The following is a 144,179-nucleotide window of genomic DNA, read 5'->3' on the forward strand; positions in this document are numbered from 1 at the left end:
CAATAATGTGTGATTTTTTTGTGCAAATATTGTTTGAACGCAGCTCTATCACTATCAGATTAGTGGAAGGAAAGAAAGAATCACTATAAGAAAATATCATTTTTGTAACGAGATTTTTTCGTCTTTAAATTCACTTTTTCTGTTACTAATGATATTAGAGACGGAATTAATAATGAAATTATGTTAGCTACATGATCATTAGGGACGGAATTTCATTACAAATATACTTATTTTTTTTTTGTAGTGAATATGAAAGAACATCAGCACGGATCTCAGTAGCTCTATCAATTTCGGATCAGAAGATTAGTCATGACAAATTATATATTTCTTTTTATTGGAGGAGATGTAGCTTTTATGAGAATGAAGGATTGAAGAACTTCATTGTGATGGAGACATAATTTTCAGCCTTTTTTTTTTTTTTTCTATATACGTATTATAATGAAAATTGTAGTTTGATTCTAGTGTGCTTATTTGAAATACGATGTAATAATTTGTGATAGTAATTTTGTTTTAATTGATGATATGCACAAATTTTAGTAGAAATGTAATATAAAAAGGCCAACAAATATATTAATTAATTATATAGTATAAAATATAAACTTGAATTTTGTTAGAATTATTTTAAACGAAATAGTATAAAGTATTGGATATTTTAACAATTGTTTGATACAAATTATAGCCTAAAAAAATTATCACATTTGTTTGAGAGAAAAATATAATCTCGGATATTGTCAAGGGTATTCGAGACAATATATTGTCTTGGATATTGTCCCGGATTTTTGAGATATAAAACAAAATCTAGTTTCTTGGACATTGTCATAGTTGTTCGAGATAAATATAGTCAACTAAGTTTGCGAGTATTTTCGAGATAATATATTGTCACAATATTTTCTCGGTCAATCTAACAAGATAATATGTCTCGGCTTTCTATGACCTCGCAAATTGTCACAATCAAACGGCCACGGAAAATTTTTTGAGACAATTTCCGAGAGTATTCAACAAATTGTCTCGTATCTATATTGATTCCAAGACAATTTTTTCGAAACAATTCAATATATTTCTAGTAATGGTTCCTCTCTTTCTTCTTTCTTCCTTCTTAGTTTACAGTAATTGGACAGCAAGTTTTGGAGAAAAACTGCCGAAGGAATAAAGGTCTCTTATGCATGCAAAGTGAAAGAAAGGAGGAAGGTTAAAACAGTAATTTCAAAAAATGATAGACAAATTGGAGTTGTATTAAAATACCACCTCACTTCCGTACGTATCGTTTTGAGGGTCTCATTTAGTTTTTGCGCATTGATATTTGAATATTAATTATTATATAACGTAATACAAATTAAGAAAAATTGAAAAAAATATATTTTTATTAGTGTCTTATAATACTACTATAATGACATTTGTACAAAATATTATATAAATATAAAGATATTTTTAACGTTAAATACAATAATACAAAAAATAAATAAGAGCTTTAGAGTAGAACGAAAAGAAAAATAAATTATATGTGTCATTCAAGAGAATAGACATAAAAATTATTAAAATTTTAAAATTACTATTTTTATATTTATATTATACACATCATTGCCAGAAATAGTAACCTCAGTGTTCACCTCAAATCCGACCATGTAATAAGACAATCATGAAGTTATTGTTCTAAAATCAGACCTGAAAAAACAATTATCTAATAATAATATATCTAAACTTAATATTTATTCAAATTATTTATATTGTATTATTTATAATTTTCTTCAAATTATATTATTAATGTTTTTTATAAAATACTATATTACATTAAAATATTATAAAAATTTAAATTTAAGCATTATATAAAAATTAAATTTTAAAAATTTATATAGTGTTTCAATCATAAAAATATACAGGGGTGTGTTTCTTTTAATGAATTTGAGAAAAAAATTAGTTTCAATTTGGTATTAAAATATATATGTTTTGAAAAATATAAAGTTCAAATAATAAAAACTCAAAGTTTTATGACAAAAAGAAAAAAATAGCCTCTTATGTATCATATTTAAAAAAATAATTTGTTTTTACCATAAATTTAATATAACATAAAAATTGAAATAAAATAGTAATAATTAAATAAAGTTGAAATTTTGAATAAAAATTTTATTTTTTAAAAATAAAATAAATAAGTAAAAGGAAGCCACAAAAGCATAAATTCTAAAATTTTGTTATATACTCCCTCCTTTCCGGTCCAAAGGGGCTCTTTGCGATTTTGTAGTAATTAAAAAATAATACTATTATTTTATTAGTTAACGAGAGTGTGTAAAATATTTTTGATATTTTTTTCTTTTGACTTTATGTAAATAGTAATGATATGTTTATAATTTATGTAAAATTTAAAAATATTTTGGTACCGGTGTATAATTACTTTTACTAAAATAAAATAGGAAAGTGATACTTTGGAGTGAGGCGGTCAAAAATGGTAAAAATTGTACTTTGAGTTGGGATTGAGGAAATATATATATATATTTGTGTATATAACTAAGTAAAACTTACTAGTTTTTAAATGGAGACGTTGAATTAAAAATCTAATTGTGGGTTAAATATAATTATTTAGACGATCAACTAGGTTAAACTTATGTTAAGTGATATATAAATTTATTGTGTTTAAATGTATTTAGTAAGTGCAGGCCTCCAATGTGCAGAAACTCGATAACTTATTAATTGAGTGATAAGACCAAATAATAATAAGATATATATATATTATGGTTGTGATCACAGGTCTAGGCTCACCATCTATTACGTTTCATATTTTATCATGGAAGTAACGACAGAACCCTAGAGGTTTTCTCTCTCATGAAGGGTTGGGTCATAGGCTTGAAGAATACAAAGTCCTTCATCAATTTGCAGATTTGCATTCGATTGTGCTAATGGAACACTACAAAAAAAAATCATTTTTGTAAAAACATTTTTTTTTGTCTCTAAATCTACTTTTTCCGTTAGTAATGACATTAGGGACAGAAATATGAACGGAATTACGTTAGCTACGTGAACTTTAAGAACGGAATTCCGTTACAAATATATTATTTTTTTTGTAGTGGAATCATGTTAGATTTATTTACTTTATTTTATTATTTCAATTATTTCAACACTGACATATCTTGGGTTTATGATTTAATTCCCGGTAAGTTCCAACAATTGGTATTAGAGTTTTTCCGTGTTAAATTATTGATATATGTTGGTAGATTTTGAATTGAAATCACTTTGCTCTATGATCGAAATTATTTTCATATATGTTACAATTAATTAATTGATCTTTGTTTCAATTGTTATTGATTTAGCTCTCATCGATTATAGTATTTGGTTGGATTAATTAATTGTTAAAGCAATCAATTGATGTTAACGGGATATATATATATATGATATGTATGACATGGTAATATCATGAATTCATTACTCTGAATACTTCTTATTAATTTTAATAATTGTTTAATGAATTGAAATAAAATGTCTGATTTGCATCGATCATATGTCAGCGAAAATCATTATGAATGTGTGTGCAATGTTTGTCTGATTATTTATTTATTATTATTTGTTTAATATGATTCATGGAATGGAATACATATGCACATATAATTGTGTATATAGAATCAAACGTGTGTATACAAAGGTGTCAAAATTAAACCCGACCCGACCCCGAAAAATTGAATCCGTTCGACTTGGAATTTATCAGGTTCGGGTTTGGATATTTCGGGTTTGAAAAAAATCGAGTCTATCCAAACCCGAAAGAAAAAAAATTCGTGTCGTCTTCGGATCGTGTTTCGGGTTGACCTGATAATCCGAATATAAAAATCAGGTTAGGTTTTGGGTTTTGTGTTTCGGGTTGACCTGAAATTTTTATTACTATTATTTTAATTTATAATATTTATATTATTTTAAATATAAAATTATATAAAAATTAAAATAAAAATGATTTTTTTTAGGTTAATTTAATTTTTTTAAAGTTTTCGGGTCTGTTTTGTATCGGGTTCGTATCGGGTTTGTTCGGATTTCGGGTAACCTGAAACTAATTCAGGTCAACCTGAACCCGACCTGAAAAAATTCGTGTCGTATTCGGGTCTAGGATTTCAGGTCAAATTTCGGGTCTGGGTCGGGTTCGGTTGACAGTTTTTTTGTTATCCACATGGCTCAACCCGATACGAATACTACCTGAAAACACGAATTGACACCCCTAATTTATATGACCATTTATTGATTTATTTTAATTTGGGTTAATGTGTAAATGTGTTGTATCAATTGCATTTACTATCTGCGAATTTAATATCAATTGACTGTGACTCAATCAGATGTGAATTACTGATTAATCTTGTATGTTAATGTCTCCAATTACATTTATTATGTGCAAAATTTATTAATTATTGCTAATTTTCTATAATCAGATTCATTTTGATATGTTTGAGGATCCAATTAAATTTGGGATACAATAGTATATGGTTTGTTCAAATACGATTATAATTGCTTAATTTATTAATTTATAGTATCTTTTGATGACATATTTGTTATTTGAATAATGTCCTTGTATTTAGTACTTTCTTGAACTATTTGATTATTTTAATGAGGCCAGAAATTAATTGTTACTCTTAAATTTTTCATTTGTATCTGATATACATATTCGTTTCTTTAAGGTGAATTTAATTAGCAATAAATAATATAATGTATTTTATGAATTGGTTGAAATAGTTATGTTGCCAAAACAGTCTCTGCTGTGTAAATCAGTTTATTTTATATATTCGAAAGTTTTGTGTGTGATTTATAAAACTATTGATTGGCCCAAAGGAAAATGTAATCAAACGATTAAATAGTTACATGCATGTTTAGCAACATTGAGTGTGATAATGATAATCTGATTATTTGTGTGTGAATAATAAATTTGTCCAAAGATGAAGTATTTTTTGACACACTACTTTATTCTCAACATTCGATTATCAAAATAAGTTCATCACTCACGAGTTAGTAATTTTTCCAAAGATAATCTATGATATTACTCGATAACTTGTGATATGATTACTAGTTTATTTTATAAATTCACATACGGAACATTCAATTGCTTATAGACATGTGCATTTTGTTGCTTATACACATTCTTTATTTTTATGAAATTAGTCCCGTATACATTGAACATGATTTTAATTCTAATTTGGTTTAAGAAAATTATAAATTCATTAATAATGTTTGCTGCGTTTTGACAGTGAAAATCAAATATTTGAAGTTGACAAAGTAACCTCTCTTCTATGAGATTTTACTTGATAATGTAAGTGTTTATATGTATTTTAATTCATGTGATTATTCTTCGGCCCAAAGGTAGGTAGTAATTGACATAATGAAATATACATTTACGATAATATGTATGAGATGATTATATAGTTTTAATTTATGTGAATAGTGAATAAATCCAAAGAGTGGTTTACTGAGTGACATTAATTATTATTTGTATATGATTATTGCAACAAGATAACGACTAGCAATCAATATTATTGATCCAAAGATTTATCATTGATGTTGCATTTAGTGTCTTGGGATGAAAATACATTATTCTTGAATTTCATTATACTTCATAAGTATTTATACATATACTTTTCAGTAAACACTATTTGGGGACAACTTTAAGCACTGAAAAGAATCAATATTACTTTATTTGAGTTGCATGAATCTTGACTTGACATTAATAATAGACCAACTTACTCATATGACATAAAACACTCTGACAAAAAACGGTTATTTGAGAAGTAAAATAGATCTAATCGCCTTAGTCTAATGATCATAGAGAAAAGCATTCCAAAAATTTTTTGGGGTACGATATCTAATGATATCACTACTGCCAATGAATTTTTGTCGAAATTAAATTTTTTTTTACCAAAAGCGATAAAGCGGACATGAACACTCTTATAAAGAGTCTCATTACTATGAGGTATAACAACAAATGTAACATAAGGGAGTGCATTCTAAACATGTCTAATATTATTGTTAAATTGAGGACACTTAAGTTAGACATTTTGGAAGACATATTGGTCCTATTGGTCTTGATCTCACTTCCAGCTCCAGCTCATTAGACTCGTTCTAAGGATATGAGAAGAAAAATTATGCTAAGTATCACAAATGACGCGTGATGAAACAAACTTTTCTTAATTTGGTTTGTACTGAAATTAAAAATAATTTCAATTCATAGACACACGTGAGGGGTAGATTTTGGTGTAACAACTCACATCAGTATGCCTATGCAAGATTATTTGTCTTTATTTCCGAAAGTTAATTGATGGTGAAAGATACATCTATCTGAGTGACCGCAATAAAGTTAAAATTGAAGTTATTGACAATTTGAGATTGTTTTAAGTACTAGTTTTTATTTGAATTTGAATGAAACATTTTTTTTGAACTAGATTTGAACTAGTACATTACTTGATGATAAAATCGTCATTTGTTTAATAGTCTAGCTTCATATTATGAATTAAGGGTAAACTGTTTTTTTAATCCTGTAACTGGACCCCCTTATCATTTTAGTCTCATAAGTGGAGTCTGTCGCAAACTAGTCCCATAAGTGAAAACATTTCGCTATTTTAGTCATCCGGCGCCGGAGATGACCGCGTGGCTCGCTGGAGGTGACGTGTCCGCCAGGTGTCGCTGACCTGGCGGACACGTGGATTTTTTTCTTTTTTTCATTTTTTTTAAAACTTATTTTTAATTTTATTTATATATTTTTATTTTTTTTATTTGGTCTAATTAAAAAAAATTTTAAAAATTTAAAAAAAAAATGAAAAAAAATAATAAATTCACGTGTCCGCCAGTTGTCGCTGACCTGGCGGACACGTCACCTCCGGCGAGCCACGCGGGCGTCTCCGGCGCCGGAGGACTAAAACAGCGAAAATTTTTCACTTATGGGATTAGTTTGCGACAGGCTCCACTTACGGGACTAAAAATGATAAAGGGGTCCACTTACGAGATTAAAAAAACAGTTTACTCATGAATTAATTATTGAACATATTCATATAACTTCCACGATTACAGATCCGCTTAATTACTAAAGGGTCTCCACATAAGTTCTATAATGAGCATATTGCTCATATTATAGTGAAATCATATTTGATATTTTGGTTTAGTTGGAGCTGATTAGTAGTGTTCAAATCCAATTAAAGTTACTTCATTTTATATTGTAATATTCAGTATGCACTGTTCAGTATTCAATTTTAATTCAATATTCAGTTGTTATTAATTAAATTTAAGGTGGATCAATTGGAAATAGGCATGTGAAGATCATGTTACATGAAATTTTCATATTGTGCATCCGCACTTGATTGAATCTTAAGTTATATTAATGTTGTGACCATTGATCGGTATCATTGCAATAAATGCAGTGATAACCGCTTTGATCCCCGTTGATGCAATTTATAGATAAGATTGATAAAATACATTAAAAGACCTGATCGCTAAATTTTAATAAGCTTATAAGGTTATATAGTGTACATTTACCCAAATGAGAGATTGTTGGATTAAAAATCTAATTGCGATTTAAATATAACTATTTGAGCTATCAGTTATGTTAAACGTATATTAAGTAATTTATAAATTTGTTGAGCTTAAATATATTTAATAAGTACGTACTTCCTATGTGCAGAAATCCAATAATTTATTAATTGGGTGGTGAGACCAATTATTATAAGGATATATATTAAGATTGTGATCCCAGATCTAGGCGCAATATTCATTATTTTTCATATCTCATCGCGGAAGTAACGACATAAACTCTAGGGATTTTCTCAAGAGAGATTGCACCATAAGCTTAAGAACACAAAATCCTCCATCAATTTACAGATTTGCATTCCATTATGCTAATGAAATCATATTAAATTTATTTATTTTAATTTATTATCTCAATTATTTCAACACATAATGATGTTTAATTTTTGATAAGTTCCAACAAGATATCCCAACCTATCATTAGCATACAATTAAACTTCAACCTAAAAAAAAAACCATTACCTTTAGAATTATGAAAGTCTTCTATCTCCCAACATTCATACTCGAATCTGTAACCAAAGCCTCACCGGAGCTCACCGACGGATTGCTCGCAGCATAATACATAGCCACCGGCATTTGCGCCGGCAGCTTCGGCAACTCCGCCTCAAAATTGAGCACGTGCGCCGCCATGCGTATCGGCGGCCTCAAGCTCCGGTCGGGATGCGCACACCACAGCCCGACCACCGTCAAACACTCGGCCTGCCACCTGTCGATATCCGCCCCGATTTTCCCATCCACTCCGCCCAACGCCTCGCCGGCGCCGTACAAATCCCAAACCCACTCCACCAACCCTTTCCCGGTCGCCTTATCGAGCGGATCCACCGACCTCCGACCCGTAACGATCTCCAGCACCACCACCCCGAAGCTGTACACGTCCGACTCCTTGCTCGCCCGCCCCGTCGTCACGTACTCCGGCGCCAGGTAGCCCAACGTCCCTGCCAGCCCGGTCGTCTGCGGGCCGAGCTCATGGTCCATCAGCCGGGCCAGCCCGAAGTCGCCGAGCTTCACATTATAGCTCGAGTCGAGCATCAAGTTGCTCGACTTGATGTCTCGATGCAGCACGCATTGATCCCATTCCTCGTGTAGATACAACAACGCCGATGCTAACCCGAGCGCGATCTTGTACCGCTGATTCCAACTCAGGGGACTCCGGGTTCGGCCGAAGAGGTGGTAATCGAGGCTGCGGTTGGGCATGAACTCGTACACGAGGAGGAACTCGCCGCGGTCGTGGCACCACCCGATTAGCTGCACCAAATTCCGGTGACGCAACATGCTTATTATCTTCACCTCTGTTATGTACTGCTTCTTGCCCTGTTTTGATCCCCCGGAAAACTTTTTCACGGCTACCGGAATATCCATTCCGGTGAGATGCCCTTTGTAAACCGCTCCGAATCCGCCCTGTCCGAGCTTCTTGTCGGCCGAGAAGTTGTTGGTCGCCAAGGCTATGTCCTTGTAAGAAAATCGCCTCGGCCCGGCCCCTTGTTCGAGATCGTTGTTTATCGATGTCAAGTTCGTCGTCTCGTCTTTACTTTCGCGGTTCTTTTTCCTTTTTCTCGACAATAAAAAGCCGGCGGCGGCGATCAGAATGCAAGCTAAGAGGCTGAATCCGACAGAGTATCCGATAGTTCTGTTTTTGTTATGGCTTCCGTTGTCTTCCGGTATGTCGAGACCGGAGGCGAATTCCCACGCTACGAGTGCGTTTATTTCTAGAGTGCGGCCGGTGGCGGCGGAGATGCCGACGATTACCCATTGAGGGAGAATCTTCTTGAGGTCGAGGCTGTAAGAGAGGCTGGAATTGGGGCGGCCGCCGTAGCTCCAGAAGACGGTGAGGTTTTGTACGGCGGCGTTGTACACAATCCAGGCGGTGCCGATTTCGCCGCTGTGGAGGCTGACGTTCCATGGGGCGGTGACGGCGGAGGTGATGGAGTTGGTGTTGATCCCGACGTGCTGATACTTTGGATCCCAGTCGTTGGAGAAGGTGTCGAACTCGACGTGCACGATCTGCGTCTCCGGGAGGTCGGTGGTGGTGGTGTTGAAGAGGCCGAGGAAGCCGCCGGCGGAGTTGGGAGGGATTTGGTAGCCCGGCGGGGCGAGGAAGAAGGTGAAGCCGTTGCCGTATTCGGTGCGGTTTTGGAGGTCGATACGGAAGGAGAAGCGGGAGGTGAAGTCGGTGAGTTGGCCGGAGTTGGTGTCCCAGAGAGGGATTTTCCGGTTGTGTATGACTCGGCCGACGCGGCAGTTCCAGTCGATGTTGGTGATCTGGACTTCGCCGGCGGAGTTCTCGGCGTCGCCTTCAAGGACGACGGCGGACACGTCAGGGCCGAACTTTTGAACCTGGAAATTCACCGAGTGGGAAAATGGGAAAAAGATGAGTACAATCAACACTGTGGAGATCATTGCTTGCATATTTCCTTGCTTGCTTACAGATTTTTAAGTCATCATCTGGTCTGCATGTATTACATATATAGATATATATATATACATATGTATATGCGCGTGAAAACAATCAAAACATTACTCGTGTTTTTTCGCCTTTGATATTTGTCTTCATCAAATAATTATTTTTTAATACTCTCTCTCTCTACCATAATTAGATATCCATTTGTTTTTCATATAATTTTTAAAATATTAGTATTATATTAAAATATAGTAGGAATGAAATAGAAATAATTAAAATAATTTTATTAATATGTGTAATATAAAAGTAATGACAATTGTGTAATATATTGTAAGTTGTAAGGGTATTTGTAATGTTACGGTTACTAAAAAAGAAAATGAATATTTTGTTATGGGACGGACTAAAATAAAAAAATTGGATACTTTGTTATGATACGGAGCGAGGGAGTATAATTTAAAATAAATATTACCAAAAACAAAATATATACCTATTTGAATATTATATACATATATGTTCCTTTCCCTCAAAAATAAATAGATAAATAAAAATCAATAATGCAATAAAAATATTATAATTATATTATTAAGGCACTTATTTATATCTAAAATTAAAAATACATTAATTCAAAAACTCAAACATAATGAAGTATTCATTTATTTTTTGCATTGTCATACTTAAAATTTAAAATATTTTTACATTTGTATAATATATTTTACAAATATCATTATATTTGTATTAGACAATACTAATATAAATATTTTTGTATTTTTTTCTTTAATTTGTTTATACAAGAATATAATATAAATAGTTAAAAAGCTACATGCAAAAATCAAATTGATACCTATTTAAGGGACATAGGTAATTAGGTAGTATTATTTAGTGCAAACTTATTTCAATAAAAAAATATATTCTCTTCAACAAAAACTTAAATATATAATTTTTTTTATTATTTTAGTTCGTCTTATTAGTAAATACCAAAATATATTTCATTTTTACAAACTATTACTTTCATTTGTATTTTGAAGAATAAAAATATTAAAATTATTTTATATACATTTACATACTAATAAAATATTATTATTTTTTAATTTATTATTAAAAAAAAAAACCAATACATACATTGAGTTAGAATGTGGAGTATACTCAAATCAATATCAAACTAAAATATTATTCAAATTAAATTTCAAGTAAAAAATACAAACTAAAACCAAATTCAGTTATTTAGTATCCAAAACTGTTATCTCATATTTATGTTTTATTTAAAATATTAGTATTTGAATTCTTTTTCCGAACTAAGTTAGTCGAAATTTTAGTAAGTTAAGGTGTTTTACCGCCTCAAAAAAATCTTCGGCTCCACGTCTCAAATAGAAACATTTAGGATGAACACGAAAATTAAAAAATAATAGTATTATATTGAAAGTAGGTGTAAAAGTGTTTATAAAAAACCAAAATATTCTTATAATTTTGTAAAAATGTGGAAAGGTAGTTAGCAAAAATGTAAATGAAACTATTGTTTTGAGACGAACGGAAATGACAAAATTGCACTATCGTTTTGAGACTGAGAGAATATAATTTTTTAATTTTTAATACAGTACTGATTTTTCCGATCAACACTGTAACTCTTGTCATAGTATATTCTATTTTTTCACAAATAATTAACATTCAATACAAAATATTATTTTTTTTATATTATCGATATAATTTCTTACATCACACATTAAAATACCTTAAACTAAAATATTAAAGAAACAAACATAAGACAATAACACAAGCATACTAAAATATTAAAGAAACAAACATAAGACAATAACAAAGCAGACATTCATTTATTTGAATTATAAATATAATTCTATCAGGATGGATATATAGATATAATAAACGCGTCTCCGGCGACGACTTAAGTGTCATTTTTTATGTTATCTGCATTACATTTGAAGGTTTCATTCCAATGTAAAAACTTCTTTTTCGTTTTTTTTTTAGGATGATGGCGTAAATTATATTGATAATATAAAATTTAATATTTTATGTTGAATTATTTAATTTTTTGTTAATAAATAAAATATATATTATATCTTTTACAATATTGATGGGGAATTATATCACACAAAAACACAAAATGAACGGTGTAAAAAGCCTTCAAATATTTTTTTAAATTTGATTTAAATTCCTGTATAAAATAGATTTAAATTCAGTTTCTACGGGTTATTTCAAGATACTATACTCTCTATTTTTGTAAAATATTTATTGAGATATTTTAGATATTTAGTTTTAGATTTAGTAGATTTATATCTAGATTTGATCTTATTCATAGATTAGATTACTTAGATTTGAGTCTATCGAGTCTATTTTGTATTGCCTATATATATGCTCCTTATTTTAATGATTAATAAGATAATTTCATTATTTTCCCCCAAAATTTCTAACATGGTATCAGAGTCTATTTTTCTCATGCCGGAGATATAGCCTACCAACCCGTGTTTCTCCGGGTACATTCAATCTGGATTGTACCCGGAGGTCTTGTGATTTTGAGATTATGCCTTTGCAAGTTGTCTTTTTGCAAATCTGTCTCGTCTCCGATCTCCATCTGTCCGCTGCTTGTCTGTTGCTTGTGTGTAATCTGAAATCTTCGCTACTTGTCTGTTGCCTGCGAGCGATCTAAAACGATCTGCCATATGTCTGTTGTCTATTTGTTGCTGCGTACGATCTGCCATCTGTCGTTGCCTGTCTGTTACCTGCGTGCGATCTGATCTGTCCGACGTTTGCGATTTGTCTGTTTTCGGCTCCGGTGGAGTCATGTCGTTTTAGGCTCCGGTGGAGTCATCTCGTTTTTCGGCTCCGGTGGAGTCATTTTATTTTTGGCTCCGGTGGAGTATCTCGTTTTCGACAGCTCCGGTGGAGTTATGTCGTTTTCGGCTCTAGTGGAGTCATCTCGTTTTCGGCTCCGGTGGAGTCCTATCATTTTTAGCTCCGGTGGAGTCATCTCGTTTTCGGCTCTGGTGGAGTCCTGTCGTTTTCGGCTCCGGTGGAGTCATCTCGTTTTCAGCTCCGGTGGAGTCCTGTCGTTTTCGGCTCCGGTGGAGTCCTGTCGTTTTTTGCTCCGGTGGAGTCATCTCGTTTTTGGCTCTGGTGGAGAGTCATCTCGTTTTCGACTCTGGTGGAGTCATCTCGTTTTCGGCTCCGGTGGAGTCATCTCGTTTTTTGCTCCGGTGGAAAGTCATCTAGTTTTCAACTCCAGTGGAGAGTCGTCTCATTTTTTGCTCGTCAACTGCTAATTTTATTTATGTTTTCTTTTTGCGTTTATATTCAAATTTCTTATCAAACTCAAGTTGGTTTCTGTTATACCACTTGAGTTTGAGGGGGGATGTTGAGATATTTTAGATATTCAGTTTTAGATTTAGTAGATTCATATCTAGATTTGATCTTATTCATATATTAGATTACTTAGATTTGAGTCTATCGAGTCTATTTTATATTGCCTATATATAGGCTCCTTATTTTAATGATTAATAAGACAATTTCATTATTTTTCCCCAAAATTTCTAACAGTTTTAAATATTATCAGGTCCAAGGTGAAAGACATGATTGTGGGTCACTGGTATGTATATTCTCTGAGAGTTACACTTTATGCAACACGAAAACTTACCCAATTTTTTCCGGTACATAATACAGTACCATAGCATTATTTAACATTTTTCGTATTTTTCCATATAATACTCAAATACCAAAATTATAACAAAACATCTTGTATACAATTTTAATATTTTGGTATTCAGCATATCGGTATATACAATAATTAAATTATTTTTAATTATTTTTTCAAAATTATATATCGCTTTTTTAATTTTAGTGTTATAGAATAAAATGATGTTATATCAATACCATACAAGCAAATCGATATACCAATTATCGGTGTTGTTTGATATATAATATCTCATATATCAAATTTTCAATGTACCAAATGTTATGACTCATTGTATTTTATGACTCATTATATAGGTGTCATTTAGGTGTGTTTCCAAGTCATCAAATGAGATGACGTATAAATATGTTGCTATTGTATTAATTTGAGATAGATAATATACGATTATTATCCCCCCCCCCTCTTCTCTCTCTCAATCTTCCATTCTCTCTCTAAAATTTAATACTCACAACACACTATAAACATATACTTTATTACATATCCTTATATACTTATATATATATATATATCTATTTATATTATATATTTTATAATACGTTATCAGCACGAGGCTTTGCCGAGGAAGTGCACATAAAAGATAGCGTATTTTTTTTGTTGTTTTTGTTGTATTACTCGGAAGGTTGCGAAATTTCTGGTAAGTATTTATTTTCTTTTAATCATGTCTAATATAGCAAAATTTGAATTTCCCCCACTGGCAATTACCGGAAATAATTATATGCCGTGGGTAATGGATGTCGAAATGCATCTCGAATCCATGGGGCTTTCGAAAACAATAATTAGTGAAAATGAATGCACAAATCAAGAACGTGCAAAGGCAATGATTTTCGTCCGTCATCATATTGACGAAGCCCTAAAAATGGAATATTTAATGGTGAAAGATCCATTTGAATTATGGACAAATTTGAAAGATCGATTTGGACACTTGAAATCTGTTATATTACCGAAAGAGAAACATGCATGGCAACACTTGCGATTGCAAGATTTTAAAATAGTTGTTGATTATAATTCCATGATGTTCAAAATCACGTCCCAGTTAAGATTTTGTGGAGAAAATATTTCTGATAGGGATATGTTGGAAAAAACATATACCACGTTTCATGCCTCTAATATAGTTTTACAGCAACAATATCGAGAAAGGGGTTTTAATAAATATTGTGATCTTATTACTTGTCTGCTTGTTGCTTAACAGAATAACGAATTATTGTTAAAAAATCACGAATCGAGGCCAACTGGTGCGAGTCCATTCCCTAAAGTGAATGCGACTCAGTGTTTAAATAATATGCCTAGATTCTACTGTGGACGAGGTCGCGGACAAAGCAGTGGACGTGGACGTGGATTTAGTCGTGGACGTGGATTTGGTCGTGGACGTGGAATAAGTCGTGGACGTGGAGCCGACCATGGACGAGGTCGTGGCAGGTTTGTTTATTACCGTCAGGGATATTTTGATGAACATGAATCAAATAGGCCTATGAAGTGGCCTCAGAATGATATTGGTCAGAGTTTAAAGAAAAACGAGGATAAATGTTATCGTTGCGGAATGACAGGGCATTGGTTCAGAAATTGTCGTTCCAATTCTTATTTTGTTGAGCTGTACCAAAATTCCCTGAAACAGAAAGACAAAGTGCCTGAAGAAGTTCAAGCACCGGAAAATGTCAATCCCCCAGAAATTAATTTTTCAGAGAATGTTGCCAGTGGAAGTGGGGGTGATAAATGTAATGATAATACACAGCTAGATGTATCTGATTTTCTAGTACACCCTGAAGGTGGGTACTATGAAAATCCCGAAAATGCGATATAAATGCATATAGAAATGTGTATATATTTTTGTAACACATGTAGTTTTTGCTCCCTACATTTTGTAATGATATGACAGCTATGTATTTTCTCCAAATTTTTGATATATTTATTCTTATATTTCTCCCATAAGAAGAAATATGAATGTTGAGCACGTTATAATGAATAATATGGAAGACAGTTCATGTCTCATTGATAGTGCATTAACGCACACCATTTTGAAATCTAAGAAATATTTCACCAACCTGAAGTTGGGAAAAATTGAGGTGAATACCATAAGTGGTTGTGCGAAGTTAATTGAGGGCTCTGGAAGAGCGATAATATTTCTCCCCGAAGGAGTAAAACTTGATATCCAAAATGCACTATATTCTAGTAAATCTCAAAGAAATTTGTTGAGTTTTAATGATATTCGCAGAAATGGATATCATATTGAGACATCAAGTGTGGCAAATAATGAATTATTGTTGATTACAAAATTCATTGATGGACATAAATATATATTAGAAAAATTGCCTTCATTGCCTTCCGGATTATATTGCACAAAGATTAATGTGGTTGAAACATATCTGGTAGACCAGAAGTCTACAGATTTTATGATTTGGCATGACCGGTTTGGGCATCCCGGTAATACTATGATGAGACGAATTATTGAAAATACCAATGGCCATAACTTGAAAGATCAAAGGGTATTAAATACAAACGAGTTTATATGTGTTACTTGCTCAAAAGGGAAGTTAATAACTAGACTATCACCGGCTAAAGTGGGAACTGAATCCCCTTCATTTTTAGAACGAATTCAGGGTGATATATGTGGACCATTTCGATATTTTATGGTACTTATCGATGCATCTACTAGATGGTCGCATGTGTGTTTATTATCTACCCGCAATTTGACATTTGCGAGGTTGCTTGCTCAAATAATTAGATTACGAGCTCAGTTTCCAAATCACCCAATAAAAAAAATTCGCCTTGATAATGCTGGTGAATTTTCATCCAAAACATTTGATGATTATTGCATGTCTATTGGAATTGACATTGAACATTCTGTACCTCATGTACATACTCAAAATGGTCTAGCTAAATCACTTATAAAAAGGCTGCAATTAATTGCAAGACCTATGCTAATGAAATCCAAACTTCCCGTATCTGCTTGGGGATATGTAATTATGCATGCAGCAACACTGATAAAATTAAGACCGACAAGCTATCATAGCTACTCCCCAGTACAATTAGTGTACAATGAAAAGCCCAATATTTCACATTTGAGAACTTTTGGGTGCGCGGTTTATGTACCAATTGCACCGCCCCAACGTACAAAAATGGGCCCCCAACGGAGATTGGGGATATATGTCGGGTACGAATCACCATCTATCATTAAATATCTTGAACCATTAACTGGTGATTCGTTTACGGCTCGTTTTGCTGATTGTCATTTTGACGAGTCGCATTTCCCGATATTAGGGGGAGAAACTGATCAACTGAAAAAGGAAATTATTTGGAAAATACCATTCAGTTTTCTTGATCCTCGTACAAGTCAAAGTGAATTAGAGGTACAAAGAATTTTACATTTGCAGCGAATAGCAAATCAGTTGCCTGATGCTTTTTGTGACGCCAGCAGGGTCACTAAATCTTATATAGCTGCTGAAAATGTACCTGCTAAAATTGTTATTTCTGGAGACAAAATACAAAGTGCTAATGAATCAAATGTACGCTTAAAGCATGGCAGACCTGTAGGTTCCAAAGATAAAAATCCTCGAAAGAAAAGAGGAACAAATGAAAGGATTGAAGATTTGAATGTTAATCAAAACCCTCAAGAAACAGATAGTAACATGGATAAGATTTCTAGAGAAATTGATCCTGATAAACTTGATGAGAATGTTAATCCTAATAGAATTTCTTCTGAAGAGAATGAAATTATTGAAAATTCAATAAATTATGTTACTACTGGAAAGCATTGGAACCAAAGTGATACAATTATGGATAATGCTTTTGCATATAATGTAGCACTTGATCTAATGGAAAATGACGAGGATCCAGAACCTAGATCAGTTGATGAATGTCGGAAAAGAATAGATTGGCCAAAATGGAAAGATGCGATCTAGTCTGAATTAAATTCACTGGCAAAACGAAAAGTTTTTGGACCGATTGTTCAAACACCTGAAGGTGTTAAGCCTGTTGGCTATAAATGGGTATTTGTTCAAAAACGAAATGAGAATAATGAAATTTCCAGATATAAAGCAAGACTTGTTGCCCAGGTTTTTCACAAAGACCTGGAGTTGATTTTAATGAAACATATTCTCCAGTAATGGATGGAATAACATTTCGATATCTTGTCAGTTTGGCAGTACATGAAAATTTGGATATGCGTTTGATGGACGTTGTAACTGCATATTTATATGGCTCGTTGGATAGTGATATTTACATGAAAATCCCTGAAGGATTTAGTATGCCTGATGCATATAAATCAAAGCCAAAAGAATGTTATTCTATTAAGTTACAAAAGTCTTTGTATGGGCTCAAACAATCTGGTCGCATGTGGTATAATCGTCTCAGTGAATCATTATTGAAAGAAGGATATGCCAGTGATTCTATATGTCCGTGTATTTTTATAAAGAAAAATGGGAGAAATTTTGTAATAATAGCTGTCTATGTGGATGACTTGAATTTAATTAGAACCCCTGAAGAAATTCAAGAAGCTATTGAATATTTAAAAAGGGAATTTGAAATTAAAGATTTCGGAAAAACGAAATTTTGTCTTGGTCTACAAATTGAACATTTGGGAAATGGAATTTTGATACATCAATCTGCATATACCCAGAAGGTATTGAAACGATTTGCAATGGATAAAGCACATTTATTAAGTACTCCAATGGTCGTTAGAACTCTTGATCCTATTAAAGATCCTTTTAGACCAAAAGAGGAGAATGAGGAAGCACTTGGTCCTGAAGTACCATATTTAAGTGCTATTGGTGCACTAATATATCTGGCTAATAGTACTAGACCGGATATAGCATTTGCTGTAAATTTATTAGCCAGATTTAATGCAATTCCAACACAACGACATTGGAAAGGAATCAAACATATTTTTCGTTACCTCCAAGGATCTATTGATCTTGGTCTATTATATCCAAAAGGATCTCGACAAGAATTAATTGGATATGCAGATGCTGGGTATCTTTCTGATCCGCATAAAGCCAAGTCTCAGACTGGCCATATGTTTACTTGTGGCGGTACAGTGGTATCTTGGAGATCCACTAAACAAACATTAACCGCCACATCTTCAAATCATGCAGAAATAATAGCAATCCATGAAGCCAATAGAGAGTGTGTTTGGCTAAGATCAATGATTCATCACATTTTACAGAATTGTGGTTTGAAATCTGAAAATGATAATCCTCCCACTATTCTGTACGAAGATAATGCAGCTTGTATAGCGCAACTGAAAGAATGATATATCAAAGGTGATAGAACGAAACATATTTCACCAAAATTTTTCTTTACACATGATCTCCAGAAAAATGGTGAAATAAATGTGCAGCAGATTCGATCAGATCAAAATTTAGCTGACTTGTTGACCAAGGCTTTACCGACCGCAACGTTCGAGAAATTAGTAAAGATCATCGGGATGCGTCGGTTGCAAGATTTCAAATAATATCCAGATCAGGGGGAGCGATATTTCAAGTGATGTCCACATCAGGGGAAGTATTCTTAATGCATGAATGACGTACTCTTTTTCCTTAACTAAGATTTTTGTCCCGTTGGGTTTTTCCTAGCAAGGTTTTAACGAGGCATATTCATTGCAATTAAATGACACCTAAGGGGGAGTGTTATGACTTATTGTATTTTATGACTCATTATATAGGTGTCATTTAGGTGTGTTTCCAAGTCATCAAATGAGATGATTAATGACATTTCAAATATCTATAAATATGTTGCTATTGTATTAATTTGAGATAGATAATATACGATTATTATCCCCCCTCTTCTTTCTCTCAATCTTCCATTCTCTCTCTAAAATTTAATACTCACAACACACTATAAACATATACTTTATTACATATCCTTATATACTTATATATATATATATATCTATTTATATCATATATTTTATAACACCAAATTTATTTTTGGTATAATAGCGACATTATAAAATATCGATCATATTCAAAATTTCAGTACAATATACGATATCTTGTATAAATTGAAATATACGGTACCGATCCAACTTAAACTCAAATTACTTATGCTAAGCCAATAAAGTTTAATTCCATAGTCATCAATATGTTTAAATAATTTTGTCAATATTATTTTAAAAATTACTTTTATTTAAAATAGTTATTTATTTAAAAATCATTATATCAATAATTATTTTTATTAGAGTTTTATTTTCCAGAAAACATATTATGTTATTTTTATTATTTTTGAAATAAAACAAATTGACTTCCTTCGTATCAATTCAAAATATATATTTTACAATTTTCATCTGTCCCACTTTAAAGTATTCATTTTTTATTTAAAAAAAATAATCAATACCAAAATATTCTTAATTTTTACTTAAATTACAAATATACCATTGCACATACAATTACTTTATACATAAAATCAAATTGCAAAATATAATTTTTTTTTACAAATTTTCATTAATTAATAAAATATTATTATTTTTTAATTTTTTACAAAACTCTAAAAGCCCCTTTGATTTGAAAATAAGGGAATATAATATTTGTATGAAAAAGAAAGTATTGAAAGTGATATCCTTTTTTTATTTATATCAAATAAAATAATTGAATGATAAAAATCATGTTGCGTCTTCATCTTTATTTTTTCATTTAAATTTTTTTCTTTACAAATATTAACTATACTACTTTTATATATATATATATATACATAACATTATATTTAATAATGATTTCATTTAAAATATTAAAATAACAAATAATTATTAAAAAATAAAATCATAAATAAAGACAAGGATTTGTCAAGTCAAGCAAGCAGGATCATGCTATGTTTGACAGCTTCGTTCACTGTTAATTAATTAAGTGGATTAGCATATTGGTTGACTTGCCATCAATTTATTTGGAATAATTACTTTAAAAAATTGTAAAACATAACATTTAAAATTGCTAAATGGCCACATGGTGGGAGTGATTATGGCTGAAATTTAAATAATATTTCCTCTTTATAATGAACATTTTGAAATTATTGGTATGAGAGATTTGTTTTAGGCTTACACGAAAAAAAAATTAGCATATTTTAATATTTTTTACACGCAAATCCATATTTTTATTATATACGTATATTTTTTTATTTACATTTATGTTATTTTTTTTAAAAAAAAAGGAATTTAATAAAAAATTATATCTATATTTTTTTAAAGGTAAAAACTATCGCTAATTAGTCATTGACATTAAAATTCATGTCCTATAATTTGAATACAAGTTTTAAAAGGTTACATTTAATAGCTTTTTTTTTTTTATTATTATTATTCAATGATATTTCTAAATTAGATTATTTCCTCTCTAAATAAAATCTACACGTGTTCTTCAACTAGAAAACAAATGAATAATTGTCAGTACGTGATACTCGATGTACGACCACTACATTCAACTTAAACAATTTATTTGTAAGATAACCTATAACAAATATCATCTCATTTGTTGATAATAAAAATTTATCTGGTAAAAAAAAAAGTTTAAAACCATGCCAAACTAGCAAGGATCCTAAGACGAGATTTTTTCAAATGTATAGCACATGTAGGACATCCTTCGGGTGTAGTTCTTTGCCAAAGGTCATAGTTAGTATCATGTTCCCAACTCCTTGGACCTCAAAAGTTGTGTGGTTTTCCATGTGTAGCTTTCTCCCTTCGGTCTCCTTAGAGGTCGAGAAATTTGTTTTTTCGGAACAAACATGACAGGTTGTTTCGGTGTCAATATACCAGACTTTCGGACTTTCCACATTCTTTTTTTCGTACACAAAAGTGACAGGGTCATCACTGTTGAGGTCACGATTAGTCCGGTGGCTCATCTCAACTAGTTGGGAACTCGACTTCTTCTTTTTCGGTACCTTACAGTCCTTAACGTAGTGCCACAGTTAAAACAATTACCTATAAACTTGGATTGTTTTGTGTTTCCCTTGTCCGTTTGAGTTGGGTGTGCACGTTTCTTGGAGGGATCTCCGACCAAGTTGGCTTTAGCAATATCTCCGCCTTTAGCTTTGTGCTGCTTTATGTTGTCCTCCTCTATCCGAATTTGGACAATCAGATCTTCAAGCCCCACTTGCTTTAGCTTATACTTCAGCCCGTGCTTGAAGTTGCTTCAATTCGGGGACAATTTTTCGATCATCACACTCATGATGAACTTTTCTTGCAGTGGAATCTCCTCGTCGATAACATAGTGGACAATGTGTTGAAATTTTTCCACTTTTTCAACTATAGACTTGTCATCAACCATTTTATAGTCTATAAACCGGGCCAAAACAAATATTTTGGACCCGACATTCTCAGAATTATACTTTTTCTCAAGGGCATCCTATAACCCTTTTGCACCGTTTATTTTACAATATACATTATAAAGAGAATTAGAGAGGCTACATGATATGGTATTCCTTGTCATGTAGTCTCCATGTGCCCACGATGCATAATTCGCATGCGTCTACTGATCTGCATCGGGCTCTGTGGTAGTTGGGTCATCGTGCAGCATGAACATGGCAAACCCAATAGCAGCAAGGTAGAAGAACATCTTCTTCTGCCATATCTTAAAGTCCACTCCACTTAATGGTTGTGGAATTGATACAAGGGGCATCATCTGTGGGCCAAGCCTGAGACCAACAGTTTAGGCTACGAAGGGAGCAGAGGGTGCAACCACAAACTCAGGAAAGCCCCCATATCCATCTGGGGCAAACCCAGAAAACACAGGGCTACCCATAAAGGGAATCGACCCAATTAGGGGAGTAGCAACTCCGGCGGCGGCGGCTCCGGAGGCTCCGGCGACTCCTCTGGAGGTAGCTCCGGCAGCTCCAGTTACTATTCTTGCAACAGCTCCGGCGACTTCGGCAGGGGTTGACATTCTTGCAAAGTAGTATGTAATTTTCGATTGTTAGTGAAATAGGTATTGCGATAAGTAAATGTATCGTAAAACCGAGTCGATAATGAATCCTCTTTCCAAAAATTAGATACTCCCCAATAGTACCTCCAGTGACCAGAATTCTAAGCCAAAAATCAAACGGTTTCCGTCTTTGATGAGAGTGGCACCTCAGATCATCGGAGATCCGGCGAATAAAAAAAGAGAAGAACTGAGATGGGGAGGTTGCCGAAAAGCTAAAGGAGACGAGAGAAGGATGTGAGAATGTTGTTGGTGTGTTTAAATGAAGGGGAGATATATAGGTGTCTCCACTCGGTCAAAATGGTAGAAGATCAATTACGATCTTAATTACGACTTTAATTTATTCTAATTTCAAACATTCCGTTTGAGGTGATTGTAATGGATTCTACTAGAAAACTTTATGTTTGTGATGATTATAATTTATTCTAATTTCAAACATTCGGTTTGAAACGATTAAAATTTATTTTAATTTTAAACCTTTAATTTAAGATTATAATAAGTCCATCCAACGGATAATATTTTATCTAAATAAGACTGCGACTTATGCCATATGCTCAGGTTTAAATTAGGGTTGCATAATTTGGTTTGTCTCGAGACAGACAAAATAACCAAAATATTAATCAAGCCTCATATACAATAAATAAATAATTTATTTCATCCAAATTAATTTAATTAATTTGGTTAACCGACCCGTTGCATTTTCACTCACCAATGATTTGGTTGCATAAATAACTGATTATCTAACAATATTTTATGATATTATTAAGTAAAATAGTTTATAAAAGCCCATCAACAAAACAATAGTTACGATGTTGATTAAATGTCAGCGCTGCGTTGATAACACAATAATATATATATATATATCAAATAACACATTAAATATAAATCTACATCACACATATAAAATAGAAATAACAATCCATACTAATACTTTATAGAATATGTGATGTATGTTAGATTTTCATATGTTATCTATAATTTTTTTATCGGTTGATTGGAGCAATGAGCATGGTGCTATCAACACCCTAACCAAAGTGCTATCAACACCCTAACCAAAGTGCTATCAACAATATTTAAATACAAATACAAGTTCTTATTCATTTATCTCACTTTGGTAAAGTATTCTATAATATTTAATCTTTAGTATATAAAAAATAATATATAATTAATATTATTTCAACGATCAAATAATATATACGTATGAATACTAATTTACTAAAATAACCTTATTTTATATCGACTATCCAATGTGCCCAAATAGGTGGACTGCTAAATTATGGAAAATTGACACCATATTGATTAGCCCTAAACCATTGATTTAGATATTAATTGCATTGATGAGACTTTATAGGGATACGGAGATAACTCTACATCAAATTGAATTAAATAGTTAAGTTCAAATTCTACGGTGTCATTCACTCCTGAGGTTCCAATGACGATCTTATCTTATATTTTTTTCTTCCATTGATGATTAATGAGCTCTAATCTAAAATCAACAAAATAATGACAATCTAAATATAATTGAAACAATTGAGACGATGAAATCCATGGACAAAGAAATCAAGGAATATGTTCTTCCCTTCCTCTCGATTCAGACGAAAAACCAAAGATAATGGATATGTTTAAGTATAAAATTTATAGATGTAACAATTTAATCACATGTTGTTTACGAAAAACTTATTTAGTACATACTCAAGCATAAAGTTATATCAACGTAATCAATTTTATACATCGTAGGTTTGGAAAGTAAAGTTTTTATAAGAACAAATCTGATCATAAAAGGGAGAATTTTAGAGAAATGATTAGAAGAAAAGTTTCAGTCAGCAACTCTGAAAGATAGAAGAAGAAAAAAAATACAAAAAAGAAGAGTAAGACAACTCGCAAGGGAGGAGATTCAACCTTTAACCTTTCCCAAACCAAGTCATCTTCTTCAAATACAAGACAAGATATTTGAAACTTCTTTTGAACAATAGGTATTCAAGTAAATAGCACGTATTTGATATAGTTCGACATATAAGTTCTTTTTATTCATAATAAAAAGTTGGGATTGGGAAGAACAGAAGTATGAGACTAGTTCCCATTATCCCAAAGTAGAATGGCCAACTAAAGTGGTCGCCATTGGTCAACGTGGCTCCAAAGGGTTGTACGGCTCACACAACTCTAGGTGTTGAAATCGTGTTTTAGTCTGCTGCGTCAACTTTATTTTATTTATTTTATTTATGTTTCAGTTTTTAAAAAATTGTAGACTACTTCAAGCTCTTTCTATTCTCTTTCGAGTATGGTTCCTCCATAAAAACACGGAACGTCCAGTTTCGCAGAGCAGCTCTCTCCGCAGCCCATTGCAATAACTTAGTTAGGGTTGTTCCTAACTTTTAGGAAGTAGTTGATGATTCTTTTTATATTGCTATATTTATAGCCTCTTCTCAAGCGAATAAACATACATCAAGTTTCAGTTTCACGATTTTTTTCTCCTTCTAATTCCCAAAATAAACCAACAATCTGGTATCAGAGCTTACTTTTTAAGGGACCTTTGATCGACTCGAAGTCACTATGGATTCAGAAGTTACCGTCACTGTGCTGGCACCGCCAGTGTTCAACGGGGAAGGATACCAAATCTGGGCTGCACGTATACAGGCTCATTTGGAGGCAAATGATTTATGGGAAGCAGTAGAAGAGGACTACGAAGTTCCTCAACTACCTGAAAATCCAACTATGGCACAAATCCGGAATCACACCCAGAAGAAAACAAAAAAGTCAAAGGCAAAGGCAACACTCTTTTCCGCTGTCTCACAAGAAATTTTTGTCAAAATTATGACATTGAAATCAACCTATGAAGTCTGGGAATTTCTGAAGAAATAGTACGAATGAGATGAAATGATCAAATAAATGAAAGTTATGAACCTTCTAAGAGAGTTTGAGCTTCAAAGGATGAAGGAATCTGAAACTATGAAAGAGTACTCTGACCGATTGCTCGTAATTGCAAACAAAGTAAGACTTCTTGGTTCTCAACCTTCAGATTCCTGAATAGTTCAAAAAATTATAGTAACTGTTCCTGAAAGGTTTGAAGCCACTATACCTTCACTTAAAAATACTAAAGATATGTCAAGAATGAGTTTGACAGAATTGACGCAAGAATTGCAACCACAAGAGCAAAGAAGGTTTATGAGATCTAAGAATCAGTTGAAGGGGCATTAGTTGCAAAAAATCAAAGTACTCAAGCTAAGAAAGGAAACTCAAATTTTGATTCTTACAATACACTAAAGGGTACAAAGCCTAATTTTCCTCCTTGCAAACATTGTGGAAGGAAGGGATATCCACCCTTCAAGTGCTGGAAACGGCCAGACCAGCCGTCTGAATTTCCCCCTTGCAATCATTGTGTAAAGAAAGGACATCCACCTTTCAAGTGTTGGAAACGATCAGATCAAAAGTGTGAGAAGTGCAACAAAAAGGGTCATCATCAGAAAATCTGCAAAAGTGACACTCAACGCATGAATGCCGCTCAAACAGCCGATCAAGAACAAGAGCAGCTCTTTGTTGCCTCTTGTTTCTCAACATGCCATTTGAGTGAGAAGTGGCTCATCGATAGTGGTTGTACCAACCACATGACATTTGATCGAGATCTCTTTAAGAAATTGGATACTACTATAGTTTCGGTGGTGAAGGTTGGCAATGGAGAACATATTGCATCTGAAGGAAAAGGGACTGTGGCGATTGAAACTACCTCAGGTACAAGGTTTATACATAATGTATTGTATGTACCAAAGCTCAACCAAAATATGTTGAGTGTTGCGCAGTTGATTCATAATGGTTTCAAGGTGATATTTGAAGATAATTATTGCCTAATAAGGGATGCAAAAGGTAATGATGTCTTCAAAGTAAAAATGGATGGAAAAAGTTTTGCACTTGATCCTTTGGAGGATGAGCAAAATGCCTTTTTTTGCTAAAAAATCAAATGCAGAAGTTTGGCACAAAAGGCTTGGACATTTCAACCACAAAGCAGTGCTGAATTTAAAGGCAAAGGATTTGGCTCAAGGTCTTCCTAATCTTGAATCTGAAATTTCAGATTGCAAAATTTGTCAATTGGGAAAAAAATCACGACTTTCTTTCAAGAAAGCCACTTAGAGAGCTACTGAGAAGCTACAGTTGATACACACAGATTTAGCCGGACCTCATAGAACTCCATCACTAAATGGAACTAGGTATTTCTTGATCTTCATTGATGATTATTCTAGAATTTTCTGAATCTATTTCCTCAAATACAAGTCTGAAGTTACTGGTGTGTTTTTAAAATTCAAACAATGGATTGAAACACAAAGTGGTTGCAAAATTCGGAGCTTGAGATCAGATAATGGCAAAGAGTATACTTCAAATCAATTTAATATTTTATGTGAAGAGGCTGGAATTGAACACTAGCTCACTGCTCCATACACACCACAACAAAATGGAGTCAGTGAGAGAAAAAAATCGTACCATAATGGAGATGGCTAGATGCTTAATGTTTGAGAAGAATTTGCCGAAGGAATATTGGGCAGAAGCAGCCCCTACCGCTGTATTTCTCCTTAACAGGCTGCCTGTCAAAGCTTTAGCTGACAAGACTTCACATGGAGTTTGGTATGGATTCAAACATTTCTTAAAAAATCTCAAAGTATTTGATTATCCCTGTTTTGTTTATGTTCCACAAAATAGAAGGGATAAGATGGATAAAATAGCAGAAGCAGGAATTTTCATCGGTTATAGCACAATCTCAAAGGCTTATAGAGTTTTCCAACCACATAGAAAATTCTAATAAGCAGAGATGTGCATTTCATGGAAGATGATTCATGGGATTGGAATGAAAAGCAACAAATTATCTTGGTTCCTGATCCAGCCCCAACAATGGAACTCAAAGAAGATGAGTTAATTGATGACCCCCCTATTAGAGGTATGAGATCATTATCTAATATTTATGAAAGATGCAATGTAGCTGTTTTTGAACCTACAGATTTTTGGGAAGCAAAAAATGATCCAAAATGGACCTCTGCAATGGAAGATGAAATCATGATGATTAATAAAAACCAAACATGGATATTAGTGAAAAGGCCAGCTGATAGAAAAGTAATTGGAGTGAAATGGGTGTACCGTACAAAGTTGAATCCTGATGGCTCAATAAACAAGCATAAAGCTAGGCTTGTTGTGAAAGGGTATGCTCAGATTTCTGGTGTTGATTTTTTTGACACTTTTGCTCATGTTGCGAGGCTGGACACTATCAGATTATTGCTTGCAATAGCTGCACAGAAGGGCTGGAAAGTTTATCAACTCGATGTTAAATCAGCCTTCTTAAATAGTCTCTTGGAGGAGGAGATTTTTGTTGAACAACCCGAAGGGTCTATTGTGAAAGGGCAAAAAGATGATGTGTACTTGCTAAAGAAGGCTTTGTATGCCCTAAAATAGGCTCCAAGAGCTTGGTACAGTAGAATTGACGAGCACTTCTTGCAATTGGGGTTTAAGAAAAGTGTCAATGAAGCTACACTCTACATAAAAGGTGATGAAATCAATTTCATTATTGTTTCATTATATGTAGATGATCTGTTAGTAACAGATAGCAATGAAGAACTTGTAAAGTATTTGAGATGACAGATTTGGGGAAAATGACTTACTTCCTAGGAATGGAAATAAAGCAAAACAATGGAGTGTTCATTTATCAAGAAAAATATGCAAGGGAGATTCTAAAGAAATTTAGAATGGATGAATGCAAAAGGGTATGCACTCCAATGCCTCAAAAGGAAAAGCTGAAGAAAAAAAATGGAGCTGAAAAGGTTGATGAAACATTCTATAGAAGCTTGGTTGGTTTCTTGATGTATTTGACAGCTACAAGGCCTGATATTTTGTACACTGTGAGCCTTCTATCCAGATTTTTGAACTGGCAACTGACACTCATCTTACGGTTGCTAAGTGTGTCCTTAGATAAATAAAAGGAACACTTAGTTATGGAATCAAGTTTTCTGGAAATCAAGAGTGTGTTCTACAAGGCTATTCTGATAGTGATTGGGGAGGTTTGCTGGATGATATGAAAAGTACTTCAGGCTATTGTTTTGAGCTCGGTTCAAGAGTATTCTCATGGTGCTCCAAAAAGCAGGATACGGTGGCTCAATCTACAGTAGAAGCAGAATTTATAGCCGCTAATGCAGCTGTAAATCAAGCACTTTGGCTAAAAAAGGTATTGGAAGATCTGAATCTGAAACAAGACAAAAGCATCAATATTTTTGTGGATAATCAGGCTGCAATTGCAATTTCTCATAATCCTGTCTTTCATGGAAAAACCAAGCATTTCTAGATCAAATTGTTCTTTCTTAGGGAAGTTCAGAAAGAAGGCTTGGTTGGCTTAAAGTATTGCAAAACTGATCTGCAGTTAGCTGACATACTAACAAAGCCTTTTTCAAAAAACAAATTTGAGTTTCTTAGAGAAAGACTTGGAGTTTGTAGCATTCAAAGCAAGGAGAAGTGTTGAAATCGTGCTTTAGTCTGTTGCGTCAACTTTATTTTATTTATGTTTCAGTTTTTAAAAAATTGTAGACTACTTCAAATAACGTAGTTAGGGTTGTTCCTAACTTTTAGAAAGTAGTTGGTGATTCTGTTTATATTGCTATATTTATAGCCTTTTCTCAAGCGAATAACATACATCAAGTTTCAGTTTCACAATTTTTTTCTCCTTCTAATTCCCAAAATAAACCAACACTAGGGATTAAATAGGAGCATGGGCTAATTCCCCCACTTTAGTGCCAATTATGTGGGTGCCATTTTTTATTAGCTATTGGATAATGTTGGCATGTGTTGTTATTCAATATTGTTAATGAATATCTCTGCAACAAAAAGACATACACAATTTCTGCGTATTCCTGAAATTTGTACTCTACCACGATAGACTAAGGATTCTAGAAAAACATAATAAATGTGGAAAGAGGATGTGCCATTAGGAATTTCTTCGGAATGATTGTTTGTTAGATATAAGATGCTCTGCCATTTATTCATGAGCGCAAAGAAGATTTTGGCTTTTGATTGGAATAAATATGAGTTGTTCATAACTAAACTTATTGATACTCTTGGAAGGAAACCTCATACATCATAGCTAGAAGGGCAAAATCCATTTAGATTTAATGAATCGTAATATGAATAATTGTGAGATCTTTATAAAACATCAAACATTAAATTTATATAAATATAGCATCCAATAATTGATCGAAACATCAATTTCCATTTTTTTTTTTTTTTATGGTCTCTAAATTGCAATTCAATTCAAAAAAATTCATAGGGCTTGTTAAAGAATAATCGGAACAACATATAAGCGTTTATTATATATAGCTCATTCATAAATCTAAAAAATAAAATCATATTTGAAGTCTGTATAAAACACAATCTAAATAATCAATTTTAATACACATGACCTTTAAAATTTCAATGTAAGTATTTTTTTACAGCATAAAATCCCCTTTTTTTTTTCTTTTTTTTTTTTTTTTTGCATAATATCTTAAAAACATATTATGATATTTCATATAGCACACTATTTACTATATGATAGTATAGATAAAGTCAGTCTAAAACACAATTAGAGAGTATGTACTGCTGCTTGCAAATGCAGAAGTTTAAATTCAATATTTATAAATATTAAACTAAATATACGAAGGTAAAATGTCAGATATGTCATTAAATCTTTAAAAAAATATAAGATAGAAAATTTATAACAAATTCATCTTTTTATTCTTTTTTTCATTAATATGAATTGAAATTTTTTTAGTTATACTTCGAATAGTGCAAGTTGACAGGCACAAATGATTTAACTTTTAATACCATTTGAAATTATTTTTTGGAAACTAAAAAATTGCAATGTATTGATCATCCACTACAAGAAATTATCAATTTTGTAACGAGATTTTTTCGTTCCTAAATTCACTTTTTTTGTTACTAATGATATTAGAGACGGAATTAGAGATGGAATTACGTTAGCTACGTGAACTTCGGGAACGGAATTCCGTTACAAATATACTAATTTTTTGTAGTGATCAAAACAACGGATATATATAGGCAATATAAAACAGACTCGATACATTCAAATCTAAGTAATCTAATAGTAATCTAATCTATAAATAAGACCAAAAATAAATCTAAATCTAAAATTTAATATTTAAAATATCTAAACAATATGTTCAAATCAATTACAAGAAGCTACTATTATATTGTCTAATAGCATATGCGGTATATTAGCAACATTCATTCAAGTGCGGTTTAAGGATCATTTCAATTGTTACATGATTATCTTAAGACCGTAAATCAACAGTTGAGCCATTTCGGATCTCTTGTAGCGATATATATCCTCATCGGTTAAGAGGTTCAAGAAACATTGTATGTGATTGTAATATCGTTTCATTTTCTTAAATTATTAACACTATACACTAAAAAAAATATCAATTTTGTAACAAGATTTTTTCGTTGTTAAATCCACTTTTTCCGTTACTAATGATATTAGAGACGGAATTTGAGATGGAATTACGTTAGCTACGTGAACTTTAGGAATGGAATTCCGTTACAAATATACTATTTTTTTGTAGTGATAATGGTGGAGTAGAAGAAACTTGCTAGAGTTATCCACACATACAAAGGATGTATATTACAAATAACTATTATAATACAAGAGGAGACCGCAAAGCTCAAATAGATCTTAAACACTTGTTTAGCAAGAAAAGGACTTGCATTTTTATTTATTTATTTCATTAGAGAATTCACAATGAGAAGATGGTATCCTAAAGAGTTCAGAATTACCTTCCCAGCAATTGATTCGGTTAGATATAGTGATATATAAATCGTCTAAATAAGGTAAGAATCCTACGAATCTTTTAAATAAGATAACTACCATAAATATAATATATTGCTTCTAAATATATTTTAACATATTCGTTGAGATATATTGAAACACAATTAATAGTGTCGATGAACAATTCGATCAATCATCATCATATCATTTATACGTATGTGTGTTTAGATGTGTAGATAGAGATGATGTGGCCTCTCTCTCTCTCTCTCTCTCTATATATATATATATATATGTATATCAATGATATTATTATTGATCAGCTGCAGGTTGTGGGGCTTGGAGATGAGGTGCAGGAGGGCTCAACTGAAGTCGAGTAGGTGATCCTTGCAATAATAAATCCCTGTGGCTGCTTCTACTGCTGTTTATGTTCAAACCAAATGTAGTAGAAGATGAAACATCTTCATCTGCTGCTGCTACCCCATTTGGTGCACTTATTATGTCCCTCATCATTCCACCATAAGCCTCCACAATAACATCACCATACACAAAAATTAGTCATAATAATAATAATAATAATTAGCTAATGGATGTCTAAATATATATAGAATATCAAAAAGTGAATAATTTCTTGAAATGTAGATTTGAAAATTGAACTGGAAAAGAAAGAATATAACAAAAATTTTGAGGCAACTACAGACAAGAATATATATTCTATTTTCTCAACAAAAAATTAAAATTCAATAAAAATATTATTATTTATAATATTGTCACAATTGTTTATACTTTATATAAAAAATATATATATTTCCGTCCGCTATCAAAGTCACATTTATATTTTGCGTCATTGTATTTAACATTAAAAATAACCTTATATCTGTATAAGTTTTTGTATAAATGTCCTTCTATTAATATTATAAGACACTAATTGAAGTATTTTTGTAATTTTTTCTTAATTTGTACATATAATAATTAATATTCATTAACACACAAAAAGTAAATGAGACATTTAGAACTGGATGCAGGTAGTATATATTTTAAAACAACTTAGTTGAGCTCGGAAAATCAAAATCCATTCAAACAGCAACAAGCTTCTCCCTAGGGTAGCTATCAAATGTAAACTCTATGTTATTTATTGTCTTGTATTTAATATTCAAATCTATTTTTGATGCTTATTGTAAATTTTCGACTAGTGCATGTGTGTGATCTTCCCTCCATGTAATGATTAGTGAATACCTTTCTATACAAATCCATGTTTTCTTGTTCCATCAGATTGATCTTCTTGATGAGCTCAGCATTCTCCTGATTGATAAAATTCCCCTGAAAAGATAGATAGATATATACATATATATATATAACTCAATGTGCTTTTGATGCAATACATGATTCGTGTTTTAGTTACCTTTCTACTAAGCTCTTGAATTTCTTCAGTGAACTTATTTTCCTGTCAAGCAAGAACAATACTTGTCTGCTGTTACAATTTAATTTAGTTGTTGCTGTTATCCAAAGTTCACAAGTTTGTGTTTCTTGATTTTTTTTCCTTTTCAAATTTTACTTGTACTCTGAGTATGTCATATTTTTTCTAATAAGATATTATATCAAATTTTATTTAAATACAAAATTATAATCCAACCATTCTAATCCAACCCCAAAAAACATACATTCCTGATCTAATAAGAAGTATTGTCTATATATTGTTAGTGTAGGGGTTAGTCTTAAATACATAGGGTAATGGATAAATTCTTTAGACCATCTCCAATCCATCTTGCAAAAGTAGTAAAATATAGCAATTTTGTTATTTTTGCATGATGAATTATCCAATCCACCTTGCAAATTTGAGATTGTCACTCTAAGGATGGGGCAAAATCTCTCTCACACTAGAGGGGGTCCTCTCCACCTCCACATATATCTATATATAATTCATTAGTTATTCTATAATGGCAGAAAAATCATATTAAATACTATTTCACAAGTAGTATCAAAGTACAATGTTTGGTTGTAGGATTTGAACATTTGATTTTTAACATTTATGTATACTTTTAACCAAAAAAAAAATATCAAAACAACTATTTATTTTTTATTTTTTAACTTTTATATTATATTATATTAAAATAAAATTTTATTTTTAACAGATTGTATGAATATTATTTTAATTCAAAATTTTACTTATAAAACCTCAAATCCAACTCACAAACTTACCACAAAACCTTTGGGTTTATTTTTTATTGTTTCTTCTTAAACCATCTTATTAAACTATCATTCAAATCAAAATTTTAACCTATAATTCTCTCTCTCTCTCTCTCTCTCTTCTTCTCTTTTTCTCTTTCCTTGACGTTAGATGTGATTTTGCACTATTTTTCATTTTTTAAAATAACAAATCAAATACATATTCTTTATTTAATATATAATGCAAAAGATTATTTTTTTCTATTTAAAATATTACATTATATATTTATATCACATCTAACATTATCTAAATTAAAATTTTTACTATTCTAAAAGATCAAACCAAATGCAACTTTAAAGAAACACTAAATAGTTGAAAAGATCGATCGAACCTTTTTCAGTCGAACATTGTGTAGACTAGTTTGCAGTTGATTCTCTAGTCCCTCGAGATCTCCAACAGTCAGCCCATAGAGTTCTTCTCCCATCAATTTTCTGGAGTTTTATAAACAATGCAAGAAGAAACCGGTCAGAGGATCCAACAGAAGAAACTTTCATCAAAACAATATAATCGGTCAAATTTTAATTTTCATGAAATCCAAAAGATAACCTATAAAGTTTACATATAAAGTTTTGTTTTTCTATTATAATGTAAGAAATTGCATTCACTATTCTCGGAATGCACATCGCGTAAATCCCAAATCTAGTGCAATAACTATTTGTATATAAAAGTTAGATGTATGTGATGATGCATAAAAGAAAGAATTTACTTAACCTATGACTTTCTTGCAATTCTTGTATTTGTTGCCTTAAACTTGCTGCCTCCCTTTGCCAAAACTACAATAATTTATATGTATATATCAAACACATATACATATATATATATATATATATATTTATTTACATAGATATAATTTTATTATGCTTTTCTTTTACCAATTTGAGATAGAAAAATTATGAAAACAATAAGCAAAGTATAAATTCACTTCAATTTTTGAATGATAATATCAATTCTAACTATATATATACTACTCTATCGAAAATTATGCCTCATATAGAGAAGATACTAAAAAAGCTAAATTCAAGAAGATAGTAGGGATTCATATATACACTAACATCACATATTTACTTAAAATGCAATTAAATAAAGATGTGAATGCATTTTTAGTCAAGTATATAGCATTCATTTTGATCATTTGAGTAAAACGTATACAGAAATAAACGTATATGTAATACGTAGTCGCTAAAAAAATCCAATGATATTGGAATATTATCACATGTATTGACATAACACATTTGGAACTAATATAGACTAGTCACGTGATAATTTCTAATACCAAATATTAATATAAATCTATTTTGTATATTTATTAACACACACGTATATGCATATGCTTATATTTGTTTAAAGATTAAATTCACACAAAACTTTGGTAATATAAACTGATTGTCACGCCGCTACTTCATGTAAATTCTGAATATGTCATTACAATATATATATATATGATAATATTTGAATACAAAATGATCTGTTTAGTAACTACATATTAGATAAAGAATTATTTCTATACAAATTTTACTCCATGAACTAAAATGATAATAGTACCACATACTTAAAAATACATTTATACCTAAAATATACTATATAATAAAATAATATTAGTTGAAAGTTTATTCCTTTGTGTTTTCAAACTGGTTTTCACTATATATTTTGTACCTAAAAAGCATTATTTAATATGAATTTTTCATATAAAGCATGACACAAAACAATTACTCACCTTAAAAATATCAAAATTAAATGTATAAAATAAAAATATCAAAGAACTAGAAGTATCGCGTGGTTATATATATATATATACACACACACTAGTGGGAAGGTCCGTGTTACGCACGCAACGAAAATTTGTTGGTCATTTCAAAATACATTATTATTGAATTTTTTATTATTTTTATTTTTATTTTCAAATATTATTTTAGTACACATTCATATATCCAATCGTGTACTAAATAGCGAACTAATGTCGTAAATATATCAAACATCAATCCCTAATATTGGTTCGTTAATGAAGGAAAATTTAAGTTCAGCAAAAATCACATGTTTGAAGAAAATTATTATGTGTGTTTGCTTAGTATTTATAGTTTTAGATATTTTTGTTGTAAGATAGTGAAATAAAGAATTGTAATATACTATAGAAAATGATGTTTAATGCATTTTTATATGTTGATTTTTATTGTTAGTGTATATAATGAATATCATATATTATATTCTTTTGGATAATATTTGAGATAAACTATGTCCATTAAAAAAATACTAACGGTGTGTTTGTTTATGGATTTAAATTTTGGGCTAGGATTTGAATAGTAAAAAATTGAATTTGAATATATAGTTATATGATGTGATATTTTGAATACATTCATTGTTTATTTAAACTATAATATATATATATATTTATACAAGGTTCTATTATTCTTTGAAATGGCAATTCACATCCATGTAATTTAATTGAAGCTTTAAATATTCATATAAACATGTATTAGCAAGGGGATTATGGTTATGAGCGTTATTATTATATCACAAAATTTTTTAATTATAATATGATTATTGTTCTTGAAAACAAAATAACTATATTCTATATAAAAACAACAAAAACAAATACTCACACACCCATAAATATTAAAACTTACCTTAGCCTCCGAGGGTGGATTAATTAGTTGATATTGCTCCTCTTTTACCTTGCTATATCGATCAATAATGGAGTTCATGCTGAAATTGATTTAATTATGAATAAGTATTATAAATTCGCAAAGACGACAAAATTTATGCATTTATCCTATTTCAAAGTTCATCGAATCTCTTTCCAAGTTGCTAATGTTCAAAGTAAAATAACAATTGCTTTGGTTTTCAATAAAGGGCAGTAAGAAAATAATTAAGCTTGATAATTAGAAGAATTATTAGTGAGGTATATGGTTGAATTATTTTGCCTAACAAAATATTTTAATTGTATGTATTCATTCTTTATAAAATATATTATTAGCATATATATCAAAGTTTAGCATGAAATAAAAGAGATGGAAAAAATGCAAAAAAAATAAAAAATAAAAATAAACATTGTACAAAAAGCATATTCATGAGTTCAAAAGGAAACCAAAATCAAATCTCTAACAAAAAATTCCATTCAATTTTCTATTTTTGGTTAGTTTGTAGATCTGTAACTAAAACTACTTATGGTGAAGTATATATTCAACCCATTCTGAGGATAAATAACTTTAAATTTGGGTAATTATTTGTTTGAATCATAAATCAAACCATTTTAATTCCTCTAAGGTTTAGGGTGATTCGACAGCAGTAGGTCCAACAAATATAACAGTATAATTATTGCTAATTATCAATATAGATAGAAAAAATGAATCAATAGATCTTGAATATATTGTTGATTCAAACCTGGTGTTAGACAGTTCATAGAGCTTCCCAGTGCTCGAAAATATGATGACACCGACTTCAGCGTCGCAGAGAATCGCGAGCTCCTTGGCCTTCTTGAGAAGCCCATTTCGCCTCTTTGAGAATGTCACTTGTCTGCTCGTTGAGTTGTCGATTCTCCGGATAGGAATTTTTCCTCTTCCCATCTCCAAGAATTAGGGTTTCCACTAATAAAAAAAAAATGTAGAAATTTCTGAAAAAATTACAATACACAAAATTGGAGATTAGGTTTACCTCTTTGATCTTGAAAATGGAGACTTATAGCTTCAACTCGATGGATCGAAGGGATAATTGTATGAAAGAGGGCATTGGTTTCAAAGTCAAGCTTTTCTTTATAGCTAATTTTAGTTGTTTAAGATAAATTATTAATATACAATATTTAATCTTTTGAAAAGATAAATGAAAAGGTTTCAATGTTGAAGAGCTCGAGGATTAATTTATCAGTACATACTTTGTGCGATGATGTGATTATCTTACTAAAATTTTAACTATCATTTCAATTAGCATGACAACCATGTTACCAATAAAACTAAAATAGTAGTGCTTGATATACACATGTATGCACATAATATTATATTTTGGCATATTAAATATAGAAAAGACAATTATATTAATTGTGTCTATATATTGTTATAAAAAAGTTAATTTACAATGTTTGTTTGGTTGTAGTTTGAAATTAATTTTAAAAATGAGGTGTTGATTTAAATTTTCGTTTAAATATTATTCGATATGATATTTTGTAAAATAAAATAGTACTCCCTCCGTCCGCCTCTACAGGTCACATTTAACTTTTCCATTATTGTACTTAACATTAAAAATATTCTTATATTTGTATAATTTTTTTTTGTACAAATATCCTTCTATTAGCATTATAAGATACTAATAAAAGTATTTTTGTAATTTTTTCTTAATTTGTATTAAATTTTGATATAATAATTAATATTCAAATATCAACATGCAAATCCTTAGAGCCGGACGGAAATAGTATATTTTATTAAGAACACTACATAGTGAATAAGGTTGATTTCAATTTAAAATCGGAATACACAATATTGTGATTGAGAAAGGGATTCTCGAAGTGTTTAAACTTTAGTTTTCTATAAGAGGAAATCATTATTGTTGTTGGTATTATCACTTTGTTAAAATTAGTTAATTAGTTACAGTTTTATATTGGAAAGCATGTGGAAAAGACTATTTAATTTTAAATGTTCTTGCCTCTAGTTCACATAAAATTAGTTATAAGTAAATCTTATATTAGAATTGTTTAAAATCAATTATAAAATGTAAATTATAACATTGACAATGTGTAATTACAACTTTTTAAATGTGCACCAGATAAATTTTTTTTTTTTTTACACTAGGTCAAGCTCCGGTTAATAATTTGCAAATTATGTTCCATAAGATAAGTTACAATGATAGGCAGACAAGATTTAAAAGTGTCAAAAGTTTGAACCATAATTTTACGATCACAAGTTAACCTCTATACCTATTTCGGATAAATCATTGGTTGAGTGTAATAGCATCCAAACTATGAAGTAAAGTAAGTGTTCACACAGTAAATTTATTTTATATTTTTAATTTGTATTGTAGTTTCATATTTTACATAGATCAGTTTTATAAAATTTAAACAAAATTTAAATTTTACAAGCATAATTAAAAAGTTAGACAAATGTCACATACATATACTATAAGAAATATATATCATATGCTTTATTATTATTTGATGTATTGGGAGAATTTTGACTGGTTTGTATTGTTCAATTCAAAATAAAATGATTTGTTAAAAGGAAGAGTAGGATTTGTACTTAATATCAAATATGTGCAACACAATTTTTAATTTATTCTTATTTTTATATACATTTGAATTAATTTCATAGATTGAGACTACCACATTATATGATTGCATGCACATCCCTATTAAAAATGTTAGTATAACGTTAGTTTTAAAGTTTGTATTTCCTTTGCCTGGTAGCCATAGGTATATGAACTCTTTGTACGATGAGTAAATATATTTTACGATGAGTATATTGTACTCCGATCCCTCCGTCCGGCTCTACGGGTCTCGTTTACGCCATTAAAATATTCTCATACTTATATAATTTTTTTCACAAATGTCATTATAATAGAAGTATTTTTGTCTTTATCCTTTGATTTGTACTACGTTTTTATTTAATAATTAAAATTCAAATATTAATACGCAAAAAGTAAATGGAACCCTTAGAGCCGGACGGAGTAGTATAACTATATAAAGACTAAAATACTTTTAGGTTGTAAGAGTCCATATTTAATAAATGTATGAATATGTTGAAGTGAGTATTTAATTTAGTGCTTTTGTATGAAATGATAGTATTTTTTGTTTTTTTGAAATGATAGTATATTTAATTAATATGATTAAAATAAAAGAAATGTATATCTACTACTTCTAGATGGAGAAGGTATATATCATGGTGGCCATGAAAATGAATAATGTATTAAGTGGTAATGATGAAAATCCATATAACCCATGTAAAAATTTTAAAATAAATAATTAAGATGTGTTGTACTTGTAGTTCAATTAATTAAATATCAAGATAAAAAACCCTAGAACTAAAAAAGTAAGATGGACATGGACCTCGATGGATGCATTATGCGAGACTCCCATAAATGGCAAATACTAATTGTCTGGAAAGACAGAGTCCTATTGGCCGAAGCCACGTGACGTGCACATGCACAGCCAATAAGAAATTACGAAGAATCTTGTTGAACTCATCCATCCTCTAATTGGGAAATACGTTGCTGCAGAAGCAGCCTCTGTTCTCCAACTATATATGTCCATCACTAAACACATTTAATTTAATTTAATTAATGAAAAGTCTGTCGATCAGTAAATTAATTAATTGAATCTCATCTGAAACTGAAACACAGACAAGTGTCGATCCTCTTTAGTCACCTCACAATGGATTTGTTGAGATCTGCCCACAGGGCGGATCTACATTATATCTGGTTGGTGGCACGTGTCATCAGTAATTTTTATATCACCAAAAGGAATTTTTATAATTTAATAATTGTGCAACCACTACAAAATTGGAGTGCCACTTAAAATTTTTATCCGAAAAATTTAGATGAACCTTGTAGTATTATTATTTTAACTTTATATATTATGACACCAATAAAAAAAAATTTTGAATCTGTCATTGTCTACACAATCACCTTATTTATATATATATATATATATATATTGGAAATTGGCTTTATCTGAAGTCCCCTCAAACACTATAAAGTGACCGACTCCTTGGAGAAAATGCACATTGGTATTGTGAACCATGAAATCGCACAATAGTTGATGCACGACAATAGTTGATGCACGATAAATTAACAGTAATAACTACCTAGTGTCAACATGAATGTAATTACATAAAGCAATGGATATCACAAAACAATTATTAATCTAGTTTGATCATAACCAAACTACATCAGGGATACCAATCCAGAGGTGTGTCCACCATCTTCTATCCAGGTTACAAGGACTCAATTCATCAAAATATTCCTAAAACTCCGAAAATATTAATTTTTTAACAATGTTTTTTGTCTCTAAATTTACTGTTTCCGTTACTAATGACATTAGAGACGAAATTAGGGATAGAATTACGTTAGCTACGTGAACTTTAGGGATAGAATTACGTTAGCTACGTGAACTTTAGAGATAAATTCCGTTACAAATACACTATTGTTTTTTTGTTGCGATAGCTTACCTTGCAATATCCTGGGCAGGTAACTAGTTATTGCTACTTTGCAATAACACTTGCCGATCTCCTCTAGATAAAAATAACATAGTCTATAAGTTGGTCGACATGCCTGATTGGTTCTTTGTTTTCTTCTTCTTCCTATAGCTCCTCCGGTAAATATAGAAGATATAACACTTTCCAAAACATGAAAAATAAATAGTAAAAAGTTGAGAATACGAATGCACTTCTCTCAAAAGTTTTACTCTCAAAGAGAAAGTTTTACTCTCAATTGTTGGTCATACAGCTTTAGAGTTGACCATATGATTCAACACAATTAATTTTCTTTGCACCAAAATATGATTGAGTATTTTTAGAGCACTTCAGAAAACCTTCAGACTGGCCTTTTTTTTGTGGGGGGCTTAGATAGCATGAGACAAAGTAAATAGTGCTGTCAACCTTCACCTACTGTACATTCTACACCAGAATAATCTGCTTATATTTATTATTATTTTGCAAGTTAGACAATCTTTACAACTGCGTGATAAAAATCCAAACTAATTTGTCCATTTTAGCTGGGGTACGAAATTTGAGGTATTGTGTAATTAGTCGGTAATTAATAAATGTATTAGTAAAAATAATTATTATTTAATAAAAATAACTATAGATTAAGATTAAAATGACTAAATAGTTTAGTTAAAAAAAAAAATTTATAAATTATGAATTTTAAAATGTGATTAAAGTTTATAATTATATTTTCCAAAAAAATATGATAAATTATGTGACGGACGAAAATAAAAATAAAGCACAAATTAGGTAGAATAGAGGGAGTACATGACAGAATAGGAAATAAGAGATATTTCTATTTAACAATATATATCCTAGAGTCAATCATATGTTATCCTACATGTAATAGATAATATACTGATTAACTACGTGCACCGGCGAAACTAGCCTCCAAACTTCGAGGAAGCAAAATATAGGTTCATTTTTATTTGTTGGATTTTTTTTTTTAATTCCCTTTGGTACATCGGGGTAAAGAAGAAGGGAAAAAAAGTCCGACAATAATAATGCGTTTGGAACTAAAAAATTTAATACAATTATATAAATTTTATTTTTTTTATTAAAAAATATTAATAATGAATAAAAAATCAATAAAATTATATAATGTTTATTGTTTTTTACACAAAAATAAAAATGAAAACTAAGAAATAGGAGAGCAAATTATTAAAAATATATAATTTTACTATTTATTAAACTAAAAATATATATATTATTTTTGGAGCAGGTGACCCCCCCCCAGCCCCTAATAGTTCCGTCCTTAACTACGTGTGTATCACCAGGAGTCTTAACAATATTTTTTGAGTTAGTTTTAACTTAATTTGATCTCTTTTACCGGTCTTTAAAAGTTTGTTGGATTCTCATAATTTTCAGTAAGTTGAACTTAATTTTTGTTTTTGGTTTCAATCTAATGTATTAAAAATCATTTATAGAATCAATAAAAAATAATCTTACAATTTTACGTTTTTCCTCTCAAAGTAAATCAACAAATTCGTTTCAAAGCCCTTATTTTCAAGGGATCCGTGAGTGAGCGGATCAAAAAATGCACCTCAGAATTTTGCCCCTAGCTCTCAATTACATCCACTACATGGACTTTAAAATACCTTTCAAACAGTAGCACTAGTGTTGAACTCATCCATTCTTTAATTGCCTGCAGAAGCTGTATCTATTCTTCAATTATGTCCATCACTAAATAGATTAAATAAATAAATGAAAAGTAAGTCGATCACTAAATTAATTAGATCTGAACAGAAACTGAAACACAAACGAGTGTGAATCTTCTTCTGTAGTCACCTCATAATGGATTTATTTTTGAGGTTTGCACAACCACCTGAAATTTATAGATATATATATATATATATCCATGTCTGCTTTCTGATTCGAAACTCATATATATAAATATATATAGGTTCACATTACCTGCCTTTATCTTTTAGAAATAATACAACTTTGAGTATAAAATATGTATTAGATATAATATTCTAGTGTGTGTTTGTTTGAGGGATTGAATTTTGAGTTGGGATTTGAATAGTAAAAATTTTAAATTGTAATAGTTGTATGATGTGATATTTTGAATGTAAAATTAATTTTTAGTATAATATAAAAAATAAAAAATAAGTGTTTAATTTGATGTTTTTTTACGAAAAAAATTGGATAAATAGTAGAATTTTTGACAAATCCTTTAAAAGAACACGAGTAACTGTCAAAATGAACAACATAATGGAAGTTATTATAGACAAATGAAATAATATGGACTCGTAAAAATCCTTGAGCAATATATGGGTCTTAAACTTGTCAATTGACTCATCAATCATATATTTTCTTTCTAAGATCTAGTTGTATCTTATAAACTTGCCGGAGGATCGGTTAAAATCCATATGCACTTTTGCATAATGGATTCAATCTCACTTCCAATAGTCTATTGCCATAATCCCTCATCTAATCCTAAGAAAGCTTCATTTGTAGTTTTTTGGCTCATCATCTAAAATGTATATGATGAAGGTCAGAATCGAAAGACTTCACTACTTTGGTTATTTGACTACACATTCCAATTCCTCAGAGTTAGAAACAATAGTCTTTTCTCAAATATTCTTGTGAGAATTCTTAGTAATGTCTACCCTTTCCTTACAAGGAAAAATATTTTTGAAGAATATCATATTTTTTATTCCATTGTAGTCCCATCATTTATGCTATATATTCCTAACTTGTGAGTGAGAAAACAATACACATTGTTGTTTGGCGCATAGCCTATGCAAATGCAATAAACCATTTTAGCTAATTTTTACTTGCTTAGCGAGAAATATGCCAAAAAATTCAACAATGATCCGAAAAGAGGAGTAAAGTAGTATAGAGTTGACGTTATCAACAAACTCCTAGTCAATGTATTGAAACATATGGCGTAACGGGCTAAAGAAAAAAAGAGCATTGAAGCAGCTTGAGGGGGATGCAACTCAGCAATATGGTAGGCTTTGAGATTATGCTCATGCATTGAGGCAATCTAATCCGAGATCGACAGTTGTGCTTGGAACCGAGGTATATGGTGATGATTCTATGTTCCATAGAATATACATTTGTTTTGATGCTCTGATGAGAGGTTTCAAGGAAGGTTGTAGGTCTGTCATAGCGTAGATGGATATCATCTACGAACTGTGTACGATGGTGTACTTTTGATTGCCGTTGAGGCGATCCCAACTGTTGAATATTCCCTATAACATATCCAATAGTGCTTAGTGAGACGCGGGAAACATGGATATAGTTTATGATGTTGTTGGAGAGGGACATAGAAATAAAGGCATAGGATGAGTATTATTTTATGTCAAATAAACAAAAGGGACTGGTGCAAGCATTGATTGATGTATTTTCGGGGAAATAGCATAGATGTTGCGTTAGGCACTTACACAATAATTTCTTAACTAATGGGTTGAAAAGGACAGCTTTGAAAAATTCGTTGTGGAAGGGAGCGAGGGCAGCTACTGCAAGCGAGTTTAGGGTAAAAATAGTTGCAATAAAGGAATTGGATGAGTAGGTATGGGAGTGTCTGGATGGAAAGCCTTTCTGCGAATGGACCAGGTCAAACTTCTAGCTTTTCTCAAAGTGCAATCTTCTTATTAACAATTTGTGCGAAAACTTTAACAGCTTAATTTTTTATGCCCGAGATAAACATATTTAATCAATGTTTGAGGAGATTTGGGTATATTGATGAAAAATTTGTAAGGGAATAGAGATCAAGTGAGAAGAAGGTGGGAAAGTATGGTATTGTGCCCAAAGATATTGAAGTTGCTCAGAAAACATCGAGCGAAGATGGCGAGTGTATACTGATCAAGTCCGATGACACGCACCATCTGATATCTTGTGTTGATGGGAGGCAATACAACATAGACTTGTTTGAGAGGATGTATTCGCGCATGAGGTGGCAGCTTAGTGGCATACTGTGTAATCACGCGATATCGGCCATTGGAAATCAAGGGGGATGCTATAAAATTTATCAGCATCATGTATTCTATGGAGGCATACACCCAATTATATGCACATTCAATCAAAAAAGTGAACACCGGTGTGTTTTGGGAACCCACGAACGATCTTCCATCAAAGCGGCTAGTTTCTAGAAGGACCATTGGTAGGCCAAATAAACAAGGTAGAAGAGAGGCTGGAAAGCCTCAAAATCAATAAGAGCGAAGGAGAAGACAACAATTGTGATACCCCCGAAGTTGGGCCGTTGCTTGGCCAACTTCCATGTATGGATGACCGATATCATATCATTCGAAGTTGATTAAAGGATAAGTGGATTGAATAGACTACTTATGTCAACAATGTGCATATTCCTTTTCGGGAACCCTATCGAAAGAACTCTAGAGTTAAACATGATTGTCCTAGAGTAATTTAAGGATAGGTGACCCCCTAGGAAGTCTCCCAGGGTGTGCGTAAGTGAGGACAAAAGCGCGCCGAAAGGACTCGTGTTGACTTGTGAGGTCAGTCTACAATCCCGCATTTTATGTATAGTCTTGATTATTTTCTCATGCAAGCCCATGTCCAGAGCAGTAATGGTGGCCAAAGCAGCCATATATGCACCACTGGACAACATTCGATTAATGAGGGTGAACATAAAGAGACCTCAGTCCACAAAAATGATCCGGTAAATCTTGATTGTAGTATCTGCAATTAATGTTTTTGTTCGCAGTGTGGTGTTACTCGATAGTATTTGAATAGATTAACATGAAGTTGCTACCTCTTAAAATTCCAACACAAGAGTCTATTGCAAACTTAGGTACGTTCATCTTTAATGAGCATGCACATGCCGAAGTAAAAAGAAAAATACAATAATGTTACCTCTGAGGCACAATGTATGGACTATAGTCTCTATTTTGATATATCGATATTAGTAAATACATTGACAACTATCCCTCTATCAACTAACATTAATAGTTTTTTTATATAAGCATGAAACATCGGCAGGCACGAGGCATCTCTCGAACGGCCACAGTCTTCCTTTATTGGTGCTCCTCCATAATCTACAAATATCATTCATATTACACCAATGAAAGTGCATCCGTTCCAGCAGCACACCTATGTTTTGTTGAGTCTCTTGCTCATACCTATTGCCCTTATCATTTTCAAAACGTAAGACTCAATAGTTGCAAGTTCAACATGCATAATCACTCAAGCTCTAGGTCATCTAATTGAGCACTACAAATCACACATGAAAGTAACTATCAGCAATATATTTACATTACTTGAGACCTCCGTGTTCTACATAAGCCTTCTCCAAAATGCAAATCAAAACCTATATGCAATGAACCCCCGTGTCCTATTCTAGGAAGACAATCGGTGAGTACTCTTTACATTTGGTCATGACATCAATTACAATAGATTATTTGTGTTCCTACATTGCTACGCTTAACGTATCCAGCTCCGTAATAGTTTCTGTATTTGCAGTCATGGGCAAGTAATGATTGCAAACACTTACCATTTCCTACAACAACCTCTCGTGCAAGCATTCGGAAGGTAAAATACCATTAGAACCATTGTATATTACCTTACATTATCAACATTTATTGATGTAAATCGTGTCGCTTATGCACATAGGTAAGAATCCGATGGAACATGTTGAACACCCAATGCATAAACCACCATCAATGTGGGAGCAATCCCAACTATCCTCAGATAAACATGTTTCAAATCCTGACAAATACAAATATGCTCTTTTCTTCGAGCTTCCTCAGGCACACGCCCGAAAACAACTAACCGACCTCGTGGAACAAAGCATGATATTTTCTTGGGGCACATGGGATACGTAGTGGGACAACAACAATGCAAGCCAAGAAAAAAAATAGAAAAAAAAATATAAATTTAGTGTCATTTTAATCTCTCTAAGTGGATTGGTTTTTGAAAACATTTCGTCTTCATGTTTGTTTTTTTCTATTACTGATGCCAAATTTTGTACTGGTATTCGTAGTGATATTTTCTATTATCGTGTGTCAATTAATGACATAGTGATGTTTGGTATTTTTAATGTTGCTCATGACAACATTTATTTTGTAATTAACGATGTGACTACTAGAATTAGAACTAGTTATCATTACAATCAGACAACATTAATAACATTACTACTACAATAACTTGCAAATACAAACATCCAACAATAACGCAGTACAATCATAACGTTAACATCGAACGATGTTACTACACTTGATTTCTTAGCTTGAAACATTCATTGACCTTTATTTTCTACTATATTTATATGTATAAAACAATAAGAATAAGATAAGATACAACAATCATCAATTTTGATTTCACTTTTCTAATTTATTGTTTCAGTAACACAATTTCACCATCCCGATCCTTGATTTTTGAAATTTGTTGCTTCAATAGCTTAATTTCAGCATCCCAATTATTCAACTTCCTTAATAAGCTCGGGATAACATTTTTTGCTCGACTACACATTAACGTATTTTCTCACTGGAAAAAAAAAAAAAAAAAAAAAAAAACCACACAATGATTATATTTCTCTTTATATGTTTAACAAACAAACAACAACGAGTTTTGCAATATAAAAGCTAACCTACATTTGTTCAAAAAAATTCGATACCTTTGATGTGGAACAACAATTAAATCTTCTTCCAGGATTATCCAGCGTCCATGAAGTATACATTACAACTTTCATTCCGCAATGTCATTTCAAATCCAAAGGTGCTAAGCATGAGGTTCCACCGTTGCTCGTTCATATGTTTAAATACACGTAAAATTATAGCAACAAAAACACAAAATAAACTACTAAAATAATATAAAACATTTCACAACAAAAACTCGTTCTAAACTCCATGAGTGATGCGAAATTTTACAACAGAAAAACATTATAAACTAAAAACTTAAAAATTATTGCAAAATTTAAACTCACTTAAACTTTGTTGAAAATTCTCCATCAGCGCACTGGCGGGCGATGGCGGGGATGCCGTGCAACAGGGGTCGGCGGTGGATACGGGTGGACTCAAAGAGGATCGAGGATGGTTTCTTTTATTCCAATTGTGAGGGCTCCAATAACTAGTTCATGAGTTCATCCAATCGATGGGTGTGTTTGATGGGTGGAAGAATTTGTTTTATTCAAAATCATGACGGATGGGTTTGATTTGGGAATAATACATTTGATTCGATGGGTGGAAGAATGAGGTATTGGAAATCAAAGTGGTTGTGTTTGTTCTAGGGTTTAATTTGTAATTTGGTCCATTAGAAATAAAGTATTTGCAGTTTGATCCAACTGAGCTAAATGAAAAGAAAAAATGTTTTTAAATATAAATTTTCATATCATCAAACAGAGGTGAGGTCACGTCACTTGCCATATCAGTTTCGGCGATTTCTACGTGAGCACTGGCGAGGTCACGCCCACTCACATGAGGTGTGTATGCCTATTTTGGCACCCGATGACACTTTTGAGGCCTCAGATAGACTTATTATCCTTTATTGAGACATACATATATGGCATTTTAGTAATTTTCCCTTAGAGTATTTATAGAAAGATTTACAATCTTCTCATATCTCGTAAGGAGATAAATCCTTACCTTTTAAGGGAATCTTGTTTAAAATATGATTTTTCGTCAGAATAAGTTTCCCCAAAAAATTTAAGGTAACCTAAAACCAATCAATACAACATTCATTATTTCTTTAAATATTCAGTTCTTACATTTTGCAACATTATTGGACTATAGAAAGTAAGATGCACTGGTGATTTTGTTTTCCCTCAAAAAAAATATAAATCTCTTCTGAAAAAACTATGTTCTATTCTTATGTCACTTCAGATTGACTTGAATCAACGACTTGATTTTTTTTCGGCCTCACTCTTGAACTTTTTTAATGCTTCAATGACTTCATCTTTACTTTTCAACAAATAGAAATAGAAGTATCGTATACTATCATTTGATAAAAGTGATATAGTACTTTTTTCCTTATTTAGTTTTCATAAGCTTTCAATCATAAACAAAAATGTGAATTAATTTCATAAATTCAGTATTTCTTTCAATATTTAGAAAGACTTGTTTTTTCAATTTGACTTCACACAATCGTTACACTTGTGATCATTTTTAAATATATTTTTGTTTGGTTATTTGGTAATACATTATTCGTATTTAATTTACACATCTTTATCTTAGAATATTCAATTAATCGAATGACTCAACTTTATTCTACTGCTTATCGATTTGGTGTCAAACCATACATTCATTTTGAAAAGTCAATTTAAGAGATAACCTCAACCACGGAATTTCGTATATTTTTCCCTTATCATCGATTGGCCTAGGCCTTAGGTCCATGAGAAGGAGAGCAAGTTATATTTTATATTGTTCACATAATCTATTGATTTGTGCAGATGATATGTAATTTGCAATATATATAGAATAGAATGAAGTCAAAAATTATAGCTACCTCGTTTATATCAAAAGATAGATTTAATACTCATTAGACTAAGTGTGTGTCCAAGCCGAACTTAGGGTTTTAATTTACATAATAGAATCAAAGTAATACTTGCAATGAATCTGCATGAACGATTATGTGCAATGTTAATGTTGAATAAAACTAGCATAATGTAAATTTTAGTCTAAGAAAGCAATTAATCAAAGTCTAATGAGCGAGTGTGGTGATGGATCAAGTAATGCGAACATTAGTGCATGAAATGTGAGTGAATGAAGTTTGCGGGGTGTTATGAGAAGTGGGAGTGCATGATCTATATATGTAATATTTTATACCTCCCTTTAATCAGGATTAATTTAGATGACTAAGCAAGCCGACAAGTTAATTGAGTGGATCCCATATGATGTAATATTTTTTAAAAAAGTTGGGAGCATAGTGTCAACCGGATCCACTAGTTTGTTTGGTTGGACTATCATGTCTCTCTTTTGGATGGATTTGGAACAGCCAGTGGGGTTGTCATGGCTAATGGGTGGATTTTTGGTTGTCTGGTAATGGTCCAGATTAAAATTCGGGTTTTGGAATATTATTGGGCCAACATTAGTCCAAAGGTGACGATTTGGGCTTCCGGCCAAAAGTAAAAATTCAAGCTTTTTCGTTGGGCCGGTAATTATGAGGGTTGGATCCAAAATCACTGAGTCTACTCCAAATTGGGTCAAACAAAGTGATCGAGCCTGGACTACACAATGGTAAGGAGATCCATCCCAAGCCTCACATTAATAACGTGGGAATCCGCAGTCGCTACCCGAAAGTGCGCACTGGGTAAACCCACCGAACCTAATACCCTGCAAACTAGGCCCGATAAGGCAAGTCACACTAGGCGAACCATGCATGACAGGTGGACCTGGAGGTGTCGAGGTTTGAACCCATGACCTCACGGTCCAAGTTCGCTCCCCACACCACCAGGTCATCCCTTACGGGACTATTTTTATGGTAGTTTTAGTTTTACTAGATATAGTTTATATTTCTATTATGGTTTTATTTAGCTTCTAATTCCTTGTATATGGCCTTGTATCTATATTGTTACTTGTGATTAATATCTTGTGTTGCCGAGTGTTTCTCGCAGGTTTTCATCTAATAAAATAACAAAAACAAGTTATACTCACCCTCAATGTTTTTATATATATATATATTTATACATATATAATCTTATATACTTCCTCCACTAAAAATTATGCTTAAACTAATAATACAAAAAATAAAATAAAATAAAATAAGCATAAATTTAGGTGTCAGGAGAATTATCATATATACTACGCTTCATTTACCGTGTTAATTTGACTCAATCAACAAATATTTATAAAGGAAGTAGCACATATCAATATAATTGTTGTTGTGAAAATTCCAACAATAAAAGTAAAATTCGAAAATATATTTTGAACTTTTATGGTTCATGCCTGAGATTTAATATCCCTAAGTGCGAGGCCTAATTATGGTGAATGAAAATATAAAATGAAGACTGAATGCAAATTTGATCCCTTGTGAGATTTTTGAATCTTATGTGTCCTTATGTCCGCTGGGAGACTCTCTATATACTAGACAATTGAACCGTTGTTGAATTGCTCTTGATGGGTTACTAAAATCGTGCACCATCTGATGGTAGTTCTTGGCATCGTGGTCTCTCCGTTGGGGCAGTTACAATTGTTTTGGTCGGCCACTTCTTAGCATAGTTAGCATTCAGTTGTCAATTATATAGAGTTTCTTTCTTTGGCCACTAGTATTGTCTTCTGGTCGGCCTCTTTAACCCCTATAGGTTTGGCTTGATGGACTCCAAATTGGCCCAACCCCGGGACCACCTAGCTGGGCTGCACAGAAAATTTTGAATTTTGTAGGGATTAACAATAATATATAGTAAATTATATAATTACATGTGGTAAAATATAATTCTAATTTCAATACAATTTATTCTAACTCAATCAGCAAATATTCATAAAGAAAGCAGCATATTTTAATATAATATGTGGAAAATATTTTAATAGAAAATTAGATAATTATATGTAGCAAAATATTATTCTAATTTTAGCCCAATATATTCTAACTATAGCACCATAATACAAAAAACAAATTATACAACACATTACAATATATAACCAATATAACAAGTGTTAATTAATACAATATATTACATAGCATATTATATAATTATATGTAGCACAATATATGTTGATTTCAACATGAAATATAACTCACACAACACATTTTTATATAACACAATTTATGTTATTTGTTTGGTGATGAATTGCTAATTGTTTAAGTTAATGTGCTAATTTTGTAATGTATTATATATCTTCTGATAATATTCTAATTATATTTCAAATTAAGTTGATAATTTGATCAAAATCAGTACTGTGGCAGCACCCTAAATGCTTTGATACACTATATATAGCACTACCTATTCATCTATACCTTATCGATTCTAATAATATTCTAATTATATTTCAAGTTAAGTTGAGTTAAGTTGGTAATTTGATCAAAATCAGTACTGTGACAGCACCCTAAACGCTCCGATACAATATATATATATATATATAGCACTATATACCTTATCGATTTTACATATTTACATACATTGGGTGTGTTTACTTTTAAATATTATGATACGGATAATATTATATTATCAAATATAATCACATATTTAACATGTTTTAATTAAAATCCAGTATCTATTAAAGTTTGTTATAATAATACACTGCTTAAGAATAACTAATATATTCTACCTACATAAATTAGACTAATTTATCTCAAGTAATATTTGTATTAAAGTTTATACATAATTTATCATAAATTTTTAAATATTAATTCTAAAACTTTATTAGTTAAATTATTTTAAATAATGTTTTTATCGATGCATTTACTTATATTTTTATCGTCTATTAAAATATCAAGTTTAAAATAGTTTTAAAAAATTGAAAATATTTTAAATCAAAAATAAAATTATTAACGTATACATTTTTTTTTCACAAAATATTATATCAAGATAATATTTAAACAAAAATTCAAATAATATTGAATTTCAAATCAATTTTAAACTACAATTAAATAATTTCAATTTGTTAGTAAGTAGATATATATTAGGACCGATTTCAATCAATTTAGATTTCTAATCTATTAAAGTAAATATTTGAGTATCTTGGATGAAATAATACTATTATACATTTTAATCACCCAAAATAAACATACTCTATATACATTATTTAAACATAATCTATATACATTATTTATAGGTTGGGGCTACATTGTTAAATATAAAATTCAGCATTGTTTTGAACAGCACCAAATATACAAATAAACAATACATGATATTATTATTGGTGCCACCCATTTATATTAATATAATGCAAATACAACATATGATATAGTTTTACACAACACATGCAGCAATTCATTTTAGGATATGACATACTCTCTTATACATACACACAGAACATGTTGTGTGTAATAAAGATATATATTATTTATATATGTTATATGTGTTGATTTGGAAAATCAGCAATATCAACACTATAACCCTTCTCTTATTTACATGTTGGGTTACAATTTCAGGAAAAATACATTATTATCTTACAAATTATCACATCAATATATAATTTAAATCAAAAACTCAATTTCAAATCAAAACCATAAACCCATAATTTATACTCCCTTCGTCCCATATCAAACAGGTCATTTGGAGTTTTGTATTAGATTAATAAATAATAGTATTTTATTGATTAGTGGAAGTATACAAGAGATTTTAATATTTTTGTTCTTTTACTCTATGTAAAAAGTAATTGTACGTGTAATGATACATTTGTAATTTAAGTAAAAATTAAAGGTATTTAGATATTAGTGTATTACTGGAAAAAAAAATAGATACTTTTTAGTGGAGCGAACGAAAATGGTAAAAATGATATTTTGAATTAGAACGGAGAGAGTATAAAACTAACACTGTTGCAAAAATAATAGAAGATTAAAAAAAACACACAAAAACATCAAAATTTGGTGACCCATTTTGATCAAGATAATCTATGTTTGGGGTGGCCAAGCAAAATATTTGTACTAGTAATTTGATAGTGTTAAGTACAGATAAAATTCATCAAATATATATAGATGTCTAAGTCAAACTCTAGCACATTGAACTTCAAAAATAAGTCAAACAGTCAAAATCGACCATGCAACAAGTCAATACCGTTCAGAGCGTAAGGGATGGTCTGCTAGTGTGGGGGGTTAGACTTGTAACCGTGAAGTCATGAGTTCAAACCCGACGCCTCAGGTCACTTTGTCATATATGGTTCGACTAGTATAATTTATCTTGTCAAGCTTAATTTGCAAACTATTAAGTTCAACCGAAAGTTTATCTAGTGCGTACTTTCGGATAACTGCTCGTAATAATAATAATAATAATAATAATAATAATAAGAAACAAACAAACAAACAAAAGTATGATGTACTATTAGACATTATATTATGATGGTAATTTGATTTAATCAGTATGGCCCCTCCAATATAAGACATCTATTTGTCCCGTTAAATCTAAACTTTGTTTTGCAGCATTACGGATTTCAAATCTACAAATATTAGCTGTGAATTTAAAATCTATATTCAAACCACAGGAACCATTCGATTCAAGCCAGCGACATAATACATACAACACACAAACAAACAACACTAGTTTACAAGAAAACAACCGGAGGGAGAAGACCAAAATGAAATCAAGATTTCAGACACAACATTGGATCCATCCATCTGAATCTACAATCTACAATCGAAGAATGGTTCGGAGGGTGTCCGAGAGATTTTGGATGGTCTGCTGCTCCTGCACTGCTTGCATTTCCTGCAGGGGCATCTCTTCGTAACACCTACAAAACAACGAATTGAATTCACTAATATAAGATTGTCCAGTAGCAACAACTTGTTGGTGCCAAATATGAATGAATGAATGAATCAAGCTGGTTTTGGTACAACGCACATCTTGTGATACGCTAATGTCTGCGCTAGATTCATCAGAGTTGGGCTCGAATTAAGCCTCTGGCAAACGCTCGGTGGAAGGGGCACCTGTAATGAAAAAAAATTGTTCGACATAACCATAAAGATAACAAAAACTAGGCCGAGATTGAATGGGTTTGGTTTATGAAGATGAAAGATAAATGAAAACCTCGCTTTGTCTGCTGCTTCTACCCTTCTTAGGCTGAGCTTCTCCAGAGAACAGTTCTTGCATTGCTTCTACAGCTATGTTTCCGCCATCATCTTTGTGCCATCCGCTGAGCACGTTGTTGGACAAAAGGGCTATTGGGGATATGTCCGTTGCCCTCAGAAATGGGATCGGCACTGTGTTACCTGCAGTGTATATGGACCAAAGCTGGCCGCCAACACGGTGCAAATATAAAATGTGTCAAGAAAGAAGAGAAAAGACAAGAACTATGCCTGCCAATTGTCGTCTAATGATCAGAAAACAGTTATGAAATATGGGAATGCCACCTTGTCCAATGCCTTTCGACTGACAGTGTCGCTACCTACTGGAGTATCTGTCGAGCTGGGAACAGTGCCCATATTCTCTTGATCTTTTGCGGATTGATTTTTTGCAGGTAATTGCAATCCTGCAGGTTGCGTGCCGGCACTGGGACATAGACAAGTTATTGAACAAGTTAGGATATGATGAAACAATTTATAACAAATGACATTTAAAGAATGTCGAAGCCAAGAAGTTGTATCAAAATTAACAGATATGAGTTTGAGGGAAAGAGAAATGAATACACTGAGTCGATTGATATATCCCCAGGCAAGCTGATAGAAGCACTTCTAACTGGTCCAGGCGCAGAAGATGAATCATCTGTTTTTGATACTGGCAGACTAGATGTTTTAACAATTTCAACTCTGTCGTGAACTATAACTGTACTGAAATCCCCTGGTAAAGAAAATTCTGATCAGGGAAACTGGCATCAAATAAAATTTAAATCTCTAATCATAAAAGAAATAATCAACCCATATTCATATAGAAAATAATTGCTTCAACATTTCTCGTCACTGTTTTGGGTATACTCCAAACCATTTCCTTAAATCCATCAGTTTGTGCAGCAATGTAACCAAGGTTACCTTAGAAATTGGGAGCTGAATACGTACTGGTGAAATAGGATTAACAGTTGAAAAACTAGTAGTCATGCTTGCTGTGTTCACTACATGATATGGAATGAAAGCTAGTTTTATAATTCATATTTGGGCTAGTTATACCTATTAATTAATGCTTAATTCAATTACATGACTTTGTTCTGACAGATCCAATTGGTTGAAAATGTGCACGCCACTAATTTATGTATTGATTTAGGACTTCATACAGAAATCCGAAAAATCATCATAAATACAGGAAAAGCTAACAGTGTGAGAGACGTGGTGATAGATTACCATCAGTAGCAGCTTGTGTGCCATCAGGGGAAGGGGAAGCCTGCTTATCATTTATACTAACACGAACTGCCCGAGCAGTACTACCATCCTGAGGTCTAGATGGAACAGTGCGGACAATGGCTTCTGTAGTTTTCGAAGCTTCTGGAGGCTGCAAAAAAGAATAATAGGCATGAAATAAAATCACAGGGACAGCAAAGTCACCTTCAGCAATTATATGAAAAAGGTATGGAATTCGATCGTGGTAGCTGACAACTGAGCTCCCAAATTCACATGAAATATATATATATATATGTTAGTTCTACCAATTCTCTTGGAAGGGTAGTGTCTGATGCAACATCCCTAGCCTGCATGGCCCTGACATGCCTCGCCATCTCAATCTTCGGCAGCATTGCTGATGCGCCACTACGACATTTTTCAATGAATTTGTGCTATCCATGCAAATAGCAAAAAATATGCACAAGAATGATGAAAAAAGGATAAAGTTAATAACTTGGAATGCACACCCTTCGGTGTTCAAAAAGCATGGTGTTAAATTAGTGTAAAAGGGTGGATTAGATACCCGTAGCATCACACTATCACAAATACCTTCAGCATTTCAGCTGCTGTAGGCCGAAGTCTTGGGTCTTTCGTCAGGCATTTTGCAATGAAATCATGGAACACCAGTGACCTGCAATAAAAAGTGATCAATTTCCAGATGACAGTAGATATCATCAAACTAAACCAAAAAAAAAGAAAGACTACAATTTTAATTTCTCAAGCATTGTCGCAAAGACTACTAACGAAGTGAGGTAGTGGATTTTTATTATTCATATAACCAATAGTTTGCCAAAAATTGAAAATTAGACAATTGCAAACATGGGCGATCAAGAAAATATATAGTAAAAGGAAGAAAAGGAAACAACTATAATAATTTGTACAGGTCAACACTAATCATATTATGTATTCCACATATAACTCAATTTAGATAGATCTTTAGCTTTAAAAATGTCTCTTGCTAGAAAGGAATTTGGCTTCTTACAGGATATAGTACAAAATAGCAAAAGATACTGCTTTACAGGAGAATAGGCAGCAATTTACATATCCCATTAAGTAATCATCCACGACAAAACAATCAGAAATAGAAAATATATATATTAAAACCTAAAGATGGATTAAAAGACAAACCATTTCTCTTTATCCTCGAGCATTGGAGCAGGTTCGATAGAAATCATAAACAATACCTACAACAGGTGTTGCAATATAGAATCAATGTCATAAAAATGAGATGCAGCAAAGGAAAAGTTCAGACAATTAGCCTTAATATCTGCATACGCAACAAATTGGTTGGCAAGCCTTGCTTGGGAGAACACTTTTGCAGCAGCTAATTCAGAGAATCCAATGTACACAATTTTGTTCTCGGTTAATAACTAATGAATTTCATGCCAAGAGATTATTTAACTTCTTTAATGCAAATTGTGAAATACATAATTAAAATGACAAGCAAAGCAGATCACAAAACACTGCATGGATGCAAAGCATATCGCAACATAGGCACCCCAAAGCAATCATATGGGAGAATGGCAAGTGAATGGATTCTCATTTCCCAGAACTCAGAAGCATTCCACATCTTGGCAGGGTTCTCAGTGTGTACATTTCATCACACATAAACACATATTATATACCAAAGAAAAAAACACAATGAAAAGGCCCTCTGAGATAAATGCATCATAACAAAGGTTTAGGCAAACAATGGCAGAGCATGGAAACAACCAAGACTCCAGAAACACATTACTGACTCAGAATTAGACCATACTGATTCACTTTGACACAAGATATGCAACAATGGAGTCTTTGCATACATTACTATGACAAGATATGCAGATCAAAGTACAAACTAGTGTAAGAAACAAGTGAGATAAAGACAAAATGATACTTACTCTCATAGGATGAACAGTTGCTCTCGGAGGAACTCCCTGGAAAAATATGTTCAACAGTCACCAATTTAGCTTAGGATTGAGAATTGGCACCTACTAGAATGGGGTAAAAATAAATTTCCATGAAACCAGAGCAAATTGATAAGCATACCTCTGCCATTTCAATGGCAGACACTCCAAGAGCCCACACATCTACCTGAGAAAGAAATGAAAAAAGTAAGGGTTTGTTTGGTTTTTGGTTTCAAAACCAAAATTTCACTATTCATCCGACACAATTCTTGATAAAAATACATTATTTCATCTCACAAAACATCACATCAAAATACTATTTAAACCAATATTCAAATCAAACCTTCAATTTCAATCTTAAACAAAACACATCCTAATATTTCAGAAAATGATATACCTGAGTATGAAATATAAAAATTAAGACTTTACATGTGTAAACTTTAGTTCCAAAAAAGTGTAACCAGACTGACAAATGACATACCTTTCCATCATAACGACTTTCTTGAATAACTTCAGGAGCCATCCAATGTGGAGTTCCAATGAACTGAAAAGAAAAAAATATTGCATACATATATATATATATTATGTATGTATATATGTAATATATTAAGAACTTGCTTGAAAATAAATTCCAAAAACTAATATTTGCAACAGATTAAAGGATTTGGATAGAAAAATTGGAGGCCCCATTACATATATATATATATATTGTTTCTCATATAGCCTTTAAAAAGGGCTAAGATTGATCTCTCAGGGAAAAAATATGACGGGAAATCAAGTTGACGTTAAATTTTCCCCATGAACACAACTCATAAAGATAATTCCCATCACAACTACCAAAACACTATGTTACATATTCCTTTCCAACTTCAATCCCAATTATACACAGTGCTTGAAATTTTAGCCTGCCTTCCAACTAAATGGATCAAGAAATTAGTCGGAAATAGGTATGCATCAGATGTCCTGCAAGCTGAAGCAAATATAAAACCAGATGCAAAAAGGCGAAGTACAATCGTTTGATATTTGATGGCAAAGAAATGAAGAGAGTGAGAAGAAATAAACCAATCTCATGATCAGGTAGGCTAGTGTAAAGAAATAAGTTTACCGTGTTACGCTTAGACATAGTTCTGGTCAACTGTGCAGCAACTCCAAAATCACCTGTAATTGTTTTTTGCTCTTAGAGGGGATGGCATGAATATCAAATCAATATTGCAGGAAATCAATTATGAATCAACATATCCTTTCTAACTGACTCCCATGGTCAAACCAACAGGCAGAGTGCCCAACACCTGGCCCCTCTGGTGCAAAATTTTAGGGCAATATGGTGAATGCAAGTCACAGAATCATCATAATATGACTTACCCAATTTAACTTCTCCTTGCTCAGTCAACAAAATATTACCACCTTTAATATCTCTATGTACCTTGAAAATTGAATGCAGATACGACAGACCCTGCATGGGAGGTAGAACATAAGAAGCAGTCAAACAAATATATGCATTGAATGTTTGTGTATGAATCAACCTTCACCACATCATAACCTTCTTCGTAAACAGATATAAGCAGCAAAAAACATCATGTTTAACTTTGAAGGCAAGAGAGGAGCAGTAACATAAAGGACATACTTAAAAGAACCAAAATCAAATTATAAATTAAATGCAGTCTGCGACTTTCCACGAAATGTTATCCCCTGAAACAAGATGCACCAACATTTTGGCAGCTACTGCTCATAGTACAGCAAATAGTAAGCCAAGAATTTAGTTAGCTACACAAATATTGCTACCTTCAATGCTTCTCTGCATATATATGCTATTTGATACTCCTCAAGAGGCTCATCAGTGACATTAATCAAGTCAGCGACACTTCCACCTCCACAGTACTCCATTACTATCTGCCAAGAAAAAAAGAATTGAATTTTTAATGTTTGACGCAACATGAATCCAACATTTATCCTCTGATTCACAGCCTTGGTCAATGTTTTACACAGAACTACGTGGGTATAGAGACTCCATCTTTCTCATACCCAGAGAAATTCTTCTCCTTGGTAGCTCCCAAGATAGCGAACAACATTAGGATGACTACATTGCTGCAACATCTCAATTTCACCACGAATTTCTTCATATCCCTCTTCCTGGAGAGGTGTAGCATGTCATTTTAGAATATTCTATAGTAAAAAAAGAAAATTTACTGATAACAAGTTATAAGCATACCCCTTCAGATAAGGAGATCACTTTGATAGCAACTAATTCTGAGGTCCTTCTATCTCGCGCTTTGTAAACTGCCCCATATGAACCTTTCCCTATTTATAGAGCAAACACTTTCAATCATCTTAATTCTTAAATTCATTGATCAGTTCATAACACAATAAATACATATGTATACATCAAGTAACCAAAAGTTCCTTCTCGTGACAGAAAACTCTTGAGAATTATTTTCTTCTACTTGCCATATAGTACAATAGTCTCTCAACTAGTAGGTAAAGCTACACAAAACCGCTAACGTAATACATCACCCAATTACAAACTGAGCTCTTTAAACTTCAAAAATAGTTTGTTATCAAAGTACATGTGAACAGTAGGTTCGAGATAAAGCAGCTTCCAGTGCTCCTCCATTCCAAGGAAAATATAACTATAGTATTATTGGTTTCCAAGGGAATAAACGTGAACCTGACTCATATCAATCTTGAACAAACACAATAATGGTAGACCTAGCAAAGAAATCTCAAATACACACGGCAGATGCATCATTTAAATTAACTAAACCAAATTAACTATCATTCGCAACATTGAATACATAAAATGATTTACAAAAATACTACATCGCAATCATTGAAATGTATATCATTGCAATATTTACTTCAGATCGCTAATCCACTTTCTAAAATTAGGAGGAAAACAAAATAAAAGGCATCCCGCTTACGAAAATTAGACAAAATTTCAAACCCAACGGCAGATGCATAATTTAAAATTTGTGTCCATATGAAACACACTACCACATATCATATGTCAGCAATAGATTTATAATTCCAAGCTCAGACTCCTACATAAGCACATTATATCATCAAATACACAGCCACAATCGAGGAGAACAAACTGAATTTTTTACCAAGTTCATGGAGCAACTCATACTTGGTAGAAGGATCCTCCATGGTTACACATTCAGGTATCGAGCTTGATGACACCTTTTCACTCCCCGGATGCCTCGACAGTGCAATCCCACCTGCACCACTCCCCTCACCACCACCACTGCTTTTCCTTCGGCTTCTATTCCCCATTGCTCCAACCTCCCCCACCCTCTGCATACTCTCTACAGCCATCTTCATCGTCTCCCCTCCGCCACCACCAGCTCCTCTCCTCACCATCGTTCCCATCCTGTCCTCATCGTCCTCGTCCTCTTCTTCTTCATCATCTCTTCTCCTCACTACAAATGTTGAAAACCCCCCTGTATTCTCCTCCTCCTCCTCCTCCTCATCCTCACTCCCAATCTTGTCTACAGGGCTTCTCCTCTCCCGAAACGGAGCTGCAGCCGCGCTCCGCGGCTTCGTATACCGTGGAGAAACATTATGATTCCTCCGAGAGTAACTCGATCTCCTCCGATCGGTTTTTACAATCATAGTTCTAGATATAGATGCACCACCAGCATCGTCGGAGCCGGAGTCGGAGCCGGAGCCGGAGATATCATCGCCTCCAAGGCCGAAGTCCTTGGGAAGACGCTTGAGTAAAGGAGGAAGAGACTCCTCCTCTTCAACGACATCGTCCTTGTACACCGTCGTGGCGTAGATGTCCGGGTCGACTTCAGGCTGAACCGATGCAGCGTTGCCTTGGCTGTGAATCACTGCGGAGGAGTAGGCGTCCGAATTCTTCGGCGCGGCCCTCCGTCCTCGCCGTGAAATGGGCGAGTGCTCCATTTTTAGTCCGCGTTGTCTTTACTGTACGAACTGGAAAGTGGACTGTGGAGGGGAATGGAAGGGAAGCGAAGATTAAGGAGGTCGTCCAAGTTTTGCTCCACAGTCTAAAATCGTCATTACACGATCTACACCATATACTGACTTGTATAATTTATTTTTATTTTTTATTTTTCTTCTTCTGGTTTTTCAAAATATAATTATACATTTTAATTATATTTTAATATAAAATTTTTAAATTTTAATTAAATTATTTAATTATTTTAATTTTAATTTATAATTATTTTTACTATCAATAATTATTTTTATTAATATATTTTTTAATTATTTATTAATTATATTTTAATTAAATTCTCATGTCTACTCTAATACAAGCTTATACAAATTTAAAAAATTTAATTGAAATTTTATAGGATGATTCCGTGGATGCATTTACTTTGTATGATTATATCAGTAAAATAAAAAATAATAATATTGTATATTTACAATAATTGTGTTTTTGTTTAGAGGATTTTTTTTCGAAAATCTACTAGTTATTAAATTTTTCTCTTCAAAAATATTAAATTAAACATATATTTATTTATTTTTTTATACATCCTTCGTCCCGCTATATTGTCTATATTTTTATTTTAATTCGTCTCATTTTTTATGTTACTTTCTTTTTGAAAAAAAGTTATACAATTTGATTTTATTTTAAATTTTTTTAATTTATAATTTCTTAAATTTTAATTAGACTAATTAGTTATTTTAATTTTAATCTATAATTATTTTTACTAATATATTTTTAATTATTTACTAATTATACCCCTTCTAAATTTTCGTGATGCATATATGATAATCGGAACGGAGAGAGTTTACATCCAATGTATGCATTGTAGATTGTGAAATTATTATGGTATGCATTATTCATCACTCAATGCATGTACTACTCTACTGGTAAACGAAAGTAGAATGAATCAAAATCTGCATTTAAATATGAATCTTAATTTGAATGTGATTGATCTGAATATGCAATTAAATTTGTTGTATTACCACTGTTTTGTCTTCTTATTTTTTCACTTAAGTACTTCCTCTCATTTCATTTCCAGCTTTTCAATTTCATGAAAATGAATAAAATGAATGAATAATAGTAGTTAAAAGACACATGCATAATGGTATTTTATTGTTAAATTGTGGTATATTTTTATTGATTGTGTTATGTTTAATTTTGTTGTTTTACAAGAGAGAAATGACTAAACATGTTCCGATGTATTCAGTCCCAAATAAATGGCTAAGTTGAATAAGTTACTAAAGTCCAAAAATAAAGAAGTCATTCTATATTGAGAAGTCATGTTTTTAGGGTCTTTTATACGTTAGAAAAACAAAAATAATAGTGAGTCATTACTTCACTTAACGAGAAATTGAGACATTGAGAAAAAATATTTTGTTTTTTTAGATGGGGCGGAATGACATTATCGATAAAAATGTTGCTCGAGTATATGTGCTCCCACATGGTTTGGTAAAAATCTCATATCTTTAGTAAAGTCTTCGAACTATTATGGTGAAATTTATGAAATTAGCCAGCGGTTCGAGCTTAATACAAGAAATTCTACGGTAGTCCATAATTCTTGGTTATTAGAGATATTAGAATCTTCTACATAGCACCGTCCTATTGACTTTTGGAGATTTTATGTCCTATATTTTTTGTCGACGTTATTAGTTCCATCTACATCTTTATGTATAAATAATAGATTCTTAGGGTTCCTTGTTCTTCTGGCGATACTAAAGATATAATTGGGCTACTGTTATAAAAGACAAGTTGGTGAATTCAATAATTTAAGTGTAAATTGGTGGATAACAAAAAATTAACTTGTAGACCAATGCATATCTTCTAATAAGTGTTTGAAATGTGTCAATATAATATGTACATACATATTTTTGTATTTTTCTCTAATTTTTTTTGTTATTTTCAACATTTATTTTACGATCTAATTGATCGTAAATTATGGGACTAGGAACTTTATTTGCTCTTTTAAGAAACACATACACTTGGCTGATATGATTCATCATTTTTGGAAGCTTCCAATTGAAACTAAAAATAAATTGGCCAAGGAAAATAAGGTATGTGTTACATATTATATTGTAAAGTATGTGCTACATTTTATATTATAAGGTGATGGACATGTAAAATTCCAAATGATAGATCTAGATAGGCATCTTGTTTCCCATTACGTAAGACTAGAAGGTTTCTTGTTTCTTAACATTTAAGACCTGAAGTTTATTTCAGCTGATTTTGTGTAGAGAACATTATTGTTTTTTCTTTGCCATACGTAATCTAAAAATATATATGTTTGCATTAGAAAATTAGAAAAAAAAAGACTTCTACTATGTTAAGAACTAATATAGTATTTTTATCTTTTAGGAAAATAAAAGTGCTCGATAATTTTGAAAATTTAAAACAAGCCTACGAGCGCAAAAAGGAAGCATTGATTTTAAAGTTGGGTACTTTTGTCAAGAAAATGAATTAAATAAGAAACTTTTGGTTGTAAAGCAAGAGATTGTAGAAATTGAGGATGAATTGTATTTTCTTATTGCTAATATTTTGGAAAATGAAGCATTGGCTAACAAAAATTAACACAAAAATCATCATGTTGAAAATGTAATTTATAATAAATGAAATTTATTAGTATATTATTTAATTTAATGAATGAAATATATTTATTATTTTTTATATATTGATAACATTTTATTTGTAGATTCTACTTATATAAATAGTTCAATCCACAATGAGGTTTTGTTATCTGATCTATGATAATTTTTTATTAGTTTTGATATTGTTATTAGTTATATTTTTAGATTTTTTATATGGAATAATAAGTATGTTATATGATATTTAAGATTTCATATAATTAAAGTGTTTTGATTAGGGCTGAAACTTTGTTATTTGACTTCCAATAAGATATATTGTGTGTGCATGCACTAACTGATTTCGAAGCTTATGGTGAAATAATTGTGTTTGACAGAAATAACTACATGCAAATTGAAGAAATATAAAGCTTAACACCAGGGCAATATATTATAGACACCACAATTGATTGTTACGCTCACTTTTTTAACCGGAGAGAATTTGGATGAGCGGAGACAAATAAGAAACCAATGACTCGGTTTTTCTTATCAAGTATATTGACGGTATAAATTATTTAGTTTAATATATTTATAATTTATATTACTATTGACATATTTATATTTTCACTATTAATAGTTAATTACACTACATGAAGTACAAAATAACCGTCTCGGATAAAGAGACAATCATTTTATCATGGACTCCGTACTTAAAAAAAAAAAAGTTATCTTGGGAAAAAGAAGTGTGCATTTTTAGTTGATTATGTAAGTATACGGGATTGTATTTATTTTATATAGAATGTTATGTTATTTGGTAACTAACATAATAGCCTTGTTATCTGACAATATTGGTTGTTGTTGATATGTTACTTCGTTAACAAAACTAATTTGTGTTACTAAGATATGATGTTGAAGTGTTATTCATTGATTTGAAAATGACTCTTTTATTTAGGTTGATTTTGAATGACTTGTTTAGCTAAGTAAGGAATTCAAAATGTTCAATTTCAGTATATTTAGGATGAGAATTGAAATCTTTTATACAATGTCTAGTTTTTATTTATTTATTTAATTTTGTAGTTTTTCTTCTCTCACTATCGACATGAACATTGGGTGCTCTTTTGTATTGATATATCAAGACATAAAATATGGTATTTTAATTTACTTAACCCCAAAGAAGGTTTTATTAGTGACAAACCAACAATGAAAAATTTGTCGTATTATTTTAGAACTACTGTTCAACATCATTCAGCTAATGACCGGTAGGAATGGAAGTTTTGAATATATTTTTCTTAAGAATTCAATGCTTGTGGTGTATTGACTAATTGTAGGTGGAAAGGAAGTTTTGAATTTGTTTTTTCTAATCACATCCTACAGCCAGATACTTGTTCCTGTGGTATAATGGTAGCTTTGTACATAAATGACTTCAATGGTCATATTGCGAATAGTGTCTTGGAGTAATTCAGAGATGTGAATATTTTGAATGCAAAAAGAGCAAAGCTATGTGCTGAGTTACTTGCAAAATGCTAATGAAAAGAAATCTAATTTGCTGGACATATTAAGAATTTACAACGAACAAAATAAACATGTGAAGAAATAGAACTGTAAAAAGAATATATTTAGAAGAAGATTAAGGCCGGAATTTGTGATTTTCTATAACTATTTAGTATATTTAGAATATCAATTAACAAACACAAAACAATAAATAATTAATGTATAATTATATCAAATAAAAAATTAATAAATAAATATTGAATAACAAATATCAAGATCTTATATATAAATAACAAAGTTACAAAACTTCTTTGATTAAAAAAAACTTATATATCTCATATCACAAAGAAGTAATAATAATTTATTATCGGAATATGCTAGACCCACGTTCATTAATTCAGTCGCTGGCACATAGAAGCAACATTTTCCATCTTTTCACCCCTCATACAAAGATGCAAACTTATAAAAATATTAACAAACTGGTAAATATAATTATTTTTCATATATAAAAAATAAAAAATAAAGACAAAAACATAACATCAAATGCATTTTCATTTATATATACAAAAGCTCAAATTTTGTTTTCAATTGATGGAAACAAATCTAACTCTTTTATGCCACTTGTGGATCAATTCATTTTTTTCAATTTAGTCTTTTTTATGTTTCGAGCTTGTTTTGGTATTAACACTAACTTTTTTTTTTTTTACTTTCGAAAAAACTGCATTGTTAATTTTCTTTCTCTTTTCCAATCAATTTTCTGTAATTACTTGGTCAACAGAATTAATGGTGTTATTTGTTGATTGGACAACATTTTTTACAATTCAATGAAGCTCAAAGACAAAATTGTCATACAGTTTTTTTATCGTTACTTATTTCACTTGTACTTACCATCATCAAACACAAATTTTTGTATCTTGCATTATAATCATCCCCACTTTGATAATCAGAAACTGCCAAATCTAAGTAAGCATTTTTCCTTGCATCTTTTGTCAATCTTTTCAAAATATAATGGTTTGAGATAAACACAAAATTTTCCAAACTCGTCGCATTATTAACATCCATCACTTAATGCATGGGAACATAAGATTCATATATTGATGAATATATTGCAGTCACAATGTATTAGTCGTCGTCCAAAGTCCACCGTGACATTATGCACCTTAGCTTTCATATTGATTTGAATTTGTTTTTTGGACAACATAGTGTTGAACATCAGTTTGAAAATATACATTTGTCACAACTTTTGTAATATATACAAATTATTTGTTGTACTCTTCATTAAAGATCTTGCACACTGATAGTGTGTAAAGAACAACAACTTATGTAACCATCTTATTGTATAAAAAATTGATTGTCTGTTGACGGTCATTGCACTTCATTTCTTCAACTATCGACCATCATTTCAAATTAATTGAAAAATTGTAGTAAATTGTGTTTTGATTGCAAACACTTTTTGACGACCCCATTTACTGATTCACTAAGTTGGATAGTTATCATTTCTATTGTGAACTGTTGCATCATCCATTTATGAGCTCCATTTATGCCTCAATGTATGTATTAAATATATCCATTTATGAGCTCCATTTGAAAAGCATAATGATAGCATTAAAGACCATTCTAGATCGAACTATCGCTTATTGTTGACACAATATGTTAGCTCGTGGAAAAATCTTGCAATACTACAACATAGCAAAAAAATAGTGTTATATAACATAATATGTTATATCTACTATGCATACCATTAAAATAATATTAGTAGACCCTTATTCGATGAAATTAATAATATTATCACACAACAAACATGTTAACATTGAAATATATATCTAAAACGATCATAAATATTACCTATATGCTTTACAAGTTTTTTTTTTAGCATTTTTCAATATATGTCAAGTGCAAAATTCATGATATGCCAATGACATTGTATGAGCTGAAGATATTGCTCTATCTTAATATGTAAAAATTATATTTTACATTTAATAAAGATATTTGAATAATCATTTAAATATTTGTTTCATATCTAACCTTAAAAAGAAAAAAAAAACACATTTTTATAATTAAGTATTTATTTAGTTTTTGCAGGTTGATATTTAAATATTAATTATTATATTAAAATATATTATAAATCAAAGAAAAATGATAAAACTATTTTGTTTTTAATTTGTAAAAAAATTATATAAATAAAATGACTCAAATGCAATATATATAAATAGGTGTTGATATGATATTTTGAATTTAAAATTAATTTTTAGTATAATATAAAAAATAAAAATTAAGTGTTTAATTTGATATTTTTTGAGAAAAAAAAATGGGATTAATAGTATATTTAAAATTCAATCCCCAAACAAACACAACCCGTTATTACTTGGAAGAGACTCCTCCAGCCGTTTGTTCCATTCTAGTTGCTCCACCAAACGCCACATGTTCCGCCGGAGCTCAATAGTCGGGGTAGATTTGTTGTCCGGTGAATGATGGCTCGTGCTGGAGGAATAACGAATAGGAATTGCGGTGCAAGCCGACTGGGAGAATCGGGAATTCATTTCCCACATCTCTCTCAACATTCGCCGCCTCTTTGATTTCCTCCTGCAATTTGGTACTTTCTCGTTTTCGCCTTTAGATCTCGTTTGGATTTGTGTGACACTTCCTGTGTTGACGTTTTGTTTGATGTATGTTTGTGTAGAGTCGACTATGAAGAATAAATTGGCGAATTTGAACGAGAAGCTGGACACTTTGGAGTGGCGCTTGGAATTGCTGGAAGTACAAGTCAGTAATGCGACAACCAATCCCGCACTTTTTAATTCCAGTTGATCTTAAACTAATTCTCGTTCTTCTGCTGAAATTTCAAATCAAATTATTAAAGTGTGGGGACTGACTGTTTGGTTTTTATAGTTTTCCGTTGTGGAATAATATCTTGTTTTTGTTGCTTTCATATGTATATTGATTAAATTGTGATTTTCATACGATGTAGATATAAGTTGCGTTTGACAATTAGCTGATAGTTTTTAGTTGTTAGCTGATTCAATTAGCTGGTTTGACTAGCTGATTCAATTAGCAGTTTGTATTAAAGTGTTTGGTAAAACAACTGTTTGACATTAGCTGTTTATACATAAAATGACTATTAAGAATATTGATATGTTAATTTTAAAATATTTAATTTTGTTCCTTTTGGTTTGAAATTTATGAGAATTTTTGTTATTAATTATTGAAAATTATAAAAATATTATAAAATATTTATTTTTATTTTTATTATTTAGATCTGATAAAATTATTTTTACTAAAAAATGATAATTTTTTTATTGAAATTATGTAAAATATAAAATAATAAATTTTTCGTATATATATTTTTATTATGTTAATTATTGTTTTAATATATATAAATAAATTAATAACTTTTATTTTTTCTATTTGATTTAGTTTTAAAAATTTATATATTTTACAAATAAAATAATTTATATGTAATAATTAATAATAGTAATTATTTTAAATTTACAAAAATAAAAATATAATTTAATAAATTAAATATATTAAAAATAATTAATAAATACTACTATAAAAATATATTTATATGTATAAAATAAATAATTAAGTTTTAAGGGTAAATAAGGAATAATCAAAATTAAAATGAAAAAGCTCTTTCAAAACGCTTGGTAGATGAGCTTTTCAGAAATGAGCTTTTTGGATCCAAAAAACTCTTTCAAAAAATTAATTTACCAAATGCCTAAATTAACTTTTTCACTGGTCAAACAGCTAAAAGCTGTTCAATAAGTTAAAAATTTTTCAAAAAGTTTCCCAAACACTTTATAGTTACTTTCTAATTGGTTGTGTACAACCGTCTCAGAGTTGAGTTCTTATTATTGATCTTCTCTTGAAATGTCTGCTGCTTTTTATTCGATTGCTTTATCACAACGGTTCCTGAATTTTGATGGCCACAAAAAAAATGAAAAATGAAATAATTATGTAATTATATTTTATATAACTAACAAAAAAATGAGCTATTTTTTGGATTTGTTTGCTACTATGACAAATAAAAATATAATATTATTTTTTTAATAAAATATTATATACAAATATATTTAATAAAATTCAAATATTAATACAATCAAATAAATTTTAATACAAATATTTTAATATTTTACATATATTAATAAAAATGGCCCCAAAAATTTTGGACCCTAGGCCTACTCATGCCCAGGGCGAAAATATTAAATTGAAATTAAAATTTCAAATAACAATTTTTGTTATGATTTGATTTTTTTTTAAAAATTGTTAGTTTTGATTTAAAAATTCAGTTTATATATATATTATTATTTTTTTTATCTTCTTTTTTTTTAAATTTAAATTTTATTAAAAAATAATTTATTTCGGTTTTAATAATATATATTTATTATCTAAAAATTATATAATTAATACTTAATTAAATTGTAACAATATAAAAATAATTAAAATTATAAATTTATAATTAATTAAATTAATTTTTGAATGAAACTAAATTAAAAAAACTGGTGTATTACTGTATTACATAATAAAATAATTTAAATTAAATATAATTATATAATAAAAAAATTATAAAATTTAAAATATTATATAAAAAAATAATATTATATTATTATTATTATTTTAATATTATTAATAGTTATTATTTTTATTGAAATTAATGTTATATCTATTTTTATAATAATTTAATTATATATTTCATTCGTATTTAGATCACAACATTATATTTAATATTAAAAGTATCATTATAATGTTTTATACAAATATTTATTCTATTAGTATTACAAAATATTGATAAAAGTATTTTTGAAAATTTTACTTAATTTGTACCGTTTTGATATAATAATTAATATTGAAAAATAAACAAAAGCAAAAAAATAAATAAGACCCCTAAAATTGAATGAAGATAATATAATATTGTATCATAATCAAAAGGTCATCTAATTGAGGAAAAAAATGAGAGTATATTTTTAAACATATATATTTCCTTTACATTCGCACCATATTCACACTCACCATTCACACTCACCGCGGTCCGCACAGTTACTTCTCTTATTCAATCGATGTCAATCAAACATATTATTTTGAAAATAAATTTTAATAATCATTTGTTTATAGGGCTTATAATTTATTTTCGCTCGGGACTTAAAAAAAGTCCGAGACGGCCCTGCTATTGGCATGCTCCTTAGTTACTTTTAGACCAGTGCGGTGAGACCATTCTAAATTCAATAGTACAACACCATTTTCTTTTATGCCATTATATTTAATATTAAAAATATCTTTATATTTGTATAATTTATTTTACAAATATTATTGTATTTGTATTATAATAGATTAAAAATATATTGTGTTATTTTCTTTTGACTTGTATGATATTCTTTTTATGAAATAGAGAAAGTTTAATAAATAAAATGGCCAAACCTCCGGTTTGAATCAGAATTAGCAGTTTGAAAAAGACACAAACCGAAGCCGAATTACGATTTGAGTCCGGTTTTGTTTTGGACCGGCGGTTTCGACACGTGTCACTTGCACATATCACACGTACGATTAGAGTCTCCTCCTATTAAAACCCGAATGGGAAAGCGGTTCGGCCCTCGCTTTAATATCCCTCGGCGCACGTTAGCATCAGCCCCTTCCTTTCTGGGACCTTCGATTTTTCGATTTTTGCCGTTCTTTTATCTGGCAAATATGTGCTAAAGATTTGTTTCTCCCAAATTTCCATCAAACCCTATCGCTCCTTGCGCCTCACATCAAGCTTGACGACGCCATCGTTCAGATCCGTAATTGTTTTCGTGAGATCCCTGATCTGTCGCTCTGATTTTGGTGGTTTCGCGTCCGGTTTCCTTGATTTTGAGGTAATTTTATTCGATTTCCGCGAAGTTTTACTTTCTTTTTTTTTTCGGATTTTCATCGGGAAGCATGGCGTTATCGCGATTTTCACCGTATATGGATTATTGTTGAAGATCGTTTGAAATATTGGCGAGTTTCCTCATCGAACGGCAAGTATAAAAGGGTTGGTTTGGTTTTTATTTGACATTGAGTTTTGGTTTAAATAATATCTTGAAATGATCGTTAGTTTATTTCTATCTGAAATCGTGGAGGACGAAAAGTGATGAAATGTGTTTCAAATCAAAATCAAACAAAACCCAATTCTTCGCTTTAAAAACTCCATTTTTTGTTTCGGGATTATATGATGTAGAAAGAAACGCGGTTTTTGGCGTGGCGGAGATTCAAGCAGTTTAGAAAGGGATTGAGTTTTATCGGTTGATTGATATGCCTTGATTTTAATATTTTTTTTCTAAATAATTTTATTTTTAATTATTTTGCTGTGTCGAATTTGATTCAATTGCTGAATTTGAAGATCTGAAGGTTGGCGGGGTCAGGTTTGATTTTCCTGATAAACAGTTTTGAAATTTCTGATTTGAGTTTCCTCTTGAGTTTGAAGTTTCCAATATGTATGAGCAAATGTTTTTGAGTAAAGATTGATACATTGTTATTAAAGAAATATATTCTACAATTGAATTCGACGTATGAGCAAATCTAACTCTTTTATGCCACTTGTGGATTCACTCAGTTCCTTCAATTTAGCATTTTTTATGGCTCGAGCTTTTTTTGGTATTAACACTAACCTCTTTCTGCCTTTCGAGTTTTTTCGATATTTATGGGGTCCTTAATTTTCCTTTTTCCATTTAGAGGAAATAGATGACCCGGTGGTTGGAGGACATGTATAGTTAGGTTCCATTTGTATATTTGGGGAAATTTGACATATCTTAACCAAACCTTTTGCTAATTATTTGACAACCCCATTTAGTGATTCACTAAGGGTGTGTTTGTTTGGGGGGTTTGGATTTTAGATTTAGATTTTTGAAGATTTGTAAGTATGGATTTTTAAGTTGTGTTTGTTTGAAGGTTTGAATTTTGTAATGATTATGTTGGAAGAAATTATTATTATATTTAAAAACATGATGTATTGATGTGATAGTTTGAAATGAATGATATTTAAATATTGTTAAAATAAATAAAAGTGAAAAAGTAAAGTGATGTTGGAATTGATATTTTAAAAATAATTTTTTTTTTAAAAAAAATTTGGAGATATTATTATTATTATTTTTTTATTTTATGGGTTTGTTTGTTTGAAGGTTTTGATATTTGTTGAGGGGATTGGATTTTAGATTTGGATTTTTGAGGATTTTTAAGTATGGATTTTTAAGTTGTGTTTGTTTGGAGGTTTGAATTGTTGGACTAATTTTATATTTGTTTATTTTATATTTTCAGATTTTGTTGTATTATTCTATCAAATATTTTATACTCATCCAATTCTTTTTTACAAAAAAATAGCAAATCAAATATTTTTCTATTTTCTATAATTATATAATAAAAACTTATAAAAATTCTTTTTTACACAAAAAAAGCAAATCAAATATTTTTCTATTTTCTATAATTATATAATAAAAATTTATAAATTTAAAATATAAATCATTAATACATAGTATTTATTTTTTACTAATAATAATATTATTTTAAGTTTATAAAAAATTAATAATATATAATAATGAATATATTTATCCTAATGTGCTAATGAATCATTGTCAAATTCTTTTTGCTTCCCCTTCTTCCTTTCCAATTTTTTTTTTTTTTTTTTCTTTCTATTCTTTTATTTTATTTTATTTTATTTTTTTTTTTTCTCTCTCGTTTCTTTCTATTCTTTTGTCTTCTTTCACCCAGCAGTCTGCTGCTCCGCCATTCCCCACCAGTTAATATAAACTTTTTTTTAACAAAAGAAAAATAGAAAACCGTCGTTTGGAATCGAAAATTGCTGATTTGAGTTCAGACAAAACTGGTTTTGGTTCGATGACGGTTTCGGAACCGCCGGTGTGAAACCGGAACCGGTTTCGGTTCGAGTACACCTGTTTGAAATCGGCGAACCGGCGTTTCCAACGGCCCGTTCGAAACCGACTGAACAAGTCTGGACAAAACAGACTGCGACCATTTCAGGCAAAAAGAAAGCCTATGAATCAATAACAGGCATAGGTTTTAGGTGTGGGATTTTTAATTCAAAGTCTGTACAGTAATTATACAGTATTTTCTAAATCCAATCGGCCAAACGAATACAGCCTAAGTTGGGTAGTTCTCATTTCTGTTGTGAATTATTGCATCATCCATGGAGAAAATATTTATGCCTCAATTTATGTATATATCCATTTATGAGTTCCATTTGAAAAGCATGTTGATAGCATAAAAGATCATTTTAGATCAAACTCTTGTTCATTGTTAACACAATATATTAGCTTGTGGAAAAGTCTTGCAAAATTACAACAAAGAAAAAAATTAGTGTTATATAACATAATATGTCATATCTACTATGCATACCAATAAGATAATATTAGTAGACCTTTATTAGATGAACTTAATAATATTATCAAACAACAAACTTGTTAATATTGAAATATATATCGATAATAAATATTACTTTCCTATGTATTTTTTTTTTGTAAGTTTTTTTTAGCATTATCAAATATATGCCAAGTGCAAAATACATGATGTGTGCATGACATTGACAAAGCTATTGCCGAAGATATTGCTCCATCTAAAAGTTATTTTTGGATATTTATTCCTTATTTTTGGATATTTATTCCTCAACCATTCAAATAATTGTCTCATTTATTACATAAAAAAAAAATTCCCATATATTTTTTTGATTTACCAAATTGGCCACCACTATGACTTGGAATAGACTCCCTCCGGTCGTTTGTTCCATTCCAGTTGCTCCACCAAACGTCACACGTTCTGCTGGTGCTCAATAGTCGGTGTAGATTTGCGGTCCGGTGAATGATGGCTCGTGCTGGAGGAATAACGAACGCTGTAAACGTAGGAATTGCAGTGCAAGCGGACTGGGAAAATCGGGAATTCATTTCCCACATCTCTCTCAACATTCGCCGCCTCTTTGATTTCCTCCTGCAATTTGGTACGTTCTCTCGATTTTGCCTTCAGATCTCGTCTGAATTTGTGTCTCTTTTCCTGTGTTGACGTTTTGTTTGATGTATGTTTGTGTAGAGTCGACTACGAAGAATAAATTGGCGAATTTGAACGAGAAGCTGGACACTTTGGAGAGGCGCCTGGAATTGCTGGAAGTACAAGTCAGTAATGCGACAGCCAATCCGGCACTTTTTAATTCCAGTTGATCTTAAACTAATTCTTGTCCTTCCGTTGAAATTTTGAATCAAATTGTTAAAGTTTGGGGACTGACTGTTTTGTTTTTATAGTTTTCCGTTGTGGAATGATATCTTGTTGTTGTTTCTTTCATATGTATATTGATTAAATTGTGATTTCTATACAATGTAGATATAGTTACTTTCTGAATTGGTTGTGGACAACAGTCTCAGAATTGAGTTCTTATTATTCTTTTCCTGAAATTTCTGCTGCTTTTGATTCGATTGCTTTACATTGAGAAGGGTACATATATATATATGTGTGTGTGTGTGTGTGTGTGTGTGTGTGTGATTTCTCAACTAATAATGTTAGGAAATTACTTTCAAAATGATGCACACTATATTTGTAATATCTATTGATATTCACAATAAGTGGATGGAGAATGGATTCCACATTTTTATCCAGAGCAGCACATTTTCCCAGAAAGACACCATGTTTTCAGATGATTAAATTTCAGACTTTTCCCTCTCCCCGTCTCTACTTCATCTTGCGGGTGACGGCTGTGCAGTGGTGTTTCTTCTGTTGATCTGCTCACTACAATTTCTTTTGTTTAGGTAAGATTTCCTGTTCTTGTTCTGATGTTATTGAGATCGGTGGTGGTGATTTTATTCCATGGGATCTGTTGAGTGATTTTATATCTTCACTTGTGTTTTTTGAATTGTTTATTTGTTGGATCCAGTTATATATGTAGGTGTTTCTATGAGTTTCTTCAGCAATTTGTAGGAAAGATATAATCTTGAGAAACTAAGATCTTTGTCGAACTCATATCCTGCTTCCCATGTTCTCATAATTTTTGTTTTTATGTTGTGAGAAATTGTTCTCCTGGGTAAATATGTAGTTTGTTTTCAGATTGATAGATGAAATGTCTAACTGAATAGTATGAGAGGTATGAATTGGTATTCTTTGTCAATCACTCTTAATTTGGGAATTATTTAAACTCTTAATTAGCTTTGGATTTGAAAACCAATTTCCCCTTTCAATAATTCACCGTTTTTGTGATTTAGTGTCATCGGAAGGATTCTCTTAAATTTGCTGCAGAATTCATCTTTCTTTTGAAATAAGTATCTTGTATAGTTCAAATCATAGTTTGTTCTCATAGATTAGCCAAAGTTGAAAAGGAGGTACAACTAACTTTTCCTTTTCTACTTCCGGAGAATTTGAACAAGTATAATGCCAGGACAAAATGCCAAGAAACACATCAGACAACCAGCAGCAGACAACAAAGACAATGATTGCGGAGATGGAAATCCATGAGAGATTAAAGATGAAACATTTAAGGATCCTGCAGGTACTCGTTCCTCCTGTACAATATATACTTTTGTGGAAGCAATATAACGTGGAAGCCGCATATATATGTTATGCAACCTATTCTACATAATGCCAAGTTGGTTCTTACCCTTTGAAGAATGAATTAACACTATAGGTTGTTCTCTAAGTGATATATATGAATGGGTACATAATGTTATTCTTCATTCCATGTGGGATTTGGAATACGCTGACATGCTGGAATTGAAAGCAACTGTTTAAAACTTTTAAAAAGCACCTCTTTTGTTATATTCTAGTGAAAAAATGTTCTACATCCCTCTTCTCTAAACAGGCACATCCCCTAAAAGTTGAATCTTTGAGTTAAATTCCATTTTTATTCATATGCTTAGATATAGTACTTGATTGAAACACTGGATATCAATTTCTGCAATGCTTTCACTTATCCGAAAGAGTTAATTGTAATCAGTAATTCTATATGACATATTGACATTGCACTCAAATAATTTCCAACAGTAAGTTCCTTGGAAGCAGATCTTCAAAGAAAATCTTCCAAATCTTTCTATTACAAAGATGGACAAAGATAGTCGAATTGAAGTGAAGTAGAAAGAACAATGTGAAAGCCTTTATCTGAATCATGCTGATACTGTGCATGGGTGCATGTATCTCTTCTATGCCGGCTTTCAACTGTGTATCCTGATTTCTGCTTTTCTTCCTTGAGTGGCTTTGAATTATTAAATAAATCTGGTATTTGAAGATCTTTTGACCTGAATATGATAATCTTTTTATATTTATTTATGCACATTCTGATTCAATATTTTGCATTTTGACAGTGAAAACAAGGGTCTTTGGTGCTGATAAACTACAGATCATTAGTCCTGTATGCTTACTAACTTGGCAACTTTTGGCTTATGTTCGCTTTCCCCTGTTTTCGTCTCTAGCATGCACTTGAACTTTATGAAAAACCCAGCCATGTTTTCTTTGAAGAAAATTGGATGCAACTGTGTCTTTTACCTCTCTGTTATGGTTTTTAATATTGAATATCCAAAAAATAGTATATATGTTTTTTCAGGCCTTGGAGGAGCCACTGGAGTCACAAGTATTGGGAGGTGAAGGATGGAATGCGAACCCCAAATGAAGGTGTATGTATTCGATAATTGCCAGTTATTAAAGGCTGAAAACCTGCTTTGTGAATTTGTTGACGACCACAGAATTCTAGTTCTTGAAGTTGTTGCTTTTTCATGTTATAATTGTAGGTGAATAATAACAGGCTATTAGTTGGAGTCACACCCAAAATTTCAGGCTTTCCAAGTGCAGAGAGATGTTTTATCCGTACACGGGTCACCTCTTGGTGTCTGCAAGGACGATAACATGGAAACCGTCCAAGGTACATACCTTTTCCCGTTTGATTAGTTCATTTCATGCTTTCACATATTTAATCATTTATTACCTTCCTGCTTGCTGTAAATGAAATAGATATTTTAGGAAATCATTTGTAATAACTAAAAATTTATTTATTTTATCTTGCAGAGACATAAGGTGGTTGAATGCTAAGAATAACAAGAATCACGGGTCATCAAAGGTATCATCGGTCATTCTATGTTTCAATAGGAACATATTCTCTTGCCATGCATGTGGACTTATATATATAATGAGCATATGATTATTCAACTCCGAATTTGTTACATGCTCTTTTAATGCCAAGATATAAAGCCTGCGCAGTTTTTCCTTTATCCATTTGGCATTGATAGACGAAGGAAGGATTAATAAATGCGTGTAGAATAAAAAATTATGTAATGAACACACATACAAGTGGTTGGACACTGAATTATGTGGACATAGTATTAGTCATAGATGAATGATGATTTGGGAAGACTATATAATATGTAATTAATGATGCAATTCCTAAAACCGTAAGCTTTTACGTGTGAAGTCATTTAACATAGTATCAGTTCGTGTGAGATGAATCCACTTTGCATGTGAAGGGGCGTGGTGGAAGACTTTATAATATGTCATTAATGATGCATTTCGAGATGGTCATTTAACAAGTGAATAATCAAGACACTATAGTGTGGCACTACATGTTTACATGTTACCTATTCCCTTAGATCCAAAAAGACTAACATCTAGGGCCCTTTCCTTTATTTTTCCATCAACTTCCCTACATACATTTTGGTTGTCATGTTTTCAGCATCTAAAAAGGACTGCCGTACGTATATATATTGCTTTTTATATGTCTGGTCTTGGTTTGATTAATCTCGTGTTTATACAAGCACTCTGTAATATTGCATTGCCTTAGCAGTCTTGATTGATTAACTGTTGCCAACCAGTTTCTTAAATCATTAGTTTCTGTTCTTGTAGCTTATACAGGTGGTTTCACCAAACCCTGTTTTAATCCTTATTAAAATCATTATTTCTTCTCATTTCCTTTTAAAGATTGGGTGAAATCCATTTGGGTTGTCTTGTGTTATAGAAAAAACTATTTGGGTTGTCATCATTCATTAAGATAAAATCTATGTAAAATATAATATCTAATTGTTTTTCTATCTTAGTGATACGCCAAGTTAATGTGATGATTATGTCTTGAGCGATTAGCTTTTCGGCAAGGCCTATGAAAAATAATAAGATATAGAATTTGATGAAATTGATGTAGTTGTGGACCCTAAAATGCTATATCATAATTGATTTTATACTATTTGATTGGTGAGTTTCCAAGTCGAATACAAGTATTTTAAGTCATGAAATTTAAATAAAGAAATATTTATTGAGTCTGGCTAAATCGGAAAAGCGATAAAGGGTGGCTCGCTGGCGAGGGAGCCAAAAGCAGTAAAATGCAGAAATGTAAATAAAACAATAAAAAGTGAACGGATAGCGGGGACGAGCGGAGCGACGGTTTACGAACGACGGATGCAGTGAGTGCGCGGGTGATTGGAGCGGCATGGGGTGACAAGTGAGCGCCGAGCGGTATATATATATGTGATCGATGACTGGCGAGCGGCGTACGATAATGAAAATGAGTAAATGACCGATGATAATAACAACGATAAGAATGTACAGAGATGTTTGTGTGTGATCTATGCGTTCGAAATGGTTAGATTTTCATGGATAAAATGAGTGAATGGTGAAAGTGAAATAACGAAGCATATATATAAAGCGAAATGACATGTGATCATACTTGTTCATTTAAATCAGATTCTTGACTCGTTGGTACTTGACCTGAAGGAAGTTATTACAAGACTTGAATAACACCAAGATTAAGAACATTATAAGCAAGAAAAGCTATTATAACTAGACATTTCTGACACCCGGTTGACAGGCGTCTATGTCTAATTAATTATTTTAAAATCTGTTTTATTAGTGGTTTTACCTTTCTGATACCTCTCTTTAATCAATATTGAATTTAAAACCGTAATTAAGCAGGTCGACAAGGCTCTCACGTACTTAACTATCATGAACTATCCAAAATCTGTTAATGAATATAATGCAAAATTAGGCTTTGATAATCAATTTTTCTAAAGAAACTTCCACATGATGTCAAGATTCCAAACAAACAATTACATATAAACTTTGAAAATGGGGATGAATGTACAGACGAAGGATTTATGATATTTGATTAATAACTACAAAAAGGAGTGTATTTACATTATGAAAGTAGTAAATGAAAGCAGTAACAAATAAATAAATTTGCCTACCAAAGCAACTAAACTAGGTGGTCAGGGGAGGAGAGAATCTCCACTTCCCCAACCTTTTCTAATTAAGAGAACTTTCTTACAATATTGGAGCTCTCGGAAATTGAACAGAGTAAAAACAGTAAGAACACTGAAATGTAGTGTATTTTACAAAAGAAATCTGACCCTATTTATAGATTTTTTGGATCGGCAGTTGGCAGCAGTTGAGCGGTTACAGAGAGGTAGTTGCGAGCAGTTAAAAGGTTGTTGCAACCGCTACGTAATTAGGCAGTTGGGCAGTTAGGCAGTTAATTGGTTGGAACTGTCTTGACTCCCAGGTCGCTCGCTTTCTGGATTGATATGGCTGGGGCATAGATCTTCCTCGTTTATCTTGCTAGACTTAGCTTCGCTGAAGGGCATCGGCACAACTCAAGTGGTGCTATCGTCACTGGCCGGTATCTGAATGATTGACCGCTGGGAGATCAACACTTAGGAAAAATCTGATACTTCTGGATCTCGCTCATCGGCAGTGGATGTCTAGCTAGACTGACTCGGGTGCAAGCGGAAAGTTCGTCACTTACCATAACTGCCTGCACCTTTATTGATCTTTCATACTTAGATAATTTTTGACCCAGAACATCACTTAAAAACTTCTGGATCTCGCTCATCGGAGGTGGATGTCTAGCTAGACTGGCTCGGGTGCAAGCGGAAAGATCGTCACTTACCATAACTGGCTGCACCTTCATTGATCTTTCATACTTAGATAATTTTTGACCCAGAACATCACTTAAAAACTTCTGGATCTCGCTCATCGGAGGTGGATGTCTAGCTAGACTGGCTTGGGTGCAAGCGGAAAGATCGTCACTTACCACAACTGGCTGCACCTTCATTGATCTTTCATACTTAGATAATTTTTGACCCAGAACATCACTTAAAAACTTCTGGATCTCGTTCATCGGAAGTGGATGTCTAGCTAGACTGGCTCGGGTGCAAGCGGAAAGATCGTCACTTACCACAACTGGATGCACCTTCATTGATCTTTCATACTTAGATAATTTTTGACCCAGAACATCACTTAAAAAGGATAAAAACATCAATAATCTCTACAAGCAGCCTTTGGATAATATCAAACGAAACAAATCAATAAAGAATATCATAAATAAGATATTGTGATGGTTTTCACATAAAAATTCAAGAAATACACAGTTTTATCAAGCAGTAAATTTGCTATTATTTGGAGTTATCAAACCTCCTCACACTAAACATTTGTTCCTCCTCAAACAGACTCAATTTCATGAATAGAGAGTTAACTCGTTCAAGGCAGTGAAGTATTGGATAAGATCAATGACATGGTTGTGAATAAAGTAAATCTCAAGTAATTGATCATTAAGCATTCAAAACTTGTCAATCTAATTTAACATGATTAAGCTATTCAGGTATAATCCACTTTGCTCGCTTGGAAGGGATTTTTTTGGATAAGGTGACCTTCAGTCGAAAGGCACATGTCTTTTCTTTTTGCTTCGCTCATTATATTTCGCGATAGATCACGAAGTTTTAAATATTGTGTCTGCTTGTGACTTTATTTACTTTTGGCAAAATTGTCAATAACTTCCCTGTGGTTTTGAAATTCAACGTAAATTCCCCGTTACTTTAAAAATTGCATGGCGCCACCTTATACTTTTAAAAATATTGCATGAAAACCCTTTTTATATTTTTGTGTGAAAGAAGATTTCCTATCTATAAAATTTACACGGTGGGGGGTTTCATGCAATATTTTTAAATGTATAAGGTGGAACAATGCAATTTTTAAAGTATAAGAGAATTTACGATAAGTTTTGAAACCACATGAGAGTTATGAGCAATTTTGCCTTTAACTTGTTATCCCAACTATAGGCCTTTTCAGTCCTTTTAATAATAATTCCTCCCCACCTTTCTTACATCGCTTCTCAAACAATATTTAAAGACTTCTTACTTCAATGTCATCTTATATAAACTAAGTCGATAGAAAAAAATTTGTTTGCCCTACTAAGTATGGAATAATTGAAACGAAAGAGGCACTAACCTTTTCAAGTCATACCAATAGTTACTTGGTTTAACTCAATATTCACATTATTGACAAAGTTAAAGAAAAAATTATTAAGTTCAACGCTTGCAAGTAATCTAACTTTACTCTAAAATATATCAAAAGCCTAGCTCAACAATATATTAAAAGAATTTAGAGTAATTACACATGCTTGTAATTATAATAGGCATCAGTATTGATAAATTCAACTTGTTACCAAAATTGGTCGTGTCATTGATCATAAAAAAAAATTGTACATGCCCGTCATTCTTTAACAAAAATTGCTAGTAGCTGGGGAAAGGACTCTCGCAGGCCATCTTTACATTAATCATCTGAGAGCCCTCTTTCTAGCTTTCCATAGCCATCTAGGACACGCTGCAACTTCTCATGAACCTTCTTCTGATGCTTGACCATACCCAAGTTTTGCTCATCCAAAAAAATAGCATTTTGGCTGGTCAGCGCTGCATTACTCCTGAGTAGCTCATTCTGACCTTGCATTACGCTTTCCAGCATTTGCCCCATTGCTGCAGCTTTAGCTTTAGCTTCTAACTTGGTCACTCTAGCGTATGTGGAAGCAGCAATATGCAGGATCTGAGCGGTGCTAGCTTCCATTGCAGTATTCTTTGATTTCCCTTTGCTAAGGGCCAATCAATTCTTTAACACCTTTTTAGTCATAAATTGATTGAATGCGAACTCGCTGGTCAGCATCTCAGGCATTTGATCCAGTCTTTCCTCAAGAGATTTGAATGCTGCTTGAGGTTCAGAAGTGCTTGCCTTAGCAGCCTCTGGTGATTGTCGATGAGAGTTGGATGAACCGCTGTCCACTGGTTATTCGTGTTATTTTTTCTTTGGCTCAGGTAATAGTTCCAGGGTGGCTTCCTTCAGCACTATCATTTGGTGCTCTGCTTCATACTCCTTATGTTCCCTCTCCACTTTCACAGTTTGGAAATATCCGCTTGAATCACCGTTGGAGTTGAGTCAATGGCTTCCACCATTTCAACAATTTAACCAAAACCTTCATTGCCTTCCACTTTCTTCGGTCGTGCTGCTATTCCTTCTCCAATCTCTCTACTTCAGCGAGCATCCAAGCTTTCTTTTCATTAATTTCCCTTTCCCCCTCATCATCCTCATCTTCAATTATTCTTCAGTCAGATTTCGCTGAGGGCGGAGTTAAGGTATTCGCCGGTTACACTTCCTTAGGAGTTTGGGGGTTGTACCTGATTGTCTCTTCTTCGCTTGCCCCCAGGATTGTTTTCTCTGCAGCTCTTGGCGACACCTGCATTATGGGTAACGTTGTTATCACTGCTTCAACTTTGGTGGTTTCATTGACAGGTTCAGTGGTGGTAGCATTGGGGATCTCAATGGCTTAGACTTTGAAAGTCTAAACGGTCACGTCGATGCCATTGATATTTTCGTCAGTCAAAATAGTCTTCCGATCCTTTGGTCCAGCAGCAGCTGGCTCGCCCATCCCCCACTGGTTAAAAAGAATGAATCATCGCCTATTGGACTTATTTGGCGCAACGGAGTAGTGTCCTTCGGCTAGCTAGTTGGGATATTTGCTTGGGTGATCTCTCAACTTGGGCAGAGGGTTCTCTTATGGAGATCCCATTTCCTAGGCGGTACAGTGGGATCTCATCATCCTTGTTTTTCTTCAACGCTTTACCCTTCCTTTTCTCCTTTCTCGTGAGCCTGGCGGCCATCATCTTCACCCTCAGCTTCTTAGTTGTTGGCTCCGGAGTGAAATCATCCACTAGCTTTGACCTTTTTTCTCTCTTCTCTCCATCGGCTGCTTTCTCCTTTTCCGCTTCTTTTCTTCCTTTATCACTTATGGTCACTCATTTCCCCTGGCCATTTTCTTTCTTTCCTCCGTTTCCCGAGCCTAGCTCACAGTAGCCTCCTCCTTATTGGCTTCCGAAGCTTCATCAGACATAATTGTCTCTGAGTGTGGGCCAGCGATGGCCTTGTCTAGTTTTTCTTCCGGTGAGCGGACCAACTCCTCCCCCACAACTTTTATATTTTTCTTTGGAGGCTAGACAAAGACGGTCACCTTCTTCTTCCTCTTCTTCTAATTTGGGATTGGGCTGAACCCCTTGTCCTCCAACTATTTTTATGAAACACAACTGGTTGTTGTGGTTCCATTGTAAGTTCAGCGGTTGGAGCAGGCAGATCCGTACCTGCTTTTCTACACAACTTAGTAATCAAGGTCCCATGACCTAATGTTCGATCAATCTTTGAGCGGGCCCATATGTTCATGCAGATGATGGCTCTCAAATCAATGTCAGCCTTTTTCTCCAAAACTGAGTGCAACACCACTAGGAATTCGGGCTTGATATCGAATGTGTGAGAAGTAATCATTTTTTGCTCAACGATCATTTCACCAATTCCTTATTATCATTGTCTACCGATGCCATCTTCAAATTTCTTTTTTCACACATGGGAGTGGTGGCAAATGTGGTGTACACGACTGCAGCTCCATCGAGTTGAACTTCTCAACTGCTTCCAACTTGGTCTTCATTCCCCCATCACATAGTGGAACAACCATTCGAGAACTCGATTGATTTTCCTTGCAGAACAATCTATCCATGTCCCTTAGACATAAACATTATTGGGGTTTTCTACTTGCTCGAGGTTTCCGTAAAATTCCCTCATCAGCGAGACATCCACTAATTCATTGAGATTTTGAATCACCAAAGACAGGCCTCTTTTTTCAATCCAATCCTTGAGTTGGCCTTGAATTGTCTCGGCAGCGAACCCTATCTCATACACTATCTTCATACCCTTCGTCCGCTCATAGTTGTCCGTTACTTTCTAGTTGACCAAGTGAAACTTGTTGCAGTCTGGGTTAGATTCAATAGTAGCGGTAGCTTCTGCAGTAACTTTCTTGGTTGAAAGTGTGTGCTCTATAAATAAGGAAAGGCTCATATGGGGCAGTTTACAAAGCTCGGGATAGAAGGACCTCAGAATTAGTTGCTATCAAAGTGATCTCCTTATCTGAAGGGGTATGCTTATAACCTGTTATCAATATATATATATATATTTTACTATAGAATATTCTAAAATGATATGCTACACCTGTACAGGAAGAGGTATATGAAGAAATTCGTGGTGAAATTGAGATGTTGCAGCAATGTAGTCATCCTAATGTTGTTCGCTATCTTGGGAGCTACCAAGGAGAAGAATTTCTCTGGGTATGAGAAAGAGCGAGTATTTATACCCACTTAATTTGTGTAAAACGTTGACCAACGCTGGGAATCAGAGGATGAATGTTGGATTCATGTTGCGTCAAACATTCTAAAAAATTCTACTCTTTTTTTCTTCGCAGATAGTAATGGAGTACTGTGGAGGTGGAAGTGTCGCTGACTTGATTAATGTCACTGATGAGCCTCTTGAGGAGTATCAAATAGCATATATATGCAGAGAAGCATTGAAGGTAGCAATATTATATAGCTAACTAAATTCTTGGCTGACTATTGTCTGTATTATGAGCAGTAGCTGCCAAAATGTTGGTGCATCTTGTTTCAGGGGATAACATTTCGGGGAAAGTCTGCAGACTGCATTTAATTTATAATTTGAATTTGGTTCTTTGAAGTTATGTCCTTTATGTTACTGCTCCTCTCTTGCGTTAAAAGTTAAACATGGTGTTTTTTGCTGCTTATATCTGTTAACGAAGAAAGTTATGATTGTGGTGAGGGTTGATTCATACACAAACATTCAATGTTTATATTTGTTTGACTGCTTCTTATGTTCAACCTCCCATGCAGGGTCTGTCGTATCTGCATTCAATTTTCAAAGTACATAGAGATATTAAAGGTGGTAATATTTTGTTGACTGAGCAAGGAGAAGTTAAATTGGGTAAGTCATATTATGATGATTCTGTGACAGTTGCATTCACCACATTGTCCTAAAATTTTGCACCAGAGGGGTCAGAGGCACTTTGCCTGTTGGTTTGACCATGAGAGTCAGTTAGGAAGGATATGTTGAATTCATAATTGATTTCCTGCAATATTGATTTGATATTCATACAATCGCCTCTAAGAGCCAAAAACAACTACAAGTGATTTTAGAGTTGCTGCACAGTTGACGAGAACTATGTCCTAGCGTAACACGGTAAACTTATTTCTTTACACTAGCCTACCTGATCATGAGATTGGTTTTATTTCTTCTTTCTCTTCATTTCTTGGCCATCAGATATCAAACGATTGTTCTTCGCTAAAATTGCATTTGGTTTAATATTTGCTTCAGCTTGCAGCACATCTGATGCATACCTATTCTGGACTAATTTCTTGATTCATTTTAATTGGAAGGATGGCTAAAATTTTGAAGCACTGTGTATAATTGGAATTGGAAATTGTAAAAGAATATGTAAATTTAACATCAACTTGATTTTGTGTCGTACTTTTTCCACTGAAAGATCAATCTTAGCTCTTTTTAAATGAATGCTATATGACAATAGATATATATATAATGGGGCCTCATTTTTCTATCCAAATCCTTTAATCGGCTACAAATTTTAGTTTTTAGAGTTTATTTTCATCGCAAGTTCTTAATATATTATATATACACATACATAATATATATGTATATTTTGTTTTGTCTTTTTAGTTCATTGGAACCCCACATTGGATGGCTCCTGAAGTTATTCAAGAAAGTCGTTATGATGGAAAGGTATATCATTTGTCCGTCTGGTTACTCTTTTGTGGAACTAAAATTCACACATGTAAAGTCTTAAATTTTATATTTCATACTCAGGTATATCATTTTCTGAAATATTAGGGTGTGCTTGGTTTAAGATTGGAGTTGAAGTTTTGATTTGAGTTTTGGTTTAAATATTATTTTGATGTGATGTTTTGTGAGAGGAAATAATGTAATTTTATCGGGAATTGTGTGGGATGAATAGTGAAATTTTGGTTTTGAAACCAAAAACCAAACAAACCCTTACTTTTTTCATTTATTTCTCAGGTAGATGTGTGGGCTCTTGGAGTGTCTGCAATTGAAATGACAGAGGTATGCTCATCAATTTGCTCTGGTTTCATGGAAATTTATTTTTACCTCATTCTAGCAGGTGCCAAGCTAAATTGGTGACTGTTGAACATATTTTTCCAGGGAGTTCCTCCGAGAGCAACTGTTCATCCTATGAGAGTAAGTATCATTTTGTCTTTATCTCACTTGTTTCTTACACTAGTTTGTGCTTCTATCTGCATATCTTGTCATAGTAATCTATGCAAAGACTCCATTGATGCATATCTTGTGTCAAAGTGAATCAGTATGGTCTAATTCTGAGTTATTAATGTGTTTGTGGAGTCCTGGTTGTTTCCATGATCAGCCATTGTTTGCCTAAACCTTTGTTATTATTTTTTTGGGTATGTGTGTGATGAAATATACACACTGAGAACCCTGCCAAGATGTGGAATGCTTCTGAGTTTTGAGAAATGAAAATCCATTTACTTTCCATTCTCCCATATGATTGTTTTGGGGTGCCTATGTTGCGATATTCTTTGCATCCATGCAGTGTTTTGTGATCTGCTTGGCTTGTCATTTTAATTATGTATTTCACAATTTGCATTAAAGAAGTTAAAAAATCTCTTGGCATGAAATTCATTATTGGCTGGTTCTATCAACTCTCATCCCGAGCAAACATCAACAACCTTCCTTCCGTCAATGGATAAAATCCTCTGAACTCTCCTTTCGATTTTTTTCTCAATATTGTCAGAATCCGTCCTCACACTGTCGCTGACTAGCTTCCTTATATCGGCTGATGAACATCCTATGACTTTTCCAATTCAGTTTTAAAACCAAAGTGTAGATAGGACAAACTCAAACCTGCACTATCAATTCAAAATTGACAAGCAATTAAGAAACTATGATGAAATATTCTTAATCTAGCTGATTTGAACCATATTCCCTCATCTCACAACGAGCCAAAGACCTTCACAGAGAGTTTCGTTCTGATAAAGGGTAAAAATCATGAATCTCATTTTCTAACCATATAACTTGCCAAGTTAAATAATAGAAAGCTAGGAAATCCATTATTATATCTAAGTCTTAGATTCACTTAAAATCAAGTTTCACAACTTCCTCAAAAATTCGAAGAACAGTGAGTTTTTGCAAAGAATAATTTTTTAATCTGTGCTATTGGGTGTGAAATCAGTTTGAATCAAAGAAGAAAAGTATTAATTAGACCTTGATAAACCTAGATCTTACCTCAGATTCTCGTAAAATTAGCTTAAAGGACTTCGAAGTTTGAACTTGGATTCATTGAAAAAATGAGGTTTCTAAGACTTCTTGAGAAAGTTACTGCTACGGTAAATTTGAGAATGACTGAGTGGGAGATATTTATAGGGGAGAGGTGCTCACTCGTTGGTGGACTTCTGAAGCAGGCAGTGAGTGGGTTGGTCACTACTCTGATAGTCCATTGTGTTATTATATTATTATAAAGGCGTAAGGGTGGGTTACTTGTACGGGATGAGCGGGTAAAAATAGACTCCTAAAAAAATCCTACATGTGACCAGAGAAGCGGTGGGTAAATAGTACTAGACGAGCAAGAAATTCTCCTCCAACATATATCAGAATGAAACAAGTGGGATTGAAGGATGGTTGGGGTCAAACTCAGACTTAGAGGATTTAAAATCTAACTAGGTTATTCTACAAAAATGGGGATAACTTAGTAAATCATAATCTATTAGAGCAACTAAATTCTATTTAGCAAAAGTGACCAACTAATCTATAAGAAAACAGTAAACTAATCCTATAAAAGCGGTAACGTATACTAGTCTAATTATCAAGTCCTAAAGAAAAACGGTAAGGTGCCCGCTGACAAGCGGGAGTTCTGCCTACTACCACAAAACTTAACTAATCTAGGAAAACGGTAAAGCCATTGCTGATGAGTGATAGGTCTAATTAAGAAAACATCAATTCTACCTAAGTAAGCGGGAATCTAACCTATAAAAGTTGTAAGTTATTCTAGAAAATTATAAAATATTAAAATAGATATAAGTTTTCAGTCTTTCTCAATTGACTAGGAAAGAATCTTTTACCCTTGAGGAATCCACATCGTTGATTTTTATGGCTCCGTTTGGTAGAACTTGTCTGACTATATCAGCCTAGTCCACCTCGATTTCAATTTCCTTGGAAATAAGTGAAGTCTAGAATCATACAGTAAAACCTTTGTACTCTCAATGAATTCTTTCTTTTTCAATTTCCTGTCATGATAGAATTTTGTCATTTTCTTATATAACTTGGCGTTCTCATATGCAAGATAACGGAACTTTGTTAAGTCTAGTACACGAGTAGTGCACTTTTCTTGGGCTGGCAGAAGATTAATATTCAAATACTTAATGGCTCAGTGGCTGCGATGTTTGAGTTTTAGCGGAAGATGGCTACCTTTTCCATATACAAGCCGATAATATGACATCCCAATTGGCGTCTTGAAGGCTATTTTGTATGCTCACAGTGCATCGTCCAATTTCTTAGCCCAGTTCTTGCGACTTTTGTTTATTGTGGTCTGGAGGATATGCTTGATTTCTCCATTCCAAACCCCCACTTGACCGTTAGCTTGCGGATGATATAGAGTAGTTAGATGTTGGCGGACACCATCTTGCTGAAGATAGACCTGCGGTGCCTTATTCACAAAATGGGTGTCTTCATCACTGATGATAGTCTTGAGGATTCCAAACCTTGGAGACAGAGTATACTTGAGGAAGCGGATAATTGAGCGGGAATAATTAGTAGGGAGCACTTGCGCTTCAACCCACTTGCTCACATAATCCACAACCGCTAAAATGTAGAGTTTCTCATTGGAGTTCCGAAATGGTCCTATAAAATTTATTTCCCAAACATCGAATATGTCAACAAACACAATTCCAGTCTGAGCCATCTCATCTCTATTCGAGATATAGCTTAATCTCTGACATTTGTCGTAAGCTTTGGCAAAGGCATCAACATATTTCTGTAGGGTTGGCCAACAAAAGCTAGACTACAAAACTTTGGCAACTATCCGCTAGCCTGCGAAATGCCCTTCTACATAGGATCCGTGACAATCATCCAATATCAGCGGGATCTCTGATTCAACAACAATGACGAATAATCCCATCTGAGCCGATATTGAACAAATATGGCTCATCCCAAAGAAGACACTTATTTTCCCTTTGAACAATATGATTGGGAAATTGTCCAGTAGCCAGAAAGTTAAGCAGGTTTGCAAACCATGACTCCTCACTTTGCACACGGAATAATTTCTTATCAGGAAAAAATTCATTTATACCTAGGGATGTGCCCTCTGGATGTCGTAGTCTACTAAGGTGATTTGCTATAAAATTTTCGTTCCTTTTTTTGTCCTCAATCTCTATATCGAATTCCTGGAGCAGCAGAACCCAACGGATCAAAAGGGGGTATTTGTCTCATTTTTCTCCATAAAATATTTAATAGCTGCACGATTTGTATGGACTATGGTCTTGCTCCCGATCAAGTACTGTATGAACTTCTCAAAAGCAACGACAATGACTAGCAACTCATTTTCAGTTGTAGTGTAATTCCTCTAAGCGGAGTCCAACGTCCTACTGGCATAATAAATTACATTCAGCTTTGACTCCATCTTTTGGCCCAGAATAACACTGACGGTATAATCGCTCGCATCCGTCATCAGTTCAAAGAGCTCGCTCCGCAGTAGTGCTGAGATGATAGGGGCACTGGTAAGCTTTTCTTACATAATCTGGGATGCCTCCTTACACTGGCTTGTCCATGCAAACTTTGCATCTTTGCACATCAGTGCGGCTAGAGATTGATTTATTTTGCTAAAGTCTTTAATAAATCTTCTGTAGAAACCAGCGTGGCCAAGGAAATTTTGCACAACCTTCTCATAGGCGCTATCATCTTTTGGATTACACTTACTTTGGATCTGTCCACCTCAATTTCGGTAAGCGAGATTTTATGGCTGAGAACAATTCCTTCATTTACCATCATGTGACACTTCTCCCAATTCAACATGAGATCATTCTCAATGCAGTGGAGGAAACCTTATCCAAGTTGCTCAGGCATTTGGAAAAGATCTTGCCATATATTGAGAAATCATCCATAAAAACTTCAATGCAAGAGTCAATGAGATCGCTAAAGAATGGTACATGCATTGTTGGAAGGTGGTTGGGCATTGTAAAGCCGAAACGGTATCTTCTTGTAAGAAAAAGTACCATATGAATAAGTAAAAGTAGTTTTCTCAGAGTCCTCCGGCTTGATGGGAATCTGATGGTAGCCTGAGTAGCCATCGGAAAAACAGTAATATTTATGACCAACTAACTTTTCAAGTCATTGGTCAAGGAATGACAGCGAGAAATGATCATTCTTTGTGGTAGCATCGAGTTTCCTGTAGTCAATGCAGACTCTTCATTCAGTGATAGGTCTTGTCATAAAGACCTCTCCTTAATCTTATGTTTGTTCGATATATCCTCATTTCTTGGAGACTACCTGGGTTGGGCTGACCCATTGGTTGTCGCTGATGGTGTAAATAATACCTGCATTAAAAAGCTTGATTACCTATTTCTTTACTATCTCTTGCACATTTTCATGTAGGCGTCGCTGAGGCTGTCTACATGGCTTAGCTTTGGCATTCAGAATGATATGGTGCAAACACACTGCTGGCCTAATGACTTTAATATCTTATATATTCTATGCAAAAGTCGTCTTTCTTTTCTTGAGTAGAGTTAAAAGCTGAGCATTTTGGTCCGGAATAAGTGAAACATAAATTATATCCGGGTAAGTCTCCTCCAACCCCATAATTGGCAACTTCTTCAGCTTCTTCTTTGGTGTAGACTCACTCTCTAGCTTCCACTTGGCTCGTTCAATGGACTCATGTGTGTGGATATCTCACTGTTTGGCTCGTCTGAGTCCTTCAACAGCCCCAGCTTAAGTGAGTCTTTATCTAATTTTTTTTTTTTTGTATAAATCCAGCGTTAACACATTCTTAAGAGTATTTAATTCATTTAATTCAAAGACATAATTATCATTCTCATTTGTGGCTGGCTTAACGCTCCACCTATGCTCGGTGTGATTTCGCCTTGAGCTATGTTGATATTAGCTTGAGTGGTGGCAATGATAGGTTTTTCCAGAATTATTGGAATGTTGCGATCCTTGCTCATTTCCATTATTATAAAATCTGCAGGAAAAATAAATTTATTCACTAATCCCTTTTGGGAGTCTTTAATTTATCTAAAACTTGTATTATACTACGGCATGACTCAAGCTCATACAACCCTAACTTAATGAAAAAAGAAAAAGGCATAAGATTGATACTAGCTCCTAAATCGCATAATTCCTTAATCGGCTCAGATTGCCTATAGTACAAACATAAAACTCTCAGGATCGCTCAACTGCTTTGGGAGGTCCTTTGTGAACATCGTGCTGCACACTTTATAGCTGAACAACCACAACTACTTCAGAAATAGTAGCTAGTATCAACGGAAATTAGAAGAGACCTATCTGCCTCTTCAAATAACAACGGAAATCACAGAAGACGCGGATCCGGTGGAAGTAACCATCGGTAAGGTTCGATTATGTATTTTGTTTTTACTTCAGAAAAGAGAAAATAACTGAATCGAAATCGATGGTAAGAAAAATTGGTTCCGGTTCAAACCCGAACAACTCTAAATTGGGATTTCTCTTAGATTGCGGCCAAATCCTTATTGTATCTTTTGTTTGCGGGAAATTGGGCAGCGGTTGAGTTTTTAGTTTCTTTGATTCTAGACTGGAATTTTGCGATAATTGTTTCTTTAAGGTCTTTGTTATCCTAAGAATTAATTTTAGATCCATATATCTGTTTTTGGTATTTACTCAAGATTGTTGTAGCATTTTATTTGAATAATAAAATGCCATATTAGTTATGCAAAATGGGTAACACTAAGCGCAGAAAATAAATTTAGGAATGCAATATAAAATTAAAATACAATATTTAGTAACCACCTAAATTTCTTGAACTCTTATCTAAACTGTAGAAATGTTAGCTAAAACGATCTGATGAAGAATCTTCAGGTGGATTTGTCGGCTTTTTACTCGTTCGTCGTCCTTTTACTTATAATTTTCTCCTTCTCTTGCTTAAAATAAGCATAACTAATAGAATCAGTGATGGTATTCAAATCGACATACATAATTTTGTCTTCTCTTTTAGCTTGTGCGAGTTTCACCTTTTGTTCAAGAATTAAATATTTTGCTTTTTCAATATAATTGTTCTTGATTATTTCTCGAAGTTTTGCATTATGCTCATCTAACTCAGCAAGGTTAGCAGCCCGCAAATCTTTGTTTTCTCTTTTCAACTTCAATATTTCCACGCATGCTAACCATTCGTTAGAAGAGTCATCGGTGTTATCGTTTAAATACGATCCACTAGCATCTTTGTCACTATATGCAATAGTTTTTTCGGACATGATATTTATATTTATATAGTGCGAAACTGAAAGCAGGAAGAAGGAAATGCAATGAGGTGTTGCAAATTACAATTAACACTATTTATAGGAGAAATTGACAATAATTTTATGTTGAAAATTAATGAAATAGTTGGTTGTTAGTAGTTGACGAATGGATTAAATGCGTCGATATATAAATGAGGTGGTTGGTGGTTAGTAATTAATTTTATATTAATTTTAAGTAGTTGATGGTTAATAGATAATAATTGGATTAAATGCAAAATAAATAAAATGGTGAGTGGTTAGTAATTTATTGTAAGATTAATTATACAATAAAAAGTAGTCTATACTTAGTAACTAAGAATTGAATTAAATGTAAAATAAATTAGTTAATTTGATGAAAAAGTTTGAGAAAAATCCATATTTAGATTCAATTCAGTCCACATTATAAAAAAGTTGGTATGCACTTCCTTCTCTATCTATTTGCTTTAATATTGGTCTCTATTTTATATTTCTATGAATTTGCATAGTATAAATTTTATATACCTGTAAAATATATTAAAGTACTCCCGATGTTACTTTATATACTTTCAACACATCTCCATTGAAATACCTCTATTTACTTTATATATACCTTTGTTTGTGTATTTTAAAATAATAAAATAAAATAAAAACAATAATTACAGTCTGTGTTTTTACTGAGATACAATCATCCAAACCCAACGATCCATCCTTATTGGGGCTTACGTAGTGACTACGATGACGTGAAATCCTTTGATGGTGGTCGTCGGTTCGTGGAGTTGAAGAAGACGGCGAAGAAAAAGAAGAAAAAGAAAATAGATAGGGATTTCTGGGTGCCGCGGCTGGTGAAATCGGCGAGAAAGAGGGAGGCGGCTGCGGATTGGTCTGTAGAAACGAGAGGAAGAAGCAGGTGGTGGTTCTGGAAATTGGGGGAAAATTGAATTTAGAAAATTAGGTATAAAACCATAAAATTACTCTTTTACCCCTAAAAGTTATTTAACTTGTAATTTGCCTTCTTTTGAGCATAAAAACAAACATTGGCATGCATAAATTAATGCCAAATTCTGAAATTTAGCATGCCCATGCCTAAATCAAAGCTAAATTCTGGAATTTCTTTTAATCCCACCAAAAATTGTTTCGGGCATGCTCAAATTAATGCTATATTCTAAAATCAAGCAAAATAAAATTATTAGACACCAAAATAAACGCAAAATAATAATAATAATAATAATAATAATAATAATAATAATAATAATTAACAGAGCATGAAAAAGATTTAGGTTATCTCCCAATAGCACTTTTCTTTAACAATTTTGGCTAGACATTATTTTCTTGCTAGTCATTTGGCGGTACAACCACCAATGGTTTTTTTCATCTCCAATTGGGCTTTTTTCTCACTATATTTGAGCCTATGGTTGCATACAGAGAATAATTCCAAAAGACTCTTGCCATCCTGCATCGAAGGCTCAATAACACTAATGGCACATATTGAGTTAGAATCAACATGGATATTATTAAATATGTTAAAATGAATTATATTATCATCAAATTCCATGCTTAATATGCCTTGTTTCACATATATTTTAACACCAGTTGTATACATAAAATGCCTCCCTAAGACCAAGAGGTGAAGGATTAGGTGAATTCTCATATTTCACATCCAACACAAAGAAGTCAACTGGAAAAACTAATTAATTGACTTGAACTAGGACATCTTTTATAAGTCATTCAAGGTACGTAATAGTCCTATTATCCAATTGAATCACTATTCCTCTTTTCTTTAAATGAGCTAAATTCAAGGAGTTAAGGATTGATTTAGGCGTAACATCCGTCGATGCTCCTATATCTAGCATGACTTTTCTTATTTCCACATCTCCTATCTTGCAAAAAATTTTAAACATACCTAGGTCATTGCACTTTGGTGGATTTTTTTTTTTGTAAGACCGTATAAACGTTTTCATTGGCAATGATGCATTTGCCTCCCTTCATTCTCCTCTTGTTAGTGCACAGGTCCTTAAAATTTTTTGCATACCTAGGGATTTGGCGAACCGCATCCAACAATGGTATGTTAAGCTCCACCTTTATGAAAATCTCAAGAATCTCCTTGTTGTTATTTGCTTTCCTTGGCTTCACCAACCTGGAAGTAAATGGTGTTTCATAAGACTTTGTATTGAAAGAGAGTTCAGATTGTACCTTATCAACTTCTAGATCCTCTTTTTCAATTTCTTTCTCAATGGTTTCTTCATCCTTGTCCTTTGGAACCACTGAGGTTGTGAGCTCTCCATTACTTTACCGGTTCGAAGATTTATCACACTCACATTATTTGGATTCTTTTCGTCTTGTGATGGTCATTTTCTTTATTCTCGCTCATTCAGCTAAATCACATGATGCAAGAATGTTGGCTGACCTTCTTGAAAAAAAAATTTGAAAAAATAACAAGGAGCATGTTGCGCAAATTGTGACGGATAATAGAGCAAATTATAAAGGGGCGGGAAGACTATTAGCTCATTCATGGTCTTTTTTGGACAACTTATGCAGCTCATTGTATCGATCTCATGCTAGAAGACATTGGGAAAATTAATGAATTTAAACCGTATATTTAAAAGGCTAGGGATGTCACAATTTTTATTTATCGACATAGGAGACTTCTCAATGCAACGAGGAAAAAGACCGGTGGCAGAGATCTGGTGAGGCTGTAGACTACCCGATTTGCTACCGCATTTTTTAGTTTTCTGAGGATGTTGTAAATGTAATATGGGTGTTCCCTTATGTTAGATGGTTGTACAGACAAAAGAGGGTGACACTTGAAAAATATTCTTGTCAGAGGGGACATTTTTCTTGGAGTCTATTGATGCATATGCTGAGTCACATTATACAAGAATGTTTGCTGACCTTTTTGAAAAAAAAGTTGAAAAGATTAGCAATGAGCATGTTGTGCAAATTGTGACAGATAATTGAGTAAATTATAAAGCGGCAGGAAGAGTATTAGCACAACTCATTCCTGATCTTTTTTGGACATTATGTGTAGCTCATTATATCGATCTCATACTAGAAGACATTGGGAAAATGAATGAATTTAAACCGTATATTCAAAAGGCTAGGAATGTCACCACTTTTTTTTATCGACATGGGAGACTTTTCAATGCAACGAAGAAAAAGACCTGTGGCAGAGATTTGGTGAGGCCGGAGACTACCCGATTTGCTACTGCATTTCTTAGTTTGCTGAGGATGCCGTAAATGTAGTATGGGGATTCCCTTATGTCAGATGGGTGAATAAAAAAAATAGGGCGACACTTGAATAATCTTCTTGTCTAGATGAGATTTTTTTTCTTGGAGTCGATTGATGCATCTATTGAGTCACATGATGCAAGAATTTTGGCTGACCTTTTTGAAAAAAGAGCATGTTCAAATTGTGAGGGATAAAAGAGCAAATTATAAAGCGGTGGGAAGACTATTAGCACAGCTCATTCTTGGTCTTTTTTTGGACACCTTTTGCAGTTCATTGTATCGATCTCATGCTAGAAGAGATTGGAAAAATGAATGAATTTAAATCCTACATTCACAAGGCTAGGGATGTCACCACTTTTATTTATCGACATGGAAGACTTCTTAATACAATGAGGGAAAAGATCGGTGGCAGAGATCTGGTGAGGCCGGAGACTACCCGATTTGATACCGCATTTCTTAGTTTGCTGAGGATGCCGTAAATGTAAGATGGGTGTTCCCTGGTGTCAGATTAGTGGACAGACAAAAGATGACGACACTTGATAAATTTTCTTGTCCAGAGGGGACTTTGTTCATAGAGTCTATTGATGCATCTGATGAGTCACATTATGAAAGAATGTTGGCTGAAGTTTTTGAAAAAAAGTTGAAAAAATTAGCAGGAAGTATGTTGTGCAAATTGTGACGGATAATGGAGCAAATTATAAAGCGGCGGGAAGACTATTAGCACAACCCTGGTCTTTTTTGGACAGCTTGTGCAACTTATTGTTTCGATCTCATGCTAGAAGATATTGGGAAAATGAATGATCTTAAACCATACATTCAAAAGGCTAGGATGTCATCACTTTTATTTATCGACATTGGACTTTTCAATGCAATATAAGGGAAAAGACTGGTGGCAGAGACCTGGTGAGGCTAGAGACTACCTGATTTGGTACGCATTTCTTAGTTTGCTGAGTTTAGACAAATATGGGAATGAACTGAGACAGTTATTTGTGAGTGATGATTGAAGCGATAATTAAAACTGTAAAAAATGTCAAAAGGCAAAAAATTGATAGAAACCATTCTTTAATCGAAATTTATAGATTAGGTAGAAGATTGTTTACGGACAACATTTCATCTTTTGATTGTTTTGAGGATAGTTGATGGTGATGAAAAGCCAGCCATGTATAAGCTTTCTTCGACTATGAATCATATGAAGAAGAAAATAAATGAATGTTTTTACGAGCAACAACAAACAAGGTTGTTGAACAAGATGATGGAAATAATTGAGGATCGATGAAGCGATCAAATGGAGGTGAAGTTATATGGGGCTGCACTATGTTCTTATATCCTTAAAAAATATTTTGAATTGAAGAGGATTGATCCTGTATTTGTTGTTTAATGATGTTTTAGAAAAGATGGTTAAAAGATTAAGAGTTGATGGATTAGATTAGTGCGGTCAATTGGCGATCAAACACCAAATGCAAAAGAGTCATCGTTAGTTGTTTTAACATATATATATTTATATTCTATGAAACTTAATTTCAATGGCAAATTGTTTTTTAGTTCCGTAACTAACTCTCTTTATAATTTTAGGACTTTAAGTGGACTCTATCTGAAAATAGTGGTCAAACAAATGATTACGATCAAAGTAATTCGAAAGGGGCTCTCTCAACGCTGTAGGCATTTGTTTATCTTGTGGTGCCTTGTTTTTGTGATGCGGGGGTTGTTTTCTGTCGAGTCGTGGGTTCTAGGGAAGGTTGTGTGTTCGTCACATTTTGGGTATATTTTGTGTTGATTTCTCTTGAACAAATGATTTTGGAGGTTCACCCTAAATCCAAACCTTAGTTCAAACTTTTTAGCTTTATGTTTTTTTTCATTACATTATTTTTATACCAAAAATAAAATTATTTTTACATCACTTTTAATTATCTATTACAATTAAACTATTACTTCCTCCGTCTCAAACACCGTGCAACATTTGTATTTGGTACGAGAATTTAGGTAGGGAGTATCAAGTATGATAATTTAAGATAATTTGAATATTAAGTGATGTGATTGGAGAGAGAAATGATTATTTAAGGGTGTGTTTGTTTGAGGGTTTGGATTTTGAGTTGGGATTTGAATAGTAAAAATTTTGAATTTGAATAGTTGTATGATGTGATATAAATAGGTGTTGATGTGATGTTTGAATGTAAAATTGATTTTTAGTATAATATAAAAAATGAAAATAGGTGTTTGATTTGATGTTTTTTGGGGGAAAAAAATAGGATGAATAGTGGAAATCCAAACAAATCCCTCAAACAAACACACCTTAAGTTTTTTATTTGAGTGATGTGATGAGATAAAGTGAAGTATATATTAATATATGTATATAAATATTATTAATTATTTCTAAATTTGAAAATATTGCAGTGAATTTGAGACAAACAAAAAAGAAAATATTGCAGGATATTTGAAACGAAGGGAGGCAAAAGTAAATGTTACCTTTCAAAATGGAGGGGGGAGGGGGGAGCAAAAAATATTTTACCCTTAATTTTTAATTTTTAATAATATTTTTTTAATAGTATGTAAAGTGTAAGAATATTTTAATTTAAGTAAAAAAGTATTAAAAAAATAATAGACATATTAAAATGTGGACTAGAGCAATATTATTTTTTAGTTCTTGTGAAAGTAAACTTACATAATTTTTTTCTTATTTTTTCGAATAAAGAAAATATACAACATTTTGAATATGGTGGAAGTATCATAATTTTAATAACGAACATAATAGTCTTTTACAAAATTACGAACTTTTGTTTTCTACTAAACCACTAGCTAGCTTCCGCTGCGGCCACCGCCTGCCCATTTTCACTTCACCTTTGAAATTGGAAGAGACCTATCTGCCTCTTCAAATAACAACTGAAATCGAAGAAGGCGTCGGATCCGGTGGAAGTAACCGTCGGTAAGGTTCGATTCTGTATTTTGTTTTTACTTCAGAAAAGAGAAAATAACTGCATCGAAATCGATGGTAAGAAAAATTGGTTCCGATTCAAACCCGAACAGCCCTAAATTAGATTGCGGCCAAATCCTTATTGTATCTTTTGTTTGCGGGAAATTGGGCGTTTGTTGAGTTTTTAGTTTCTTTGATTCTGGAATTTTGCGACAATGGTTTCTTTAAGGTCTTTGTTATCCTGGGAATTAATTTTAGATCCATCTATTTGCTTTTGGTGTTTTTATCCCTATCCGCAAACAATACCGAATCCCGATTTGCTCAAGATTGTTGTTGCATTTTATTTGTAACAAATAATAAAATGCCATATTAGTTATGTAAAATGGATAACATTAAGCGCAGAAAATAAATTTAGGAATATAATATAAAATTAAACATACAATATTTAGTAACCACCTAAATTTCTTGAACTCTCATCTAAACTGTAGGAATGTTGGCTAAAAAGATGTGATGAAGAATCTTCAGGTGGATTTGTCATCCTTTTACTCGTTCGTCGTCCTTTTACTCATAATTTTCTCCTTCTCTTGCTTAAAATAAGCATAACTAATAGAATCAGTGATGGTATTCAAATCGACGGACATAATTTTGTCTTCTCTTTTAGCTTGTGCGAGTTTCACCTTTTGTTGTTCAAGAATTAAATATTTTGCTCTTTCAAAATAATTGTTCTTGATTATTTCTCGAAGTTCTGCATTATGCTTATCTAACTCAGCAAGGTTAGCAGCCCGCAAATCAGCGTTTTCTCTTTTCAACTTCAATATTTCCACGCATGCTAACCATTCGTTAGAAGAGTCATCGGTGTTATCGTTTAAATACGATCCACTAGCATCTTTGTCACTATATGCAATAGTTTTTTCGGACATGATAGTTATATTTATATAGTGTGAAACTGAAAGCAGGAAGAAGGAAATGCAATGAGGTGTTGCAAATTACAATTAACACTATTTATAGGAGAAATTGACAAGAATTTTATGTTGAAAATTAATGAAATAGTTGGTTGTTAGTAGTTGACGAATGGATTAAATGCGTCGATATATAAATGAGGTGGTTTTGGTGGTTATTAATTAATTTTAAGTAGTTGATGGTTAATAGATAATAATTGGATTAAATGCAAAAGAAATAAAATGGTTAGTGGTTAGTAATTTATTGTAAAATTAATTATACAATAAAAAGTAGTCAATACTTAGTAATTAAGAATTGAATTAAATGTAAAATAAATTAGTTAATTTGATGGAAAAGTTCGAGAAAAATCCATGTTTAGTTCAATTCAGTTCACATTATAAAAATATTGGTATGCATTTCATTCTCTATCTATTTGCTTTAATATTGGTCTCTATTTTATATTTCTGTCAATTTGCATAGTATAAATTTTATATACCTCTAAAGTATATTAAAATACTCTCAATGTTACTTTATATACTTATAACACAACTCACTCTATCTATGTTATGCCCCGTTCTACTTAAGTTGTTCCATTGAAATACCCTTATTTACTTTATATATACTTTTGTGTATTTTAAAATAATAAAATGAAATAAAAACAACAATTACAGTCGTGTTTTACTGAGATACAATCACGTAAACCCAACGATCCATCCTTATTGGGGCTTACATAGTGACTACGATGACGTGAAATCCTGGGATGGTGGTCGTCGGTTGGTTGAGTTAAAGAAGACTACGAAGAAAAAGAAAATAGAGGGGGATTTCTGGGCGCCAATTGTTCCGAGCATGCTCAAATCAATGCCACCTTCTGAAATCAAGCAAAATAAAATTATTAAGACACCAAAATAAACACAAAATAATAATAATAATAATAATAATAATAATAATAATAATAATAATAATTAACATTTTTGGCTAGACATTATTTTCTTGCTAGTCATTTGGCGGTACAACCACCAATGGTCTTTTCCATCTCCAATTGGGCTTTTTCCCACTGTATGTGAGCCTATGGTTGCTACACAATAACTCTTGCCATCATGCATCGAAGGCTCAATAACACTAATGGCACACGCACTGAGTTAGGGATGTCACTACTTTTATTTATCGACATGAGAGACTTCTCAATGCAACGAGAGAAAAGATTGGTGGCAAAGATCTGAAGACGCCGGTGACTACCCGATTTGCTACTGCATTTCTTAGTTTGTTGAGGATGCTGTAAATGTAATATGGGTGTTCTATGTCAGATGGGTGGTCAGACAAAAGAAGACGACACTCGAAAATCTTCTTGTCCAGAGGGGACTTTTTTCTTGGAGACTATTATGCATCTGCTGAGTTGCATAATGCAAGAATGTTGGCTGAGCTTCTTGAAAAAAAAGTTGAAAATATTAGCAGGGAGCATATTGTACAATGTGTGACGAATAATTGAGCAAATTATAAAGCGGCGGGAAGAGTATTAGCACAACTCATTCTTGTTCTCTTTTGGACACCTTGTATAGCTCATTGTATCGATCTCATGCTAAAAGGCATTGGAAAAATGAATGAATTTAAACCGTATATTTAAAAGGCTAGGGAGGTCACAACTTTTATTTATCGACATGGGAGACTTCTCAATGCAACAAGGGAAAAGACTAGTGGAAGAGATCTGAAGACACCTGTGACTACCCGATTTGCTACCTCATTTTTTAGTTTGTTATGGACGCCATAAATGTAATATGAGCGTTCTCTTATGTCAGATGGGTGGACAGACAAAACAGGGCGACACTAAAAAAATCTTCTTGTATAGAGGGGACTTTTTTCTTGAACTCTATTGATGCATCTGCTGAGTCACATGATGCAAGAATGTTGACTGACCTTCCTTAAAAAGCAAGGAGCATGCTGTACATATTGTGACGGATAGTAGAGCAAATTATAAAGCGGCGAGAAGACTATTAGCAGAGCTTATTCGTGGTCTTTTTTGGACACCTTGTGCAGCTCATTGTATTGATCTCGTGCTAGAAACATTGGGAAAATGAATGAATTTAAATCCTACATTCAAAAGGCTAGGGATGTCACCACTTTTATTTATTGGACTTGGGAGACTTCTCAATGCAACGAGGGTACAGACCGGTGGCAGAGAACTGGTGAGGCCGGAGACTATCCGATTTCTACCGCATTTCTTATTTTGCTGAGGATCCCGTATATGTAATATGGGTATTCCCTTGTGTCAGATGAGTGAACAGACAAAAGAGGGCCACACTTGAAAAATCTTCTCGTCCAGAGGGGACTTTTTTGTCGCATGATGCATGAATGTTGGTTGAGCTTTTTGAAAAAAAAAAGTAGAAAAAATTTGCAAGGAGCAAACTGTGCAAATTGTGACGGATAGTGGAGCAAATTATAAAGCGGCGGAGAGACTATTAGCACAACTTATTCCCGGTTTTTCTTGGACACCTTGTGCAGCTCATTGTATCGATCTCATGCTAGAAGACATTTGGAGAATGAATGAATTTTAACTATATATTAAAAAGGCGAGGGATGTGACAACTTTTATTCATCGACATGGGAGACTTCTCAATGCAACGAGGGAAAAGACCGGTGGCAGAGAATTGGTGAGGACGAAGACTACCTGACTTGCTACTGCATTTCTTAGTGTGCTGAGGATGCTGTAAATGTAATATGGTTGTTCCCTTGTGTTAGATGGGTGGACAGACAAAATAGGGCGACACTTGAAAAATCTTCTTGTCCAGAGTGGACTTTTTTCTTGAAGTCTATTGATGCATCTGCTGAGTCACATGATGCAAGAATGTTGACTGACCTTGAAAAAAAAGTTTAAAAGCAAGGAGCATGTTGTACATATTGTAACGGATAGTAGAGCAAATTATAAAGCGGAGAGAAGACTATTAGTAGAGCTTATTCGTGCTCTTTTTTGGATATCTTGTGCAGCTCATTGTATTGATCTCATACTAGAAGACATTGGGAAAATGAATGAATTTAAATCCTACATTCAAAAGGCTAGGGATGTCACGACTTTTATTTATCTACGGGAAACGTCTCAAGACAACGAGGGAAAAGACTCGTGGCAGAGATCCGAAGACGCCGGTGACTACCCGATTTGCTACCGCATTTCTTAGTTTCTTGAACATGTAATATGGGTGTTCCTTTATCTCAGATGGGTGGACAGACAAAATTAGGCGACATTCGAAAAATCTTCTTGTCCGGGGAGACTTTTTTCTTGGAGTCTATTGACGCATCTGCGGAGTCGCATGATGCAAGAATGTTGGCTGAGCTTCTTGAGAAAAAAAGGTTGAAAAAATTTGCAAGGAGCAAGCTGTGCAAACTGTGACGGATAATTGAGCAAATTATAAAGCGGCGGGAAGACTATTAGCACAGCTTATTCCTGGTCTTTTTTGGACACCTTGTGCAGCTCATTGTATCGATCTAATGCTAGAAGATATTGGGAAAATGATTAACATTAAATCCTACATTCAAAAGGCTAAGGATGTCACCACTATTATTTATCAACTTGGGAGACTTCTCAATGCAACGAAGGAGCAGACCGGTGGCAGAGAATTGGTGAGGCCGGAGACTACCCGATTTGCTACCGGATTTCTTATTTTGTTGAGGATCCCGTAAATGTAATATGGGTGTTCCCTTGTGTCAGATGGGTGGACAGACAAAAGAGGACGACACTTGAAAAATCTTCTTGTCCAGAGGGAACTTTTTTAATGTTGACTGACCTTCTTGAAAAAAAGTTTTAAAAGCAAGGATCATGCTCTACATATTGTGACGGATAGTAGAGCAAATTATAAAGGGGCGAGAAGACTATTAGCAGAGCTTATTCGTGGTCTTTTTTGGACACCTTGTGCAGCTCATTGTATTGATCTCGTGCTAGAAACATTGGGAAAATGAATGAATTTAAATCCTACATTCAAAAGGCTAGGGATGTCACCACTTTTATTTATTGGACTTGGGAGACTTCTCAATGCAACGAGGGAACAGATCAATGGCAGAGAATGGGTGAGGCCGGAGACTACCCGATTTGCAACCGCATTTCTTATTTTGCTGAGGATCCCGTAAATGTAATATAGGTGTTCCCTTGTGTCAGATGGGTGGACAGACAAAAGAGGGGGACATTTGAAAAATCTTCTTGTCTAGAAGTGACTTTTTTCTTGAAGTCTATTGATGCATCTGCTGAGTCATATGATGCAAGAATGTTGACTGACCTTCTTAAAAAAAAGGTTTAAAAACAAGGAGCATGTTGTACATATTGTGACGGATAGTAGAGCAAATTATAAAGCGGCGAGAAGACTATTAGCAGAGATTATTTGTGGCCTTTTATGGACACTTGGTGTATCTCATTATATTGATCTCGTGCTAGAAGATATTGGGAAAATTAATGAATTTAAATCTTACATTCAAAAGGCTAGGGATGTCACCACTTTTATTTAATGATACGGGAAACTTCTCAATGCAACGAGGGAACAGACCGGTGGCAGAGATCTGAAGACGCCGTTGACTACCCGATTTGCTACCGCATTTCTTATTTTGCTGAGGATCCCGAAAATGTAATATGGGTGTTCCGTTGTGTCAGATGGGTGACAGACAAAAGATGGCGACACTTGAAAAATCTTCTTGTCCAGAGGGGAATTTTTTCTTGAAGTCTATTGATGCATCTGCTGAGTCGCATGATGCATGAATGTTGGCTGAGCTTCTTGAAAAAAAAAGTTAAAAAAATTTGCAAGGAGCAAGCTGTGCAAATTGTGACGGATAATGGAGCAAATTATAAAGCGGCGGAAGACTATTAGCACAGCTTATTCCCTGTTTTTCTTGGACACCTTGTGCAGCTCATTGTATTGATCTCATCTAGAAGACGTTGGGAGAATGAATGAATTTTAACTATATATTAACAAGGCTAGGGATGTGACAACTTTTATTTATCGACATGGGAAACTTCTCAATGCAACGAGGGAAAAGATTGGTGGGAGAGAATTGGTGAGGCCGGAGACTACTTGATTTGCTACCACATTTCTTAGTATATTGAGGATTTTGTAAATGTAATATGGGTGTTCCCCTTGTGTCAGATGGGGGACGTTCAAAAGTGGGCAACACTTGATAAATTTTCTTATCCAAAGGGGATTTTTTTCTTGGAGTCTATTAATGCATCTGCTGAGTCACATGATGCAAGAATGTTGGCTGACCTTCTTGAAAAAGATGTTGAAAAATTTGCAAAGAGCACTCTGTGCAAATTCTGACTGATAATGAAGAAAATTATAACGCCGCGGGAAGACTATTATCGCAACTCATTCCTTTTCTTTTTTGAACACCTTGTGCAGCTAATTGTATCGATCTCATGTTAGAAGACATTGAGAAAATGAATTAATTTAAATCCTACATTCAAAAGGCTAGGGACGCCACCACCTTTTTTTATCAACATGGAAGACTTCTCAATCCAACGAAGGAAAAGACCGGTGGCAGAGAATTGGTGAGGCCGGAGACTATCTGTTTGATATAGCATTTCTTAGTTTGCTGAAAATGCCGTAAATGTAAGATGGGTGTTCCCTTGTGTCAGATGGGTCGACAGACAAAAGAGGGCAACACTTGATATATTTTATTGTCCAGATGGGACTTTTTTTTTAAAGTCCATTGATGCATCTGCTGAGTCACATGATGCAAGAATGTTGACTTAACTTCTTAAAAAAAGTTGAAAAAATTAGCAAGGAGCATGCTGTGCAAATTTTGAGGGATAATGGAGCAAATTATAAAGCCGCGGGCGAAGACTATTAGCACAGCTCATTCTATTCTTTTATGGACTCCTTGTGCAACTCATTGTATGGATCTCATGCTCGAAGACATTGATAAAATGAATGAATTTAAATCCTACATTCAAAAGGCTAGGGATGTCACCACTTTTATTTATCGATACGGGAGACTTCTCAAGGCAGCGAGGGAAAAGACTGGTGGCAGAGATCTGAAGACGCCGTTGACTACCCGATTTGCTACCGTATTTCTTAATTTGTTGAGGATGCCGTAAATGTAATATGGGTATTCCTTTATGTTGGATTGGTGGACAAACAAAATCGGGCGACACTCGCAAAATCTTCTTGTCCAGAGGGGACTTTTTTCTTGGAGTCTATTGATGCATCTGCGAAGTCGCATGATGCATGAATGTTGGCTGAGCTTCTTGAAAAAAAAGTTGAAAAAATTTGCGAGGAGCAAGCTGTGCAAATTGTGACGGATAATGGAGCAAATTATAAAGCGACGGGAAGACTATTAGCACAGCTCATTCCCGGTTTTTTTTTTGGACACCATGTGCAGCTCATTATATCGATCTCTTGCCATAAGACATTAGGAGAATGAATGAATTTTAACCAATATATTAAAAAGGCTAAGGATGTGACAACTTCTATTTATCGACATGGGAGACTTCTCAATGCAATGAGGGAAAAGACCGGTGGCAGAGAATTGGTGAGGCCGGAGACTACCTGATTTTGTACGGCATTTCTTAGTGTGCTGAGGATGCCGTAAATGTAATATGGGTGTTCCCTTGTGTTAGATGGGTGGACAGACAAAAAAGGCAACACTTGATAAATTTTCTTATCCAAAAGGGACTTTTTTCTTGGAGTCTATTGATGCATTTACTAAGTCACATGATGCAAGAATGTTGGCTGACCTTCTTGAAAAAGATGTTGAAAAAATTAGCAAGGAGCATTACGTGCAAATTGTGACGGATAATGGAGCAAATTATAAAGCCGCGGGAAGACTATTAGCACAGCTCATTCATTTTCTTTTTTGAACACCTTTTTGCAGCTAATTGTATCGATCTCATTTTAGAAGACGACGGGAAAATGAATTAATTTAAATCCTGCATTCAAAAGGCTAGGGATGCCACCACTTTATCGACCTGGAAGACTTCTCAATCCAACGAGGGAAATGAGCGGTGGCAGAGAATTGGTGAGGCCGGAGACTACCCGATATGCTACCGTGTTTCTTAGTTTGCTGAGGATGCCGTAAATGTAATATAGATGTTCCCTTATGTCAAATGAGTGGACATACAAAGAGGCCGGCACTTGAAAAATCTTCTTGTCACCACTTTTATTTATGGACATGGAAGACTTCTTAATACAATGAAGGAAAAGATAAGTGGCAGAAATCTGGTGAGGCCGGAGATTACCCGTTTTGATACTGCATTTCTTAGTTTGCTGAGGATGCCGTAAATGTAAGATGGGTGTTCCCTGGTGTCAGATTGGTGGACAGACAAAAGATGACAACACTTGATAAATTTTCTTGTCTAGATGAGATTTTTTTCTTGGAGTCTATTGATGCATCTGCATATGATTACGATAAAATGTGAGGAAGCTTTGGCTGTCAATTGACAATCAAGCACCAAATGCAAAAGAGTCCTCGTAAGTTATATATGTTACTCTTCTGCCGGTTGTAAATCCAATTAGAGCAATTTGAATTTGTAAGTAAAGTTGTTCGAAATTTACTTATATTAATATTTTAGTAATAATCTTCAAATTTTGATATAAATTTTTATTTCTAGATTCATACAAAGAAAAGAAATAGACTAGAGCACCAAAGGCTAAACGATTTGGTGTATGTTCAATATAATTGAAAGATGCACATTGCTTTCAAAAGCGGCAGGAAGAAGGAAACAATTTTAATCCCTTAATTCTTGAATAATGTCAATGGGATAATGAATAAGTTGATGAATCTCGAGATTTGGTTCATGAAGATGGAGATCTTGAGTGGCATCATGTTGATGAAGCCGTAGGTGCTTCAAGTAATCTCAATAATTCCAACCTTCGTAGTAGAGGTGTTGGTGAATCTTCAGGTCGGCCCATCGTGTATGATCGTTGCCATGGCCCTTCTAAGAGATGTTTGGCAGATGAGGATAAAAAAAATTATGAAGATGATGATATGAACAGTGAAGACTAATGTGAAATTTGAGAAATTGAGTTTTTTTTAGGTATTTTGAAACATTAATTTTTTGACATATTAGTATTTTTATAGTTATGTTTAGTATTTTGATATTTTATTTGAAATTTAGTGATTTGATGTTATAATTTTATATTGTATAATTAAATATTACTCCCCTGTCCCACATAATTTGTCCACTATTTCCGTCCGTCTCACATAATGTGTCATTTTCTTTTTTGGAAATATAATTATATACTTTAATCACATTTCAAAATTTATAATTTATAATTTTTTTATTTTAATTAAACTATTTAATCATCTTAATGTTAATCTATAATTATTTTTATTAAATCATAATTATTTTTACTAATACATTTCTTAATTATCTACTAATTACACAATATCTAAAACTCCGTGCCTAAGTTAAATGAGACAAATTAGCTGGGACGGAGGGAGTAGAAACTTATAATAGGCAGGTTTTCGTATCGCCATATTGTCACCATTTCGGGCATCGTGCCTAAATTCTCGCCGTAATAACCTTGCTTCAAAATCCCTTGCCAATGTAAAACTTTTCGGTCGAATCTATCATGTAGGGTTTTCTTAGTATGACTTATTCGATTGGCCTGGTTTGTGGGCCATTGCGTTTATTCTGGGGGTTTATACAATGTGTATTCAAAAAGTAATGCTTGTGGGTTTTTACGTAATATTAAAAATAAAAAACAAAAAAATAGATTTGAACTTGTAGAGGTCATTGCTCTTCAAAAGCTTTTCTTCGAACTAACATTTTAAGGAATTTAGGCTGTAAGATGATATGTAACCATTATATAGGCCAGCTTATAGGGTTGTTTATTGATGTCCACGGAACGAAGTGCTTTAAGTTGCACAGTGTGGGCTAAGCAAAGAAACTTAGTGGAAAGATTTGGGATAGGAAAATCATGTCACCTTGTAAATTTCATGTTGCCGGTTGATTTCTACTTGATGTTGACAGTGGAAAGCATATTAAATAATTATGCTTCAGAATTAATATATTTGAGCAGTGGGCACTGCACCCCATAAAGATCAGTTATCTATGTCACCTGTCTTGAGAATTTAACATATTATTTTACACATGAATAAACTTGTGTAACATTATCTTACGATTCAGGATTTACCTACAAATACTCTGAAGAAAGCCATGATCTTTTTCAAATGAAAGATTCATAAAGCACTTTGAATGATGGATTGTATGACTAATGTAATTTAGCTCTCCATCTCTCTCTTGTCATCTGGTTAAGAATATTTCTGACGTAGGAAAGGAACAAGCTGGGGCTGCTTCTTCAAGTAGGCTAATGAGTTGTACCAGATCCAGATCAGGTATGTAAATTCTTTAAGCTCTTTAATTGTATCTTACTTTCATTAATTAATATTTTGATGCTCTTTTACATCCAAATAAAATATAAAAAAAAGATAACATTTGGTGAAAGTTGTTTCATCCATTTTTTCTTCACCAAAAATTCAGGAAGATTATTTATGCCAACATTGGAATTTTGGCGCAATGAAAGAGCAATATACAATGTGGTAATGTTTTCTGTTTTTCTTACCTCTTATCATTGAGTGTTAGCGTGCCATTTATTATTAAAGTGTGCACAAGCCCATAACTTGCCAGGCACCATTTTTTTTTTTTTTTTTTCATAAAATTGATCTTAACAATGTCACTATTTGGTAAAACTGTGGTTCTAACTTCTAACTTATTGATTGAAGTCTTAAAATCAGTTTCTGGAATTATGCTTTTTGTGAATTCAGCAATGTAGATCCGTTGATATTAATGGATATTGCTTCTTACCCTGCCTTATCCAACCGAGTGTTCTAAATTCTTTCAGATCTGTATAAAAAATGGCATTGTCTTGAATGCGTAACTTGCACAGATATATTTGCAACCTAATAATTTACATTTCTACTTTCTAGCTTCCATGTGGTTCATATTTTTGGGGATGAATTGATATTTGTTGTTTTTCTCTAACCTATGTTGTATGCTCTATATTATTGTACTATTAGATCATTCACTTCTATCACTAAACTACTTTACTCTTAAAATTTTTTATTTTTGTTTCTGAAAAAGAGGTCGTATGGTTTTAGGCCTTTAGTATGGTATACTTATCATGAGTAGACTATTTTAATTTATTTTATTTTCAATTCACAAAATTTAGGAAATCCTATTATGAAATGATAAAATTATTGTATTGCAGGATAGAACGGTTACTGGGTTTCAGGAAAGCATACGGCTGGAAGAGCTAAGAAAGGGTACAGTGGTTAAAAACCATTCTATTTTTCTTAGTACGAGTGATTACATCAATATTTGGGCTTCTTGTTTTTTCTATGACAATAGTATATCTATAGCCATAATGCCTTTCTCTTAAAGGATCATTTGAATGTGAATATTATAGTTATATAATATGAATCATTTTACAATGAATTTTTGTCGACATAGTTGGTGATGCCACTTGGTTGCCGTGTATTGAAGCCCGCTACACAAGTATTCTGTGAGAAAGAAATATATCTTATAAATGTCTTTCTATGAAAATAAAACGCATGAAGCTTTGTACTAATACAAATAATTTCTAACAATTTTTTACATGAAAAAGGTAAAGGGCTTCATTTGCATCACAAATTTGTTTAGTGACCAGAGTGCCCTAACATATAATGGCTCAAACCTAACTACTACCCCCTGAATGATGCTAAATTGTTGCTGGTTCTGCCATAGAACTTGCTGCTGATATGAATTGTTTATTGTGTTTTACCTACAATATAATTATCTAGAAGAATCTAATAGTGACTTGTTTCCCCAGAAATTCATTTGAATGATGACTGTTAATAAATATTGTGTTTGAAATTTTGCAAATCAATTCTATCTTTTATTTATTTCTTTTGGTTTGTACATGTGCAATTTAGTATCAGAGCACATGATAATGATTATGAAGTTTTGCTTAACTTTTCTGTATAGACTCAAAGAATCTTGTATGCGTTTGTAAGCATAATTACTTGACCGTGAACTGAATTAATCATTTATGAATCAAATATAGAAATGATCTCTTTCTGGATAAGTTTTGGTGATTGCTTTTGTGCCTCTCGTGCAGAGGCTGTTTTTTTTTAGGTGTTTTACTCCTATAATCATGTAATGTCTTTTCCTGTTCGCTTAGAAATGAAATATTTTATTGGAGCTGTTGGTTTCATTGTTTTATAGGAAGTGGATCAGAGCCTCCAAGAAAGAGATAAGTAAATCATGAAGCTCACTTCTTCCATCATAAGGTAAATAAATTGCATGGACGAGTTTATATTGCCAAAAAAAAAAAAAAAGGTTATTAGGAGCAACTTTAATGTATATTTTGGAATTAGTGTGTGAATTATATTTATTTATTCTTTATTATATGTATGTCTATATTTAAAATTGAAATATAGCCTGGACGGTATCTTTAAATGCTTTTGTAGATTCATACATATTATTTTCTTGGATTTGAATTTAGTTTTTGTTTGAATAATAGTTTGAATGTGATGTTCCACGAGAGAAAATATTGTATTTTTATAAGGACACAAGTGTGAGTTTTATACCACCTACATAAATTGTATTCTTTGCAAATGAATTTTAACAAAACCAAGTAGTGTGTAAGTGATAAATTGATTTACCTAATAGACCTTGGGCTTATAGATTGTATTATAGTATCTTAAGTGCATATATCTTCTATGCTCTATAGATATGTATCAATATCACCCATTCATTCACTCACAAAAATCTGCAATAAATCATTTAATTTAATTGTGTTATACACATCATACATACGCGTATAAGTTGTGGATGGCACTACTTTTGCCACGTTTCATTTTCGTAGATGAAATATTGTATAATTTGTAGCCGAATATTGTAGGCTCCTATTTCCTATAAATATGACCTTGTTGCACACTACATATTAATCTCAATCAATTTACTTACTCTTCCATATTCCATTTTCCTTTATTAAATATTATATTAAATATTATACTGCATATTCTTATATATAATATATATAAAACACACCACACACAACTATCTATCTATTATTAGTATATATATAAGCCACACATACATCTATATACATATATATATATCTACTATATACAAAATAGCGGTTCGCGATAGAAGTAATTAATATTTCTATTGGCTAATCATATACTAATATCACAACACGTTATCAGCACGATTATATATTTTATTTTCTGCAATGTAATATTGTATATTTTATCTGTTTTTTATGTCTAATCTTGCCAAACAGGAACTTCTTTCTCTCTTCGTTTCTGGCCAAAATTATATGGCCTGAGTTCGCGATGTTAAAATGCATTTGGCATCAATGGGCTTGGAAAATACCATTGCCCGGGATAAAAATTCCCCGAGCCAAGATCGTGCAAAGACCATGATCTTTTTGTGCCATCATATCGATGAGGCACTAAAATGCAGTACGTGACGTTGGAATCCGCACTTGAATTATGGGAGAGATTGAAAGAAAGATATGATCACTTGAGGCTGACTTTGTTGCCAAAGGCACGAAGTGAATGACAAAGCCTACGATTTCAGGATTTTAAAACAATCCAAAAATATAATTCTGTCATGTTTAAAATAACATCACAGCTACGCCACTAGGGCGAAAATATATGTGAATTTGATATGATGGAGAAAATTTTCTCCACTTTTCATGCCTCTAACATAGTTTTGCAGCAGCAGTATCGCGAAAGAAGCTTTTAGAAATATTCTGAGCTGATCACCTGTTTTTTGCTGGCCGAACAAAACAATGAATTGCTATTGAAAAATCACGAATCTCGGCCGACAGGTGCAAATCCATTTTCAGAGGCAAATGCAATACAACCGAAAAATCCGGTGCGTGGTCGTGGGGAGGTCAGAAATCAATAAATTGATCGCGATCAAAGCAAAATCGCGGACAGGGCCGGACAAACGCATATGGTCATAATAATTATCAAAACAGGCCCCGATATGTGTCAAATCGGCGTTGTAATGATAGAAGGTCTTACAGACCTCAACAAAGGCTCAACGCTAGGAGAAACATAAACAATGACGAGAAATGCACCCGGTGTGAAATCAAAGGCCATTGGGCCCATGTTTCTCGCAGAGCGAGGCTCTTGGCTGAACTGTATCAGGCCTTAAAAAAAAAGGCAAGGAAGAGTTGCTACCGAAACAAACCACGCTGCCTACGATGATACATTTGACGATGTGATGAATAAAAATATCACGCACCTGGATGCCAATGGTCTGCTTGACATAGCTGATTAAATGATAAAATATTGTTGTCTCTCTTTTGTTATTTTACTGTTTTATGCCCTTTTTTTGTATTACCCCCTATAATATAAGTCTGTTTTGATTATGTTAATAATACATGTCTTTTATTATTTTTACCTTATTGCAAAGATATGGATGCCAAATATTTTGGAGCCGATGACAATATCTGTCTTATCGACAGTGTTACGACTCAAAACATTGTGAAAAATAAATGTTATTTCTTCTACCTAAATATGGGAAAGACCATTATTGTAACTATCAGTGGTGCATCGAAAATGATTGAAGGCTCAGGAAAAACTATTGTATTTCTCCTAAATGGACAAAAATGACAATTAAAAATGCACTGTTCTCGAGCAAAGTTCAAAGGAATTTACTGAGCTTCAATAATATTTGGAAAAATGGGTATCACATTGAAACATTGAATGAGACAGAAAATGAGTATCTCCTGATAACTCAGATTGTGAATGACAAAAGAATTGTGAAAGAAAAATTGTCATCATTTTCTTCCGTTACATATTATTCAAAAGTCAGTGTCGTTGAAATATGTCACTTAGTAGGCCAAATGGCTGCTAGCGAATTTAAAACTTGTCACGGTCGACTTGGGCATCCTGGCAATCTAATACAGAGGCGAATTGTTGAAAATTCAAATGGCCATTCATTGAAAAAGAAAAATATTTTGAGTCCGAATGAGTTTGCTTGTGCTGCCTGTTCCCAAGGGAAGTTAATAATCAGGTCATCTCCAACAAAGGTTGGATTTGAATCCCCAGCTTTTCTAATAAGAATTCAAGGTGATATTTGTGGATCAATAGATCCACCGTATGGATCCTTTAAGTACTTTATGGTACTAATTGACGCGTCAACTCGATGATCACACATATATTTGTTATTTATTCGCAATCTGCTTTTTACTAGACTACTTGCACAAATAATTAAATTGCGAGCACAATTTCCAGATCACTCGATAAAGAAAATACGTTTAGATAATGCTGGAGAGTATTCATCACATACATTTGATGATTACTGCATGTCAATTGGGATTACTTTGGAACATCATGTTCTCCACGTACATACGCAAAATGGTCTCGTTGAATCCCTCATCAAAAGTTTGCAATTAATTGTTAGACCATTGTTAATGAGGTCTAAATTTCCTGTATCAGCTTGGGGACATACTATATTGTATGCAGCAGCCCTCGTGAAAATAAGGCCAACAAGTTATCACTGTTATTCCCCTACTCAATTGGTATCTGGAAAAGTACTAAATATATCTCACTTGCGAATTTTTGGATGTGCTATTTATGTGCCAATTGTACCACATCAACGGACAAACTTGAGACCTCAAATAAGGTTGGGTATATATGTCGGGTATGAATCGCCCTCGATTGCGAAATATCTTGAACCAACAACGAGTAATTTATTTATTACAAGGTTTGCAAACTGTCACTTTGATGAATCTCATTTTCTGACATTAGGGGGAGACAGTAATCAACTGAAAAAAAAATCGTGGAAAATACCACTTGAATTTGAAAAGAAATTTAATGGAAAATACCACTTGAATTTGATCATCGTACGAAACATAGTGAACTTGAAGTTCAAAGAATTGTACATTTGCAGAAAATTGCAAATCAATTGTTTGATGCTTTTAATGATGCTGCCAGAGTTATGAAATCATATATAGCATCAGCAAATGCACTACCTAAAATAAATATCCCATAAGGGAAGGTACCGATTGCTAATGAGCATACGACCCGCATAAAATGTGGCAGGCCGTTGGGTTCCAAGGATAAGAATCAACGAAAGAAGAAAATTGTAAATATTGGTAAAGAAATCAACAATGATCAGATACCTGAAAAGGTCAATACAACCATTGAAGAGGTTGATACTAAAAATTATGATGAAAGTGATGATGAAGTTATTGAAACTTTCGTTAACTATAACATCAGTGGAAAATATTAGAACAGAAATAAAACAAATATTGATAATGCATTTGCATATTCTGTAGCACTCGATATAATGAAATATGACGAGGATTATGAACCAAAATCAATTGATGAATGTCGGCAAAGAGATGATTGAGCAAAATTGAAAGATGTAATCAAGTCTGAATTGGACTAATTGAATAAACGACAAGTATTCAGCCATATAGTCCAAACACCTGTAAATGTAAAACATGTTGGCTACATGTGGGTGTTTGTGAGAAAAAAAATAAAAAAAATGATATCACAAGATATAAAGTAAGACTTTTAGCCCAGGGTTTTTCCCATAGACCTGGCATTAACTTTGAAGAAACATATTCGCCGGTCATAGATGGAATAACATTCATGTATCTGGTGAGCCTGTTAGTACACAATTATCTTGATATGCGATTAATGGATGTGGTTACTGCCTATCTTTATGGCTCCTTAGACAATGACATCTACATGAAAATCCAAGAAGGGGTTAACATACCTGAATTATTCAAATCAAAGCCAAAAGAATCATATTCCATCAAATTGCAAAAATCTTTGTATGGGCTCAAGCAATCAGGCCGAATGTGGTACAATTATCTCAGCGAAAGCCTAAAAAAGAAGGTTACATAAATGACCTTATCTGTCCATGTGTTTTTATAAAGAAAAATGGGTCAGGATTCGTAATCATCGTTGTATATGTCGATGATCTCAATTTAATTGGAACTCCTGATGAAATCCAGAAAGCTGTTGAATATCTAAAAAAAGGAGTTTGAGATCAAAGATTTTGGAAAAACTAAATTTTGCCTTGGTTTGCAAATTGAGCACTTAAAAAGTGGAATCTTTATCCACCAATCAAATTATACGAAAAAGGGTACTGAAACAATTTCTGATGGATAAGTCACATTCGCTAAGTACCACAATAATCGTCAAAGCACTCGATCCAATAAAGGATCCATTTAGACCAAAAGAGGAAAACGAAGAAACACTTGGCCCTGAAGTGCCATATATGAGTGCTATAGGCATATTAATGTATCTCGCCAACAACACCCGGCCTGATATATCATTTGCTGTAAATCTATTCAGTTCATCACATACTCGACGACATTGGAATGAGATTAAACACATCTTTTGCTATATCCAAAGAACAACTGATCTCGGGTTATTTTACTCGAAAGATTCTCGACATGAATTGATTGAATTTGCCAATGCAAGATATTTATCGGATCCTTATAAAGCCAAGTCTCAAACTGGCTATATATTTACTTGTGGCGAAACTGTGATATCTTGGAGATCAATGAAACAAACTTTAACGATCACTTCTTCAAATCATGCTGAAATATTTGCAATTCACGAAGTTAGTCGATAATGTATTTTGTTGAGATCAATGACTCAACATATTATTAAAAATTGCGGGTTAATATAAAATTCCACCAACTACATTGTATGAAGATAATACGGCTTGTATAGTTCAATTGAAAATGGGTTACATTAAAGGAAATAGAATGAAACACATTTCACCAAAATTCTTTCACTCATGATCTTCAGCAAAATGGTGAAATCAATATGCAACAAATTTGATCAGATAATAATTTGACGGATATATTAACCAAGCTTTACCAATTGCAACATTTGAAAATTGATAAAGAAAATAGGAATGCGTCGGTTCAGGGATCTCAAATAATGCTCAGATCAGGGGGAGAATCAATACAAGAATAATGTACTCTTTTTCCTTCACTAAGATTTTTTTCCACAGAGATTTTTCTGAGTAAGGTTTTAATGAAGAACATTCTTCGTATAAAAACATCCAAAGAGGAGTATTATACACATCATACATACGTGTATAAGTTGTGGATGCCACTACTTTTGCCACGTTTCATCTTTGTAGATGAAATGGTGTATAATTTATAGCCAAATATTGTAGACTCCTATTTCCTATAAATATAACCTTGCTGTAATGAAAAGTTATTACACACTAGATATTAATTTCAATTCATTTACTTACTCTCCCGGATTCCATTTTCCTTTATCAAATATTATACTGCATATATACATCTTTTCTTATATATAATATATATAAAACACAAGCACACACAACATACTATCTTTATTATTATATATATAAGCCACGCATACATCTATATACATATATTTATATATCTACTGCATATATATACTACATCTATATTTGTATAATATAGTAATTAATATTTCTATTGGTTAATCCTATACTAATATCACAACAAGTTGTCTATATTGTGTTATATAGTTGTTCTTGTTATTATTATTATTCTAATGAATGGCCTGGTACCACATATCTCTTATCAAGTACTACTTCCGTGCGGCTTTAAGGGTTGTATTTATTTTTTGTGTGTTGATATTTAAATATTAATTATTATATCGAAACATAGTACAAATTAAAGAAAAATGGCAAAAATACTTCTATTTGTGTATTATAATACTAATATAATGATATTTGTACAAAAAATTATACAAATATAAAAATATTTTTAATGTTAAATACAATGACGCAAACTATAAATATAATCCTTGAGGCAGATAGAGGTAGTATAATTCATCACTTATCTATCTCAATTCAATTTTTTTGGTGGTGTTTAATTTGTTCAGCAAATGGGCAGACAAACAAGGTTTACAATTTTTTTCGCATTGTATTTTGGTGTGTATGGCAATGTTAATTAATACTGAGACTAACTGGTAGGGTATGAGAATAGTAAATGTTTGATGCGATAGTTGTGGTGGAAAACCGGATGAGTTGCTGGAGTTGGGGTTTGATTATATATATGTGTGTGTTTATGTGTATATATATATATGTATGTGTTTGTGTGTATATATATATATTAGGATTCGTGCGCGCATACGCTGCGTATGAGCCATGTTGGAGAAAACTTGTTATAAGGTAGTGATTATTTGATATGCATGAAGAAATGGTCGATTAGTACGAGTTAATAGAAGTTGATTGAGTCAATTTATATTTGTGTTTGAGATCATTTTCGCTTGAAAAAAATGTTTCATGTGATTGAGAGATAGGTGGAGACTCTAAAAGCTTCCTCTTCAACAGACTGCAAATTTAGGGGAATACTCTATTTCTGGACTAAGAATTTTCCATCCGACTTTATATTCTGCTCCAATTTTAGAGCAAGCTACATATTCTTTTTTTTTTATTTTTTTTTTAGTTTGGTCCTTGAAGTTTCGAGTTTTATATATTTAATTTTTAATTAATTTATTTATTGTTATTATTATTTCACATTGAGGTGGGTACAATTGGGGGGTCTATTCAGACTCTGTCTTCTTATTTTTATTTTTATTTATTATTATTATAAAAATTCGGATTCTCTTTCAATTTGGTGGGTTCGGAAGGTATATCTGGTGTAATTTTTTTAAAATACTAATATATTATATTATATAGTAAATAAACAATATAAATACTAATATATTATATTATATAGTAAATAAACAATATAAATGTAGTATAATATAATATTACACAGTAATATTACAATATAAAATTAAAATAAATACAAACAAATATTAAAAGCAACAATAACTAAATTATTGGAATATAAATAAAGATACATACTAATATAGCCGAAGATCGGATCCATCTCCACCTAAATTATTAATTTCATAGCCAAATAGATCCAAACATAAGGGAGGTCGTGGATTGCTGTTGTTCCACAATTTTTTTAAAAAAAAATTCGTCTTTGTTCATTTTTGAAATACTCTCGAATTTCATAATTTGCTATAGTATTTATTTTCATAAGCAATATTTTATCCCCTTTTTGAGATTATTTGAAAGCTATCATTTTTGCTATTTGCTTGTGCGCTTTTTATCAACTCAATAATTTCTTAATGTTGTTTCGCTCTATTATCTTTTTCAGTTTCATCCTTTTTACTCCAACGGATCTTCGACTCGAAGATCCACCCACATTTTCATTTAAATTGATAGAAAAATTCAAAAGTCCTTGCAATATTGGAGAACCACATTCGGAAGTAGAAGAGGATTATCGGGATCGGAAGAGATGTAGCCGGCTCTTTATGATTCAAGTTGTTACTTCGCAATTCAAACGTTATCGCAAAAATTTTCAATAAATTTCTTCAGACATAGTCGACCCTTTTTTTAAACGTTTGATCTTCCATAAATAACAACTTCACTCGATCTAACTGCAAATAACGTGAATTTCAGTACATATATTAAAATATATCAAATTGCTATTATAACATATAATTTATATATACTTACAATATCTTGCTTTGATTCTCAATTGGAATTCATGTTATCAAATTGTATGACACACCTTATTAATTTTTGAATAGTTTTTTCTATGTTATGCAATCGATATTGTAATAATTTTACCTTATAAATATATGAGTCAGGCTCCCTTTGATCATTATAGGTGATTACCACTCTTGCCTAAAATTGCTCCTTAGACCGATACACATCTATGGTAGGATCTTGAGAAACTCATATAAGCTCCACACAAATTAATATGTTCATGGTCAGTGTATCCAGAAGCCGGAGAACTCATTTTGTTTGAATGAAAGATGCTGAGAAACATATTATTTTAATTTTTTTAGAGTGTTAAAATAAAAATGTGGGATGAATTATCTGAAAATTTAGTATATATAGACAAAATATTGTGTGGTATCCAATGTTGAAATCTTCAACTGTGTCCGTTAAATTAGTATCCAATGTGAATATTTATTTATGTCCATTCAATTTATTTTATTTGATTTAAAATTGTGTCTATTTTTTAGTCCATTAAGTTGGTATCCAATGTAATATTTAATTGTGTCTATTCTTTTTATTTGATTTAAAATTGTGTCATTTTTTGGTCCATTAAATTGGTATCCAACATAGATATTTAATTGTGTCCATTCTTTTTAATTTGATTTTAATTATGTCATTTCTTTTTGTTCATTAATATGGTTCCAATGTAGATAATTAAATTAAGTCCATTCATTTAATCTAATTTAAATTTGTGGAATTTTTTGGTCCATTTAAATGGTATCCAATGTGAATAACTAAACTGAGTCCATTCATTTTATTTAATTTAATGTAATTAATTATCTCTTTAAATCCTTCTATAAGTATATGTGTAGAATGAAATTATCATTCATCTCAATCCAAGATGAATTACAATAATATGAATTCTTCACTTCATAATTCATCATCATCTTCTTCGAGTGATGATTTTGAAGCGGAACAAGAAGTATTATTTCAAATATTTCAAAATAACAACAAAAGATTACAAGATAATTTTTACATGGTCAACCATCCTTCCCGATGTGGCTCTACTCCCGGTCATAGAGTGATCAAGCGTGATCGTGAAACTGCAGATTTCAATTTGTTCAAAGATTACTTCAACGATAATTCATGATACGACGATGAAATGTTTCGTCGTTGGTATTGAATGTTATAACCCCTCTTTCTTCGTATTCTTGAGAATGTTAAATCTCATGATAGATACTTTCATCAATGGCGTAATAGAACAAGAAAGCTTGGATTATCAGCTCTCCAAAAAGGAACCGTTGTTTTTCGAATGTTGGCATATGGTGTACTGACAGATGCAACAGACAAATATGTAAAAATCGGTGAGTCAACTACAATTGAAAATCTTAAGAGATTTTTCCATTTGGTTGTTGAATTATTTGCAAAACCTTACCTAAGATCACCCAATGCGAATGATGTGATGAGGCTCCTGCATATTGGCGAAAGCCTTGAATTTCTCGGAATGTTGGAAAGTTTAGATTGTATGCATTGTAAGTGGAAAAATTGTCATACAACATTTTCCAAACAGTATACAATATGTTCAAGCAAACCGAGGATCATCCTAGAAGTTATGACTGATTATGATCTTTGGATATGACATGCTTATTTGGGTATATCGGGGGAAGAATGATATTTATGTCCTCGACTCATCAAATTTATATTTCAATATTGCACAAGGTATTACTCCACCTGCAATTTATGTTCTCCAAGGAATAGAGTACGACCTAGAATATTATTTAGCCGATGGTATATACCCAAAGTGGTCAACCTTAGTGCAAACTATCCATAAGCCATGGGGCCGAAAGAAACAATATTTTGCAATGAAACAAGAGACGTGTAAGAAAGATGTGGAGCATGCATTCAGAATTATGTAATTGTCGTAAGGCCATATCGTTTTTTGGATAAATAATATTTTACATGGCATAATGTCTGCATGCATTATCATGCATAATATGATTATCGAAGATGAACGTGATCTCAGTGCACCAATAATAGACAGTCTAGATACACCATTTCCTATGGTTGAAAGAGTTGTCGATGAAGATGCCCGATTTCAGCAATTTCTCATGCGACACAAGCAGATAAGAGACAAAGATACACATGTGGCACAAGAGAATGCATTAATAGATCATTTATGAGAACACTACATTCATCAAGAGGATTGTAATGAATAATATTTTAGTTTAATTGTATTTTTTATTTTTGCCCATTATTTTCTTAATATATTTGTGATTTCATCTTATTTTTTTTATTTTATTTATTTTTTAAATTATGTTTTTTTCACATAAAAAATAATTAAATGAAATAATTTATTATTATTATTATTTTAAAAATCGTCTCAATACAGGTTGCAGTTCTGTAGCGGGTCCGGGCAACACATCTAATTTATGCCAAAAAGGTCGATTTTGCCTAATTTTGAGTTCTTGGTTTTATTTTTGAGCCTCTATTTTTATTTTTTTTTTTTGTAGGAAGTGTCTGTTTATTGGAGATTTATTAAGTACTATATCCACTATTTTAAAATATGAGGTTCCACTCATTGATGGAAAGAATGATTTTATTATGTGGTAAAACACAATTCAAGACTATTTAGTGCAACAAGGTTTTGATGTTGCCTTGGAAGATAGAAAGCCAGAAGGTATGAAAGATGATGATTGGAGTTTGATCCGAAAAAATTTTGTTAGCACAATTCGATTGGCCGTCACCCCGCAGATAAAGGTTACCGTTTTGACGGAAACATCGCCGAAGAAGTTGTGGGATACTTTGGAGAGTAAATTTGTCAAGAAGACGATGACTAATCGACTTATTATGGAGATGGATATATACTATTTGAAGATGGAGGAATGAGGTAATATTATTTACCATACTAACAAGTTCAATGAGCTAGTACGCCGATTGTTGAATGTAGGAGAGGAAATTAAAGAGGAAGAGCAAACGTTGCTCTTGTTAGCTTCATTGCCCAAATCCTACAAGTCATTGGTACAGTCAATGTTGGTTGTAAAAAATACATTGAAATTGAATGAGACGATAACGGTTTTGAAGGAGAATGACAAGATAATGAGAAATAAAAACGCTTCAAATGAGAGTCAAATACTAGCTATGGGGAGTTCTGAAAGAGAGAGTAAAGTGAAGAGTGGCCACGGCGGAAGATCAAAATCTCGACTAAGAGACTACAGCTCTATTGCGTGTCATTATTGTGGAGAGCTTGGTCACATTCAAAATCACTGTCGACTATTTAAAGAAACTTGAAAAGTCTGAGAAATTTGAAGGGTAAGTCGAAAGTTGAAAACTCCGTGAACGTGGTCAATTATGAAGGTAATTTCCTTCTTTTTAATACAATTCCTATTGAAAATTCTAATTGGGTGTTGGATTATGTTGCTGATGTCCATATATATAAAGATCAAACTTTATTTGATATTTTGCATACAAAGTGAGATTTTGGCTACATCAATGTGGGAGATAAGATGCAGCAACGAATCAAAAGCATTGAAATAGTTACCTTGAAGCTCCACAATGGTAATGTCAAAACAATTTTTAATGTGAGTTATATGTCTACTGTTGGAGCTAATGTTATTTCATTAGGCGAGTTGCTTCACATGAGCATAGATATATTGACACTAAATATCTATGCAAAGCATATAAGGGTGACAGACTTAAAATTTTGAGATGCAATCATATTACCAAATAAAATTGAAATATATTCTAAAGTATTTTCTCAATGATAATCATACAAAAATTGAGAAATATTGTTAAATGATATGGAAAAGATTGAAAGGACACGGACCCTACTAACAAAAAGTTGGTCGGAATCGGACCAATGTTATGACAACTACTCGAAAACAAAATACATTTATGTTGCATCAAAACCAACTCCACATATTCTTTTATTTTATTATTTTTCATAAATTTTTTATCAGATTAAATCATTCTGCCTATATACTATAATATTATTATTTTCCATAAATTTCTTTATCGGATCATATGACATGTATATATATATATATATTTCATAATACGATTATAGAGGTGTTAAAGCACATGTTAAAATCAATCTTAATTACCAGCTACATTATTTTCTATGTAAAGATATTAATAGAACTTCCTATCCAATCACTATCGGTATATCCAATTAATTGATGTAGATGAATACCAATCCTATATTTTTTTTGTTCTACGGAAATAACCTATAATTCTTAACAACTTTAAAATGATATTCTTTAGTATTAGATTGAAATCTTGCACTTACATCAATACAAAATAAAATAACAAGTCGACTAACAGTAAGATAAAGTAAGCTTACAATATAGATTTATATAGTTTCTAATTTAGAAAATTTTCTAATATATCATTCAATGATTATTCTTTTTTTTTTTTTTTGTGTTGAATTTTAACCATGTGATCAAACAAGCATCATATGTGATGTACTTTTTATCATTAGAACTACAATACTAAATTAATTTGATGAGTACCACAATACTAATTTTGTGTGCCATGAACATAACACATTATTCTCTTAGCAAGTTTAAAATGATTTTCTTTAAGATCATATTGAAATATTGCATATACACCAATACTAAATGAAATAACATGTCGATTAGCAGTAAGATAAAGTTATTTTTCTATTATAGATTTATATAGCTTCTGATCTATAGAAGGTTCTCATATATCTTTCAATAATTTTTCGTATTGTGTCATTGTTATACAAATAATTTTTAAATTTTCTAATCCAAATTCTTAAACTAAACTTTTAGCATACTTGGTCTAATTTTAAAATGTTACATTTATATTTTGCTTCACATTCAGACCTAAAAAGGATATATATATATATATATTAAGTGTGTTCATTCTTCTATCATGCTCATTTCAAACTTTTTAGCATAAGTTCTACAAATTCATCTCTTAAAAAATTCAAATGTAATCCAAAGACAATATCATAAACATTAATTTGAGTAATCATCACATTATTTTCAGCATGTTTAATGAACAAAATTTTGTCTACTAATCATCTTGTCTAATTCTTTTGCAACAAATAAAAAAATATAATCTCACATACAATATCTACAAGAAATTATCAATTTTGTAACGAAATTTTTTTGTTCCTAAATTCACTTTTTCCGTTACTAATGATATTAGAGACGGAATTAGAGATGGAATTACATTAGCTACGTGAACTTTTGGAACAAAATTTCGTTACAAATATACTATTTTTTTGGTAGTGTATATATGTAATGTTTGTTTAAGACCATAAAAAACTGTGTGTGATCTATATATACACGTAATTCAAAATTTTTTAGTTTTCAAAACCTTTTGGTTGAGCAACGTAATTTCTTCTTTAATTCATCTATTTAAAAATACAAGTTTAACATCCATTTGATAAAATGTAAAACCAAATATAGATGCAATAGAAAGTAATAGGCAGACAGCTTTTATTTTATCAATGACAACAAAAGTTTCTTCATAATCTTAACCTTCAATTTGTGTATAATTTTAAGCAAATAGTCTAGCTTTGCTCCTTGTAATATTTTCATTTTCATTAGTTTTATTATTTGATATTCATGTGCTACTTATCACAATAATATCAATATATGGTTCAAGTAAAGTTCATACCCTTTTTTTTTTTTTTCTAATAAATTAATTCATCTTGTATAGCCCCAATTTAATATTTATTTTTTTGAAGTTTGTTCAATATTTTTGGATTGTATGTTAGAAATAAAGTAATTATATGTGGTTCATTCTCTAAAATTATTTTGTCTTTTTCTGGTAATGGATAAATGAGGATCAGTTCTATATTCAAGTTTAGTTTCTATTTGAGAAATAACATGCTATCTGTATGTTGTTAGAATATTAGAGTAAAATTATTTTTCAATATTTTGGATTGAAGTTTTTTCTATACTCATTTAATTATTGGGGAGTTTACCAGTAAGAACAAATAAACCATCAACAATATCTTGATTTATAGTGTTATCAGAATTAGTTGATTCAGCAAATATCATCATATTCATGAATTCTATTACCTTTTTAGTTGATTATTGAACACTCTATATGTTAGACTATTAATAGAGAAAATTTTATCCATTGAATCTAGAGTCAAGTTTCTTTAGTTAATCTCTATTATTTGGAACTTTTCCTCTTTATTTTTAATAAGGTGTTTCTCTAAATTTTACTTGTATATAAACTGCTATTAATCACAAGTACTATTTTAGCTTCTTCCGAAAAACATTTAGCAGTATTATTTCCATCTAGCATAGATCCAGCAATTTCTTATAATGTTCTATTCTCGATAACACCATTTATTGGGGTGTTTTAAAGGCTAAGAATTCATGTAAAATATCATGGTTATCAGAAAAATTCAGAAAAATATTGATTGTCAAATTCTTTTTTGAAATTTATCAATTTTTTTTTTTTTGCATTCAATTTCTTGCATAATTTCTCAAAATATTCAAATGTATCACTTTGGTTACTAAGGGGGTTTTGGCAAATAGCTTTTAAAAGAGCTTTTAGCTTATTGAATAGCTTTTAGCTGTTTGACCAGTCAAAAAGCTAATTTAGGTGTTTGGTAATTAGCTCTTTTTGGACCAAAAAGCTAATTTCTAGAGTTTTGAAATAGCTTTTTCTGTAAAAAAATTTTTATTCCTTACATGCCCTTAAAAATTTATTATAAATTTTACACAAATAAATATATTTTGATTATTTATTAATTATATTAGAATATTTTATTATATTATAGTTTTACTTTTATAAATTTAAAATAATTAATTTTTATATAAAAATTATTTTAATTGTAAAATATACAAATTTATTAAAATCAACATAAAATAAAAAATATAAATATTAATAATTTATTTTTTTATTAAAATTACATTATATAAATTTTATACTAAAAATAAATTAAATTTATTGAAAATTATAAATATAATGAACTAATCAATAACTAACATAATAAATATATACACGAAAAAATTTATTATTTTATATTTTACATCATTTTTAATAAAAAAAACTATTTATATATTTTAATAAAAATATATTATTTTTTAAATATAAATGTAATAAAAATAAATACTTTTATAACACTTTTACAATTTTCAATAACTAATAACAAAAAATTTTAAACATTCTAAACCCAAAAAAATATAATTGAATATATTAGAAACAAGAATAAAATAGAAATGTCTTCAATTGTCATTTTATGTATAAACAACTAATATCAAACAGTTGTTTTACCAAACATTTTAATACAAACAACTAATCGAACCAGCTAGTCAAACCAGCTAATTGAATCAGCTAACAGCTATCAGCTAATTGCCAAACACGTCCTAAGACTATCTATCTGTGTATCTACATACAACTTTTGTATTATTCGATTCGGTTGATCTTGTTCTTTACTTAGACCTTCAATATTTATTTGCAAATTGTTCAGATAGTCTTCTAATCTCATTATTTCTTACAATTGAAATCTTTTATTCAACTACAATTTCTTTTAACGATCGACTAGTCCTTGTATGTCTACTTATTTGTAATCATCATCAAAAGAATTAAAAGAATATTTCAGAAGTATCTAACTTTAATTTGACGTTGATTTTCATCACCTGTAATTGCAACAATATATTCAGTTTCATTTCCCACTTGCCCATTATGTTTGCATGGTTCTTCATATCATGTGGTTTTTACGGCTTAATTTTCTAATAAAAATATAATATATGAACGGACAATACATAATATAATTGATTTCAGCACAAAAAATATATTAATGCAACACATCTATATATTTTTATTTAATATAACATGTATTGTGTATTGAATAAAAATACATTGTTTAATAATTTTATACTTGCTTACTTGAAAATTTAAAATTGTGCTATTTTGTCCATTCAACACAGTAATTATTCTACCTTGTAATAAAAGAGTATTTTAATTATATATATATATATATATTCTATTTATTAAATAAAAAGATTATTATTATTTCGTCAATGTGTAAAACGTACTTATATACAAAAAAAATATATGTATAATAATTACTTTTAAACTTTCTTATAATTTACGATATTAAAATAAATAAATATATCTTGAATAAAATATTATTACTTTCATAGAAAATAAATATAAAATATTTATATTGAACGTAGAATTGGATTTAAATTTTTATTTGTCCAAAATCATTTAGATTCGGTTCCTATTTGATAAAATTTAGACTGCATTACTTTTTCATATTTTTTTTTCCTCCCTTTCCACCCTCCTTCTTATCCAACAAAAAGGAAACTTCCGTACTTATTTTCCGACCACAAAATCGGCGAAGAAACACCAACGACTACAAATCGAACCTTCCGTGTAGTCGTTCACGCTCTTTCAATTTTCAATACCCATTCATTTCCCGATTGTCGATCTCAAACTCCCATCGCTCCACGCCCAAATTGACGGACCTCAGAATTTTTTAAGGTTATATAGTAACTCTATTTCGAATGAGTAGATTTGAGATTAGGGGTAAAATCAAGGTATTTTTTGGGAAATTAAAATACCATGGTCAAGAATACTTACTCACATTTAACAAACTTTTAAACATATCCGTCTATATATATATATATATTCAAACTCTATTTGCGAAGATTTGGATTTTCAAGCGACTGGATTTTGGAAAGTGTGTGGATAACAATTCATCTTCATATGTAAACTAAAATCATGAGAGTCATCTTCAAGAAGATGCAGTTCCTTTTCTATGTTGAATATGTCCGCTTAATAGGAGATTCTCATCAATTTGTTTCTATATTGTTCTCATTAATTTCCAATTTTATTATTTAGCATATTAGTTCATGACCTTTGGTAAATCGGGGGACAAGGCCCATGAGCTAGCATCTCTTATTTTGTTGGCTCTTATTGAGAATTGAATGACAATTATCAAACATTTATCTTGCTCAAACGGTTTGCATTTGAAGCGGAATAGCAAATTTTTGGTTATGGATGTTTTATCAATGCATTTCATTTTGATTTTGTCAAAATATAAAATAAACTATTATTCAATTATTGGCACGTTTGATTTTTGTGATGCACTAAATTGCTGATGGAGTCATTGTCTATCGGCATATGATATCTATAAATAACTGTCTGCATCTATTCGAATCATAAACAACTAAAACTTTTTTCTATTTCATTGTTGATTTGAAAATTTTTGGATCGATTGTTTTATACACGATGTAGTATATTTCCAGTTGTGGGGTTCATTGCATTAGAAAAAAGGGAACTTAACTTTAAATTCTAAAAGTTTTTAGAAGTATTTTATTCTAGTTTTTTTAACTTAAAGTTGTTGGTTTGGTAATATAAATGTAGATGGTGAAACAAAATTGTTAATTTATGTGTAGGCTTGATTGCCTTTGATAGAAAGAGACGAAAGCGTCAATCCTCTTGTTTTGTCTGTGTAACCTGGTTGATCGAAGAAACAACGTATATTCCCAATAGATAAAACAATCATGGAAATATGGCTGTTGTGGTCGTCTCGGGCATAACAGAAGAAATTGTAAAGATCGGTTGTTGTAGTCCTTTTAAAGATGTAATTTTTAGTTTTGTCCTAAACGTCCTATTTGGCGTGTTTTATATAATGTAATATTTTAGTTAAATATATAACAGCAAGACCCTACTTGCATAGAACGACAGTTGTAATTTGATGTGTTGTGGTACATGAACATGAACAACGAATATCTGACATTCACATAACAGAGGCATATGAGTTATCCGGAGCGGGGGTATTTACTTGCCCTCTCGAAGCACATTCACATTTTTTAGTATTATTCCATACACAATTGATTGTAATTGGTATAAAGGATTCAGAGCAAATTGTGTTGCATCCGTTAGACCCATACACAATTGATTTTAATTGGTACGCTAAAGGAAACAGTAGAATGTATTGACCCACATGACACAGACAATGGGTTCAAAATAGTGCTTCTTTTTCTATAATACTTTTAAGCCAACAGTTTCTGGAAACATATCAGAGCCACACGACTCATTTTTATATTAACTTATTCAGTTGATGTATCTAAACACGTGGGCATAGTAGCGTAGGTACCAACGTATGAAGGTCACTTTCGGTCATATGCTAAATCCTCACAAGTATTAACAAGAGCTATGAAGGTATGAAGTTAAGAAATCATGTCATGAGATTAGATTTTTCAGTTACATGAAAGACTGAGGTTACACACCTAGAAATATTTCGTACACAAAGCCAGGTTGGGAGTACAGCACAACCGATCAAGAGTACTCACTTGCTTAACCGAGTCAGACATTATGCTTAGATGCCCCTAACTGAAAATTGTTGTGTGCGCTACGGTCTGGTTTAATACGTAATAGGTCTAAAGATTTTCTATTTGTGGCAACAATTGTATACTCTAATAACCAACAAAATTCAACTTACTCACTTCTAACTTGGTTAGACATCTACAAATGGAGGTTGGAATCTGATAGTAAATATATCATACAACCTAACTAAGTCAATCCTAACTTGTTTAACTATCTATAATGAATACGTGTTGTTTACCTATTCTAACAATTTAAAGTGTCTCAAGAAGACTACTATGATGAATTCATCCCTAGTTGCCGTCAACAAGTAAAAATTTTGAACTGCAAGTGGCCTTGCCCCAACCACGGGTTACCGGGGCATATAAATGCTTTACGGAGACCATTATTATTAGGAGTTAATATATGCCTTAGGATATGTAGATATTTTATATAGGTAAGTAAGAATGTGATATGAGTACAAACACTGACATGCGAAGTACAAATAATGGTTTCGTAGGTATTATATGTGTAGTACCGGGTATCATTGAGTATAGTTGATTTCAGTTGTTCCTACAGAGAAGGGCCAAATCCCGTATTCAGTTAGAGCATTTCCTCTCTCATCCTTTGTAGACCTAATGTTATTGTGTGTGCTACGGTTTGAATTACTACATAATATGTCTAAAAAACAAGCAATCCGTGGAAGTAGTGGTGTATGAGTAATAAACTACATAACTTAACCACATCATGTCTGACTTGTTTAGCAATGCAAAGTAAAAATATGTTCTTTTTCTTCACTTACAGTTGGACCGATACGGAGAAACACAATAATGAAGAATTCATCTTTTGTTACCAATAACAATTGAATATTTTGAACCAAGCACGGCCGATTTCCCAACCACAGATAACCAGGGCATAAATATGCTTCAGGAGAGCATATGACTTTATTTTGCAAGTGCGTAAAGAGTGCACTGGGGTATGCCTGTTGTGCACGTATGTAACAATATTCCCGGGGTACAAGTACCAACATGGTAGGTATGATTGGTGATTACTTAAGTATTATACATATAGCTGCAGGTCTCCTTCAATGTGGTCGATATCAGTCAATTCTTCTACGATTGAGGCAATTAAGGCACTCCGGGGGAGCACTCCCTCTAACAGTAAGAATAATGCATGAGTGTTAAACTGGTATACATGTTGTTACTGAAAGTATTTGTGGGCAGTCAGTCTAATATATTAATCATGTCAACACTTCATGCACAATGAAAACCACGGATAACATGGCCATATAATTATTGTAAACTACATACAACTGATATAGGTGAGGTCATCAACATACCACAGAAGAATAATAGGGACATAATAGTTTTTCGTCACAAATAAAATATTGCAAAAATCAAGCAAAATATATAAAAGAGCAACGTCAAAAACAGCCAGAGGCTCTAGCCCCTATGCTAGTGTAATACCCTTAGAGTTGAAGCCAGTGCTAGGCCAACTCCCGTGTATGGATGAGCCGGTGCTAGGCGATCCAAAAATGAATAAAGATTAAATTGATTGAATAGACTACTCATGTCAATAATGTGCACATTTTTTTTTGGGAACCCAACTGAAAGAACTCTAGATTTAAGCGTACATACCTCAGAGTAATTTGAGGATGGGTGACCCTATGGAAGGTAACCTAGGGTACGCGTGAGTGAGGATAGAAGCGCGCTGAAGGACTCGTGTTGACCTTTGGGGACAGTCTACGATCCTGAAATGATCGGTTTTGCGTGGCTTGCAGGCCAAGGTGTCACAGCTATAGCCTCTTTCAACTTCTTCAAAATGTCGGTCCGAGGTAGGGAGCGTGGTTTCCCTTCAAAAATACGGACAAAACTCTCGCATTGAACAATGACATTATCCATAACGTACATTCCTTTCGAATGTAGTCCGAGCACCACAGAAAACTCCTCCGTAGAAAAAAAAAATTTCACGTCCGTGTCAATAGTAAAGGTCATGTTGTCCAGCTGATAACTATTGGTCAAAGCCAGTAATCGATGCCACAGGAGTCTCATTTTCGGACAATTGAGAGAGTGTCTGAACAGAGTCCGCTTTATTTTCTTAATATGAAAATCTGACATTTCCTTCTTCAGCTTCTCCACCTCATTATCAAAGTGAGGATGGAAAACCGGCTAACCACTTATTTATACTATTTTCTCATTCTGTGAAAAAATAAATATCAGTTAGTAATAGGGGTATCTCAGAATTCTTTATAGGTTTACTAAGTATATTGAAGAGCACCTCAAAACACAAGTACTCATAAAACCCCCCATAGGTATATTACATAGCATTCTAAGTTTAAAAGATGCAATTGTGGGTAACATAACAATATCATAACTGATTCTCAGCCGATTAACTTGTAACAAATGTCGACCCCTAAATATTACTAATATTCTTAAAACAAGCAACCAATATGCAAAAATTAAACGATCGCAGCCAAATCAAACTCATCGTCCTATAGAACCTTTCAAAAATGTAAAATGTTAAACCCTAAACACACAACTATGCCCAAGCATTACTTCCAACAAACGAGGATTTTTCGAGAACAAACGGAAGCATATCATATTGCGGCCGAGGTTTAAACTCAATCGAACACACAATCTAGGATTAAAATATTGTGGATAAAATAAAAATTTTAGGAAGACTAAAAGAAAACTTACTTCTTCGCACTGCGTCAGGATGATGGGCTTGCTTTCAGCTTCCTCTTCGTCATGTCTTTTTAATTCGTCGGAAGGTGAGCGAAAATGAGAGCGAACGATCGGCTGCAAGTGAAAATTGTGAAAGCTGGGTAGGATTTTGTTTGCGACTGAGTTGTGAGTCTTGGTTTTTCCTCACCCACTATCAAATTGTGTCTGTAACTGTTCTTTATTTATTATTTTTTTCTTAAAAAAAAATAAAAATTCAAAGATATATAACAAGCATACGCATGTATATATATAAAGCATGGTAAGTAAAACGGAAAAAGTTACGTGTATATATAATAGTTATGCAAAAAGATATATATGACATCGAAGTATTCCTTAGTTTTTAACATTTAGAATTAAGATAATGACAAAAATAGCAATATGAAATTTATGCAAATCAAATAAAAAAAAGAATGCATATCAAAAGAGGACTGAAGTTCATGTTATGTATTTAAAAGCAACTTTTCCTACTATATTAAAAGAAGATTATATAGATAAAATTATTGATTGATTGACTGATTGAGATTTAAATGCACACGAAAATATTTAATTAGAAAAAATAAACCTAATGCGCCTAGTGTACAATCATAATCAAGATAAGATCATTAACAATATATTGGTTTTTTAAGTTCAAACGTTAGAATTACATTTTTTTAAATAAAAGATAGAGGTGTGCTTTTTGTATGTATTTTCATTATTTAATTTTATTTTTTTTAAAAAAAAAAATCATTACATATTTAATATTCATGTTTCATATAAAACAATATATTCGTACAAAATATTTTTAGCTTTAAATACTAAAATTAAAAAATAAATATAAACACAAACATACGAAAAAAAAAACATAAAAAGCAATTTAACTGTTATAATATAATAATAATAATAATAATATGTTTCCTATGTTATGCATAAGGGTTGTGGTATCCTTCTAAATCTATATTCCAACATGATCCTCAATGTACCGAGGCTAAAGAATAATAAATTAATAGATAAGATTGTTTGAATATGTATATATATAATTTATTTTATATAATAAATAACAATTATTAATTTTGGCATAAATTAAGGAAATGCATGTATAAAAATAAAATTTATGTACGGAGCTCGTGGTCATTATCCATAATAAATTATTTCACACTCTATAAAAAAGAGAGTTCTGCATTTTTTGCTGACATCGATTGAAGAAAAAGTATAGCACTGAAATCGGAACGTGAAACAAACTAGAACAAAATGATGTGCATTACAATGGTTTCAAATCCGTTGTGAAAGAAGATAACATTTAAGAAAAATCAGAACTTAGTAAGTTTACTTTTTTCTTTTCTTTTTATTGCAATAGTAATGTATTGATGGGTTCATATTACATCATATCTTTACTTTATTAACATGTTCTATAGAAATATAGAGGATGATATTATTTATTCAACCTATCAATAGACGAAGTTAACAAAAAAAAAATGAAACATCACCCGAAATATTAAAAAATTGCGATACTTCAAATTTATTCTAATTAGCAAACTCAATAATTGTACATATGCTCTGTAGAAAAAAATAATGATTTGTGTTATTTTCATACCACGATTTTAGATTTTATTATTTTTGAAACAATTGCGTAAACATTCCCTAAAAAATTGAGTTTGTAACGAACTTAAATTATGATTCTAGGAAATCACAATTTAAATTAATTCTATCGTATAAGATAACGAGCATCATACCATATCAAAATTTAAAAGTGTTAGACTTACATATATATAATTAAATCTAATTTACCCGTAAATTAGGGCAAAGTCTAAAAGTCATGGAGAATTAAATCAGACTACAAATTCAATCAAATTCACATAGGAAAAAGTTCATACAATATCTACACTGAAACGACATCATAACCGTATATTACGTAAATCACAATATATTACTGTAAACAACATACATTATAAGGGCATATATCATTTGGATCTCGCTGTGATTATTGGACCAATGTATCATTTACGAGCCCCAACGATGAGACATGTCGTATTGTAAATATATGCATAGTTGAGGATTTTCCATACGAAAACATATGAAAAAATAAGTCAAAAAATAATACCCGACATGTACAATACATCTACTATTGCTGCAATAAAGAATTGTACAAAAAGACAATTGAGTTGATCCCAAGAATAAACAACATTGCTCGGGGGATATTGTCGTTCAATCGTATACTACTGTGATGTGAAGAAGATATGAGATAGGAACTGAGTGTGAAGCACGACATAAATTGCAATATATGGACGAACAGAAATATATATAACACTATAATTAACATATATATATATGTGGATAAGAAGAAGATATACCGTCATTGAATATGTGGATGAACATAATCTAACACTGTAAATAACATATATATATATATGTATTTCGTCTATCACTTGTATATATTTGTTAAATATGAAAAAAAAATTAGTTAATTTTTACTAAAAATAAAAAATATATATTTATAAAAGGAATATTATAAAAATAAAGAAATCATTGAAAGAAGTAAGATTTTTTTTTTTTCAAAAATAACTGTTAATGGAGGTTAGATTTGATTATTTTTAATAAAAAATAAATTATATAACAATCTCTTATGTTTTAGTGAAAATATATAAAAATATCTTATGTTTTATTTATTACGGAAAACTTTTTGTGTTAATATTTAAAATTGATGTTTGATTTTAAATAAAAACTTAAACTACGCAAGTTTTATACAAATAAAAAATAAAAAATATTTTAAATAATTTTTTAAATAAAATAAATAAATAAACAATTGATCAATCATTTAATTTTATAATATTTCTAAAACAAGATAAAAATTGGTTTCATAAAATTATAAAATGAAGGATTAATCAATTATTTATATATTTATTTTATTCAAAAAAGTTTTTTAAGATATTTTATTTTTTTATTTGTATAAAATTTGCTTAATTTATGTCTATATAGAATCAATCATCAGTTTTGGACAATGAGAGTACTTTGTTCACTGTTTGGGGATTTGGATTTTGAGTTAGATTTGAATAGTAAAAAATTTTAATTTGAATAACAATATGATGTGATATAAATAGGTATTGATGTGATGTTTTGAATGTAAAATTGATTTTTATTATAATATATAAAATAAAAAATAGGTATTTGATTTGATATGTTTAGGAGAAAAAATGGAATGAATAATGTATTTAAAATCAAATCGCCCAAACAAACACACATATTTCATTGAAACAAAAATTATTAACAACAATCCTGAAATTAGATTTGATTAATTAAAGATTTTATATTTTAGAAAATATAAAAGTGAAATGTATCTCATTATAATGAATAATTCATATGTTAGGAACACTATATCATATTGTGTTTATGTTAACATAATTTAAATAAATCATATTATAGATATTTTACAACAAATATCATAACAGTGTTATAAAAAAATATATGTACCAATTGCATGCATCATTATATTTTAAATATGTATAATTTAAAAAATAATTAATTACAGACGATTCTAAATTTTGAGTTGATTTATATTCTCAAATATAATTTAACTAGTTAATATTATTAATATATTTTTTTAATTAAATACCACTCAATTACTATTTTTAAAATATCCAAAATACATTCCATTAAAAACAATCGTTTAAATTAACAATATAATTGATTGAACGGACAAAATAGATTCAAAATAGTCCTATTTTTAATATAGCATTAGGATCGTACTAGCATCCTATGCATACGATTGTAAATAGGAAGTTTTATTTAAAAATAAAAATGACAAAAGTTGCTTATAATTCACTTGTAGTGTAGAAAGTTTGTACTGTTTTCTTCAATAATTTAAAAAAATATATGAATTTTTTTTTTTTTTTGTATTTTAAAATATATTATATTTAATTTATAATATTTTTTAAAATATCAAAAAACTTTACTCACTTTTTTTTGTTTTTTTTTTACAACCATATACAATATTTCTCGAAGAAAATAGAATTTCATTCAATTTGAAAATAAATGAATAATGCAAAATTTTCAAAATACGAATGAATTACAAATAATCTTGTCAATAAAAATGAATATAATAAAGCCCATATTTTAAAAATTGTAGTTTGGTAGTATTTTTGAATTTGTTTTTTATATTTAATATGGAGAATTGTGTTAGATAATATAAAAAATAATACAATTTTCATTCATTTTGAAAATATATATTTACTTTTGGAGTGGAATTTACAAAATAATAGTATTTTAATTATAATGAATAGTTAAAAATACCGTAAAAATAATTTTTACTTTTATTTTTTGGTGTAAAAATAATTATATGATGGTAAAATATGAGTATTTGTAGAAAAAAAAATGAGGTTCATAGTTACAAAAAAGGAACATAGTTGTTTTCTTCTTGATCTAAGATTTTTTTTACTATTCCTTGAAGCTAACTAAAAAAATAAATAAATATATTTATAATTGAAAGAGTTAAAAAATAGAGATTTTGAAACTTATTTGCGGAGCGTACATGTCAAACACCATAATAACGACAGTCGGTGAAGTTAGACGCAGACTTTATTAAACTATATGGGAGTATGATACACTTTTGGAACTATGAGGAATATGTCGCAATTTCATAAAATTACAGGTGAATTTTGTACATTTTTATTTTCCTTTTATAGTGGAGAAAAAAAATTTTATTATATTTTTTCAAATTATATTTTTTAAAAAAATTATATTTTTTTACTAGAAGGAAACAAGAATATTTTTTATTACAACAAAAAATAAAGTAAATATAAATTTGAATGACATATAAAATATTTATTTTAATTGGAATTTTTATATTAAAAAATATTTTAATTTATACTCCCTCCGTCTCAACATAATTGACACATTTGATTAGTGATACAGTATTTAAGAAAATGATATTTAATTAGTTACCTTAATTAACTTTATAACATATAACATCATATATATATATATACATATCATGCATAATCCACTCAAATTTCATTTATTTTTATCTCTCATAACTAAACAAATATTTTTATCTATATTTAAATTCTCTCTTTCACTATGTCTACGTTTCTGTCCGTCCCACATCCCACATCCCATGTCACTATTATTTTTAAAAAATAATTATACACTTTAATTTCATTTTAAATTTTTAAATTTAATTTTTTAATATTAATTAAATTTATTAGTTATTTTAATCTTAATTTATAATTATTTATATTATAAAATAATTATTTTTAGTAATACATTCTAAATTATCTACTAATTATACTTATCATAAATTCTTGTATATACTGTGATCCAGACATCCAACATGAGACAAAGGAAGTATTTTTTTTATTTATTTATATTATACTATATAATTTTATTTTTTATAAAATAATATTTATATTGCATAAATTTTATTAAAATATATATATTTTAAATTTCTAAATATATGTTTAAAATTATTTTCATTATATATATATATTATTTTTTATTTTAAAATTATTAATAATACTCATTGCATAGAAATAAATAAAATAATATTAAAAATTATTTTTATTAATTAATTAAATATAATTATTTTAAAAATCGTAAATAGTCAAATATATTATTTAGAATGAATTTTTTTTTTATTTTTAAAAAATTTTATAATAATAAAGTTTAATACTCATTCGTCTCTTAACAATTTTTTTTTTTTGATCAATTTCATAATAAAATATCTATTTTTTTAGTAATCGTACTATCTATCTAACTTATAAATATCTTTCCAATTTACAATATATTACACCAATATTATTACTTTTATATTATACAATACTAATAAGATTAGTTTAATTTTTTTTATCTTTATTTCTATTAAATTTCAATATAATATTAATATTTATAGAATTTTATTAAAATAAATAAATAAATAAATAGATAAATAAATATGAAAAAAATAATACTCCCTCCGTTCCACATAATTTATTTCTATTTTTTTATTTTCGTCCGTTCCACATAATTTGTCCATTCATTTTTTGGAAATACAATTATACACTTTAATCTTATTTTAAATTTTAAATTTTATAATTTTTTTAATTTTTATTAAACTATTTAGTTATTTTAATCTTAATCCATAATTATTTTTATTATACGATAATTATTTTTACTAATATATTTCTTAATTACTTACTAATTATAATTTAACTAAATTCTTATATCTACAATAATAGGTCCATAATATATGAGATGGAACGGAGGGAGTATTAGAATTAAAATAAACAATACTTTAAAATAGTACAACAAATACGGACAAGCTCATCGAAAATGGAATGTAGCATTAAAATAGTATAGAATAGAATAGAATATAATGATTAGGAGAGCAGTACAAAAGTGGTACTGCCAAAAACCCAGTGAAAAAGTAAGCACTCAAAATTAAATATATAAAGAAAATATAGTGAGTAAATATTATTATGTAATGGAATTAGGTCAGGTCATGTCAGGTTAGGGAAAGTGAGTGGCCAATAAAGTCCTATCATATCATCATTTCATTTTTTTCACTCTTTAAATTTTATTATTATTATTTTTTATTAAATATATTTATATTTTTTGTATCCATAAATCACAGCCATCATCATTCATCATTTTTTAAGTTTGAAGATTTTCTTTTTTTTTTTTTTTTTCGTTAGTACTCGAATTTATTTAAGTCGATCGAATACGAATTTTAGTGATATATTATTATATTATATGATAATATGATGTAAAGCAGAAATATTTTAAAAATTATACTACTAGTAATTTAATAAGGTGGAAAAAATTTTAATATTGAGTGGGCAAGTAGTAATAATGTATTTGTAAATAATTATAATGTTAGAAGGATTTTATTTGTAATGTTGAAGATTATAGATTAAAAAATATGTAAGAGTTATTTGCTTTAAACAAAAAATAAATACTTAATATGGACAAAAAAACGGACATAAATTTTAATTGACCGAAGAAATATTATATAATTTCTAATATATATATAATATTTATTTTTTATACAAAATATCACATTAAATGATTATTTTATTTAAAATTTCAAAATTCAAAATATATGGACAACAAAAAAATCTTGGAATTTAAGCTTTGTTTAGACATAGAATTTTTGTATTTTGGAAAACTTTGGGAATAATAAGAATTTACCGTATTTCATAAGAGAAAAAATATACTTAAAATATTGTTTATAAATAGCGTAAAAATGTATAGATAAATAGAGAAAAAATATACTTAAAATATTGTTTATAAATAGCGTAAAAAATGTATAGATAAATAGTGTAAAAAATGTCTTGTCTAGATTGATTTTTGATTTGAAGTGGTTTGAATTTAATCTTTTATATAAAAAATAATTTATTTTTATAAATAATCACTATAAAAGTATATATAAATAATCACAAGCCTTGAAATTTTGGTCTGTACGGGTTATTCTACAATTGTTGGATAGCCTCCCAACTGAAAATGCCTGAAAGAAATCTTCGAGAAGTATTTCCAAACATGCTTTATTAAGGTGATAGGAAAAAAAAAAAAAAAAGGGATGTTGTGCCTATAGAATCCATGCCTCTTGTGGCTCTAGTTGAGGTTGATTATTTGGTGTAACCTTTATAGGAATTGAGTTTATCATTTGGGAAATCATCAATGTTGTCTACACAGTAGTTGTGCCTATCCTTCAAGAATATTAGGTGACACCAAAAAAAATTATCTAATTAACTACAATATTTTTTAACTACGAAATATTTTTGTACTTAAAATGTGTCATTTTAGCTATAAAAAATAATTTCATCGCTAGAAATAAATTATATACTACAAACTTAATTTCGTCGCTAAAATTATTTTACTAGAAAATTCTATCTTCATAGAAAAATTATTTTAGCTACAATTTTATTTTTTATAGCTAAAATTATTTGGCTTAAAAAATCATACATATTTTGTTGCTAAAACTATTTTGTTATTAATTTTAATTTTTAGCGAAAGAGCTTTAGGTACAAAATTATATTTATAATTTTCATAGCTATATCATTTTTTTATAACTTTCATTGTAAAAAACTTATTTTTAGTTATGAAAGTCATATTTGTCGTCAAAGACCTTTACTAATGCGGAGGTGACGAAATGAGTTTCGTAACAAAAATATTTTTGCTATGAATTATTACCTTTTGCTACAAAATTTTTTTATAGCTAAATTTCAACTTTTTTGTAGTGTGATTTAGGAGGCAGTTTCCCTTATATAGCCTCTCGTAGGACTATTAACTTTTGGATTTTCGGCTATGCTTTGGATAAAGTGGGTTGCAAGGCAACCAAATAAAATTTGGGGATCGCAAAATATGAGGCTTTTGACTGTAAAACGAAGACTTGAGGTTTAAGAGCTTGTAGCTAGAATTCCTCAGTAAAGTTTGTTGGATGCGTGATTTGCAGCTATAATTCAGCAATCATAGTACTAAGGAATCATGACGATACTTAAGGCTCTGAACTATTCAGCCTCCGGCTAAAAATTGAAGGTTAAGAACTACAAAGCCTATTGTTGTAACTCAAAGACTATCCGTAAGGCTTCTAACTAGATATCACCCAAAAGCTTATTAGATATTGGATTTTTAGCTGAATTTAGAGGTTGCAAATCTAAAGGCTTCCGATGACAATCCAAAAGTTAAAAGTTTAAAGGCATTCAAATTGAAAGGCCATAGACTGCAAGGACTCTAATCAAACTTCAAATTCATAGGTTGCAGGGTCTTTGACTATAATCCAGAGATTGTGGACTGCAAGGCCCTTGGCCAAAATTTATTCGTAATCTCTCAAAAGAGCTATCAACAATACGGTTTCTGACTGTAATTTAAAAGCAATGGGGACATTGCATAAAATTTGAAGGTTGTTGCTTTGAAGCCTCCAACTAAGATTTAGAAGCCGTGGACCGTGATGCCTCTAGAGAAAATTCAAAAGCCATGAGTATGATTTTTTCGATTGGAAAATGGAACCTTATAAATGGGTAATTCTGAGTTGAAAATCCCAAACACTTGGTGGATTTTGGCCTGTGGAAGTTTTGGCACAGTTAAGGTAAGAACCAGATTTTGGCACTACTGTAAGTGCCAATTGATGCCCTTAAGCCTCATGATCCCTCCAAGACAGACGATTGTCTTCGTCTAATTGAAGAGGTTTGGCCTAGAGGCCACATGTGATTTCGTACCTCTATCAAATTGTTCTTTAGTAGTATTGAAAATGAGGCGATGTTAGAAAGTCAAGATCTGCAAATTATAGGGGTTAAATGCATGAGCCTCTTTCAATCGGGTTTGAATATTTAGTGGATGCCTTCAATTTTTTGTCTCTCACCCTGAAACGTGTCATTTCATTCTCAATTGTTAGCCTCATAATATTGAACATGTGTTGGGAGACTTCAGAAGTGAAATCTTGAAAACCAAAACAAAGTCCTATCTAAATTTAATCTCGAAATATATTGAAAGATCAATTTTCATAAGCTTCCATTATTTCTCCATAAAAGAAGTTTGATCTACTACAAATAAGAAGAGCAGGACCTTTGGAGTCTCACTAGGCGGGCCATTATTGTACTTTGAAAATTCGCTTTAGATGACCAGTTGGCTATTACATGGTTCAAATGTATTAAATGAGAAATCCTTCTTTTTCTTATCTTGCCTTATGAGTGTTTCAATTATCAAAATAAACAATTTTGAGCAAAGACTCTTAGGTGAAGAATTGCAGTTTGTGTAAGGTGGCTTCATTATCATGAACAAAAAAAGTCGAAGATCAACAAGCTGAGGACTAACCATGCGAAGAAGTTAAAAAATCAGAATATCGTTGCATTTTGTAAAGGATTGAGGATTAAGCATGAGTATTCAGGTTAAAAAAATTCACAACAAAATGAAGTGGTTAAAAGGAAAAATAGAAATTTACAAGATATGATGAAATCGATGATACATGCCAAAGGTATTGCAAAGTTCTTGCGGGTTGAAGCTATTAACTGATACATGATCAATCAAGTGTATCTCAGAGCTCATTCGGAGAAGACTCCATACAAGATTTGGAAAGGAAGGAAACCCAATTTATCCTAATTTCATATGTTTAGTTGTAGGTGTTACATCTTACAAGAGCAGGATCAGTTCCACAAGTTTATGTGAGATCATATGATGGTATCTTTTTAGGTTATTCACAAAACTCAAGAACTTACAAAGTCTATAACATTCAAATCAAGAAGGTGATGGAATCATTTAATGTGGTGTTTGATGATGCTAACTTAGAAAAAAAATTCGATATATCCAAGTGATGATGATGTTGTTGCCCCTACTCCAGTTATTCAAAATTCTCTTGATGTTTAGAACTCCCTATGAAATTAGAATGTTTATCCACAAAATCTTCTAGATGAGACAACTGATAGTTCAATTCGGTTTGATTGATCGTTATCAATAATTTTTCTGATATATTACAATGAGTCAACAACCTACTAAAGTTGAATCAGATGCAAAAGTGAGACTATATGATTTCAAGAATTTCTCAAAATCATCATATCAATGATTTTATTGGTGAATTGTTTTAAGTATTTATCTGGTATGAATTTTTTTTTTTTCACCATTGAACAAAACAGTAAATGAAGCCTTGAAGAATGATTACTGAATCAATTCAATGCAAGATAAATTGAACGAGTTCAAAAAAAATTGCGTATGGAAGCTGGTGGAGAGACCTCTTGACATGAATGTGACTGGAAAAAAATAATTTTCAAGAACAAGTAAGATGAGAAGGGGAATATTACTCGAAAAAGTCCAGAATAATAGCTCAGGGCTACACTAGATTGAAATAATTGACTATGATGAAATATTTGCGCCTTCGCTTGAATTGAAGTTGTAAGGTTGTTGTTGTCCATTTCATGTTCTCTTGGTTTTGCTTTTTTATAAATTTAATGTAGAAACAACATTTCTCAATGGATGGATCAAGGAAGAGATTTATGTTAAAAAATTGAAAGGATTTCAAGACCTATTCCATCCAGATCAGGTGTATCGAGTAAGGAAAGAAAAAAACTATATAGTTTGAAGCAATCTCCGTGGGCATGGTATGAATGACTTTATAACTTTCTATTTGAGAATGAATATACTCGAGGCTCAACTAATAAAATGCTATTGATCAAGCATAAAAGAAAAGATCGGATGATTGTACAAGTGTGCATGGATGAAATTGTATTCAAATCCACAACTGAATCCTTCAATCGTGCCTTTAATCACTCCATCTCAACCATCATGCCTACAATTACGCATCGATCCATTCATCACTTTCCTTAACATACAGCTTAAATCAAGCACTTCCATAATTCTTTGACCGACAATTTGGCATTGGCGTGAATCGCTTCATTCCCTTGCAACAATCAATAACATGAAAAAAAAAAAATGAGAAAAATACTATCCAAAATATTAATTATAATGTATAATTTATATATAAAAATATAAGATAATATATACTTTATCACTTTGTTGAATTTTTGTAGTTAATTTTAAAGATTTTGAAGAAACATTCTACATTAGATAAATAGGAAGAAAATAAGGAGATAAACAACATACAATGTCCAAAGACAACCATAGAGCTCAG

At 31.8% G+C, this 144,179-nt stretch overlaps 6 protein-coding genes and 1 pseudogene across 23 annotated transcripts; 4 read left to right on the top strand and 3 right to left on the bottom strand.

Moving 5' to 3' along the window:
• Positions 1 to 7,887: 7,887 nt before the first annotated feature.
• Positions 7,888 to 9,958, bottom strand: LOC127242295 (L-type lectin-domain containing receptor kinase IX.1). The gene has a single exon (XM_051261779.1). The coding sequence runs from the start codon at positions 9,934 to 9,936 to the stop codon at positions 8,014 to 8,016; it is 1,923 nt and encodes a 640-aa protein (XP_051117736.1). The 5' UTR covers positions 9,937 to 9,958; the 3' UTR covers positions 7,888 to 8,013.
• A 21,475-nt stretch (positions 9,959 to 31,433) lies between these two features.
• On the bottom strand, positions 31,434 to 37,277 carry LOC127242259 (MADS-box transcription factor 23-like). Of its 3 annotated transcripts, none has more exons than XM_051261731.1 (8): positions 37,180 to 37,277; positions 36,910 to 37,112; positions 36,153 to 36,231; positions 34,243 to 34,304; positions 33,863 to 33,962; positions 32,707 to 32,748; positions 32,541 to 32,624; positions 31,434 to 31,829 (listed from the first exon to the last, which is right to left on the bottom strand). In XM_051261731.1, the coding sequence occupies exons 2-8, from the start codon at positions 37,089 to 37,091 to the stop codon at positions 31,617 to 31,619; spliced, it is 762 nt and encodes a 253-aa protein (XP_051117688.1). In that variant the 5' UTR covers positions 37,092 to 37,112; positions 37,180 to 37,277; the 3' UTR covers positions 31,434 to 31,616. The 3 variants fall into 3 exon arrangements, with proteins under 3 accessions (XP_051117688.1, XP_051117689.1, XP_051117690.1); XM_051261732.1 differs by having other exon boundaries at positions 36,910 to 37,091; positions 37,180 to 37,265; XM_051261733.1 differs by lacking the exons at positions 32,707 to 32,748; positions 37,180 to 37,277 and having other exon boundaries at positions 36,910 to 37,173.
• Positions 37,278 to 53,601: 16,324 nt separating this feature from the next.
• LOC127242225 (serine/threonine-protein kinase 1-like) lies at positions 53,602 to 61,457 on the bottom strand. The gene is made up of 18 exons (XM_051261687.1): positions 60,565 to 61,457; positions 59,670 to 59,758; positions 59,483 to 59,590; positions 59,243 to 59,350; positions 58,823 to 58,913; positions 58,566 to 58,618; positions 57,942 to 58,004; positions 57,603 to 57,647; positions 57,455 to 57,490; positions 56,703 to 56,758; positions 56,124 to 56,205; positions 55,841 to 55,966; positions 55,539 to 55,686; positions 54,894 to 55,044; positions 54,618 to 54,756; positions 54,295 to 54,498; positions 54,109 to 54,194; positions 53,602 to 53,998 (listed from the first exon to the last, which is right to left on the bottom strand). Exons 1-18 carry the CDS (start codon positions 61,364 to 61,366, stop codon positions 53,899 to 53,901), a joined length of 2,487 nt encoding a protein of 828 aa, XP_051117644.1. The 5' UTR covers positions 61,367 to 61,457; the 3' UTR covers positions 53,602 to 53,898.
• Positions 61,458 to 67,929: 6,472 nt separating this feature from the next.
• On the top strand, positions 67,930 to 68,266 carry LOC127242086 (protein BRICK 1-like; annotated as a pseudogene).
• Positions 68,267 to 71,050: 2,784 nt separating this feature from the next.
• LOC127242084 (protein BRICK 1) lies at positions 71,051 to 74,826 on the top strand. 3 transcript variants are annotated; one of them, XM_051261422.1, is made up of 3 exons: positions 71,051 to 71,307; positions 74,187 to 74,417; positions 74,507 to 74,826. In XM_051261422.1, exons 2-3 carry the CDS (start codon positions 74,282 to 74,284, stop codon positions 74,632 to 74,634), a joined length of 264 nt encoding a protein of 87 aa, XP_051117379.1. In that variant the 5' UTR covers positions 71,051 to 71,307; positions 74,187 to 74,281; the 3' UTR covers positions 74,635 to 74,826. The 3 variants fall into 3 exon arrangements, with proteins under 3 accessions (XP_051117379.1, XP_051117381.1, XP_051117382.1); XM_051261424.1 differs by having other exon boundaries at positions 74,216 to 74,417; XM_051261425.1 differs by having other exon boundaries at positions 74,257 to 74,417.
• Positions 74,827 to 75,234: 408 nt separating this feature from the next.
• Positions 75,235 to 91,362, top strand: LOC127242083 (serine/threonine-protein kinase 1-like). Of its 4 annotated transcripts, XM_051261421.1 has the most exons (11): positions 75,235 to 75,950; positions 76,442 to 76,672; positions 76,759 to 76,805; positions 76,998 to 77,067; positions 77,182 to 77,312; positions 77,456 to 77,507; positions 84,567 to 84,654; positions 84,736 to 84,843; positions 84,978 to 85,085; positions 85,417 to 85,507; positions 85,692 to 86,233. In XM_051261421.1, exons 6-11 carry the CDS (start codon positions 77,473 to 77,475, stop codon positions 85,751 to 85,753), a joined length of 492 nt encoding a protein of 163 aa, XP_051117378.1. In that variant the 5' UTR covers positions 75,235 to 75,950; positions 76,442 to 76,672; positions 76,759 to 76,805; positions 76,998 to 77,067; positions 77,182 to 77,312; positions 77,456 to 77,472; the 3' UTR covers positions 85,754 to 86,233. The 4 variants fall into 4 exon arrangements, 1 of the variants encoding a protein (XP_051117378.1); XR_007836683.1 differs by lacking the exons at positions 75,235 to 75,950; positions 76,442 to 76,672; positions 76,759 to 76,805; ... (2 more) ...; positions 77,456 to 77,507; positions 85,692 to 86,233 and adding exons at positions 86,258 to 86,320; positions 86,615 to 86,659; positions 86,759 to 86,794; positions 91,217 to 91,362 and having other exon boundaries at positions 80,879 to 84,654; XR_007836682.1 differs by lacking the exons at positions 75,235 to 75,950; positions 76,442 to 76,672; positions 76,759 to 76,805; ... (1 more) ...; positions 77,182 to 77,312; positions 77,456 to 77,507 and adding exons at positions 86,258 to 86,320; positions 86,615 to 86,659; positions 86,759 to 87,100 and having other exon boundaries at positions 80,879 to 84,654; positions 85,692 to 85,762.
• A 7,692-nt stretch (positions 91,363 to 99,054) lies between these two features.
• Positions 99,055 to 113,542, top strand: LOC127242198 (kinetochore-associated protein KNL-2 homolog). Of its 11 annotated transcripts, none has more exons than XR_007836744.1 (6): positions 99,055 to 99,211; positions 109,385 to 109,447; positions 109,593 to 109,651; positions 110,320 to 110,374; positions 111,315 to 111,379; positions 112,378 to 113,542. XR_007836744.1 is itself a non-coding variant. In XM_051261643.1 (6 exons), exons 2-6 carry the CDS (start codon positions 99,710 to 99,712, stop codon positions 111,344 to 111,346), a joined length of 252 nt encoding a protein of 83 aa, XP_051117600.1. In that variant the 5' UTR covers positions 99,055 to 99,216; positions 99,688 to 99,709; the 3' UTR covers positions 111,347 to 111,573. The 11 variants fall into 11 exon arrangements, 3 of the variants coding, with proteins under 3 accessions (XP_051117600.1, XP_051117599.1, XP_051117601.1); XR_007836748.1 differs by lacking the exon at positions 112,378 to 113,542 and adding an exon at positions 99,688 to 99,724 and having other exon boundaries at positions 99,055 to 99,216; positions 111,315 to 111,573; XR_007836745.1 differs by lacking the exon at positions 112,378 to 113,542 and adding an exon at positions 99,688 to 99,724 and having other exon boundaries at positions 111,315 to 111,573.
• The last annotated feature ends 30,637 nt before the right edge of the window (positions 113,543 to 144,179 follow it).

Source organism: Andrographis paniculata, unplaced genomic scaffold (assembly GCF_009805555.1).
Source record: "Andrographis paniculata isolate CXL003 unplaced genomic scaffold, ASM980555v1 Contig86END, whole genome shotgun sequence".
NCBI classification, from domain to species: domain Eukaryota; kingdom Viridiplantae; phylum Streptophyta; class Magnoliopsida; order Lamiales; family Acanthaceae; genus Andrographis; species Andrographis paniculata.

Coding starts and splice junctions, on each gene's coding strand:
- LOC127242295 (XM_051261779.1), bottom strand. CDS start 9,936: ATGCAAGCAATGATCTCCACAGTGTTGATTGTACTCATCTTTTTCCCA.
- LOC127242259 (XM_051261731.1), bottom strand. CDS start 37,091: ATGGGAAGAGGAAAAATTCCTATCCGGAGAATCGACAACTCAACGAGC. Junction 32,625..32,706: donor TTCAAGAGCTTAGTAGAAAG/GTAACTAAAACA, acceptor CTATCTTTTCAG/GGGAATTTTATCAATCAGGA. Junction 31,830..32,540: donor ACATGGATTTGTATAGAAAG/GTATTCACTAAT, acceptor GTTATTGTGGAG/GCTTATGGTGGAATGATGAG.
- LOC127242225 (XM_051261687.1), bottom strand. CDS start 61,366: ATGGAGCACTCGCCCATTTCACGGCGAGGACGGAGGGCCGCGCCGAAG. Junction 58,005..58,565: donor CTATGTCTAAGCGTAACACG/GTAAACTTATTT, acceptor TTTTCTTTTCAG/TTCATTGGAACTCCACATTG. Junction 56,206..56,702: donor CTCGAGGATAAAGAGAAATG/GTTTGTCTTTTA, acceptor TTTTTATTGCAG/GTCACTGGTGTTCCATGATT.
- LOC127242084 (XM_051261422.1), top strand. CDS start 74,282: ATGATGGCTCGTGCTGGAGGAATAACGAACGCTGTAAACGTAGGAATT. Junction 74,418..74,506: donor TGATTTCCTCCTGCAATTTG/GTACGTTCTCTC, acceptor ATGTTTGTGTAG/AGTCGACTACGAAGAATAAA.
- LOC127242083 (XM_051261421.1), top strand. CDS start 77,473: ATGCTAAGAATAACAAGAATCACGGGTCATCAAAG. Junction 77,508..84,566: donor AGAATCACGGGTCATCAAAG/GTATCATCGGTC, acceptor TCTATAAATAAG/GAAAGGCTCATATGGGGCAG. Junction 84,655..84,735: donor TGATCTCCTTATCTGAAGGG/GTATGCTTATAA, acceptor ACACCTGTACAG/GAAGAGGTATATGAAGAAAT.
- LOC127242198 (XM_051261643.1), top strand. Junction 109,652..110,319: donor AAAGAGCAATATACAATGTG/GTAATGTTTTCT, acceptor ATTGTATTGCAG/GATAGAACGGTTACTGGGTT. Junction 110,408..111,314: donor AAACCATTCTATTTTTCTTA/GTACGAGTGATT, acceptor ATTGTTTTATAG/GAAGTGGATCAGAGCCTCCA.